The 143,333-nt window shown below is 36.4% G+C and overlaps 6 protein-coding genes across 6 annotated transcripts in view; 4 read left to right on the top strand and 2 right to left on the bottom strand.

The window, feature by feature from the left end:
• The window catches only part of LOC106068420 (multiple epidermal growth factor-like domains protein 10), a 20,217-nt gene extending 7,293 nt beyond the window's left edge, over positions 1 to 12,924 (top strand). Inside the window, exons 5-7 of the mRNA XM_056005915.1 lie at positions 3,576 to 3,731; positions 10,561 to 10,785; positions 12,314 to 12,924. Coding sequence (XP_055861890.1) covers positions 3,576 to 3,731; positions 10,561 to 10,785; positions 12,314 to 12,501 — 569 coding nt within the window. The 3' untranslated portion in view covers positions 12,502 to 12,924. The remainder of the gene's footprint in view (positions 1 to 3,575; positions 3,732 to 10,560; positions 10,786 to 12,313) is intronic.
• A 58,816-nt stretch (positions 12,925 to 71,740) lies between these two features.
• LOC106068410 (multiple epidermal growth factor-like domains protein 10) lies at positions 71,741 to 98,794 on the top strand. Its single transcript, XM_056005916.1, has 8 exons — positions 71,741 to 71,834; positions 72,189 to 72,285; positions 77,428 to 77,538; positions 79,936 to 80,073; positions 82,569 to 82,667; positions 86,332 to 86,568; positions 96,880 to 96,978; positions 98,664 to 98,794. Exons 2-8 carry the CDS (start codon positions 72,210 to 72,212, stop codon positions 98,777 to 98,779), a joined length of 876 nt encoding a protein of 291 aa, XP_055861891.1. The 5' UTR covers positions 71,741 to 71,834; positions 72,189 to 72,209; the 3' UTR covers positions 98,780 to 98,794.
• A 3,969-nt stretch (positions 98,795 to 102,763) lies between these two features.
• On the top strand, positions 102,764 to 108,605 carry LOC129921901 (uncharacterized). The gene is made up of 3 exons (XM_056005113.1): positions 102,764 to 102,914; positions 105,224 to 105,451; positions 107,705 to 108,605. Exons 1-3 carry the CDS (start codon positions 102,824 to 102,826, stop codon positions 107,941 to 107,943), a joined length of 558 nt encoding a protein of 185 aa, XP_055861088.1. The 5' UTR covers positions 102,764 to 102,823; the 3' UTR covers positions 107,944 to 108,605.
• A 3,645-nt stretch (positions 108,606 to 112,250) lies between these two features.
• LOC106068455 (DPH4 homolog) lies at positions 112,251 to 112,673 on the bottom strand. The gene has a single exon (XM_013227822.2). It carries the CDS (start codon positions 112,671 to 112,673, stop codon positions 112,251 to 112,253), a length of 423 nt encoding a protein of 140 aa, XP_013083276.2.
• Positions 112,674 to 114,143: 1,470 nt separating this feature from the next.
• LOC106068435 (thioredoxin-related transmembrane protein 2 homolog) lies at positions 114,144 to 122,188 on the top strand. Its single transcript, XM_013227794.2, has 8 exons — positions 114,144 to 114,392; positions 115,038 to 115,098; positions 116,059 to 116,172; positions 117,167 to 117,243; positions 117,390 to 117,496; positions 117,679 to 117,744; positions 117,906 to 118,032; positions 119,627 to 122,188. The coding sequence occupies exons 1-8, from the start codon at positions 114,252 to 114,254 to the stop codon at positions 119,735 to 119,737; spliced, it is 804 nt and encodes a 267-aa protein (XP_013083248.1). The 5' UTR covers positions 114,144 to 114,251; the 3' UTR covers positions 119,738 to 122,188.
• Positions 122,189 to 124,015: 1,827 nt separating this feature from the next.
• LOC106068464 (short-chain specific acyl-CoA dehydrogenase, mitochondrial-like) lies at positions 124,016 to 134,006 on the bottom strand. The gene is made up of 12 exons (XM_013227833.2): positions 133,859 to 134,006; positions 132,820 to 132,989; positions 131,996 to 132,145; positions 131,442 to 131,553; positions 130,648 to 130,763; positions 129,966 to 130,001; positions 128,913 to 129,083; positions 128,465 to 128,521; positions 128,238 to 128,318; positions 126,741 to 126,836; positions 125,765 to 125,821; positions 124,016 to 124,359 (listed from the first exon to the last, which is right to left on the bottom strand). The coding sequence occupies exons 1-12, from the start codon at positions 133,923 to 133,925 to the stop codon at positions 124,207 to 124,209; spliced, it is 1,266 nt and encodes a 421-aa protein (XP_013083287.1). The 5' UTR covers positions 133,926 to 134,006; the 3' UTR covers positions 124,016 to 124,206.
• Positions 134,007 to 143,333: the final 9,327 nt, after the last annotated feature.

The following is a 143,333-nucleotide window of genomic DNA, read 5'->3' as shown; positions in this document are numbered from 1 at the left end:
GGCTATTTTTAGGTCCATTTGTAATATTTTTTTATTCATGCATCCACTTTACTTATAACATTATTATTATCTTTGATTGTTTCAAATGCACCAAATCAGTGACTATACAAACAATACGTAAGTTAAGACCCGCGGGCAGCGGGTAACATCTCTCTAGTTTACCATATTTATAACACATTTATACAAACGGTTTTTGAGTAGAGGTTTGAATTCAGAGTTTTCCTTCTCCTAGGTGGCTAGCCAGTCAAGGCAAACAAAACACCTCCTGCCCTAAGCCTTCTGGTTTAAGGGCCAGTAACTCGCCTTTGTCTTTTTTCCGCTCAGTGAAAACAGTTCCGCCGGACCCAATATCTGCGCCATACGTGAAGGCCAGGAGTTTGCTATTTGAGACGCATGCCATTGCGAACATTTTATAGGTATTATATCTATGTAAGTTAAATTAAAGAGAAAAAATTAGTTGAGCGTTTATTAGGTTGTGTAATGGCTGTATCTTAAGTCTAGATCTATAATTGACAAAATGAAGAAAAATAAAGTGTATAGCACTCTGGGGGATCACTAGATTGTGAAACGTTGCGCGCCATTTAAACCAATTAAGGTACTAAGTTTAGATTTAAATAATTGTACTTAGGGAATCAACAATTAACTCGAGTTACAAACAAAACAAGTAAAAAAGTAAACAAGGTTACAAAGACAGCTTCATATAAACTCATAATCGGCCCCCGAAGTAGTCCACCCAGGCAGGTAAAAAGGCAGGTTTCAGTATTTTCAGAAAGAACATCAGAATGAAATTCTATTAAAGACAGAGAAAAACGGAGAAAAAAGGTTGACATATCTTGTGTGGTGCCCCAAGGGATAGGTGAAAGTGAATGTGAAGTTAGATGTGAACCTGGCCTAACTACTGATGTCTTTTAATGAATATCTAATTGATCTAATTGTTTTGTAAAGGTTCAATCTCTTATTCAAATCATCCATAAAAACATTTCCGTAAAAAAAATAATTTCCTTTGGTTGAGTGTTCTATAGATACAGTTCACGCGATAATATGAAAAACGACTTATTATTAAACGACTTATTAATGGTTGTTTTAAATTCTGTCCAATATATTTGTGTAAAAGTAAATGTAAAAAAAAGTTTTGGACAAAAAATGTAAAACCGTTTGCATACATGTGTTAAAAATATGATAAATAGTCTTCTCCCTATCACTTAATAGTCTCCCCTAGTTGTTACTATAATTGTGAATAGTTGTAAAAGTGGTGTATTTTTATGAAAAAAAAACTGCTTGCATAAGTGATTTTAAAAATTAGATTTTTCGCTTTCAGAAAAGAAAAATGTAGCCGTTGCATCAGCACTTTGATTGATCTAAAATATTATGATATCCGATTTTCATTTTCTCTTCTAGTTTCTGAGATTTAAACGGACGGACGGACAGACCGACGGACAGACAGGCCTCACAAAACTAATAGCGTCTTTTCCCCTTTCGGGGGCCGCTAAAAATACACTTGTAACTTCGCTTCCGCGACACACTGATGGCTGATGGTGCACATGAGAGCACTATTCAAGACAAGTTGGAGAAGACATGTTGATACTAGGAAGAAGGACTGTTGAAGATCCGGCTGAAATTATGGGAGTCAAAACAGTCTGGGGCTAAGTGCTGTCCTGTGTGATGCTAGTGAACTGTTTGTGAGACCTGGAGAGACACTGGGAATTGTGTCCGTGGTCTGTTCTAGTATTAAGTAGGACTCTTAGAACTTTACTCCCTGTGACTTGATAGCGGAAATCCAAGTCTAACTATTTGTTGATAGCTTATAATAAATACATCTTTTATTATTAATATTACCTCCTACCTTTTGTTGGGTGCCTGCCTTAGATTTACAACAATACAATACAATGCAAAAAAATTCATCAACTATTTTGAAGCAATCAATTTTTAATACACCTCCACTAACAATAATAAATTAGTGTGAATTGAAACATTTTTAGTAATTGTTTTTTTTCTATTTAAAAAAATATTGTTAATTACTACAAAATTGATTTTAAAAAATTGGTTAATTGTTTTTATTGATACATGTATAGTCATCGACAATGAATAATTGTGCAAAGTTTCAATTTGATCTGAATATGGGAAGTGGGAGAAATAACTGTGAAAAGGATTTCACCCAGACCAACAGACAGACAGACGGACTGAGTTATTATAAGCTTTGAACAAAATTATTATCGACAACAAACTTTAAAATTATCTATAGCAGTGATGCCCAACCTTCTTCGGCCGGTGGGCCATTTTAATTTCCGACACTCGTGTCGCGGGCCACATCATCGAATATATAAAAAATGAAATAGAGAATAAACCATTTTAAATAGTTTTATTAGAAACCTGTAGCACTACTTGGCCTTCTTACACACGTAATTAGATAGGTCTGCTCAATGAAGTGCTTGAAAACATTGTGATCAGCCTTAACACTTCATTTCAGTTTCTTCATACAACACGTCGAAGAAATCAATAGTCTGCATCGCTTTAAATTTCTCAAGCAGTGATGTCTGGCTTTGTAAGTCAATTAGTTCCAATTACAGATCTGTCAGTGGCAATAGAAAACATTTCAAAATCTGCTGCTCTGTCATTTAGTTTTGAATGGAAATTTGTACTCTTATTGTCAACCCGTTTTGTAATGCTTTAACAGCTTTTTTTCCAAAGGACAAATTCTTTCATCACTGCTAGAAAGCGATTTCTCAAAATTTGAGCAACTCTGTAGCTTGCCCTTACGATGAACTTATTTTCTTGTCTCTTTTTTTCTCGTCAATTGCTCAACTCACTCAACTAGGCGTAACTTTTCTTTGCGGCTCAATTCAACAATGCTTCCATATTTTTGCTTTAAAAATAACTTTGTTATATTTTTAAAAAACTGACACATTTTCTGTGCAAATCATGTTGGCATATTATCATGTTCCACAAAAGCAAAGATGTGTCCCACCTTTCCCAGAAGTTTTTACATTCAGAATCTTTTTTCGTTTCTACGGCTCTAACATTTCATTAATCAACAAATATTAAATGGTATTACCATTCTCTTTGATATTAAAAGAGCGTTACCAAAAATGATACATAATTGATGCCCCTGTGTTACACACAAGATGTTAAGAGCACGATTAGCTCAAGACAGCAGCGGAATGATCCAAGAACCTAAAACAACTGTCAACACTTGTCACCGAAACAAATAGACATCGTGTTCATTTAAAAAAAATAATAATATGAAAATTAGAATAATATGGATTGGAACGAAATTCATCAAAGAAAAAGTGAGAGTCCTAACTTTGGGAAAATACATTTTCAACCTTTTTAAAAATTTTCTTCACTTTGTGCCGATGTTTAGGTGCCTCCGGCCCGCGGGCCGTAGTTTGGGCATCACTGATCTATAGATTTAACAATTCCACTCTTCCAACAAACAACCCCCACCCCACCAAAAAAAAAAATGACACGTTTAAAAAATAGTTTATATGTTCAGGCATATCGTATGATAAGTTAAATTTGGTTAAGACCTGTAATGTAATAAGAAATCTTCATTTTTTTTTTCGGTTTTGTTTCAGACTTTTGCCCTGTGAATACTTTTGGAGAGAACTGCACTGGCCTATGCAGCTCTCAGTGTCGTCCCTTTGAGACCAATCAGACAACATGTCACCACGTGACAGGGGCGTGCTTCCTGGGATGTGAAGAGGGTTACACGGGATACCAATGTAACGATGGTAAAATCTGATGATTTTTTTCTATCTTTTTTGTAACCTATTACCTTTACCTTTACCTATCCCTTAGTCTGTTGGACGTTGGGGCACCAAGCAAGACTCATCGACCGTCTTTCTCCATTACTCCCTTTTTTTTTTGCCTTGTTTAGAACCTATCTCAATGGCATGCCCGTCCATTCTTTAATGTTGTCCTCCCATCGCTTTTTCTGTCTGCCTCTTCTTCTTTTCCCTGGCACTGTTCCCTGAAGGAAGGTCTTTGCGAGCCCCGTAGATCTTGTAATGTGGCCATAGGTTTTAAGCTTTCGTCTTTTTACAACCTATTACTAACAATTAATTGAAATTATAGAACTTTTTTCTTTTTAAATTTATACCATCGTATACAAACCAACCACGTTCCTATATACACTAAAAGATCTATTAGCTTTATCTTATCTTATCCTATCTTATATAATACAGACGTTACTTCAAAAAAGAAGATGATTACATCCTACGCGTCATGCATTTAGTCATGCATGTTAACCAATGACTTAAATTCTCCCAAGTCACTGGTTTTCCTGGCTGGCTCAGGCAACCCATTCTATGCTCTAATAGCACTAGGGAAGAAGGAGCATGTCTACTTGTACAGACAAAAATGTTTAAACTGCTTCTTGAGATCTAGGTCGAAAACCAATACCCAAAGCATGTTAGCGTGAATATTAAAGTCAATTTAAGGCTGATTTTAGCAATTTGAGAATTTTCATTTTAGCACAAGTGCTACGAAAGCAGTCATTATAAATAACAAGAGAATACAAATAACATACTGATAGCAACACAATCTGTTACATGTTTGAGTATTTTTACGATCAACGAACCAATGTCAAGGACGTTACATTCAAGGTCAATGTTGACAACTAAATTTTTAAAAAAACATTCCCGTCCCCTCTCCCCTTGTCCCCGAGTGGTGAAGCGAATGTATATATATATATATAGTTCGTCCATCGTGTTTCGATGCCTCCTCATGTGGCTGGTGAGACCTATGTGAGCCCGGAATGTTCGGCCGCACACTGGGCAGGTTACTCCAGCTGGAACTAGTGTCGTTTGCCTTGCTTTTCTTCTCTGGCGTTTTCCTTTTGCCAGCGTTGTTCTTTTTTCCTCAGCAACCTGTGCGCCAGTTTTCACAGCGCGACGCCATGATGCTCTGTCATGTGCCTCTGTCTCCCAGGTGCCTGGGTCTATGCTGAACGCCTTCAGAGAAGCTTTGAGGGTGTACCTGAAGCGCTTTCTTTGACCGCCTTGCGAGCATTTTCCTTCGCTAAGCGAATGTATAGACCTGGTAGCCTACACTTTATAATATTCCAATAATAAGCATTTAGATCTAGACTTAGAAGACAAGGCGCAATTTTTTTCTGAACATTCATTTATTCAACTCTTGAATCAACAACGCCTTACATTTGAAAATTCCTAAAAGCTGTAGTCCTTTCAAAACCAATGTTGGACCTAGGCCTATATCTAAACCTCTAGCCAAATTTAAATTTATTAAATTTTTTACTTGAAAAATTATAACGTTTAGACCAGAGTTTTCCCCCGTGTGGCCAATGAGCTACTAATTCTTTTCAAAGCGATATACATCAACTGTCAAATTTCTAGGAAAATCGATCGAGACAATTTTTATATCTGCTGTCCACGCAGGTTCCTGGCTGGTTCCAGGTTCATTGAAGTTCTGACTTGAATAGAGGTGTTAAAAATACATTTAAAAAAGACAATACCTTCTTTATACATCGTATAGAGCGATTTCTTTTCTCAAATCTGTGTTTGAACTCGAGGTATCGAGCCTTGATGAAAGGTCGACTCGTTTGCAACGGAGCTATTCAAGTACTTAGGAAAATAAAAAGTTTTGTTGTTAGAAAAGTGTTGTTTTTTTTAACGAAAGACCTAACTATCTACATACGGCTTATCGCCCTTTAAGCTTAGTACATTTTCTAATTAATGCTATATTTAAAATGGAACATAGACGGAACATCTTTTACCCAGCCCCCTGCCCCCCCCCCCCCCGAGAAAGAATCCTCGCTAAGCGAATGTATAGATCAACTGCATTTTATAATATTCCAATAGGTCTTTAGATCTAGACATAAAACGATGCGCACAATTTTTCCGAACATTAATTTATTCAACTCTTGAATCAACAAAGCCTGACATTCGGAATTTCCCGAACGCGATAATCCTTTCAAAACCGGTGTTGGATCTAGATCTAGATCTAGTTTTCTCGCCAAATTGACATGTATTTATTTTTTTTACTTTGAAAAAATTACAGTGGTTAAACTAGAGTTTTTCCCGTGTGGCCAACGAGCGAGTAATTCTTTTCTAAGCGCTATCCACCAACTGTTGGCTGCCTGGTCGTGCGGTTTGCACGTTGGACTGTCATTCAGATTTGTCGATGGTCCCGGGTTCAAACCCTGCCCGCTCCCATCCCCCGTCGTCCTGCGGGAGGTTTGGACTAGGAAGTAATTATCTTCAACTCTGAAGGGACATCCGAAACATGTAAAACATTTTACAACTGTTAAAATTTCTAGGAAAATCGTTAGAGCCAATTTGAAATCGGCGTCCAGGTTCCAACCTCCAACCCTCCGCCCACCCAGACAGTCTCCATGAAGTTCTGACTTGAATAGATGTATTGTAAAAAGGCGAATAACTTCGAGCTTAAGAGTTTAAGTGCAACTGTATCACGTGGTTACACGACCTGGTCGTGACATGAACATTACAATGTTGTTTTAGTTATATACTGAATGGCCTTAAGTGACGACATTTTTTTGTTTGGCCGATAAACAAATAGACCTTTAACCTTTAAATACAACTGTCATTTAACCTTGTCTCATTTCTGTCTCCACACCAACGCAATTACTGTTGACACTTACACACACACACACGCACACGCGTATACACACAGACTCACACATTGAATGAGGAGAAATAATTTCAAAGAGAGAGAGAGAGAGAGAAGAAGAAGAAATAGAAAAAATGAGAATAAGAGTGACAGAAACATAGAGAAAAAAGAAATAGTGAAGTTGAAAGTACAAGCGACAGAAAAAAAAGGAGGAACAAAAAGAGGATGGAAAAAGAAAAAAGAAAGAAAGAGAAAAAGAAAGAAAGAGAAAAAGAAAGAAAGAGAAAAAGAAAGAAATAAAGATAAAAAGAAAAAGAAAGAAAGAGAAAAAGAAAGAAAGAAAAAAAGAAAGAAAGAGAAAAAGAAAGAAAGAAAGAGAAAAAGAAAAAGAAAGAAAGAGCAAAGAAAGAAAGAAAAAAGATAAAGAAAAAGAAAGAAAGAGAAAAAGAAAGAAAGAGAAAAAGAAAGAAAGAAAGAAAGAGAAAAAGAAAGAAAGAAAGATAAAAAGAAAAAGAAAGAAAGAGCAAAGAAAGAAAGAAAAAAGAAATAGAAAAAGAAAGAAAGAGAAAAAGAAAGAAAGAAAGAAAGAGAAAAAGAAAGAAATTAAAAGAAAGTGAGAATTGGAGACGGGAGAGAGAAAGGGAGAGTGTAAAAAAAAAGAGAGACTGAAAGAAAATAAAAGAAGGGATAATCAGTGAGACGTGAAGACTCTAAAGAAAGACCCAGAGACACACACACACATACTGAGAGAGAGAGAGAGAGAAAGAGAGAGAGAGAGTGAGTAGGAAATAGACCATGCAGATTTTCAAAGTCAGACTGAAGTAGTCTGAAGTGGACTCAGTGATTCATTCTAACAACTTAGTGGAAAGTTCATGACACACTCACAGCACTCCCTAATGTTAGTAGCTGACACTTTCTCTTGTGCAATAACAAACAAAAACCAACAACATAAAAATACCCAGACTTCTCTAAAAAGTAAAGAACCTCAAAATCACTGCAATATATCTTAATACTGCAATAATTAACTACCTTTTTCTTATACGAAGCAAAATTAATTAATCACCACTAATTGATTAATTAATTGATACATTTTTAAATTGATTCAACAACAACAAATTTGAACCCCTATAGGATATCTAGACGTTCAATAGATTTGCATTCTTATTGCTGTAAACTTTAGGAGTTTCGAGCAATCATTAGGGCGCTTGCACACTACACGGTTTTTCGTTGTACTGCTAAGAACTAAAAACATAAACGCAAGGCTGAAAGGGTGATGAAGGGATTACTGCCTGATCTCGTGGTATGTAAACACCCGAACTTTTGTTTAAGATGGCCGTTATCTCCTGCCGACTCGCCGGGGATTCTGGTTAGGACGTAATTATATTTCGTTTCTAAAGGGTCGTCCCACAAGGTAAAGAAACAAAGTTATGCTAGAGCAAATTGTACAAATACTTCCCTAGTGCTATTAGAGCATGGAATGGGTTGCCTGAGCTAGCCAGGAAAACCAGTGACTTAACAGAATTTAAGTCATTGGTTAATTTGCATGACTAAATGCATGACGCGTAGGACGTAACCATCTTCTTTTTTGAAGTAACGTCTGTATTATATAAGATAAGATAAGATGATGTAAAGGTAATCTTTTCCTGTGACATACGGTCAACTAAGTTGTCATGTGGCCAGCACAATGACCAACCGTCTTTACTATTCCCCAACTAATGTCAAGTACCCATTATCTATGGTGGACTCAGTGGCGCCCAAGGATGCGAAATAAAAAATCTCAGGTGCGGTGGCTTAAAGGTAAAGCGCTAGGTTTTACAACCGAAAGTCCCGAGTTCGAATCTTGTTGAAGACCACAAGGTAAAAAGTCGAATCAAATTTTTTTTTCCTAATAATTTGGTCGCCCTCACGCCATTCTCAGTGCCGCGTCTGCGTCCAGCTTTTTTAGGTCTCATTCTGACAATCTATATATAGTACAGATTGAAGATTTTCAAACATGGTGGGAAAACTATGAATAGGACGATTTTATTTTCGGTGTTTCCGGTGTACAAAATAAAAATGGCGTGTCGATATCTTTTGCCCTTTTTTGTACCACAGCAGTCCAAGCCGAAATTGAGGCAATTACCATAGCACTCCAGACAGTGGAAAACAAATTATATGAAGGAGTGCAACCACCATCAGATATTGTTGTCTTTACAGACTTCCAATCTACTCTGCAAGCACTTAACAGCAGCACCTCGAACAGCCCGAGAGAGTTGGCAACACTAATTGTGATAATCCACCAGATGATATCAAAATTAAATATCAATATTACACTACAGTGGATCCCTGGACACATTGGCATCATGGGAAATGAAAAGGCAGATAAGCTATCAAAGGCAGGTTCAACTATGGAACAACCAGATAGACCTGTTAACTACCTCACCCTAAGGTCAATGTTAGTCAACAATCACAAAGAGGAGTGGCTCAACCAATGGGCATCAGGAAACACAGGCAGAGCCATGTACAGAGAAATGACTACGCCTAACAAACTGGACAGTATTAACTTCCTCCCCCGCAAAGAACAATCTACAATCTTCTAACTAAGAACAGGACACACACCACTATTAAATTACCACCTGAACAAAATAAACTCCACACAACTACCCCTTTGCAGACATTGCGCCCACCCCTTTGAAACCGTAAACCATATCCTCTTTGAATGCCCCTCCCTAATCCACCTTAGGCAGACCCTACTTCCACTACAGCCCAACATAACCAACACCCTGTACGGCAGTGCTGAACAACTGAAGAAAACAGCACACTTTTTTTCCTTGGCACAGTCTGCAAAAGAGCTCACAGCTCAGCAGCAATAAAGCTGGCTAGAAGAAGAAGAAGAAGTACCACAGCAGAATCAAATTTTCTAAAGCCTTTCGTTTGTAGCGCAAAAGCAATTTACGACGTAAAATTCATAGTCCTGACTACTTATTCATCATCACGATAACCTATTATAATCACTAAATCTCCCACTCGCCGTGGTATATAAAGGATAGATATTTTTACCTCTCTCTACTTGTGAATTATTAGAACTTACAAATAAAAACCTATAAAAAAAAAAGAAAGCCCACAAAAGAGGCAAGATGGCCCATAAAAGAGGCACATAAAGCCCAAAAAAAAGAGGCAAAGAAAAGAGGCCTAAGGCCCAAGGATTCCTATGACGATAAAGCTAAAATTGAATAGCGCAAACATAGGACAGCTAAGTTTTTTTTCAAGATCGAAACAGCAGTGGCTAAATTTACCAAAAATGATTTTTTATTCGATATTTCTACCAACAATGTCTTTGAAAGCTGATATTTGAATTTCTGATCTTTAAAACAATAACTCCTTCCGCTTAAGCACTTATTAACACTCTTTTTTTTGGTGCGTAACTTCCTTTCCATTTTGTCATCTATATTATATTTGCACTGACTGACTGATTGATCAAGCTTCAGTACATTTTTTTCAATGGTTGTTTTTTTTTTCAACTGTCCTACGGATACGCAAAAAAAAATTGTACATATATTCCTGTTATCCCCAAAGCGCTCACCAAGACACGGTTTTGACAGATACGCACCCTGACCCACGAAACGACAGCGAAAAACGTAAATTTGAGATATTAGTAAAATAATTGATCAGTTCATTTTTATTTTGTTAGCAACAGTTACTGTTAATTTAGCGTCCTTGGTATTATTTAGTTTATGGTGAAAATCTCCAATACATACACACACACATTTTCCTGTGATATTATTCCTTTCACATGCACACACACACACACACACAACTAGGAATAGCAGATAAGATAAGATAATAAGATGTAGGCTTATTAACTCTTTCTCTCCTAACTGACGTTGCCAGCGTTGATTCCACCAGAATGTGGTAAATAATTACGGAGAGAAAGTGTTAAGTATTATAACCACCGCAACATTTTTTCTAATGCTTTTATTTTTTTATTCACAGAGGTGGACACCAGCAGGTTCTTACTGAACACGGGTCTGCTGATCAACTTACTGTTTCTGCTATTTCTGTCCGTATTTCTACTGGCATTTTGGTTTACGTGGTCCAGAAAACACAGGGGAAGTAACCTTCGCAAACAAAGCACCGTGACGGACAATAACTTATACAACAAGATGAGCTTCAACAGGAAAGTCTCCGATCCTTCGTATGCAGCTTTTCAAATCCAAGGTAAAGGGAAATAATAATGTCTTGATTCCCAGTTTAATCTTCGCCATAGGTTTTTGCCCCTGGATCACAAAGCGGTGATAGGAAAAGTAGCTGTGTGAGGGTCAGTGGGTTATGGTGGCCATTAACAAAAATAATGGAAACATAATTTCTCATGGAGGCGAGGTGACTGAGAGGTAAGGTGCTTGGCTTTCAAACCGTGGTCCTGGGTTTGAATCCTGGTGAAGACTGGGATTTTTAATTTCGGAATCTTTGCGCGCCATTGAGTCCACCCAGCTCTAATGGGTACCTGATATTGGGGGGGGGGGTAAAGGCGGTTAGTCGTTGTGCTGGCCGCCTGACACTCTCGTAAACCGTGGGTCACAGAAACAGATGACCTTTACATCATCTGCCCTATAGATCGCAAGGTTTGAAAGGGGAACTTTATTTAATTTCTTATGAAGATGTATGTAAAAGCAGAAATGACCAACGCTTTACTAGAGTATGCTTTTATTTTTTTTTTGTTTTATTTACCTCAGTCATCCATAGACTACTAAAGAGGTTATAATTAGTTCACGTGCCCTAGTTGATAATTAACCTAGAAAATAAAAGAGATACCCTTAAGTTCACCCAATTCTAATGGGAACCTGACTTTAGTCGGGGAAAGTAAAGGCGGCTGGTCGTTGTGCTGGCCACATGACACCCTGCTCGTTCACCGTTGGCCGAAGAAACATATGACCTCAGCATCATCTATTCTATAAATCACAAGGTCTGAAACGGAACTAAAAAGGCACATTTCTTATTCCATATGCCAGGACGAATTCTTATAAGCACTCTTTTTTTTTTTCGTTAGTGCTTTTAGCGATTGGAATCTGAATAAGCCAGGAACACAAATAACTTAGTAGAGTTTTTAAGTCTCTTATTAATATTCACGACTAGATTGACGCGTGGATGCGCGTAGGACGAATTATCCTCTTCTTTGAAGGAACGCTCTGTAATTGATAAGATAATGTATACTGGCGAGATGGGCAACTAACTGCCTGGATAACTGATACCTTATGACAGTGTTTCCCAAACTGTGTTCCGCGGAACCCTTGTGTTCCGTGAGGTCTGAATAGGTGTTCCACGAACTACTGGAATAATTAAATAATAGGCTACCATTTGAATTTATCTATCTAAAAAATAAGCAAAGTGTTCCGCTAAATACTCAGAAAGTGTTCCGTTAAAGAAAAAGTTTGGGAACCACTGCCTTGTGCCAGGATGGCTGCCTGGTCGTGCGGTTTGCGTGCTGGACTGTCGTTCGGACTTTTCGATAGTCCCGGGTTCAAACCCTGCCCGCTCCCATCCCCCGTCGTCCTGCGGGAGGTTTGGACTAGGAAGTAATTATCTTCAACTCTGAAGGAACATCCGAAACATGTAAAACAAAACATTTTTGTGACATTTAATCCATTTTCAAAATCTAAAGTTGCCTTGTGCATGCTGCTCATGCTGTAGCCTCCATTAATTCTCCAATGATCATTATAATCAAACCTTTATTTCTTACAATGAACAGAAACTGAAACTAACCCAGACGTGCCCAATGTAGATGAAGACAGACAGAGTATCTACATGAACACAACAGAGTCAGCGTTGCAACATTCCAATCCGGAAGAGGCTGCATTGACCAATGAGAACGCAGAAAACCATGTTGACGAAGGCGTTTATGCAAATTATATGGTGTCAGGAAAAGAGAACTCTTAAGTTTTAACATTGGTTTTGTTGTTGCTTGCACATGACCGCTTGCTACTAGCAATCGACCGGTAAAACCCGGCATTTTGATCCCGTTATGTTGCTAAATATTAAAAACGAATATTTAAAAGATATTTTCGGGAATTAAAAAAAAATTACGTGTGGGCTTTAATAAACAACTCAAGGGGCATAATACCTTTGTCATCAAAATTTGTGTTAATCCGATTATCCTCCCCTTCTTTCACTTTCTGCCATAAAGTTTTCATCTATTTGATACGAACAGTGATGGAGGTATCTACGACCTTTCCCGATAAATTAAGCTAATACTTAAAATGAATGGTGTATTTTAAAATTTGCTTTGACCTTAACCTTTAACCTCTTCGGGTTGTTCCAATAAATACAAATTTAGAACTCTTTTAACTGTTTTACTTTTGTTCAAAGGATGGCTGCCTGGTCGTGCGGTTTGCACGCTGGACTGTCGTTCAGATTCATCGATGGTCCCGGGTTCAAACCCTACCCGCTCCCATCCCCCGTCGTCCTGCGGGAGGTTTGGACTAGGAAGTAAACTATCTTCAACTCTGAAGGAACATCCGAAACATATAAAACAAACAAACAAACAAAGTGTTTTTCTTTGTTCCAATTTTGAGATTTTTTTGTGAAAAAAAAAAGTTTAAATATAGGTTTACATCTACCACTTTCATACAGTAAATCGAAACATGCAATAAAATGCACTTCAATGCCTCATTAAAACACTATGCAAAACATTTTAAATAATTAAACTGTGTTATTTTTTTACATTTTCATAAATGTAAGCACGAGACCGTTTTTTTTTTTTTTTTTTGCTGTACAGTATATTAAGTATTGATAAACTAATTATTTTTAATCCACATTTTTATAAATCAAGATACGATTACTGTGTATAGACTACAATACAAGAATCTTTAAGATATGAGGAAAAAAATTGTAATACAAATTTGTTTCGTTATATTTGTTAATCTTTCAAATACAATGTAAATATAACAGTGCAATACTCCAACCACAGAGTATTCAGTTTTGTATTTTACATACACTTTTATAGCATTGATACATTTGTTATCCATGTTTTTATATACAAAGTTTATATCAACTCTGTCTTTCTGGTACAAAGTTTGTACACGTTTTTCTCTGACACCCAATCTCGGATCAAGCTGAAATTTTACAAAATTATTTCATTAACCTGACGAAACAAAAATTTAAAAAAATTAACCAATCTGTTAATTAACTTTTGGTAATTAATTACTTTGTTTGGTGACTCGAACAAGGGAAAAAATTTACTTGACTGTTGTAGTGGTATACTTTGAATGTCGTCGCTTTAAAGTTTGAAGCTAACTATAAGACCATTTATTTTCATAAGCGATTCACTGGAACAGTGGTTAGTGTGTTGGCTTGGGGAGGCTGTGGAAGCTTTAGCCCTCGAGTTCAAATTTAGGTCGTTCAGCTTTTTAAAAAATAAAGTCATTTAAAAAGCGATCACTCAGATACGCCATTCTTTCTCCCACTACATCTTTTCAACTGGTCCATACAAGTGATAGGATCATGGCTTATCGAGAAAACTAACAGAATTCAATTTCGCTAAAACATTTCTAATTGCACAAATTTATTATTGTTATTCTAGATCAGCGGTTCTCAACCTTTTATGCTCGCTGACCCCTTTTTACAATCCCCCACTCTGCCGCGACCCCCATGCCCCCCCCATACACACACATATAGCAATAGAAGAGTAGACAATAACAATCCACATTTTCGATGGTCTTAGGCGACCACTAGCTAATCGTCAATCGACCCCCAAGGGGGTCGCGATCCACAGGTTGAGAACCCCTGTTCTAGATCTATTATAAAATGTAATTACATGTCTGATTTTTTTTCTTATTTATGTTTACACCCCATCTAGAAGTATGTATTGTAGACAGAATGTTATTTGATTGCTACATATGTAGATCTAGATAGTGTTTATACCTTTGCATTTTATCTTTGGTTTTAGCAAATTATTCCATAACTATTTTGTTTAAAAAAATAAGTAGGGTTTATATGTATTGGTCCTATAGCAATAAACAATAATTTTTTTTTTTTTTAAATTTTTATTTTAATCTTTATTTTTAACCTAGCTTTTATCAGCATGGATAAAATCTTGTACACATTATTTCTCCCAATTCCTATTCTCGGATCAAGTTGCAACTGCACAATTATTCATTGTTGTCAATGACAACACAGGAATCAAATAAATCAACCAACAATGAACCAATTATTTATCCCATTCATCGAATATTGTTAATTGTTTTTCCTATGTTAAATAAGACGATGGGAGATAAGTCATGTAATAACTAGAGATAAGGCAGCTATTGAACGCCAGTCTTGTCCACCTTCCCTCCACAAAGCGCCAATCAGACTCTTGTCAACATGCAAGATAGCAGACACGTAAAAGTCGCAAGACTATGATAGTAGATGTACACAGGTGTTTACAGTTATGCGTGATTCAAATAATTGATGCGATTTCTCTCACTGTATGCGAGGTTATTTCTATAAATTTGCTATTTCCATATTGAAGAAAAAAACTACACATTTAACAGTCTTTACATCTGGATTTAAAACAAAATACCTGTTTTAATCCATAATTGTGTTAGTGTTTAAAAAATGGTGCTGGGTCATTGACACACCTATACCATTCTCTGCAATATGACTTATGACTCTACAAACAAGCGTAGCCAGAGATATTTGAATTTGTGAAAGATAATAAGAAATCGTTTTGAAAAGCCCTCGCTATTTTTGTTCTTTCTAACCAAATTAGAATTAGAAAATCCAAATATTCTCTAAAAATTAAGTCGAATAAAATGTTGCTAACGCAGTTATTTTCAGCTATAGAGTAGATTTGATATTAGACGGAAGATACTAGGCAAAAAAAAAATTAATTTTATATTAACACAAGAAAGAGCCACTGATGGAAATATCTTCCTTGGACCGTATTGTTCAAGAAATAACCACTCGATTAGAACAATGTCATGATGTGGCATATAAATGTGAATTTTAGTGGTCTTTATTGAATCCTCAAATTGGCTCTCCTTGCGACATAGGCAGTAACGCATTTTGCCACCTTGATATATATATATACGACTGTGGTAAGTGTAAGCTACAAACTGGTGAAGTTTTTTCAAAATTATGTTTACCAAGAATTACTTTCGATCAATGATGACAAATTTACGACTCAATAATTTGGCCATTCAATTTGGTCTGTTCAACAAGAGCTAGTTGAAACAAAAAATGATTTCAATAAACTTTTTGATAGTTTGCTTGCAAGAAAGCACGTAAAAATCACTTCTTTTTTTTGTTTTGCATTATTTTTTTAAAAAAAGTCTTTTCGCTGTTTACCTTCTTTTTTATTTGGAGGGCATCATGAAGCGCTTCCGCACCAGGCATCAAACACCCTAGCCACGCCACTGGCACATATTTATTGTAGTTGGATTCTACAGTGCTGAAAGGTGCACACGAATCATTATGATTCATTTAAGTATTTCATTAATCAACGCTTCCCTTTTCTGTGCACCGGATATACTAAAACGAATTTTTTTGGTTATTTGCCTCCATGTTTGAACCTCTGCAATAGGCAGACGAGCATTCATTGACTTTGTTTGTTTGTTTTCAACGCTTAATTCTGCTTCATATTCTCAAAGAAATTATTTTTTTTTTAAATGTTTAATATTTATTACAATTCCTCTTATCAGCTTTTTAATTCTTCATCCGTTAAACAACAACAACAACAACATTAACCTTAAAAAAAACCCAAAAAAATTCAAAAACTTTGATTGATAAGTATCTAGAGAAATGGTCTAACGATTTAACAGTTTTATGTGTATATCTTCGTAAATGAATTACTTGCTAATTTTGGTCAAAAGGAAAAAACTTAAGTCAGACCTTTATAATTTTTCAAAGTACAATAATTTTTTTTTTAATTTGGTATGGAGGTCTAGACAATAAATATCTGGGACATATATACGTTAGCAGGAAAAGAGTTAAATACATTCTGAGTCTGGATATATAGGCCTATCATTAATATTTCATTTACACCGAGTAGATTAATAGAGTAGATAAATGCGAACCATGCATTTAGAAAATGTGCCATTACAAAAAATTAACAAACTTTCATTTATTACTAAGAGTAAAGTAAATCGCTCTTACAAAATGTTATCAACTTCATAAAAGTAGTGCCTAGTGCTCTTCACAATCATAAAGTATACAGCGGTCTGAAATATAAAGTATACAGTGGTCTCAAACAGAAAGTATACAGCGGTATCAAATATAAAATATACAGCGGTCTCAAACATAAAGCATACAGAGGTCTGAAACTTGAAGCATACGAAGAAAAAACATATGAAGCATACAGCAACCACATAGAAATACAGCGGTACATAAAGCGTACACTATATCATACAACTCGTCTGTTACAAATAAGGGTGTAAAAATAATAAAAAAAATGCAATGAGCAACACTGAACGTAATGCTAGAACAGATAACACCAGCGAAAGGCCGAAAAATCAATAGAGTTAGTTCACTCTGGGGTTGAACATCAAACACGTTTAATAATCATGAAGGGAACCATCGAATGTGACCTACTTCTAGCCGTTTATAAAATGCTTCTTCTTACTACGTAGTTATGAGAAGCGTCTTATTTGTGTCGACTCCTGTTCCGTTCTTACTTTTTAGAAATCTATCACGTCATTGTCACTAAGTAAAAACTTCCCCCTATTTTCCGAAACAAATGATTCCTAATCGTGCCATAACAGCACCCAACTACATCTGAAGTGCTCACTAACCTCCTTCCCTCCAAGCCCACACACACTTATAGCATACAACAAAGACAATACTAATATGTTTTCGAATGTTGCAGGGTTTCTCTGAATCATTATGTTTAGCTTTTATCATGGACTAAAATACTGTTATCAATAAAAATACACATTTGTGTTTCTTAGTTGTCAGGTAATAAAAAAACAGGAGCTGCGTTTTAGAATCACTTGATGCAGCTTGTCTCCCTTACCATGAGTCTTAAATGCTGTATGTTATGTTCTAGTGCTTGATGCTCCCGGATTTGACAAGCATCTTTTTTATTTAATTTTTTTTTTTTTTTATTGACACGATTGGGAAAGGGAAATGCGACACTTCACAATTTAAAAAAAAAGAAGATTGAATCTTGTGTTAGCCCACTGACGCTATTAGTTTTAGCTATTGCAGCCGCTTACCTCCCTTGTGTTATACTAAATTAAGACTATTGGGATAAGTGTTACTAATAATAACAATGTGTTCTTTAATGGAATAGCTAAAACTAAATAGTACGATTGGATAAGAAAGATTTATTTGTGGATTCAAATACCAGGAGTACCGAAAATATCAGGATTACTGAAAACAATATCACTAAGCTAACTTGAACCCTTTCATTAATCGAGCCAGAAATCTTTTTATTAAATCTTTTTATTTAAAATGTGATAGTTCTGTGAATTTGACTTCCGTAAAATAAGAACTAAGAACGGTAACTCCTGTAAAGTTTGACGTAACCTAGGCTTCTATTAAACCTTTAATTAACTATCAAATTGTTTGAAGTTGACATTGAAAACACAGCCATGAGTGTATTCAGTATTTCGTGTTGGATTATGCTCTCTGGAATCACGCTCTTGAACCTAATTTCCAAGACATCAGGTTTGATATGAGTGTTTAAATGTGTTTAATTGTGGTGAGTTACTCGCAGCGGCAGAGGTGCGTTGAAGGTGTCAGGGGGGGGGGGCGGTAGGACCTGAATAAAGAAAATGTAATAACATTACAATTAGAGTACTAAAGTTCTAGATTGGCAAATAAAGGTTTACCTGTTGCAACCCTAAACACCGTTTGACACGCTGCCAATGTATATAAAAGCTTCCTGGTAATAGTGTAAGCTGAAACAACAAAAAACATAAATAATTAGCATAATGTATTTAAAAATAGTTTATATAATGAAAATAAAAAAAACTGCAAATTTACAGCTCTATATCTCAACATTGTAAGATTTATTTCCCCTTTTCTATATAAAACAAGCATAATCATTGGTCCGAGAATACGAAGTGGGTAACAATAAATCCACTGCCGAAGACAGACGTAGCTCCGAAAAGCAAACCTAAATCGACCACCGTAGGCCGCAGCTGGGTCTACGAAACCACGTGCAATACTGCGTTCCTCATTAATCTTCGTTCTCAAAAGACATGACTTATGATTAATATTATACTACTAGCTTGATATGACCCGTAGCATGTAGATCTTAGTTTGGGTATTACTGATCGACTGGATTGAATTTTTTTAAATTTTTATTTTGCCATAAAAATGAAAGTAGTGTGAAAATGGGTTTATACGTTCAGCCAACATATTCATATCAAATATAAAATACTAGGAATGTATCTATACATATATTATTCTCCTCGTGGCCCAAACATGCGGAACACCGCGATAAAAAAGTCATGGAAAGATAACTTTTTTATTTCTGCAAGTTGGACTAGAGTTACACTAATTAACTTTCGTGGTGACAGAAAAGCATCAGGAGTTCTAAATTCGCAGATATAAGGAACGAATTTATGAAAAAATGTTTTTGAAACACAAATTTGAAGTTTAATATTTTATTAAATAATGAAATCAATGGAATGTATTTTATATTTTCATGTGTCAGAATAAAAAAACAACTATCTTTGCAAAGTGTAGCTTTTAAAATTAGATCTAGATACTTTCGGTCTTGTCTCGTGTAAACATGGCTATATGACCTAGATCCATGAAATATTAATACTTTCATAGAGTTGGGCAAATTTTTGTTTTAGGGTCTTAAGCTTGTTTGAGGGCTACTTTACATACGGTATTGTTACAGTTAGTACCCAAGGAACATTTATACCGAGTTTTATCACGATTGGTCAAACGGTTTTAATTTATATTCGAGACATACATACATACATACATACATACATACATACATACATACATACATACATACATACATTCAATGATACAAGCATACAAACATACATACATACATACATACATACATACATACATACATACATACATACATTCAATGATACAAGCATACATACATATATACATACATACATACATACATACATACATACATACATACATACATACATACATACATACATACATACATACATACATACATACATACATACATACATACATTCAATGATACAAGCATACAAACATACATACATACATACATCATACATACATATATGCATGCATGCATACATATATACAAACAAACATACATTCAAAAACATACATACATACTCCTTGCTTTCAATTAAATAAATTTGATATATGGCGTACTTAACTTAATATCTTAGTTACTACAAAAGTAATTCCAATGCATAATGCACAATGTCAGCAATTACTTTCTTACGCAGGTTGTACCCTTGGAAAATACGGTGAACACTGTAACTTGACATGCAACTCTTTTTGTCGCAATAATTTATGTGATTCAAAAACTGGAATCTGTTATGCTTGTAAACCAGGTTATACGGGTCCCAGCTGTCAACAGGGTAAGTAGAACTTCTCAAACAATGATTTGTATATAGCGGGTTTATCAAGATGCAAGAAATCGTTTGTATTTGCATTGCAGTTAGAACTCCACATTTGAATAATTGAAATTACACAACGACGTTATTACCAATGATTAGCATTTTTTAGTATATTCATTTGAGATTTTTAAACGTGGAGGAGAACATCTATAAATAGCTGGTCTTATTGTATTCGATTTACAAAATAAAGTTTTGATAGACTTTGTTTTTAAAAACGTTACGTGATGATAACTATGTGCATTTTAGTAATACTGTATCTATTTTATTAAGCTCTTCCGTTTGGTAACTTTGATTTAGTTGGCAACTTTGAAGTTCAAATTAGCGTACTTAGCGACTCCAATAATGGGTTATTCGACCAAATAGAGCGGACGAAGAAGCGCGGAAAAAATTGCGCCGACAAAATAGTGCAGAAAAAACAACATTTTTCAGTCATTTTGCAAGAAACGTTTAATATATCATAAAATATGAATAAAGCCAGTATTTTTATTTAATTTTAATGTTATAATTATTTTTCCGTCAGTTTGCAGGAAACATCTTAAAATATAATTATGCAAACAAGATTTAAAATAAGCTTAAATTAGTAATTTCAAAATATAGCATTTATTTATATTCCAAAAGTATATTTTAAGATCTACAATATTGTGCTTCTATACTTTTCAGATTTACACAAACACACACACACACAAACTTTCACAAAGTTAAATTGTATGCAATATCGCGTAGAAACTCCATCAGTGGCTTGTTTCCATACATTTGCAATAAAGCTTCAAGACAGACGTCTGTCAAGTTGGAGGTACTTTTGTCTTGCTTGCAGCTTTACTTCGTTCTCCAGTACTGTACCACAGAATCTTGTTCTCAGTGTTCTCCTGTTCTCTGAGGAAGTGACAAATTTAAAGCTGAAATTCATGATGCCATCCCTCCATTGCATGGTTTCTTTCTGGTAGATTGTCCTGTACTCAATCTCTAATTTTTCATAATGCTTTCGGAAATCTTGGAGTCACTCTTCGATTTCGCCTCTTGCGACCAATATATCTGTGCTCCCGATAGCCTTACAGATCCCCACCCCCTACAGCATTTGGCCGAGCATCATTTAGTCCTTTGAAGGCAGTATTTACATCGGCAGGTGGAATATTTTAAAGAGATAAAGTGCCATCTTAACTAATCTTAACACACCTAAGTTAGCCAATGTTGCAGCATGAGACGCCCTGGTTTGATTCAAGTTTGTCTCAGAGAGTCAAGATTGTACTCAAGCACATACACATCAGACCTAGTCCTTGAACCACCACATTTCAAAAACATGTTTGTTAGTAAGTAATTTATTTTAAGCATTGGCGACAAAGCAGAATGAAATAAAATTTAAAGTACTCTTCCTATGCAAATATGGCATACTTCTAGATGTAATAATATTGAAGAAGATAGAGACCTCAACACTCAACAAAAATGTTGTCCAGGACTTGCTAAAATCCTGTACTTTTATAAACATATTATATTAGTCCGCGCTATTTTGTTGGCGCTATTTTGTAGGCGCTATTTTGTCGGCGCTATTTTGTTGGCGCTATTTTGTCGGCGCTATTTTGTCCGCGCTATTTTGTCGGGTCACCCCAATAATGAGACGGGACGGCGTTTCATCTCCTAAGTAAAATTCCCCTTTCAGATCTTGCGGTCTATAGGGTACATTATGTTTAAGTCAGCTGTTTCTTTGGCCAACGGTTAACGACCAGGATGTCTTATGGCCACCACAAAAATCAAACGCCTTTACTTTCCTCCAACTAAAGTCAGGTACCCATTAGAGTTCGGTGGACTCAGCAGTGTCCTAAAAAAATAGAAGCTCAAAATCAGACACCACCAGGATTTGAACCAATGATCCCACGTTTGGAGACCAAGTTCTTAACTACTCAGCCATCACGACCCCTATCTCCTAAATAATACTAATGAGACGTCGTTTCATCTCCTAAGTAGGAACTCCACTAATTAGACGTTCCATCTCCCAAGTAAGTAAATAAGACGTTTCATCTCCTAAGTACGAACTCCACTTATACGACGTTTCATCTCCTAAGTAAAATCTCCACTAATAAGACGTTTCATCTCCTAAGTACGAACTCCACTTATACGACGTTTCATCTCCTAAGTAAAATCTCCACTAATAAGACGTTTCATCTCTTGGAACTCCACTAATAAGACGTTTCATCTCCTAAGTAAAATCTCCACTAATAAGACGTTTCATCTCCTAAGTACGAACTCCACTAATAAGACGTTTCATCTCTTGGAACTCCACTAATAAGACGTTTCATCTCCTAAGTACGAACTCTACTAATAAGACGTTTCATCTCTTGGAACTCCACTCTCCTAAGTAAAATCTCCACTAATAAGACGTTTCATCTCCTAAGTAAAATCTTCACTAATAAGACGTTTCATCTCTTGGAACTCCACTAATAAGACGTTTCATCTCTTGGAACTCCACTAATAAGACGTTTCATCTCCTAAGTACGAACTCCACTAATAAGACGTTTCATCTCCTAAGTACGAACTCCACTAATAAGACGTTTCATCTCTTGGAACTCCACTAATAAGACGTTTCATCTCCTAAGTAAAATCTCCACTAATAAGACGTTTCATGGCCATCTTTTAAGTAGGAACTCCACTAATAAGACGTTTCATCTCCTTAGTAGGAACTTTTACCTATTCTCGAGAAGTGTCTGCAACATGATCGCATTAAATATTTATTTCCACCCAGTCTTCTCATCCCAAAACAGTCGAATTTCTGTGTGCATACTGTAGTTCTGTTGACTCATTAAACTTCGGACTCAAAAGACAAGACTTATTATTATTATATACTAGCTAGATATGACCCGCAGCACGTGGACCTTATTTTGAGTATTACTGATCTACAGGATTTAATTTTTTTTTTTTACATTTTTTTTTTTTAAATTTTGCAATGAAAATGAAAGTAGTGTGAAAATGGGTTTATACGTTCAGCCAACATATTCATTCTAAATTCGGAGATGTAAGGAACGAATTTTTGAAACAAATGCTTTTGAAACACAGATTTGAAGGTTAATTTTATTAAATAATGAAATCAATGGACTGTATTTTGTATTTTCATGAGGCAAAGAAAAACTATCTTTGGAAAATGTTCTTACAAATAGATCTAGATCCTTTCAGTCTTGTCTCTTTAGTTTGATCGAAACATGACATTTTGCAGATCTTAAAAGAAAGAATGATTTTAAGACGACACCACTTTTGTGTTCCAGGGGGCTGAGTCCTTTGCAATGGCGTTTTGTGCCTCCATATGTGACCGGTGAGACCTATGTGAGCCCAGAATGGTCAGCTGCACACTGGGCAGGTTATTCCAGCTGGAGCTAGTGTCATTGGCCTTGCTTTCTTCTCTGACGCTTTTTTTTCTGCCAGCGTTGTTTTCTTGTCCTCAGCAATTTAGCGCCAGTTTTCAATGCTTTCAGAGAAGCTTTGAGGGTGTCCCTAAAGCTTTTTCTTTGTCCGCTTTGCGAGCATTTTCCTTCCCTTAATTAGCCATAGAGTTCTTCCATTCTGCAGACGTGTCCTGCCCATCGCAGCTGGGACTGCATCAAGATTGTATTTTTTCTAGTCCTTTAACATTCAGTATTTTTCTTAAACATGTCATGTGGAAGTGGTTCAGTTTTTTTTTTGGTCTGTTTTCTGTACACTGTCCACGTTTCTGAATCATAGAGCAATGTGTGTGTGTGTGTAGAATGATAGCTCGATAGACCCCTGTGTTCGTAGTGATACCTAGATGTGGGAACTAAACTGAGCTTAAAAAGTTAAACTAAAACTAAGTTTCAACTAAAATAAAGTAGTTAAACTATTAGTTTATCATAAATTTTAAATTATAGTTAAACTAAACTAAAGGAAATTAAGTAAACTATACAAACTTTTTTGTGGTGGGGGGGGGGGTTGATCTTGGCCTAGCTATAATCATCCGACTGTGTGCCTACGGTTAGATCTTATTCTTTGAATACCTTTAATATTTATTCATAATAAAATCAGTAATAAGTAAACTGTTTCTTACTCTTACATAAACGGTAATGCACAATAAAGTTTGAAAAAAAAAGATGAATAAATATATGTGCTTGTATTTTTGCCTTATATTACATCCTTTAGAAAAGAATGGCACTTTAAAAAAATTATATTAACTTATTATATAACGGAAAATCTGACTTATACCGATAAAGTTTAAAATCTTATTAATTAACAGATTTAGAATTTTTTGATAATTTGATCAATATGGAGTGCCTATGACAGTTTTTCATTTATTATAACACCTAAGTATTTTGTGTTTTTAGTCTGTGTTACTGGTTTACCATGAATGAGATAAGTGGAATCAATTTATTTTAGTTTTTTTGTGACTCTCAATAAGTGACGTTTTTCTGGGTGGAAAGACATGCTCCAATTTGATTCCCATATTTGTAATTCATCTAATCTTTGTAAAATTTCTATATCTTTGTTGTTTTTATTATTCTATATATTATGCAATCATTTGCAAATAATCTGACTTTTGTTCCTGAACTATTACAATTTGGTAAATCAATTATGTCATTAAAAATAGTAGTGAACCTAAGACTGTTCCTTGAGGTACACCTGAGTTTACTGTTATTGGTGCTGATTTAGAGCCATTTATTATTACAGTTTGTTCTCTCCCTATCAGAAAATCTTTAATCCACTGATGCAATGGACCATCAATGCCAAAATATTTTAATTTTTTAAACAAAATATGGTGGTGAACTTTGTCAAAAGCTTTGGAAAAATCTAGTAAGATAGCATCTATTTGCTCACTATCATCTAAACCTTTTGTGTTTCACATGATCAATATTTCCTAAAGCCATGTTGGTATGGAGTAAGGACATTATATTTGCCTAAGTGGTTTGCAATGCTGCTACATATTATGGGATCTAGGATTTTACATGTGATGCTGGTGATACTGGTCTGTAGTTTCCTGGGTCAGATTTTTCTCCTTTTTTGAAATAGGAGAGGGTGACATTAGCTTCTTTCCAGTCCCTTGGTATTCTGCCCTGGTTAAGAGATGCCTGAAAAAGTATTTTAAACACTGGTGCTAGGTCATGGCTTAGTTCTTTGAGTGTTAGTATTCAGCCATTCTATAACGATTAGTCTCGGTGGTATGCGCTCCTCACATTCATCAAGATGCCCCCCACCCCACACACACACACCGACCGTCCTGGTAGGCGCTATCCCCAACAAAGGTCAATGTAGTCATTCTGACAGAAATTTACGTGCAAAAAAAAATAAAATAATAACAATGACATTGTAAGCTATGCTTAGATATAGTGATGAGGCTACATTTCTATGTTAGCGCACAGACCTATATAACAAATGGAAGTTTGTCACTGACCTATGTTTGTTCTTTTGTTTAAAAGCTTGCAGTAAATCAACGTACGGTGCCAATTGTTATCAAATGTGTTCCTATAAATGTTTCAATTTTGAATGTCACCATGTCAACGGAGACTGCACTTCATGCATTGCAGGCTATCAAGGCAAACACTGTGATACAGGTGAGACTATTTACCTGTTCAACTATACTTGTTAAAATTGTATATCGCACGGCATATCAAAATTAAAAGAAAGAAAGCATCCTATTTATTCTTCAGCGCTATAGCACATTTTAGCTTTTTAACTCTACGACAATATTTCTGAGGGTATTGTTACAATATTGTCACATACAAACTTACGCTGTACCTGTAACTAGTCTAATAATCCGTTGAGCCTTAAGAGCGGTATATAAACAATGCTTCTTTTCGTTCTGGTGGAGACAATGAATTTTAAATTCAGTATTTAATCTAGAGGGGGGGTCGCGGTGGTTTAGATGTTATGGGCTTGGCTTCCAAACAATTAACACCTCAATAAAACACGAAAGTTTTATAAACTTCACGGCACATATCAAACTCTGGTCTCTTTTTTATGACATCTAGCACACTTCCGCTTATTCGCGATTCGCAATTTTTAAAATTAGATTATACATACATACACACATTCATCCTTGACAATATATATTATGTGACTACAATATTATTTTCTCAAAAATGTATCAGGTCAAAAGGGCTGCATCGAAGAGGACCTATGCGACAAAACGGTAGCAAAAAATGGCTGCGCCAAAACGTACTGCTTCAAGATGTATTACAGAAGTTATATGACTCTGTGTTTGTCAGTAATATCTCTTGTAACTGTTGGTAACCAAGATGAGTTCGAAATAAATAGCTGATTCTCAGTTACAGGAAATAAAAAGTTTTGAGCTTAATCGCTTAAGATAATTAGCACAAGAGGACATCACAAACTCTTATATTAATCTTTAGCCAAGCGTTAATTTTATAAAATGAAGCCCCATCTACTGAGAAGGTGGGAGACGAGGTGGCTGAGAGGTTAAGCGCTTGGCTTCCAAGCCTGGCGGCCTGGGTTCGAATCCTGGTGAATACCGGCATTTTGAATTTCTGGATTTTTAAAGGGCGTATCGAGTCCACCCAGCTCTAATGGGCACCTGACTTACGTTGGAAAGTAAAGGCGGTTGGTCTTTGAGCTAGCCATATGACACCTTGCTCATTAACCGTTGGACACTTAAAAAGATGACCTTAACATCATCTGGGAATTTTATTCTTTATATTATCTAACTCTTTAGCACAGTTGCTGAGCAGATAAGATGGATACTGTCTCCTAATTCCCCTTTCATAAATACCAGATCGCATTAAACATATAACTGGTTGTAAGAAAATTCGCTATTAAAAAAATGAGAAGAAAAACCTTTACTTTACATACGTGTAAGTCTGAATGGCTGTTCTACTGGTGTCTCTGCAGAACGGTTTGTGATCTCTTTATTGATACACACATTAGAAAAACACAGTGGCGAAATGTTCTATTATTCACCTATGTTACCATTCGCAACGGTTTTACATTTTTTGAAAAAAAATAAAAAATAAAATAAATAAATTTCTTTTACAAATGTATTGCTAAGTTTAGTAAGTTCCGTCATACTAAATATTACATTTACAAAGAAAATGTTTACTTTTTAAAAAAAAAAGAAAAAATCTATTTGATATGCATATAAGTGGAACATAATTTAAAACATTAAATAATAAGTAGCTTTGTCATGGGCGTAGCCACGATTTTTTTTCGGGGGGGGGGATTTGTCTCCCCCCCCCCACCCTCCGCGAAAAAAAATATTTATATGTATTTATGTGTGTGTGTGTGTGTGTGTACATTATCTTCATTACATTCTGACCCTTCATTCTTTCGTAAGACGTTTATTGTGCCCTAGAATAGGTTCTTCCTGGAGTTAGTGGAAAAATTGTAGATTACCCGCTACTGCGAAGCCCCGCCGCCAAGCACTATTTCTGGTATTGAAAGCAAACAACATGCATATTTTCAGGGAATCTACAGTGCTTTTTCCTGCTATTTAAATTTTTTATTTCAAAACCCTAATGTGATATTCTTACTGATTTAGACCCTCCCGCGCCGTTCGGCGCATTTGCCGTCAAGCCGTTTCCATAAAAATCTGTCACTGGTAATGTCTGAAGCCTCTTCCCACATGCTCTTAGGGCCTCCATGAATGTGTAGCCCAAGTTGTACTAGAATGTCATCGCAACTCTTCTTATGCGTAATTCATTTTGTCGGAGAAAATGTCCCGCAAACCGCATGCAACGCTCTGTCACAATCTTACTAAGGGGTCGACTCCCAGTTCGGCATAGGATTTCCTTGATTTAGACCCGATCTCTATAACTGACTCCTAAAATATGTCTTAGCCATCTTTGTTGAGCCACATTTAGTGTTTTTCAATTTCGGCAGATGACTATTCACTGCACTTTATTAATGCCCGCCACTGGTAGAAATGTGTAACCTCTCTTGAATACGCTCTTGGAATGAAGCGAATGTAGTTTGCTTTAGATTTATATCGAAAAGGAAAGTTTTATCGTCAAAATCATCTGTTGGGGGTTTTAAACTAAAAATTCTCTGGAGTTTTTTTTTTTTTTTTTTTAAATTCAAAACCCCGTTTAGCTACGGTAATATAATTTAGTAACTGTAGTTTGCTTTAGAATAATATTGAAGATAGAGGTTTTCCACCTCAAAACGCTATGTATGGGGATTTAAAGCTCAAAACCATCTGGAGGGGTTTTAAACTTTATTAAAAAAGCCATCTGTCGGAGAGGGGTTTAAACTCAAAACCCTCAATTGGATTGGCTACGCTCAAATAATTTTAGTGTGTAATTTGCTTTTTTTTTATATTGAAAAGGTATTTTTTAGCATCAAACCCATCTGAAGGGGGGTTTAAACTTAAAACCCCTTTGGCTACGCTCATAGATTTTAGAGTGAGTAATTTGCTTTTTTTTATATTGAAGAGGTATTTTAAAGCTTTAAACCCCGCTGAAGGGAAGTTTAAACTCAAAACTGAGTCAACACCCATTTAGCTACGCTCATAACATTTTGAGTCCGTAATTTGCTTTTTTTTTATATTGAAGAGGTATTTTTTAGCTTCAAACCCTACTGAAAGGGGGGGGGGTAAACTCAAAACCCCTTTGGCTACGCTCATAGAATTTTGAGTGTGTAATTTGCTTTTTTTATATTGAAGAGGGGGTTTATAGTTAATTTTGGAGGGGGTTTTAAAATCAAAATCTTCCTTAGCTGTGCTCTTGGAATTTGGGGATTGTCGTTTGCGTTTTTTTTTTTTTTTATAGAAGAGGGGGATTTAACTTAAAAAAATTAAACTCGAACCCCCTGGTAGGGAGTTTTAAACTCGAACCCCCCTGGTAGGGGTTTTTAAACTCAAAACCCCATGGTAGGAAGTTTTAAACTTAAAACCCCCTTTGTTGTGCTGGTGCAAGTGATGGTTTAGTATTAAAATATCACCTAAAATAAACAAAATCAAAGCAAAAAATGAGTCACTAAATTCCGATTCCCCCCCCCCCCCCGGGGGGCATTTCATTTCGGGGGATTTGAACCCCAACCCCCCCCCTCCCCTGGCTACGCCCATGAGCTTTGTACATAATCGCGTGGACATCAGCGCACATACACACCAACTGAACATCGAACTAAAGGATTTAAAAAAAATATTTTTTTTTTAAGGAAATGTTGTGTTTTGTAGTAACAATCACTGAAAACTTTTTAATAAGAGAGATATACCATTTTTAAAACACATTTATGCAAATGGTTTTAGATTTATGGTAAAAAAAAAATAATTATTAGATCCAGACTCAATTTCAGACCCGTTGCCGACTTGAGCGGAAACCTGCCGCAACTACAGTTCTATCTCCAGGAATAACTTTTGACAACACTTAATAATTATGTAGGCAACACAATTTCCGAAAACAAAAAGCAAAAACAACATGGTTACAAAAGAGTTTATGTGGAAACACAAACTCAAAATCGGCCCCCGAAGAGGTCCACCCAGGCAGGCTTCAATATTTTCAGAAAGAACATCCAAATGAAATTATATCAAAGACAAATGAGAGATAAGAATGGAGAAAGAAGATTAACAGATCTTGTGTAGTGCCCCAACAGTCCCGCAGATCAAAGGATAGGTGTAAGTGAATGTAAAGTTAGATGTGAACCTGGCCTAACTAGTTCCCCTTTTAGACCTTGTGGTCTAAAGGGCAGATGATGTAAAGTTCATCTGTTTTTGTGGCCTACGGTTATCGAGGGTGTCATGTAGCCAGCACAAAAACCAACCGCTTATACTTTTCCCCAACTAATGTCAGGTACCCATTAGAGCTGAGTGGACTCAGAGGCGCCCAAAGATTCCAAAGTTGAAAATCCCAGCCTTTACCAGGATTCGAATCCGGGACCCCCGGTTCGGAAGGCTAGTGCTTTACCACTCAGCCACCGCGCCTCCCCTGGCCTAACTGATGTCTTATAATTGATCTAATTGTTTTTTTTTTTTTTTTTTTTTTTTTTTTTTTTTTTTAGTTTTTCTTTTTCTTTATTATTTCATTCAATCAGAAACTGAAATCAGACCACACACACACACTTTGTTGGAACATAAAACAATAGACATGTTTTATAGACATCAGTTGGAACATAAAATAATAGACATGTTTTATAGTTAATACATTTGCTTGTTTGTTGATGAAGAAGATTTTTGGGTGTGTTTTCTTTTGGTCAGTGCTTGATTTAGCTATAGGCAACATAAACTATAGCTTAGAGTCCCCACCTCTTTTTTGGGATATTGGCCTCTTTATTGGGCTTTTTTTTTTTTAATCATTTTTTTTTTCAAAGAAAACATATAACATATTATTTTATATTAATAATAATACAAAGAAAATTTAATAAAAATAACATTTTTATGAGGGAAATAGATTTCAAAAACACATTCCAGGATTTCCAGCATGACCGTGGAGTAGGCTGCAGCAAAGTTTCATAAAATGATGACAGCAAAGGTCCATAAAATGATGACAACAAGGGTCCAGAAAATAATGGCAAGGACCACTCATAAGATTATTTCAAATGATCCTCAAAAAAAAAAATGTACTAAATAAATGTTGTTTTATTTATTGATACTCAAACTGTAGTGGTTCTTGAAACTTAAATTATTATATAAAGTAGATATTCAATGTAATACTGGTATTTGATTGACATGTACGAGTTTGAAATTGTTTAAATTGAAATTCAAATATTTATATAAATAAACATTTATTTTGTAACATTTTTGTAATAAAGAAGTGTAAACATTTTGTATATATGTTATGCTATTTTACATTTTTATTTAAAAAAGAGATTTTTCAAGACGAAAAATGCAAAAATTTGTACATAAAAAGTCTCTAGAGTTCTCCATGTCATTGCACTACGGAAATAAAATACGGAAAGGTCATTGTCAAAGGCAGATAACTGTTGGAAAAAGATGAAATCTATTTTTAATTTATATAAATATTACTAGATGAACTATATCAAAGGTCAACCTTATAAAAATGTTTTTTAAAAATATAGTGTTTTTTTTTGTGCAAATACTGTTTTAAATCATTTAAATTGTTTTATTTCAAATGTATTTCAAAACTTTAAAGAAATATTTGTAAAATAAAGCAGAAAATCTTTTGTAGATCTATCTTTCGAAAAGCAAATTGAAGTCGTATGTTTATATAACCTATATGTCCATTATTTGTATCGTCCGTGTGACAATCCCCTTGAGTGTTTGCCTTTAGAGCCTAATGTACTGAGTTCAGTTCTCAACGAGAGCAGTTTTATTTATTTATTATTATTTTTTTTTTTGCTTTTTTTCTTTTCTTTGTACTAAATAAAACTATGTACTACGATAACCGAATAAATGGATACTTTTTTTTCTGAATATATATATATTCATGCCAGGGGGGGACTGGATGTCAAAATCAGCCCAGGCATTTCTATACAGTACAGCTCATTCAGCTATTACGATTAATTAGATCATTATACTAACATTTGTTATACAGCATGCATAGGAAGCGACTCAAACGCAATAGGCGCCAGTGAGTTAATTGAAGTTACGTTAATCGTAGGATAGGCCTACACTAAATATGTTTACCCTCTTAGTCCTACATCTTTACAAACCTGTGACAAGAGCCATGACTGATAAGGGTATGCTTTAAGCAAATTGCGGGGCTCCTGCCAGGCGCGGGGCCCTACTGGAGCAATCGGCCAAATCGGCCTAAGACCGGCTCGCAGCAGGGTGACGAAACACATACTCTCACACATTACTATGTCACACATTACTATGTCACACATTAGCATTTGATACGTTCCCACTTCACACATTAGCTACCACTTTACACATTACCATTTAATACACTACCACTTTACGCATTACCATTTAATACACTACCACTTTACACATTACCATTTAATACACTACCACTTCACAATTTACCATTTAATACACTATCACTTCACAATTTACCATTTAATACACTACCACTTCACACTTTACAATTTAATACACTACCACTTCACAATTTACCATTTAATACACTACCACTTTACACTTTACCATTTAATACACTACCACTTCACAATTTACCATTTAATACACTACCACTTTACACTTTACCATTTAATACACTACCACTTCACAATTTACCATTTAATACACAATGTTTGTTTTTTATCCAACATTCTTTAGTTATTAAGAGCCAAATATCTATAACTTGTAGACAAGAAGAATTTTCGTTTTGACAATTTTTGTTTTGTTTGTTTTGTTTTTCTAGTACAAATTAAAACGGCGATCCTAAAGAAATCTTCTTAGTTCTAGTGAGAAAAACTCAGTGTCTAAAAAACCGACAGCCGATTAACACGCTCGTGTACAATTTATTTGATATTAATATTATATTATTGATGTGTCGTCGTTTTTTGTTACTTCGTTTCTAAGTTTATTATTTATTGACGGCTACATATCATGTTATTTTTATCCACAAAAAGCCTTAGCATAGTTTAATTGCGTACCAAGGAGAACTTCGTTTCATGTCATACATGTATGATTGATTTTTAGTTAGATTACAGGTCACAATAGTTTTTGTTATGTTGTTATCAATAACGTGGGGGTTAGGGACCCCACCCTGTAAAACCACAATTGCTACAGAAGCGGCAAACTTGACACATCAAGTAGATTGAGACCTATAACAAATGTATCTAATGACTCCAATAATTTAATAGTGTATACATCATATGTCTAATAAGTACTTTTCAGGTTATCATTATAAAGTGTTAGTATCGATTGTGCCTCTTGTAGTTAGCAATTAAAAGTTGCATTGCAGAAAATCTAGCATGAGCTTATCTCCATACTTTTTTTTAGGAAACCTCAGCTTTTTAGCTTATGACTTTAGTTGTCGAGCTGTTTACATCCTAGGAATCCTTGGGCCTTTGCCTCTTTTCTTTGCCTCTTTTTTGGGCATTGCCTCTTTTTTGGGCTATTGGCCTCTTTATTGGGCTTTTTTTTTTTTTATAATTTTAATTTTAATTTTAATTTTTTTTTTTTATAAAAAAAAGGTGCATATTTGATTAGTAAGCGTACAAATTAAGAAGTTACATTTTAAAGTACAATGATTGTAGAACATAGCAATGCATATAGTTACATTTAGGTTGTCATAATATTTTAATGTTTTAAATGGCTTTGTATATGGCGTTATTTTTTTCCAATAGTATATAATGAATATTTTTTTAAAATTTAAGGTCTTAAAATATATGTGGTGAGAATGTCAACAATAGGTAATTAAATAGAAACAATCAAAGAGTGAAAGTAGAAACTTAAATGATATTAAAACATTTTAAACATCGTAGTCACATTTTTATTCCACTTTGTCTACATTGCTTATGGTTGTTTCCTTTGTGCTTTGCTACATTACCCTAGTTCTTTATATTAACTTCTATCAAACATGCATACACATCTATGTGTGTACACACTTATGCGAACATAGGCATTTAAACTTTTATATTGTTTCTTTTGTTGTCTCCCTTTTAAAGACAATTTTTGATTTCCTCCCTTGAGATTTGGAAAACTACTTCCTCATCATCAAGGTGGAAATCCTGTCTGCTAGAGTCAGTATAACGGGAGTTTCTGTTCAGAAACAATTTCTCTGTGGCTGGTCACAGGGACCAATTAGAGTCGTTCTGAAAGTTATTTTATATGTATCTTTTTATCTCTATATATATGTAAATATATATATATACTTTTTTTTTTGAATATTTTCCCCCTTCTTCTAATTGATCTAATTGTTTTGAACAAGCTCAATCTCCTATTTGTATTTTTGTTTAAAAAAAAAAAAAAAAAAAAATTAAGTTTATAAGATTACTATTCATTTTAAATTAGGTCTAACTTATAATGCATATTAATTAGCTTTTTCTCTTTAAAAAACTGCTTGCATAACTGATTTAAAAAATTAGATTTTTCGCTTTCAGAAAAAAAAAATATTACCATTGCATCAGAACTTTGAATGGTCTAAAATATTGTGATGTCGGATTTTCAATATCTTTTCTAGTTTACGAGATCTAAACGGGACGTACGGACAGACGGACAGACATTTCGCACAAAACTAATAGCGTCTTTTCGCCTTTCGGGGGCCGCTAAAAAAACAACGTTTCAGTTAACTTTCATGGCATAACTTTGGATTCTATACACAGTGGTAAATTAATATAAATGAAAAATAAAACCTACAAAATTATGACAGTTTCTTTTCTATTTTATTACATTCTTTAAAAAAACTCATGGGCCTCACTGTCGAGGCCTACATCGCTCCTCTGGGCTCTAACTTCTATTGTGGGCTTAAACGAAAATGCAACTAGGGACTCTCCACCTGGGAATGTGAGAAACACTACCGTATCTGTTTTTTTTTTTACAAGTCATTGTTTAAGTGACTTTTACTTAGGATTATTTACTTTCTTTAAACTCAAGAAAAATATTCAACGCTTAGTTAAATAATTTGTTGGATAAATTTGTAGGCACCTCTGAATCCGTGTATGTCAGAATCAGATGATTGTGGATACAAAGCACATCTCTCCAAAATACAAAAGTGATAGAATTATCATGAAAGTGTACAGAACGTTGAAAAAGTTCCACTGTATTTTGTATTTCGAGCTTTTTTTTTTCGGATTATGCTTTATTTTACAATAACAAACAAGTTAACATATCAGAGTCTTCAGAGTCCAGACCATAGAACACTGTTGAGTAGTCAAAGTTCTCGAGAAATGGTATATAGATCATGATCATTTCCGCTGTTCATTGTAATATACCTGCCGCAGCTCATCAATTATAAATTCATCGTCGCAAATACAGGAGCATAAGCGAGTAATCTAAACGAGATAAGTTTTTAAAATTTATCACACAAAAAAACAACAACAAGATGTTAGATTTCTGTAAGCACGTATGTCCGAAATTGTTCCTAGTGCATGATTCATGATTCATAGTTCTACTTGAGGGGTACAACAACTGTGCGAATATAAAAGGGAAAAATAAATGGCCTATAAAATGGATTTTAATCCAATGCTACTTTTGGAACAGTGTCCAGCTCAGTCTTAATGAATTTTTTCCTAGAAAAAAAAATGGGGTGGGGGGGGGGCTGCATTTTAAAATTTCGTACGCAGGCGGCCACAACCCTCGCGGCGGCCCTGGTCACATGAAATAAAGCTCAATATATGACAAGTTACATACTTTTTAGTCTTCCCCTATTTATAGTTGTCCACCTATATCAAGGTGGATTCCAAAGGACTGTCAATGCTGGAAGTGAAGGTGGGGATAAGTTCCAACTTTCCAAGATATGCTCCCATGGCTTGCGTCTCTAAATGCATCTGACAGTCAAATCCAGCTCCTGGCCTTTACGTGTGATTTTCCAAAAAAATCCGGCGGAACCTGTTCTTACAAACTGACAGGAGAAGGGATGAAAGGCGGGACATTGGCGCCTCAAAATCAGTTTAGCTTCGTGTTGATGGGGCACGTCAGCCTGAATAATGCAACCCATCTAGGACAAGGAAAACTGACTCCAAACCTCCACTCTGTGGCGATACTCCCCCGTGTGGGTATCGGGGCTTGGAAATGACCAAGAGTAATAATAACCCCACTGCCTTTCCACTTTCATTTCACTAAGGGGAATAATAGTGGAGCTTCCCCCCTCTAGATGCTTTTTGACGAAGGTCTGGACTGCACTACCCCAGACGGAGGTCTATGTATCACTACGCTTTACTACTGGATATAAACCCATCACGAAGTCTTTTCTGTAACTGGTAAATGTGATAGCGTGAAGGGGCCTGGATCCAGGATGTGACGATTCCACAGGGCATACCCGGGCACAGCCCACCTTAAGCTTTTTTATTGTAAAATAGTTTCATTTTGGAGAGCTCTGTAAATGGCGAAGAATGGACCATTGGCCAACCCCAACCTGTCCTATGGATATTCCAGCTGCAGTTTTCAGACCCAGATGCTCTTTTAATCAAGAATTGGAGCACGTTTTTTAAGACCGAAAACTTCCTTAAAATGCGGGGATTATATTATATATATTTATTTATATTTACACCCAGCCAACACTAAATGCCAAGAAAAATTAAAAATTCATACGAGCTCAGAAGTCGCCTCGTAAAAGGTTTGCGCATGTCAGTTTCCTCCGGGACTGCCTTTGATAACTCAGCTACTGGAAATAAAAAGCAGACAAACAGCAAACACCTAAGCCTCTTGCAACACAACATTTTAGGCCTACAAAACAAGATAACAGAGCTCCAACACATACTCAAGAAGCAAGATATACACATAGCGCTATTGCAAGAAACACTACTGCCCAAGAAAAAAATAAATATCACAGGCTACACACAGTACAGATGCCTTTGCACCAAATGTCAGGGAATTATGACCCTCATTAGAAACGACACTCAAGCAGCAGTAAAACACGTACAGATACAGATATTCATGGGCGTAGCCAGGATTTTTTCGGGGGGGGGGTTTGGGGGGATTTTTTCTCCGCCCTCCCCCCCGCTCCCCCACCCCGAAAAAAATTATATATATGTTTGTATGGATGTGTGTGTGTTTATGTTAATTAATCTCTATTACATTCTGACCCTTCATTCTTTTGGAAGACGTTTATTGTGCCCAAGAATAGGTTCTTCCTGGAGTTAGTGAAAAAATTTTAGTCCCCTCGCCCTTGCTAGCAAGGGGTATGGGGGAGCGCTGAGATCTCCCCCAGCGCGGGGCGGAGCCCCGCTAACAAGCAATATTTCTGGTTATTGAAAGCCAACTAAATGCATATTCTGAGGTACCTACAGTGCATTATTTTGCTATTTAAAAGTTTTATTTCAAAAACCTAATGTGATATTCTAACTGACTTACACCCTCCCGCGCCGTTCGGCGCATTCGCTGGCAAGCTGTTTCCACAAAAATCTGTCACTGGCAATGTCCGAAGCCTCTTCCCACCTGCTCTGAGGACCTCCATGAATATGTGGCGCCAAGTTGTACTAGGATGTCATCGGAACTCTTATTATGTGTAATTCATTTTGTCGGAGAACATGTCCCGCAAACCTCATGTGACGCTCTGTCTTACTAAGGGGTCGACTCCCATTTCGGCATAGGATTTCCTTGATTTAGACCCGATCTCTATAACTGACTCATAAAATCTGCCATCTTTGTAGAGCCACATTCAGTGCTTTTCAATTTCATTGCACTTTATTAATGGAGCCCAGCCACTGGTAGACGTGTAACTTCTCTTGACTACGATTTTAAAATTAGGTGACTATTTTGCTTTAGATGTTATATCGAAAAGGGAAATTTTATCGTCAAAATCACCTGTAGGGGTTTTTTAAACTAAAATATATCTGGAGTTGTTTTTTTTTAAATTCAAAACCACATTTAGCTATGGTCATAGAATTTGGTGACTGTAGTTTGCTTTAGAAAAAATATTGAAGAGAGAGGCTTTCAACTTTAAAACGCTCTGTAGGGGGATTTTAAACTCAAAACTATCTTGAGGGGTTTTAAACTTTTAAAAAAGCAATCTGGAGGAGTGGGGTTGAAACTCAAAACCCCCCATTGGCTTGACTACGCTCAAAAAATATTTAGTGTGTAATTTCCTTTTTTTTTTTCATATTGAAGAGGTATCTTTTTAGCATCAAACCCTCTGAAGGGAAATTTAAACTCAAAACACTCAATAAGCTTGGCTACGTTCATAGCATTTTGATTGCGAAATTTTAATTTTTATTTATTTTGAAGATTTATTTTTTAGCTTCAAACCCCGCTGGCGGGGGGTTTAAATTAAAAACCCCTTTGGCTACGCTCATACAATTTTGAGTGTGTAATTTGCTTTTGTATGTTGAAGAGGGGTTTATCGAAAATTTTGGAGAGGGGTTTAAAATCAAAATCTTTCTTAAGTGTGCTCTTGGAATTTTGGGATTGTCGTTTGCATTTTTTTTATAGAAGAGGGGGGATTTAAATGCAAAACCCCCTTGAAGGGGGTTTCAAACTCAAAACCCCTGGTAGGGGATTTTAAACTCAAAACCCATGGTAGGGGGTTTTAAACTCAAAACCCCCTGGTATGGGGTTTCAAACTCAAAACCCTTTGGTAGGGGTCTCAAACTCAAAACCCCTCTAAATCCCCTGGTAGGGGGTTTCCAACTCAAAACCCCCTGGTAGGGGTTTTTAAACTCAAAATTCCCTTGGCTGTGCTAGCCTCCGACACCCCCCTGCGGGGGGGATTCCATTTCGGGGGGGGGGGTTGAACCCCAAACTCCCCCCCCCGGCTACGCCCATGCAGATATTGACATGCAAGAAATACTTCTTTGGAGAGGAAGAACCAAATATATTATCAAAAACTTCTACTGCCCACCATCTTCAAGAGCAGAAATAGACATAAAACAACCAAACTACACAAGGACAATAATAGCTGGTGACTTCAAAGCGCACACACCCTCCTTAGGCTACCCACACTACAACAAGCGTGACAAAGAAATTGAGGATGTATCGAATGCCTCTAACCTTCAACTTCTGCAAAACAAAACCTCACCTCGAACATTCCTCCATAGAGCACACAACACAACTAGCAGACCTGACCTAACTTTTATCTCAACAGCATGGGCGTAGCCAGGATTTTTTTTCGGGGGGGGGGGGTTTGGGGGGATGAATTTTGTTTCTCCCCCCCCCGCGAAAAAAAATTATATGTATTTATGTGTGTGTGTGTGTGTGTGTGTGTGTACATAATCTTTATTACATTCTGACCCTTCATTCTTTCGGAAGACGCTTATTGTGCCCTAGAATAGGTTCTTCCATGAGTTAGTGAAAAAATTGTAGATTCCCCGACATTACTAGCAAAGGGGTCTGCGCTCCCCCAGCGCGGGGCGAAGCCCCGCCGCCAAGCACTATTTCTGATATTCTGAGGTATCTACAGTGCATTTTCCTGCTATTAAAAAGTTCTATTTCAAAAACCTAATGTGCTATTCTTACTGACTTAGACCCTCCCTCGTCGTTCGGCGCATTTGCCATCAAGCTGTTTCCATAAAATTGTGGACTCCCCGCCATTAATAGCAAGGGTGTCTGGGGGAGCGCCAGGAGCTCCCCAGCGCGGGGCGAAGCCAAGCACTATTTCTGGTATTGAAAGCCAACAAAATGCATATTCTGAGGTATCTACAGTCCATTTTAATGCTATTAAAAAGTTCTATTTCAAAAACCTAATGTGCTATTCTTACTTACTTAGACCCTCCCACGCCGTTCGGAGCATTTGCCATCAAGCAGTTTCCATAAAAATCTGTCACTGGTAATGTCTGAAGCCTCTTCCCACCTACCATGAGGACCTCCATGAGTGAGTGGCGTCAAGTTGTACTAGGATATCATTGCAACTCTTCTTATGCGTAATTCATTTTGTCGGAGAACATGTCCCGCAAACCTCATGCAAACCTCATAAGTAGTGACCACAGGTCCATACTCCTCAATATAGGAACACCAGGCCAGCAAAACAACTAGATGGAACTATAAAAAAAGCAAACAGGACAGCTTTTTCACAAGAAACAGACACAAAACTATTAAGCATAATGGAGACAGATGTCAACACAACCTACACAACTATAGTCTCTAACATACAATCACCATCAGATATTGTTGTCTTTACAGACTCCCAATTCACTTTTCAAGCACTTAACAGCAGCACCTCAAAAAGCCCAATAGAGTTGACAACACTGATAGTGATAATACACCAGATGATGACAAAATTAAACATCAACATCACATTACAGTGGACCCCTGGACACATTGGCGTCATGGGAAATGAAAGGGCAGATAAGCTTTCAAAGGCAGGATCATCTATGGAACAACCAGATAGACCCGTTAACTACCTCACCCTAAGGTCAATGTTAATCAACAACCACAAAGAGGATTGGCTCAACCAATGGGCAACAAGAAACAGAGGCAGAGCCATGTACAAAGAAATGAACATGCCTAACAAACTGGACAGTATTAACTTCCTCCCCCGCAAAGAGCAATCTACAATATTCCAACTAAGGACAGGACACTCACCTTTGTTAAATTACCATCTCAATAAAATAAATCCCACACAACTCCTCCTTTGTAGACACTGCGCCCACCCTTATGAAACTGTAAACCATATCCTTTTTAAATGCCCCTTCCTAATCCACCTTAGGCAGACCCTATTACCTTTCCAGCCCAACATAACCAGAGAACAGCAAGAGAACATAACAAATACTTTAAACAAGATAACAGAGGCGCCCCCCTTGAGAGTCGGATCCCTGTCGGATCCGCCTATTCGCAAGGAATACTCAAGACGTGATTTTGTTTTGATTGTCAAAAGTAATAATGTTTCAAAGATTCATTTACCTTTTTACCTTTACCTATTCCTTAGTCTGTTGGACCGTTGGGGCACCAAGCAAGACTTCTCGGCCGTCTTTCTCCATTCCTCCCTTTCTTTTGCCTTGTTTAAAACCTCTTTCAATGGTAGGTCTCCCATCGCTTTCTCTGTCTGCCACTTCTTCTTTTTCTGGTACTGTTCTCTGAAGGAAGGTCTTTGCGAGCCCCATGGATCTTGTAATATGACCATAGATTTTAAGCTTGTGTTTCTTTACAATAGTTAGCAGGTAGTTTTCGTGTCCGATCGCTACAGTAACCCTGTCTCTAATTTCTTGGTTTGTGATGCGTTCTTTGAACATGATACCTAGGATCCTTCTGTAGCATCTCAATTCCATTGCTAGGATCCTCCTCTCTAGCTCTGCAGTCAGCGTTCAAGACTCGCAAGCATATAGAAATGTTGCCTTGACCAGGGAGCGCATCAGTCTGATTTTGGTGCCGAGGGCCAAGCCCTTGTCTTTACAAATTATTTTCAGTTTTGAAAGGGCTGCTGTGAACTGTGCTATTCGGACCAGTAGTTCGGGTTTTGTTCCGTCATCTGAGACAATAGGTATTTGAAGCTGTTAAAACTAGATAGCTTTTCACCTCCAATACTGATGCCTCTTTTAAAGCCCTGATGGATATTGGACATAATTTGTTTTTTTCGGCATTTATTTGCATGCCATATGCTGCGGAAGTCTTGTCAATGCGCATCACCAGGTCAGCTAGTTCTTCTTCTGTCCCTGCTAGGCATCAATGTTATCAGAGAAGCGCAAGTTAGTAATTCTTCTTCCTCCAATGCTTACAGTACCGTCATAGCCCTCGAGGGCATCTTCCATTATCCTTTCAAGGAAGATATTGAAGAGTGTTGGGGAAAGTAGGCAGCCATGTCTTACTCCAACTGTGGTTTTGAACCAGTCCCCAATATTAGTGTTAAAGTACATCGCACTGGTGGCATCCTTGTAGAGGTTCTGGACAACTTTGATTATGTTTTTATTAATGTTGTACTTTTCCATTGTCGCCCAGAGTGCGACAAGATTCATTTGGCGTTGTAAATTTTTTTTCAGTAAAATGTTCTACATGTTTCGGATGTTCCTTCAATGTCAAAAATAATTTACTTTCTGATCCAAATCTCCCGCTGGACGACGGGGATAGCAGCGAGCAGGGTATGAAACCGGGACCGTCGAGATAATCAGTCCAGTGTGCTAACCACACGACAAGGCATTGCTGTTAACTTAATAACAAACTAATAGCCTATTATTTATAAAGAGATATATTACACATAACGGCAAGACAACTTCATATTTATATAATGTATTTATATAAGAGAAAAAGAGAATTCCAGATAAATCTTATACCGTCGTTAATTAAATTTTTGGGATGCTCTCGTATGAAAATTAGATGTTAAGATTTTTTTCTCCTTAAAAATCGAAACATAATATTAGCAATAATTAGATTTTGTAACGATTTAGGTAGAAAATTAAATGTAGTATAAGAGAGAAGTACGATTTTAAAATATTTTTTTTAACAATCAGGAAAAATCTGTTTTCGTAAATGAGGAGAATATTATTTTTTTATTTATTAGACGATGGATTTCAAACAGTTATTTGGCGTTAGTAGATTTTTCATATAAAATTCTGAATATTTTTGGCGACGATTTGTAAAAAAAATTAAGTAATGTAGGTCGATTTCTTTTTCAAAACAAAATCCGGAAATTCTTTACAGATTAAAAAACTTAAGTTATGTTTCTAGTAAATTACTTACATTTTTTAAAATCCTGAACATCCTATTGTCGATATTTTTTGAAAAAATAAAGTCATTTGATATAAATTTGTTTTAGCCTAAGTTGAAAATACGGAACAAATGATATCGATAAATAAACTACAGTGACGTATTGTCAAATAATATAAGTGTAATATTAATGAATTATGCGATTTCAAACAATCATTTATTTATTTTTCTTAAAACAATATTCGGAACAATTTTATAATGAAATATAGGTCAGTATAGAGATTTTCATTTAGCATTTATATGCTATTTACATAAAAAAACCTAAACAACATATTATTGAGCATATGTTTTTGCAACTTTAAGCATGTAAATTAAATGTAATATAAGTTAGAAGAGCAAACAAACATTGGTTGGCATTGATTTTTTTTTCACAAAAATATCTGGATCAATCTATATTTACATATATAATTCTCTTCTTCCCTTAACAGTTTAAACGAGAAGAAGAAGTAAAGGAAAGATCACTCTCTTATTTCTGGAGATAGTCCACCAGAAAACAAGAGGGGGGGGGGGGGAAACACGTAGTCACAAAATAGCAGGGTCGGACCGTTGTAACCAATCAAGTTTATATCTATCACAGTTACAAAGTTATGACGAGTTAATGACATGCGAATTCATTTTTCAGTCATATTTTTCCAACATTTTGTAGTCTATAGTCCAACTTCATACACCAAAATGCCCAGATCAAACTTCTCTTCCATATGACATAAAAAGATAACTTGGTGTTGTTGTAATTCTTACATCAAGCTAGCCCATGATCTGTCAGAGGGCAGTACTGCTGCAGACCTGCCACATCATCAGAAAATGTTCATAGAACACAGTTAAATGGATTACAATGAATTGTGTTTCGACCCTGGCATTGCAAGAGAATTAAAATTTATTCATTTCAATAATAATTATTATTGTTCCCTGCAATTTTTTTTAACTTTAATGGACTTCACTAAAATAAAAACTACTGGAATCTGATTGGAAGAGAACAAATTGTAATAATAACTGGCTTTAAATCAACACTAATAAAAAAAAAACACAGTTGTACCTCAAGGAACAGTCTAAGGTCCACTACTATTTTTAATTTACATAAATGATTTATCAAATTGTATTAGTTCAGGAACAAAAGTCAGATTATTTGCAGATGTTTGCATAATATATAAAACAATAAAAACAACACAAGATACGGACATTTTACAAAGATGAATTTAGATTAATTGATTTACATGAATTTTAGAAATGGGAATCCAATTGGAGCATGTCATTCCAACCAGACAAATGACAGTTATTAAGAGTCACAAAAAAAAAAAACTAAAATAAATTGATTCCATTTATCTTATTCTTGGTAAACCAGTAACACAGACTAAAAACGCAAAATACTTAGGTGTTATAATAAATGAAAAACTATTTAAAAAATGTAACAAAAAATTAGGGTTTATTAAAAGAAATTTCTATAAATCAATAAGACCATAAAACTAAAATATTATTTAACCTTGGTTAGGCCAATAATAGAATATGCATCCTCCGTTTGGGACCCCTCAACTCAAGAAAACATTAAGAAACTGGAACAGACAAAATAGAGCAGTGAGATTCATAACAAACGAATATTCACATTTGACTAGAGTAACACCTTTAGTAAAATCACTAAATTTAGAAAGCCTTCATGACAGAAGACTCAAAAGTAAAGTAGCAATTATACATAAAACACTGAACCATAATCTTCAAATACAAATACAAAATTTAATAAAATACTCTGAAAGACACAAAGATAAAGGCACATTCCTCGTTCCATATGCTAGGACAAATTTGTACAAATACTCCTTCTTCCTTAGTGCTATTAGAGCATGGAATGGGTTGCCTGAGCTAGCCAGTGACTTAGCAGAATTTACGTCTTTAGTTAATATGTATGACTAAATGCATGACGCGTAGGACGTAATCATCTTTTTTGAATAACGTCTGTATTATATAAGATAAGATTTCCCCTAACGATGTTTCTCTCCCTTGTTTCAATTTCAGTCTGTAACAAAGGAACCTATGGTCAGAATTGTACAATGTTGTGTCCATCAACATGTCCAGACAAAAACTGTTTTCCAACCAATGGACATTGTCTTATTTGTCCTCCAGGATATAGAGGAAGAAATTGTAAAGGTAATTGTATTTGTATACAACTTACATCTGGCTTAGCGAATTTAGGGACGTTCAATTTTCTACAACTTAATTATGCATACATGTTACCACAAACGATATTTTACAGATTTTCTAGGTATTGTTCCAATTAATTAAGGACATTTATTGACATTGAGAAATATGTGGGTTTTTTTTTCCAGATTACATTGATAAATTGTACATTACCAACTAGGCATCCATTCAAGTTTATAAAAATGGATCCTACACTAGTTAACTCTAAAATACAGGAAAAAAGTTTTTCTACTACTGATTATTTTAGTATTGTGCAGATTAACTAAGGTTATTTCGTTATTACACCGAAAATTGTTTGACTCCTTTAATTACCTAAATTTTAAATTTCCTACTAAGCACTTGAAAATAAGATTTTTGAAGGTGCAGTTTAAATAATTATTGACATCTACAACATACAATATAAACAATAAAAAAAATCAAGAAAGAGTACATATGACATCTGGTTTTGCGACAATTATAAATAAAAATTCGCAACGAACAGAACCTAAACCTCACCAAGGCTTCTGACACGGTCAGTTGTGATGGCTTATGATTTGGATGCCCTCCAACGTATCTTTCCATTTTTAAGAAGTTTCTTGTGGGACAAAAAGGCCAGCGTAGACACAATGGTGACCTGTTTGATCACTCTCCAATAGAAAGATTGCTTCTATTCTATTGCGATATCTTGTTTTGGCTTAATGCTGGGTCAAATGAGGTAGAGATAGCACAAAGGCAAGTACGTCAGGCTTCACTCAGACGGCAATATGTTCAACCTTCGACGTCTACTGTCCCATACTTCTTCTTCTTTTTACTGCTGAGCTGTCAGTTCTTTTGCAGACTGTGCCAAGGAAAAAAAGTGTGCAGTTTTCTTCAGTTGTTCAGCACTACCGTACAGGGTGTTGGTAATGTTGGGCTGGAGTGGTAATAGGGTCTGCCTAAGGTGGATTAAGAAGGGGCATTTAAAAAGGATATGGTTTACAGTTTCATAAGGGTGGGCGCAGTGTCTACAAAGGGGGAGTTGTGTGGGATTTATTTTATTGAGATGGTAATTTAACAGAGATGTGTGTCCTGTCCTTAGTTGGAAGATTGTAAATTGTTCTTTGCCGGGGAGGAAGTTAATACTGTTTAGTTTTTAGGCATGTGAATTTCTTTGTACATGGCTCTGCCTGTGTTTCCTGTTGCCCATTCGTTGAGCCAATCCTCTTTGTGGTTGTTGATTAACATTGACCTTAGGGTGAGGTAGTTAACGGGTCTATCTGGTTGTTCCATAGATGATCCTGCCTTTGAAAGCTTATCTGCCCTTTCATTTCCCATGACGCCAATGTGTCCAGGGATCCACTGTAATGTGATGTTTATGTTTAATTTTGTCATCAACTATTAGTGTTGTCAACTCTCTTGGGCTGTTTGAGACGCTGCTGTTAAGTGCTTGAGGAGTGGATTGGGAGTCTGTAAAGACAACAATGTTTGATGGTGATTGTATCGCTTCATATAACTTGTTGTCAACTGTCTGCAAAGCTATGGTAATTGCCTTTATTTCGGCTTGTCTTCCTGGCCATGTTTCTTTCTTTTACTAATTCATCTAATTCTGGTGTCCAGAAGGTTTTTTTTATTTCCTAACTTGAACTCGAGGGATGTGTTTTTTCGCTGCTTCTAAGATATTAGAGACTATAGTTGCGTAAGTTGTGTTGACATCTGTCTCCATTATATTAATAGTCTTGTGTCTGTTTCTTGTGAAAAAGCTGTCATTTTTGCTTTTTTGTAGTTCCGTCTAATTGTTTTGCTGTGTTGGTATCTACCTGGTGTTCCTATATTGAGGAGTATGGGCCTGTGGTCACTACCTAACTACCTAATACCTATGTCTTCAAGAACTGTAATTTTAGAAGAGTTGATAATGTCTGTCGAGATGAAATGGTCATATCAGAGCTTCTCTATGCCGAAGATAGCGCCCTGCTATCTTACTAGGAACATGATCTCCAAATTGAGGTCAACAAATTTGCATACGCTGCCGCCTCTTTTATTTTATATATAAACCACGGGAAAACAGAAGTCATGTTCCAGAAGTCAGCCAATAAATCCTAATAGCCAGAGCCCAAGATCTCCGTAGAAGAACGTCTCCTTAACGTGGTAAACCACTTCACATATCTAGGAAACATAGTATCAAATGAGGCATCTCTTTCGAGGGAAGTTGATGGCCCGTGCCAGTAGTGCTTTCGAATGCCAGCAGGCGATAGTTCGGCGGGATAAATCACTTCTCCCTCCTACAAAAATCAATGTATACCAGGCAGTGGTTCTCTCAACCCTTCTATCTGGATCTGAGATAAGGTTATTATACAGAAAGCAACTAAGGCTACTTGAAAGCTTTCACCATAGATGCTTGCGCTCTACCATGAACATACGGTGGAAAGACCGCACTAAAAACAGCGATGTTCTTGCGAACGCCGATAAGGACAGTATAGAAGGACTTCTTATTGTCCGACAGTTACGCTGGGCAAGACACGTATCCCGTATGGCAGGATCGGTCCTACAGATAGGGGGGCCCTATGCGAAACGGATTGCCCGGGACCTATTCTGGGTTGTGATAAGGATAATAAGTGAAAATTAAGATTTTTTAAAATTAGAAAATAAATAAGTCTTCGCATTTTATTCCAGACTTCACTAAGTACAAACTCTAGGTCACATTAACTTTACGAGCCATTTACAGTAGTAAAAACAGATAAACATTCAGATCTGCCTTTTAAATTTACTATCGAAAAGCAACATATCGCTTTTGTTTTTTTAAGAGGTTGAGTTAGATTTAGATGTAGGCTATATTTGTATGTCAGTGACTATTAAAGTAAATCAAGAATTTAAACTTCTTTGTTTTGGTTCAAATTCGCCTTAACATTACATTTTTATGAAATAAAAGCTGACAATGCCATTTTTTAAATTGCTATCAAAATTGGCATTTTCCATACTGAATGCCACCCAGAAATGACAATTTTGTCTGTTTTTAAAGAGATTGGCATCAGTTTTCAGAAGATTTTAAAAATTTCAGGAGATTTTCATGACTTTTTCGTATATTTTACAATCTCATGAGAATTCCAGAAACCCTAATAAATAAGTTAAAATGGTTTATTTTAACAATTTACACTTAGTATTCGAGCGGGGCCTATGAAAAGGCGGGGCCCACTGCGGCCACATAGCTTTTTTGAAGAGCTGCAATATGTAGGTCGCTACGTTACCACGGGAAATAATGCATTCCTTAGAAATCTCTCACTCGAAGAAAAGCCTTATTATTACTATTATTATTATTATTGTTTTTTTTTAATTATTATGTTAGAAACGAACGATTTTTTTGCTCAGGTAAATATTTAGATATTCTATTCCGGGGAATGCTACCCTGCCTCATAGTGGCGCCCTGATGGAAACGATCGTAGGAGGAAACCATTTGGCCAAAGAGTAGAAAAACAAGACTCCTGTGGAGGTGCCTAAGAGAGTGCGAGATCATCCTCATTGCTTTATGTGGAGTTGTAAAAAAGCTCCCACAACCTCGTCACAATCCAGGCGACGTTCCTCAAGGGACCGTTACATAAATGACGTGTCCTGCACGGTTAGCTTGGTAAAAAGAAGGAAAATGGCGAGGGTCCCGGTATACGCGACCTCTTCCCTCGAGTCTGACTCCCCGCCAGACAGAACAGTGTAAATTGTTCTCATTCAGGCCGGCGAGAGGGAGCTTTTATTCATTTTTTGCTAGTCTAGAGTTCCAAGAGCCGAAGGCTCAACTCTACCTGAAAGTTTCAAGACCTGTTATTTAATAGTAGTCTAATTGTTGTTTTGTTTCAGAACTCTGTCCTGTGAATACTTTTGGACAGAATTGCGCTGACATTTGCAGCTCTCAGTGTCGCCCCCTAGAGACCAATCAGACAACCTGTTATCACGTGACAGGGGCGTGTCTTTTGGGATGCCAGGGCAAGTACTCAGGATTCCGGTGTAATGGTATATGCACATTTTTATTTTCATATTTGAGTAAACTAATGATTAAAACAAAGTCCTTAAACGTTAGCGTAAAATAAATGAACTTTACAGTTTTTTTTTAAAGTTGAAACAAAAAACCCAAAAACTAACATCTAAACAAATGAGTGCATGTCTTTGACTTAAGGCTTTTAAAGACACAATAAGAGAAAGAGATTGTAGAATGAAAAAAATAACTCACAGAAAAGGAAAATAAGAGTGTCATAGAGACAGATAGGAAGACGTAAGACAGAAAGAAAGAGAAAGAAAGAGAAAAAAAAAGAGATAACGAGAAAAAAAGTGTCACGTGGTAGAAGAGAGATAGAGATTAATTAATTTAAAGAGAGATAGAGATTCATTAATTAAAAGAGAGATAGAGATCGAGAGAGAACGTGAGAGAAAGAAAAAAGAAAATGAGAAAGAGAGAGAAAGTGAGAATGGGAAAAAAGATTTAACAATGAGATCTAGATCCATGAAATAGTAATACTTTCATTGATTTGGGAAACTTGTTTATAGGTCTACATTACATACGTGACTGTTCCAGTTAGTAACCAAGGAACATTTATGACAAGTTTTATCAAGATTGGTCAACGGTTTTGATTTCTATTCAGGACATACATACATACATACATACATACATGCATACATACATACATACATGCATACATACATACATACATACATACATACATACATACATACATACATACATACATACAAACGCCTTACTTTATGCTTTATATTATTGATAGATATTTCAAATCCCTAAGACTCTAAATATTCTATGAATTCGCATTTCAGCCGATCCATGTAAAACAAATGATTTTAAGTTTGAACAAAATATAGAAAGATTACTTAAGATTTCTTTATCTTATTATTAAAACAAACATCTAGATTCTGTTTTATCCCAGATTATATACCATAATAAATCAAAGAAAATGAGCAAACATCTAGATTCTGTTTTATCCCAGATTATATACCATAATAAATCAAAGAAAATGAGCAAACATCTAGATTCTGTTTTATCCCAGATTATATACCATAATAAATCAAAGAAAATGAGCAAACATCTAGATTCTGTTTTATCCCAGATTATATACCATAATAAATCAAAGATAATGAGCAAACATCTAGATTCTGTTTTATCCCAGATTATATACCATAATAAATCAAAGAAAATGAGCAAACATCTAGATTCTGTTTTATCCCAGATTATATACCATAATAAATCAAAGAAAATGAGCAAACATCTAGATTCTGTTTTAGCCCAGATTATATACCATAATAAATCAAAGAAAATGAGCAAACATCTAGATTCTGTTTTATCCCAGATTATATACCATAATAAATCAAAGAAAATGAGCAAACATCTAGATTCTGTTTTATCCCAGATTATATACCATAATAAATCAAAGAAAATGAGCAAACATCTAGATTCTGTTTTATCCCAGATTATATACCATAATAAATCAAAGAAAATGAGCAAACATCTAGATTCTGTTTTATCCCAGATTATATACCATAATAAATCAAAGAAAATGAGCAAACATCTAGATTCTGTTTTATCCCAGATTATATACCATAATAAATCAAAGAAAATGAGCAAACATCTAGATTCTGTTTTATCCCAGATTATATACCATAATAAATCAAAGAAAATGAGCAAACATCTAGATTCTGTTTTATCCCAGATTATATACCATAATAAATCAAAAAAAATGAGCAAACATCTAGATTCTGTTTTATCCCAGATTATATACCATAATAAATCAAAGAAAATGAGCAAACATCTAGATTCTGTTTTATCCCAGGTTATATACCATAATAAATCAAAGAAAATGAGCAAACATCTAGATTCTGTTTTATCCCAGATTATATACCATAATAAATCAAAGAAAATGAGCAAACATCTAGATTCTGTTTTATCCCAGATTATATACCATAATAAATCAAAGAAAATGAGCAAACATCTAGATTCTGTTTTATCCCAGATTATATACCATAATAAATCAAAGAAAATGAGCAAACATCTAGATTCTGTTTTATCCCAGATTATATACCATAATAAATCAAAGAAAATGAGCAAACATCTAGATTCTGTTTTATCCCAGATTATATACCATAATAAATCAAAGAAAATGAGCAAACATCTAGATTCTGTTTTAGCCCAGATTATATACCATAATAAATCAAAGAAAATGAGCAAACATCTAGATTCCTTTTTTATCCCAGATTATATACCATAATAAATCAAAGAAAATGAGCAAACATCTAGATTCTGTTTTATCCCAGATTATATACCATAATAAATCAAAGAAAATGAGCAAACATCTAGATTCTGTTTTATCCCAGATTATATACCATAATAAATCAAAGAAAATGAGCAAACATCTAGATTCTGTTTTATCCCAGATTATATACCATAATAAATCAAAGAAAATGAGCAAACATCTAGATTCTGTTTTATCCCAGATTATATACCATAATAAATCAAAGAAAATGAGCAAACATCTAGATTCTGTTTTATCCCAGATTATATACCATAATAAATCAAAGAAAATGAGCAAACATCTAGATTCTGTTTTATCCCAGATTATATACCATAATAAATCAAAGAAAATGAGCAAACATCTAGATTCTGTTTTATCCCAGATTATATACCATAATAAATCAAAGAAAATGAGCAAACATCTAGATTCTGTTTTAGCCCAGATTATATACCATAATAAATCAAAGAAAATGAGCAAACATCTAGATTCCTTTTTTATCCCAGATTATATACCATAATAAATCAAAGAAATGAGCAAACATCTAGATTCTGTTTTATCCCAGATTATATACCATAATAAATCAAAGAAAATGAGCAAACATCTAGATTCTGTTTTATCCCAGATTATATACCATAATAAATCAAAGAAAATGAGCAAACATCTAGATTCTGTTTTATCCCAGATTATATACCATAATAAATCAAAGAAAATGAGCAAACATCTAGATTCTGTTTTATCCCAGATTATATACCATAATAAATCAAAGAAAATGAGCAAACATCTAGATTCTGTTTTATCCCAGATTATATACCATAATAAATCAAAGAAAATGAGCAAACATCTAGATTCTGTTTTATCCCAGATTATATACCATAATAAATCAAAGAAAATGAGCAAACATCTAGATTCTGTTTTATCCCAGATTATATACCATAATAAATCAAAGAAAATGAGCAAACATCTAGATTCTGTTTTATCCCAGATTATATACCATAATAAATCAAAGAAAATGAGCCAAACATCTAGATTCTGTTTTATCCCAGATTATATACCATAATAAATCAAAGAAAATGAGCAAACATCTAGATTCTGTTTTATCCCAGATTATATACCATAATAAAATCAAAGAAAATGAGCAAACATCTAGATTCTGTTTTATCCCAGATTATATACCATAATAAATCAAAGAAAATGAGCAAACATCTAGATTCTGTTTTATCCCAGATTATATACCATAATAAATCAAAGAAAATGAGCAAACATCTAGATTCTGTTTTATCCCAGATTATATACCATAATAAATCAAAGAAAATGAGCAAACATCTAGATTCTGTTTTATCCCAGATTATATACCATAATAAATCAAAGAAAATGAGCAAACATTTAGATTCTGTTTTATCCCAGGTTATATACCATAATAAATCAAAGAAAATGAGCAAACATCTAGATTCTGTTTTATCCCAGATTATATACCATAATAAATCAAAGAAAATGAGCAAACATCTAGATTCTGTTTTATCCCAGATTATATACCATAATAAATCAAAGAAAATGAGCAAACATCTAGATTCTGTTTTATCCCAGATTATATACCATAATAAATCAAAGAAAATGAGCAAACATCTAGATTCTGTTTTATCCCAGATTATATACCATAATAAATCAAAGAAAATGAGCAAACATCTAGATTCTGTTTTATCCCAGATTATATACCATAATAAATCAAAGAAAATGAGCAAACATCTAGATTCTGTTTTATCCCATATTATATACCATAATAAATCAAAGAAAATGAGCAAACATCTAGATTCTGTTTTATCCCAGATTATATACCATAATAAATCAAAGAAAATGAGCAAACATCTAGATTCTGTTTTATCCCAGATTATATACCATAATAAATCAAAGAAAATGAGCAAACATCTAGATTCTGTTTTATCCCAGATTATATACCATAATAAATCAAAGAAAATGAGCAAACATCTAGATTCTGTTTTATCCCAGATTATATACCATAATAAATCAAAGAAAATGAGCAAACATCTAGATTCTGTTTTATCCCAGATTATATACCATAATAAATCAAAGAAAATGAGCAAACATCTAGATTCTGTTTTATCCCAGATTATATACCATAATAAATCAAAGAAAATGAGCAAACATCTAGATTCTGTTTTATCCCAGATTATATACCATAATAAATCAAAGAAAATGAGCAAACATCTAGATTCTGTTTTATCCCAGATTATATACCATAATAAATCAAAGAAAATGAGCAAACATCTAGATTCTGTTTTATCCCAGATTATATACCATAATAAATCAAAGAAAATGAGCAAACATCTAGATTCTGTTTTATCCCAGATTATATACCATAATAAATCAAAGAAAATGAGCAAACATCTAGATTCTGTTTTATCCCAGATTATATACCATAATAAATCAAAGAAAATGAGCAAACATCTAGATTCTGTTTTATCCCAGATTATATACCATAATAAATCAAAGAAAATGAGCAAACATCTAGATTCTGTTTTATCCCAGATTATATACCATAATAAATCAAAGAAAATGAGCAAACATCTAGATTCTGTTTTATCCCAGATTATATACCATAATAAATCAAAGAAAATGAGCAAACATCTAGATTCTGTTTTATCCCAGATTATATACCATAATAAATCAAAGAAAATGAGCACACTGTGCTCACACTTGTCTGTAGAACGGTTTAGACTTAGTCTATTTCTACTTGTTACATGTGTAGGTAGCTAGTTAATTACATCGAGAAACCCAGACATCTTTAGATGTATTCTGTCGAATGTAACTACACCTGACTACACCATCATAGTAATGGCTGAAATTAGCATCATCGCATAGTGACTTATATTATAGCTTTTATATAGTTTTATATAGCGCTAGTGTCGAACCTCGAGCCCCCTTCTAGGTAGCCAAGCCAAGCCAAGTTCAAGAGCACTTGGCCTCTCGACCACGCTTCCCACTTCACTTGTAAGTTCTACAAGCGTCAATACAACAACCAGCCGCTTGCTCGATAATACGTTTGCTTATGGTGACCATCGCCAGAACAATTAATTAGCATAACGTTACAGTGGTTACCCGAAGGACTGATCAAATTCAACCCTTGAACATCTCAACGTCTGGTCTACACAACGTTTATGATATCAACGCCTTATCTTCGTGTTACTAGATCGATCTGAATCCAGAATAATCGTTTTATTTCATAACAAGTAGAGGACTGTTAGCAAATCTGTTAGACGGATCATATCGTGAAAACAGTCGTTAGAGCCACAGAATCCTATCAAGTTACCTCATCAGTTTTGAGAAGGACAGATTGCCCGCTGTTAGAAGTCATTGTGAGTACTAAAAGTGCGTTAGCCAACTGAATTGCAAAGAATCGCTCTATCTTATCCCTTTGAAAGTCTTTATGAGCAGTTTGCTCACTGAACCGGTCGCCATTTGTCGTAAAGGTCAATAGAAATTTAATTCGTCGTTGCTGAACATTTGTAGTCTACTTAAGAGCCTTGTGCACAAACTGTTTTAGACACATATCTAGATTGTTTAGCGTTGGTTTTGTGGAAGCAGCTGCATCCACCCACTCGGTGTCAAACCGTTAGTCTTCTATAATGACCTTCGTTGGAGGAGACCTTAGTTTCACCCATTCTATATTGGACATTACGGACGCTGTTGTTCTAGTGAAGCAGCGTGGAGCAGCAACAGGATATCCACGGAAGCAGTGAACCATTTTAAGAACCTTCGTTATCTTCACATGAATCGTTATTCGTCAGCCCAGATGAAGCCTTCTTCAAAAGAACCGTTAGCCTAGTCGTCAGCATTCGTCTACGCAGATCAAGTCGTCGGTATGTGTGATAACATACACATTGAAACTACACATACTGAATTATTTTGCTGTGGTTTAGCGACACATTTATGGCATTACGTGGAATACTCAGTATAGATCGTATCCAGAGGCGAAACCGGAGAGCAGAGTCACAATTGGAAGAGGAGCAGTACTTTTGCTGTGTCCTACTCGGGAATCGGAACAGATGAGTAGTCCATTTTTTCTTAATAGATTTATTGTTAGGTTGCCCTTAGAAATAGGTTTTGTCTACATTTATACCTACATGCTTATGTTTGTGAATGTCTTGTTCGTATAAACGTAGACAACCGTCATATCTGTGTTGCCAAGATAGTTACTTTGTGACATCATTGATGTGTGCCGAAATGGTCACATCCCAAACCCCATAGAAGTAGTCTCGTTTAATTATTTCATGTATTTATATTATATATTTTTTATTAATTTAACTAGATTTTTATTGAAATGCGTATTTCTGTTTTGGGCACGAGGTTTTGAGGAAGCAGGATTTGACCTGATTCTTGTAAGCTCTTGTAGTTTTAAATTAGAAATATCCTGTCTCCATATCAAGGCTATCAAAAAGGAAGTAAAAGGTTGCTCGGTCTCTACTCTCCATCAGTAATTTATATTCTAAAGTCAGTAACATTTTTGCTCCAAAAAAAAAAAATTTGATAAATTGATAAATACAACTTTGAATTAGACAACCGATATCTGTCTCTCCTTTTTAAAAAGCTTATATCAACTCACTCTGTCTGTCTGGGTGGAATTTTGTACACGTTCTTCTCAGAATTTACATACTTTGATTTGAAATGTCTCAAAATAATTCATTGCCCAATTATTTTATCAACTAGTCATAATAAATTTATTTCCTTTTATATAAAAGAAAAATGTGCTGTAGACGCCTGAGAAAGTATTTATGAAACTCAAAACGCAAGAAAACGCTTGGCTGAGCCCTGGGCTAACGGCGCTTTCCCAGACTAAATTGCTGGATGGATAGGGGGTGCCTCTCTTATACTATCTGTAAAATAGAACTTTTTCGGTTATACGAAACAGTTTAAAATTATCTACAAAAACATTTCTGAAAAGAAGAACACGCCTTGGGGTGAACCAACGGTAAACGTTTGAGAAACACTGTTCATTTGCCTTGGATGTAGTCGGATGTCTCTCACATTTCACATACGGCTAAATAACAAATTAGTATTATTGGTCATGTTTTTGTTGGAAAAGGAGATGGGGCAGCGGAATGAAAATGATTAATCATATAATCGTCCTCTTTCCATTCTATAATTATTGCATCATTGAAAAGGAGGCGACTCGATATAAGAATTTAATATATAACATATAAAGCTTATTTTAGTGACAGATTGTTTGTATAAAAGATTCGTAATTCCCTTACTAAAATACAAAAGTACAGTTTGTCCGTTGAGAGAGGGGGTGGAGCGATTGCATCTATTCACCCTAACATGGTCGCACGCTCTTTCATTTTATATTTATTAATGATTTTATATTGACATTAGAATGCATTTCGACATAATATACAAATGGGTTCAAATATCAATAAATAGGTAATAAATAATAATACTAAGGCTTGTCTTCGAGTCAAAGATTAGAGAGGAATGCAGTATTTCCCGTGGCTCCGCAGCCCCAGCTGTGACCTACATATTTTGCGACACTAAGGCAAGCATAACCATTGTCTCACAGGTGAGATTATTTTAAGTTGTAATGGCGGAATTGTAATTTTTTAAAAAGTATCTTTGAAAGGTTTTCTTATGGTGGAAAACGGCCCGAAGTAACACATACAAACATTGTGAAATACCGTTTCGTGTGCCTATTTTGTACAATTGAGAACCATGTTAATCTGATAGTTATTAACAGCATCTTAGCATTTCATAAATGGTTTTGTTAACTTGCATTTTTCATTAACTGTCGATTTCTTTTGTCACACAGTCTAAATATTTGAAAAAAAAAATGCTTTCGCGATGATGGAAAATGCCCAAATGGATGCCAACTTGGAAACTTTAGTACCAACTGTACACATATTTGTTCAATAAAATGTTTGAACATAATCTGTGGTCAATGAAATGGAAGCTGTCTTATAGTATGTAGCCCTGGCTATTTTGGAATTAAGTGTAATAAAGGTAAGTACCTAGCAGTTATACGAGAGTAAACATTTAAAAAGAAAAAAAAACATGTTATACTCGAAATACAATACCACTCAACCTTTCAATTATTAATTGATCTATCTCGAGATCAACGAAACCTCAGCACAGATTCACATAAACTTTTAAACACATGTTCCGCTTACCTTTCAAAGGTAAAGTACAGTAAAGTTCTCCTATCACCCTTTTGCTCACGGTTAACGTAGGTGTCGTGTGCAAGTACTACGACCAGCCGCCATTACGTTTCCCCAATTAATGTCAGGTAACCATTTAGAGCTGGGGGGACTGAGAGGCGCCCAACGATCCCGAAATTAAGAATTTTTTTTTAAAGATTTTCAAAAATGTTACGGTATTTTCCGAAACTGGCCAAAGTCTGTGTAAAGCTTTAATCAAATATTTAATAGCACATAAAATACTTACTTTCTTAAACATTGGTGCTAAAATTAAATTGGGTCATCTGCAGTGTTGCATGCTTTTGCTGTGACACTGTGTTAGCGTCGAGGTAGTGAACATAGAAGGAACGTGAAGACATAGGTGGCGCCAAAGTGCCTTGTATATAGCTCCTCCTTGGTGATCGAAGATGAGCATATTTCAAATATCCTATGAATTCGAAGTCAAATCCTTCTGAAGATGACTGTAAAGTCCAATCCTCGCTTTAAAAGGCCGTCTGCATACGTGTCATGGGTAGGTTAGGTCAGTTCCAGATAGGGCTGCTTTTTTCTCTCAGCTTTTTGTTGGTTCGGCGCTCTTTCATGCTGGCCACTCTTCTTGCTTTATATACTGTGACTCCGACACTCACAGCTTCATTCAAAGAGGAGTGATCGAGAGCTAGTGCTTTCCAGCCGTGAATGTCAATACCGCACTCCTTGAAGGAGCGCTTGAGAGTGTCTTTTAGCTCTTGTATTGACCTCCCTGGGAGCGCTTTCCTGCACACAACTCCCCGTACAGAAGTCGTTTGGGAAGGCGATTGTCTGGCATGCGGACTTCATGTCCCGCCCATAGAAATTGAGACCATTTTACTGTTTCATTACTGTAGGATCTCACTATCTGGCATGTTGTCTGGCCAATGCAGCTTATGAATTTTCCTTAGACTGCGTATGTGAAAGGAGTTTAGCTTTTTAATTTGGCAGAAATATAAGGTTCAGGACTCTGATGCATATAAGTCCTCTTCTTTACCACACTTGACTTAGAAGTCTACCAAAAGCAGCATTGTCACGAGCAACAAGGAAGTCTACCTCGTCATCTAGGTTGGCGTTTGGCGATATGGTGCTTCCTAGGTAGACAAACTTTAACATTTGCTAGTTTCTGGCCATCTAAAAGAATGTCTGGTTCTGTAACAGATTTATTTAAAGGGGGGTTGTTGCAGCTGTGACATAATGGGGAAATAACTATTTTTGATTACTTGTATAGTTAGGAGTGATTCCCCTTATGTAGTTTATAAAAGGCCTTGCATACTGTGTTTAGTTGCCACTTACTCCTGAGTTACCAGCTTGACCACTTGACCTGTGTTGTGAATAGTATTTTTTCTGTTAGTGGTCGTGTGTCATGGGGTACTCGGAGAAGTGTGCCCTGCTCTGGAGATCTTTGGGCTAAGTATGTCTTTAGTATTATTGTATTTTATATTATATATTTATTAATAGATATAGCCCCAAATGATTTCCAGGCAGTATACTTTTACTCTGATGTTCTGCATCCTGGGGTACTCCCAAACGTGAAATATTTTTGTAACCTTTTTCTGAGGGATTCAACCTGTATTGAATTATCAGATGGACTTTACATATTTTTATAGCCTTGTCTCTGAGGGATTCAACCTGTATTGAATTATCAGATGGACTTTACATATTTTTATAGCCTTGTCTCTGAGGAACTCAACCTGTATTGAATTATCAGATGGACTTTACATATTTTTATAGCCTTGTCTCTGAGGGACTCAACCTGTATTGAATTATCAGATGGACTTTACATAGTTTTATAGCCTTGTCTCTGAGGGATTCAACCTGTATTGAATTATCAGATGGACTTTACATATTTTTATAGCCTTGTCTCTGAGGGACTCAACCTGTATTGAATCATCAAATGGACTTTACATATTTTTATAGCCTTGTCTCTGAGGGACTCAACCTGTATTGAATCATCAGATAGGCTTTACCAAAGGGATGTCTATAGGTGGGATTCTATGAAGCTTGTATGCTCATAGGTTTCCCTGAAGCCTATAGTTCATCATGACCCTTTTGTTGTTTTTTGTCTAAAAGTGGCTAGTGTCAGCCTGAAGCCTATAACCCCAGAATGGTCAAAAGTGGTCATGTGTTGACCTGAGGCCTGTGACCTTTATTTTTGATAACCAGAATGTGACGATAATGTAACTTATGTGTGCTGTGTGCCATATTATTTTTGAGAATCTTTTGTTTACTTTTTGTTGTGTTGGCCTGTGAATTGATGGCCATTTATTTACACATTTATTTTTCTCATGTTCATAAACTTTGTAAATATGTTTACCTGCGACTTTGTAAAGTCTTTTGTTGCATACATTAGTTGAATTGTATACTTAATAACCTAGGCAGTACAAGAAGGGACCAGTACACCTCTGGACGAACGTGCCAGCACACTTAACACTGACCTTTTGATCTAAATACCTGAATTTAGCTATAATTCTAATTGAATATTTTTAGCTATACCCGCTAATAGGTAAATTAATTGATCCAAATTTTGTTATATTGAGTGGGGTGCTCTTTTAGAATCAATCCCCATTACTATGTAACACAGCACTTCTGTCTTTTTTACATTTATGGTGAGGCCAAAATTTTAGCAGGCGTTGGCGAAGAGAGACAGGCTCTTTTGAATGTGTTTTTCGTTTGAGGCAATTAGAGCATCTACGAATAGCAAGTCTCGAATGCAGAAATTTTTTACTTTGGACTGTTGGACTGATCATCGCCTAATCTCATCTAAGCTTAAAATATGCATCAAACAACCTAGACGGCCTCAAGAATGCAAGCATGCATAGCGCCTAGATGTTGGTAAGCTCACAAAACCCAGATATCAAGCAAGAGCTCATCAACAAACTAGACAGTGAAATCAAAGCCCTGCACATGAACAAGGATGTTAAAAAAAAAGCTGGAATAAACTGAAGGACACTGTGTACTCTATAGATAGCAGTGTCCTCGGTCAGCCAAAACTCTAGCAACAAGATTGGTTTGACGAAAACAACGTGCACATTGAGCAGCTTTTAACACACAAGCAACAGTGCTTCAAGACATATCTGTGTAATCCACCTCCCCCAAAGCAGAGAACGGGTTTGACAGATACGCAGCTTGACCACTGCTATTTGCGAAAAACGAAAATTGAGATATTAGTAAAGACAATGTTCAGTTCATTTTTATATCTAATGCATACACACACACACACATTTTCCCGTGAAATTATTTCTTTCAAATGCACACACACACACGCAACTAGATATAAAAGATAAGATAGTAGATGTAAACGTATGAAGTATTATAACCACTTCAACATTTTTTCTAATGCTTTTATTTTTTTATTCACAGAGGTGGACACCAGCAGGTTCTTACTGAACACGGGTCTGCTGATCAACTTACTGTTTCTGTTATTTCTGTCCATACATCTAGTGGCGTTTTGGTTCAGAAAACACAGGGGAAGTAACCTTAAGGGGCAATAACTTGTATAAGATGAGCTTCAACCGAAAAATCCCCGACCCTTCGTATGCAGCTTTTCAAATCCAAGGTAAAGGGAAATAATAATGTCTTAATGCGGTGATAGGTAAAGTAGGAGTGGGTCAACGGGTAATGATCAGGGGTGGACTGGCTTTATAGGCATTCGGGCAAATGCCCGGTGGGCCGGTACCCAAATAGGCTGGTAGGGCCACCGAAAGGGGCCGCATAGTTGTCGCTATGGCCCGTGTTAATTGTTAAAGATTTTATAATATTCGCTTATAAAAGTCACACTCTGAAAAAATATTGATTGTACGGTGTACAACTAATTTAGTCTATCGCATTTTCCGAAATAATGTTATAACCTACATCCATAGACAGTGCTACTTTAAGGCTATATAAAATAGTATTAGTAGTAGTAGAGTTTTTAAGTCTCTAATTAACTTACACGACTAGATTGACGTATGGATGCGCGTAGGACGAATTACCCTCTTCTTTGAAGGAACCTCTGTAATTTTGTAAGATAATGTAGACTGGCGAGACGGGCAACTAACTGCCTGTATTACTGAAACCTTATGACAGTGTTTCCCAAACTGTGTTCCGCGGAACCTTAGTAAATAGTTGTTCCACGAAGTACTGGAATAATGAGCTAATAGGCTACCATGTGAATTTATCTATCTAAAAAATAAGCAAAGTGTTCCGCTAAATACTCAGAAAGTGTTCCGTTAAAGAAAAGTTTGGGAAACACTGCCTTGTGACATTTAGTCCATTTTCAAAATCTAAAGTTGCCTTATGCATGCTGCTTATGCTGTAGCCTCAATTAATTCTTCAATGATCATTATAATCAAACCTTTATTTCTTACAATTGAACAGAAACTGAGACTAACTCAGATGTGCCCAATGTAGATGAAGACAGACAGAGTATCTACATGAACACAACAGAATCAGCGTTGCAACATTCCAATCCGGAAGAGGCTGCATTGACCAATGAGAACGCAGAAAACCATGTCGTTATGGAAGCTTATGTGACTCATATGGTGACAGGAAATGAAAATTCTTAAATTTTAAGTTTTTTTTCATAGTTACTTGTATATGACTACTTGCTATTAGAAATTGACCGGTAAAACCCGGCATTTTGATCCCGTCATGTTGCACAAATATTTAAAAGTTTTTTTTCGGTAATTAAAAAAAAAAAAAAATTACGGGTGGGCTTTAATAAACAACTCAAGGGACTTAATACATTTGTCATCAAAATTTGTGTTGATCCGATTGTCCTCCCCTCCTTTTCTTCCATAACGTTTTCATCTGTTTGATACGAACAGTGATGGAGATCACGACGATCTCTGTTAAAGTTAAAAGAATGGGCATAAGATAAAAATGTGTTACATAATTCGCTTTCATCTTAACCTTTGACCTCATCGGGTTGTCTCAATAGATAACTATTTAGAACTCTTTTAACTGTTTATTTACTTTCAAAGTTTTTTTTTCTTTGAGATTTTTCGTGAAACTTTAAGTAAAAAGGGTTTATATATAGATATAGTTCTACATCTACCACTTTCGCTTTAATAAACTAAAACGAGAAACGCAATAAACTGCAATCCAATGCCGCATTAAAACATTATGCAAATTAGCAAAACCTTTTTCAATACTTTAACTGTTGTTTTTTTTTTTTTGACATTTTCGCACATTGGAAGTAGGGGGCATTGTAATCTCTTATTGTTGTTGTTGTCTGTATTCGCTGTACAGAGTAATAAATATTGATTTCTTTATAACCATCTAGGGCCTAATTATTTTTACCCACATTTTTAGCACTGAAAAAGATAAGAGAAATCAAACTTTATAAATCAAGATAACATTATTGTGTATAAATTTCAACCTCCAACATTGGAGGAAAAATTATAATAAAACGTTTCTTCGTTATATTTATAGATCTGTCAAATACAATGCAAATATAACAGTGCAATGCTCTTAACACCAACCACAGAGTATTCAGTATTGTATTTGTTGTAGAGTATTTTTTTGCATCAATATATTTTCAATTCAAGTTTTTACAAATCGTATATCACCTCTGTCTGTCTGTCTGTCTGGTAAAAAGTTTGTACACGTTATTTCCTCCACTCCCAACGTCGGATCAATCTGAAATTTCGCATAATTATTAATTTAATCAATTTTAAAAAAATGACCAATTAAGCTAATTAACTTTGGTAATTAATTCGTTTTTGGTATCTCGAACTAGGGAAAGAAATTGTACTTTGCTGATGCACTGGTAGAAGTTGAATTAGCCCCCCCCCCCTCTTTTTATATGTTGTAGATCGCCACTTTAAAGTTTGAAACTAACAACAGATAACCATAAAGCCTTCTATTTTCATAAGCGATTCACTGGCAGAGTGGTTAGTGTATTGGACTGAGGAGACTTCAGCCCTAGAGTTCACATTCAGGTCGTTCGAATTTCTTTAAAAAAAAAATTCATTTAAAAAGCGATCACCCAGATACACCATTCTTTTTCCCCCTAAGTGATAGGATCATAGCTTATCGAGAAAGCTAACAGCATGAAATTGTGCTAAACAAAAACAATAGGTAAAAATATTTCTAACAGCATAGATTTATTATTGTTAGTATTTTTTTAATCTAGATCTATTACAATTTAATTATATGTCTGATTCAAACTAATTGATACAATTATACATAATATAAGCTTTTTTTTTATAAAGTTTAAAAATGTTTTCTTCCTTATGTCTAAACTCTTTCCAAAAGTATGTATTGTAGACAATGTAATTTGATTGCTACAGATGTAGGTCTTAATGTTTACACTCTTTCCAAAAGTATGTATTGTAGAAAGAATGTAATTTGATTGCTACAGATGTAGCTCTTTATGTTTACACTCTTTCCAAAAGTATGTATTGTAGACAGAATGTAATTTGATTGCCACAGATGTAGATCTAACTAGTGTTTCTTTATTTGTATTTTCTCTTTCTTTCTATCAAACTATTTCATAACTACTTTCTTTAATAATGTAACTAGTATTTATATGTATTTGCTCCACAACAATGAACAATAAATGTTGTTTTTTAAACTTTTATTTGTAGTGACCAAGTTTAGTTTAGAGATTATATTAGTTTTTTAAAGAAATATATTGTGTATTGTTTTTGTTTTTTTGCGGCAACGGTTAAAGTAATGACGTAGTCAGACAGATGAATGACGTTGCAGAATGTGCGTACATGGAGAACAAGATGGCTAGAGCTTAGAGAAGGTTGATTAGTGACAGAGAGACAAGCATCCCATTTGTAAATAAATACACCATTTGAAGTATTAATAAGTCTACTAATAAGTCTATCTTGTTAGTTGTAATGTTTCTTGGGCAGCCCTTGGCTAGTTTAGACTGGTTGATGAAATATTGTTGGATTTATACACCACTTAAGATCTTAGCCAGGACACATTTCAATCTTTTTTTTTAACCAAGCTGTTCATTAGTCTGTCTGTCGGGATGGAATCTTATAGACAATATTTCTCCCACTTCCCATTCTCGGATCAAGTTGAGACTGCACGATTATTCATTGTTGTCAATGACAACACAGGAATCAGATAAATCAACCAACAATGAACCAATTATTTATCCCATTCATCGAATTTAGTTAATTTTTTTTCTATGTGTAATGTAACAAGACGATGGGAGATAAGTCCTGCAATAACTAGAGATAAGGCAGCTATTGAACGCCAGTGTTGTCCCCCTTCCCTCCACAAAGCGCCAATCAGACTCTTTTTAACATGGCAGACTCGTAAAAGTAACAAGACTACGATAGATGTACGCAAATGTGTAGAATTATGATTGATTCAAATAATTGATACAATTTCTCTCACTATATGCGGGTTTTTTTTAATAATTTGTTTATTTACATATTAAAGAAAAAAAACTGCACATCTAACAGTCTTTTACCTGTTTTAATACATAATTGTATTGGTATTTAAAAATTTATATTTGAAACACATTTAGTACTTGAACATGAGACTATCGCCATTTTAATTGGTACATCAAAAAGATCTAAATGTTTTTACCTATCTTTTGTATCTTTGGGGCACCATGCAAGATTCGTCAACCATCTCTCACCATTCCTTTCTTTCGTTTGCCTTAGTTAGAACCTCTTTCAATGGCATTCTTTTATGTTGTCCTCCCATCGCTTTCTCTGTCTGCCTCTTCTTCTTTTTCCTGGTACTGTTCCCTGAAAGGAAGTCTTTGCGAGCCCCGAAGATCTTGTAATGTGTCGTGTGTAGAATACGAATGTTTCTTTTCAATTTAATTTAAAATAATTTTTTTTTTAAATTAATGACTTGGATAGAAGTTGATGGTATTAATGAGTGTATTTATGCCTGATTCAACGAGCACACATTTTGAGTTGGTTTCTTGATTTTGTGATGAGATTCAATTCGGAATTGAATCCGCGTTGTACCAAATAAGATTACGAGAAAGCAGTCAAAACCTTTTTTTTACAATGACCCATAATTTAGGAAATAATTTTGAAATATGTTTTTGTACTTGTAGTCTCCCTTGTTTAAATTTTGATTCGATTTTTAAGTTTCTCGCTTGTCCACAAGAGAAAGGGTGAAATAAGTTCACGGAATATTCTTGTGAAGAATGTTTTCAAATCTTTGGTTTAGATCGTCATAGAATAGTACGTAATAGACATATTAAACAGTAATAAGAGGCGAGTTGATTAGTAATAAAATATCTGACCTTTATCGAAGCAGTTTAATTTCATACAATTTTCATCTTTCTGCGGGCCCTTTTAGTCGTCTTGCTGACCCCCCCCCCCCCACCCCCCGGGGATCATGGCGCAGACCGTAGTGTATGTTTTATGTCCCTCCCACAACCACAGTACCCTAAAAATAAAAATACCTATTTTTTTTTCTCTATTTAAGAATGACACTTTTTTGTTGAAAACAAATTGGGTAAACCCGTTTTCACAGAATTTTTGTATTTGATATGATTATGTCGGCTAAACTGGTAAACACGTTTTCATCAGTGGCGTAGCATCCATTGCGCGAAGGGGTTCAATGAACCCGGGCTCACAAGGAGCCCACAGTCTACAGTCTGTGGCGTACCAACCATGGCGCAAAGGGATTTACTGACCAGTTGGGGCCCCCATGAGCCCTTAGGTATGACACCAAACTGGAATATATAATTGCACTTTCGTAAAGGCAATTAAAAAGTATAACCTTAAAAGTCTTTTTTAGGGGTAGGTGGGGCCCACCTAGAGATTCTTGAGCCCGGGCCCGTGACTACCTTGCTACGCCACTGGCTTTCATACTCTTCTTTAATTTTCATGGCTAAATATAAACATAATGAATGTGACGGGAACATTACGTCAGATTTGACTAGATCTAAATCCATTCCACTAGATCACTAATACCCAAAACTAAGGCTCGAAGGCCGCGGGTCATATCCGGCTAGTTAATAATAAAATGTACACTCTGTACCGCAACTTATAATTAGGTAGAAGAACAATGTCATTATTATTATCTAAATATATATAATTCTCTTCTTCGCTCAAGTTTGGACGAGAAGAAGAAGTAAAGGAAAGAACACTCTCTTATTTCTGCAAGTCAGACGAACTAGAGTTACGCCACGGATAATAAGTGAAATTTAAGAGTTTGTATTAGCGGGAAATCTGTTATACGTTAAACAATGGTTTAATTTAATAATTTATACACTTAGAATTAGCGCGGGTCCTATGAAAGTGCGGGGCCCACTACGGTCGCATAAGGCCGGCCCTGCAAAATAGTGGCGTATGCTACGCCGCCGGTCGACTAGTAAGTTATATTCAAATCATTTTATTCACATACAATGATAAGTAAACATCTGAATTTTTTTTATAACAATTTCTTTTTAAAAGAGAGATGGCATTAAACCGAAAGTAGGTTAAAAGTTTCATAAAATGTCACGTGATGTTAGACTGTCTGACTCAGCTACGTCATTCAATTTCCTTTCTACAAAGCTTCTATCAACTCACTTGTCTGTCTAGAGAGAGGCGCGGTGACTGAACGGTAAAGCGCTTGGCTTCCGAACCGGGGACCGGGGTTCGAATCCTGGTGAAGACTTGGGTGTTTAATTTCGGGATCTTCGGGCGCCTCTGAGTCCACCCAGCTCTAATGGGTACCTGACATTAGTTAGGGAAAAGTAAAGGCGGTTGGTCGTTGTGCTGGCCACACGACACCCTTGTTAACCGTAGGCCACAGAAACAGATGACCTTTACATCATCTGCCCTATAGATCATAAGGTCTGAAAAGGGAACTTTACTACTACTTTACTGTCTGTCTAGTGACGTCTAGTCAACGCGTCTGTACACGTTATTTCTCCCGCACACAATCTCGGATCAAGCTGAAATTTCGCACGATTATTTCTTTTACCTGACAACAGTAGAATCAATAAAAAAAAATTAGCCAGTTAGTTAATTAACTATTGGTCATTAAATATTTTGTATGGTATCTAACAAGGGAAAGGAATTGTTGGTATGTATGTATGTAAATAAATGTGGCCGCTTTAAAGTCTCAAACTATTAATAGATAACAATAACGCCTTCTATTTTCGCAAATACTGCACTATTACAGTAGTTAGTACGTTGGATTAAGGATGCTAAAATAGGCTTGAGCCCTCGAGATCGCATGTAGGTCTTTCCAGATTAAAAAAATAACATAAATGCATTTAAAAAGCGATCATGGTAACTTTAACAGATATAACACCTTCTTTCACCCTCCCCCCCCCCCAGCTAATGGTACAGACAAGTGATAGGAACATAGCGTGTGGAGAAAACTAAAAGCATGAAATTGTGCTTAACAAAAAGTATTTCTAATCGCGCGCGCACGCACGCACGCACGCACGCACGCACGCACACACACACACACACACACACATACATATATATATATGTATATATATATATGTATATATATATATATATATATATATATATATATATATATATATATATATATATATATATATTGTTACGAATCTCCCTATCCAGGCTCTCTGCAAACCGCACCAGACACCACCAACTTAAAGAACTTGACAACTCTGGGCTTCAAAATAATGTAATAGTTCAATGTCAATAAATAACAGCCAATACTGTACAATTGGCAGCACTTAACACAAGACTGTACAAATATCTCTCCGCCGTATCAACTCTTGCACTGGTCTCTCTGTCTCGTCTCGGACTTGTACTGAGCCGTTGTAACGAACTGTAGATCGGGAAGTTGTGACTGACTCGTCTCTGATACCTTCGCTCTTTATATAGGGTCCCTACTGGCCTTCTAGAACTGGACAGAACGCCGCTCGACGTTTCTAGGTGGTCGGCTACAACTCTCGTGACGCTCCTGAGCTCTGTTCACGACGGTGATCCTTCCCGAACCGCCCTGTTGTAACTCGACTCGGGTGACCGTCGCAACTCGTCACGGTTGACCGCTCGTCTAGCGCTGGCCTGGGGCGATTTGCGTCGGCTGACTACACACACACCACTACCCCCCATTTGTGCCACCACCAGGTTTATAACAATATATATATATATATACTAATAAAGAAAAAAGTAGATGATTACGTCCTAGGCGTATCCCTAGGTCAATCTTGGGCAATCTAGGACAACGTATATAATTGATTTAACTCCGCTGGATAAAAAGCTTTGTTTTTTTTAAATTTATTTTTCATATTTTTCGTGTTTTTTTCCCTCTTTGCAATAGACAAAGCACAAGGGCATTGCACTACGGCTATATGTAGAAGCTTTTAAGTGGAACTAAACATCCATGCTCTCTACTAGGATATGATCCCTTTGAGTTTCGATGGCTGGCTGCCGTTGTTGTGCGTCGTTTTCGTAATTCTCATCCTGTTTTTTTTTTTTTAAAGTTTCCCAGTAAAACCACTTCTAGTGTCAAGTATTTGACATCCTTACAGAGTCATTGCGCTTCACTAAGTGTTCTAATGATGCTTAAAGACTCGCCTAGATCTCCTCGCCTAGATCTACTGTTATCTTTGTCATTGATCTATGTTTATGTAAACTAAATAGACATTTAAGTTCATAATTATTGTGTAGCCTTTTCAATTGTTCAGTAAAACCTTTGTTCATTTCCTTTTTACATAAAGAAGTTTATTATCTCCAGTTTTTAAGTTTTACTCTTTCCTTTTGGATGATACCATCCCCAGACTTCTCTAGAAATCCAGAGACGTCACCAGATATCCCCAGAAATCTCCAGACGTCACCAGACATCACCATAGATCCCCAAAAATGTCCAGTCGTCACTAGAAATTACCATAGGTCCCCGTAAACTCCCAGACGTCACCAGATATCCCTATACGGAAATGGGAATCGAATTGGAGCATGTCTTTCCACCAAGAAAAATTAATTGCACTTATCTCATTCATGGTAAACCAGGCAAAATACCTAGGTGTTATAATAAATGAAAAACTGTCATGGAATCCCCATATTGATGAAACCATCAAAAAATCAAACAAAGCATTATGGTTTATTGAAAGAAATTTCTATAAATCAAATAAGAACATAAAACAAAAATGTAATTTAACCTTGGTCAGGCCAATAATAGAATATGCATCCTCTGTTTGGGACCCCTCAGGTCAAGAAAATATTAAGAAACTGGAACAGACACAAAATAGAGCAGTGAAATTCATAACAAACGAATATTCACATTTGACTAGAGTAAGACCTTTAGTAAAATCACTAAATTTAGAAAGCCTTCAGGAGAGAAGACTTATAAGTAAAGTAGCAATTATACATAAAACACTGAACCATAATCTTCAAATACAAAAACAAAATTTAATAAAATTCTCAGAGAGACACAAGGATAAAGGCACACTCCTCGTTCCATATGCTAGGACAAATTTATACAAATGCTCCTTCTTCCATAGTGCTATTAGAGGATGGAATGGGTTGCCTGTGCCAGCCATGAAAAACCAGTGACTTGGCAGAATTTAAGTCATGACTAAATGCATGGCGCGTAGGACGTAATCATCTTCTTTTCTGAAGTAACGTCTGTATTATATGAGATAAGATAGGTCCCAATAAATTCCCAGACGTCACCAGACATTCCCAAAGATCCATAGAAATCCCCAGACGTCACCAGACATTACCATGGGTCCCCATAAATCCCCAGACATCCCAAGACGTCCTGTATGAGCTTTGGGCTAGGACGTGACATTCGTTATCTCTGAAGGAACGTCCTAAACTTGTAAAACAATAAACAATACAATTTGTTTATTTAGACCACTTCCGTTTCCGGAGTACCGAGATGTACTGCGTGCTCGAAAAGCATTAAATAAAAAAATAAACATGACACATGACACCATTCGCCTAAAAAAAACTCTTTCGCATCATCTACTTTAAGATAATATTAGAACTCAAAGGGGGGGGGGGGGAGGGGAAGGGGCGTACTCCAGGAAACATTCAAACTTAAAGCTCGCGTGCACTTGGAAACATTACATTTTCAAGAGGGCGTACTCCAAGGAACATTCAAACCTCAAGGGATCATGTTACCAAGTGCATTAAAACTTCAAGGGGGTTAATTATCGTTAGCATAGTAACATTTTTTACTATTCACAATCGGAGATCACCAATAGCAATGCTAATTATATCAGCAAAAAAAGGGCAGCAAAGATTACGATTACTGAGAAAACTGTCCTCGTTTAATGTTAGCGAAAAGGCCTTGGACATGTTTTATCACGCTCATATCGGCAATATTTTAAATTTTAATATCACTGCCTGGTATGGCAATCTGAACATTAAAAATAAAAATAAACGCCATAGAATCCTAAATGCTGCTGGTAAAGTCATAGGCAAAAAGACAAAAACCCATTTGGGCAGCTGTTTGAGACAAACATCCATAAAAAAAGCTAAAAAGATTCTAGACACAAATCACCCTTTGGGTCAGTATTTTGTGATCTTACCACCACAAAGAGGTACAAGACACCGATAGCAAAGACAAACAGACACAAACACTCTTTTTTTTCCCTGGAAATCAAATCATTAAATAGAAACAATAATTCAGATATAAATTATGAGTGAGTCTGGTGTGAATGTACTTTTCCTTATTTTATAGTTATAATGTTTTGTTAGGTGTAATGCACAAATTGTAAGACAAATTTCCTTACAGACAATAAAGATTATAATTACTATTATTATTAAAGGCTTCACTATTTATGGTGTTCAAGAGATACAAAATGTGCTAAGTGCTCACAAATACGAGACTGTAAATCCGGTGTATTTAGTGAGATACATTCTTATGGTCCTATTTGCTATAAATACATCCAAGCTTGGCCAGACGTATTTGAATTGGTGAAGGACCAACATAAACCCTTTTGAAAAATAATTCGAATTTAAATTACAGACATCCAGCGTTAAAAGTTATTTACTGTCTAATACAAACTTGCTAATTTTTATTCTTTTTAACTAAATTGCAAATAGAAAAATCGGAATATTCTCTAGAAACTAAAGTCAAATTAAATTTCTCTCTATGCATTACCTCCCCTCAATTATATTTAGCTCCTCAGTAGATTCGATTAAACGGAAGATAAACAATGATTTTTTTTTTTGATAACATTGACACGTTTTATTAAGTGACACAAAGATAAAGGCACATTCCTCGTCCCATATACTAGGACAAATTTGTACAAATACTCCTTCTTTCCTAGTGCTATTAGAGCATGGAATGGGTTGTCTGAGCTAGCCAGGAAAACCAGTGACTTGGCAGAATTTAAGTCATTGGTTAATATGCATGACTAAATGCATGACGCGTAGGACGTAATCATCTTCTTTTTGAAGTAACGTCTGTATTATATAAGATAAGATAAGATAAGATAAGAAGTTACAGGGATCTAAAGTCTCAGTGGAAGAACTGAAATCTGAAATAAAGGTTAGCTAAGATTGAAACAGAGAGATCGATCAAGGGTGACTTCCACTGCCTTTTCCCGAGCTAGTGACCACAGATGGTTGGGTCTTCTAAGGAGATGCGACGACTTTGTTTTCAAAAGATAAATTTTCATTAGTTTTCCGAAGTTTTATTTTCATAAAAGAAAAAAAAATCTTTATGAAATTTGATATTTTGTGTTTTTGGCACATCGACACAATTTAGGCCATGTCTTGCCCTATAAGAAATTTAACTCATTACCTCCTGTTTTAAAATTCTTTTTACATTTAACAATTATTTCTTCTACTATCAAGACCTGCGATCTCAACCAAGGCTCTACAGGTTAACTTCGATTTCTCTAATGTCCACCCTTAGTATCTAGTGAGTCGCATGTCATACTGTGTGCTGTAAGGTGTGCAGTGTTGCTGATCTTATCTTCTGTGTAGTCTAAATGTGGGTTGGTAGTCTTTAACCAAGTACCACTTCAAACAGCAAAAGTGTCAGACGTAGACCACCAGTTGGGTCATCCTTCTCGTGAGCAGACCCACGCACTTCTGAAGTCAATTGTGGTGCAACATCTTCACGGGACAAAAGCCTGGCCCATCCGGTATATGGCAACTTGTGAAAAATAAAAGATTCGCATCTTTATCACGCACACTTTTTAATTCTAATATTTCTCATGTCTACATTAGCCATTTTTTTTCCTTCTACAAATTTCTTGAGAAAGTAATGATTGTATATAGTTATAGCAAACGACCCAAACGAACTAAGTACTTCATTAAAAGATAATAAGTCTATGTTTGGTTTTAACCAATGTTGATATACAGATTTAAAACTTTTAAATTAAATGTAAAACAATGCAACTTAAAATGAGGATTAACTTTGCCAGTATTCTCAGTGTAATATAGTGCTGAATTCACTAAAAGACTGTTAAAACAAGGATTTATTTCCACTCTTCAAGAACAGGAGACAAGATTGTACCATGAATACAGCCAGGTATTCTGTGATGCTGATACTAGGAGTTTCGGTTGTGAATGTGTCTTTGAATCTAGCAGCAGGTTCGTTGACTGAAATATGGTCATGTTTATTTTTTCAACTACATCTAGTTATTGAAGAATTATTATATAAGTACGATACAGTTGCATTAACAAGCGCAGGCATTAGTCTGTAATTTAAAGAATATATAAAATGTGCTTAATAATAATGTTAATACTGAAGATTTATATTTTATATCTCTCTGAGAATATTGATAAATAAAATACATTTTAGAATACCAATATAAAAACATGAATAAAAATCTAAGTTTAAGATTATTTAAGATATTAATATCATTCATTTATAATTTCAACAATGCCTATATGCATTCAGTATAAAAAAATAAATACCTTCGCTTAAACACTACAAAACATACGCACTGACAAATAACACACACATACACATCATACAAATACACACATCAAACATACTAAAAACCATAGGCGAACTGCACAAAGATGAAAGAAAAATACAATTACGTCCGAGCTTACACCAACACACACATACATACTCCCAGGCTTACACCAACACACACACATACTCCCAAGCTTACACCAACACACACACATACTCCCAAGCTTACATTAACACACACACATACTTCCAATCTTACATCAACACACACACATACTCCCAATGTTACATCAACACACACATACATACTCTCAATCTTACATCAACACACACACATATACTCCCAAGCTCACACTAACACACACATACTCCCAAGCTTACATCAACACACACACACATACTCTCAATCTTACATCAACACACACACATACTCCCAATCTTACATAAACACACACATACACATACTCCCAAGTTTACATCAACACACACATACTCCCAAGCTTATATCAACACACACACACACATACTCCCAAGCTTACATCAACACAAACACACATACTCCCAAGCTTACATCAACACACACATATTCCCAATCTTACATCAACACACACACACTTACATACTCCCAAGCTTACATCAACACACACACACACTCCCAAGCTTACATCAACACACACATACAGATACTCACAAGCTTACATCAACACACACATACACATACTCCCAAGCTTACATCAACACACACATACACATACTCCCAAGCTTACATCAACACACACATACACATACTCCCAAGCTTACATCAACACACACATACACATACTCCCAAGCTTACATCAACACACACATACACATACTCCCAAGCTTACATCAACACACACATACACATACTCACAAGCTTACATCAACACACACATACACACACTCCCAAGCTTACATCAACACACACATACACATACTCACAAGCTTACATCAACACACACACACTCCCAAGCTTACATCAACACACACACACACATACTCCCAAGCTTACATCAACACACACATACTCCCAAGCTTACATCAACACACACACACACATACTCCCAAGCTTACATCAACACACACATACTCCCAAGCTTACATCAACACACACATATTCCCAATCTTACATCAACACACACACACACTTACATACTCCCAAGCTTACATCAACACACACACACACTCCCAAGCTTACATCAACACACACATACAGATACTCACAAGCTTACATCAACACACACACACTCCCAAGCTTACATCAACACACACACACTCCCAAGCTTACATCAACACACACACATACTCTCAATCTTACATCAACACACACATACACTCCCAAGCTTACATCAACACATACACATACTCCCAAGCTTACATCAACACACACACACTCCCAAGCTTACATCAACACACACACATACTCTCAATCTTACATCAACACACACATACACTCCCAAGCTTACATCAACACACACACATACTCTCAAGCTTACATCAACACACACATACTCCCAAGCTTACATCAACACACACATACACTCCCAAGCTTACATCAACACACACACATACTCCCAAGCTTACATCAACACACACACATCCTATACACACAGTTACACGCATCCACAAGAACACATCCACACTTCCGCCTACAACGTACCTAGAACAAGAGGCGGATCTGCAAAGCGTTAGAGGATATTGGTTAACCCTATCCACTGTTCTTCCTTTTGGAAACAAACGTGCTTTTCTACCATGCATTTGAACAAATGTAATTCTTATATTACAAGGAGTTAAAATATACGCAGATCATAGTATTTAAAAGTGGCGGGGGATGGGAGGTAACTCTGAAAAACTTTAAATTGTTCGTTTCAAACGTTTCCGAATTATGTTCAGCAATGACGAATATTACGTCATAGTCCTAACCTCTCTACATGACGTCAGGGAGTGGGGGCAGCTGAGCCGGCCTTAGGCATAAGCAAACTTAACAGCCTCGCGCAAGACTTAAAGAAATTTATTTTTAGAGAAAAACATTGCGAAACTTGGATCAAATCTCAAAAATAGCAGAACTCTCTGTCAGCTAGCCTAGGTTTAAGTCTTTACTATGATTGAAGGTTTATTCCCTAAATGTTTAAATCTACTTGTTAGTTAGACTACATAGGTTCGAAGACCATTGTTTCTTCAAAACGTTAGTTCTAGTCTGTTGTCCGTTAGGTGCACTCGTGTTATTGGCGCTAAATGAATGTAACTCTTTCTCTCCTAATCAACGATACCATCGTTGATTTTGACCTCATTAAATTAAATTAATGTTTACTTTTTTAAACTTGACTTTCAATTATATAAAAAGAGCATGCATTTCCCTTTAATTCTATACCAAATACAACATTTTCTGATAACAAACAACAAAGCTATTGAAGCCCAATCATAACAAGGTAGTGAAATAGTAATGAGCAAACTGAAAGAATTCCTTCCAAACCGTGCAAAAATAATTACGAAGAGAAAGAGTTAACTTAATTTGCTTAGATACAGGACCAACTTTTGTTTTTAACTCATTGCGTATTTTTCGGTCTTAACTTTTTTGTTTTTCTAATTCATTCGGGGCCACCCTATTCACTTCGCCTAAGGCCTCTAATGACCTAAGGCCGGCCCTGGTGGCAGCGGGCAAAGCTCTAGCTCGGGACCATCGTGGCGGGAGTTCGAAGCACACATGCAACATTAACAGGCATCCAAATTATTTTTTAACCCAATTATTGAAGAAGCTAGATCGACATGGCTTTGATGCATTTAATAGCGTCTTCGTGAAGTGCACTAAAGGACCACATTTCTGAAAACAATTGTATACATGGATAACTCCTGAATCCTCATGTGAATTGTAATTATCGACCTCGCTTTAAGACACTTACTGTTTGAAAATACTTGCAATTAAATCACATCTCTCCACACACACACACACACACACAAGTGTGTCACAATCTTCACACGCAAACACACACACATAAAAATTAGCCATCGACAAATCTCCACTACACAGGCGTCCGCTTCTTAAAGTAAGTCTGATAGGAGGATGTGAACTGAAGCCGTTTCATCTGTACTCTTTGATTGCCTTCTTTCTTGACTGAATGAACACATTTTATTTTTTAACACAATTTCTTTAATTGATTAAGACAAAGTGAGAGGTGTGATATAATAGAACCAAATACATCTATACTAGTACTAAAGAAGTGCTTAGACTCTTTACTTTCCGTAAATTCAGTTTTGAGAGTCTTTACTTGAACTACTTTGAGTGTTGTTATAGCAGGCTAGAAACAGTTGACTGAAACCATTTAAGCTCTTTCTTTTTTTTAAATTCTGGATTTGTCTACAATTAATGACCGATATTTTTTTTGAGCCATGTCCAATGCCAGATTTTCTCTGGTACTGATACTAGCAATTACTTTTTTGGAAGGTTTGTTGACTTTATACAATTTCGTATCAATGTTGATTACTAAACTTGCTATTTAAAATATTGATATAATAATAATAATAATAATAAGGCTTGTCCTCGAGTCCGAAGATTAATGGGGAATGCAGTATTTCCCGTAGTTATGCAGCCCCAGCTGTGACCTACATAATTTGCCACATCCAGTGCAAGCATAACCATTGTCCGCTGGTGGTCGATTAAGATTTTCTTTTCGCGTCTGCGTATGTCCTCGGCAGCGGATTTTTGTTTTTGTTGCCTGCGGCCTCAGAACCAGCAGCTGGACGTCACTCACAAAGGCCATGGTATACACAATGATATAATAACTATTGCGAATTCGATTAGTTTAAAAGGACTTTGTGGGTGAAATGCATTTTCAAACAATGACAATTACATTCAAAAGTTAAACAAGTGTTTAGTTAAATGTACTGTAACGAATCTCTTGGAGGCAACTCAATAAGGGATCAAGGTGAAGATGAAAGATGTTTATTACAGTGATAAAAGATGTCAGACGACCACATTGAACATACATGTCCGTCTTGGCCATCAGGTCTTTCAGCCCTTGTGCGCAGGATTCTCCTCGCTGCCTCTGTCTTCTCTATAAAGTTCACAGACCGTATTCACCAAGATGCCTTTGTGTAGTCGCTGAATGAACTCTTTATGTTGTCTGTTGTATTTATGTGTATTTTTCTGTTGTGTTGTCTTTATATGAGAAAAGAGTCCTTGTAATCACAACAAATTTCCGTAAGGATCAATAAAGCAGTCTTAGTCTTAGTCAGAGCTGAACATTTGATTGGGGTTATTATATAGATTGTTAACTATATCGCTATCGCTATTGGAAACAAATAGTGTTCTGTTTAGGCTTCTAATTTTACGGAAAAAAACATCAATAAGCTTTCCTAAAATAAATATTTTATTTAGTTCACAGTTTGATGGACAACATGGGTTCCTGTAATGATTTATATATATACCGGGTCTGCATGAGGTCATATTTGTATTGATCAACCATGGTCTTTGATAATTAGAATTTTTTAAAGTAATATGTTTTCCCTTTCAGATCTTGTGGTCTATAGGGCAGATGATGTAAAGGTCATCTGTTTCTTTGGCCTACTGTTAACGAAGGTGTCATATGGCCAGCACAACGACCAATCGCCTTTACTTTTCCCCAACTATTGTCAGGTACCCATTAGAGCCTGGTGAACTCAGAGGCGCCCGAAAATTAAAAATCCCAGTCTTCACCAGGATTCGAACCTCGGTCCCCGGTTCGGAAGCCAAGCGCTTTACCATTCAGCCACCGTCTATATACTTACATGTATTTTCTGTTGTATATTGACAGTTTGTACTAAAGGTAAATGCACATGCCCAGCCAACTGCATAGACAACTGTGATAACAATGGCACCTGCGTCTTATGTAACTCTGGTTACAAAGGCTCTACATGTGAACAAGGTACTTCAAATGAGTTTGTCATAATCAAGACACAAAATGAAATATTAACGTGACAAACATGTATGCCTTATGTTTTATGTATTATGTGTTTAGAGATTAAAAGCAAGTAATAGAATTTTTTTTTAAACAAAGCTTATCTAAGGGAAGAAACCGCTAAGTACTGCAATTTATCTGAAAATTACGGGTTTATCTCTCTTTCTGTTATATAAAACAAAATTAATTAATTAGTACTAAATGATTAACTAATTGGTCAATTTTTGGATTGATTCGTGTGTTATTATCGACTATGAATAATTGTGCAAAACTTAAAACTTGATCCGAGAATGGGAAGTGGGAGAAAAATACGTGGCAAAAGCCTGAAAGTTGCGCAATACAGACCTTGAGATCTACAGGGCAGATGTTAAGGTCCCCTTTTTCTTTGGCGAACGTTTGACAATCAGCACAATGATGTGATCAGCACAATGATGTGATCAGCACAATTATGTGATCAGCACAATGATGTGATCAGCACAATGATGTGATCAGCACGATGATGTGATCAGCACGATGATGTGATCTGCACAATGATGTGATCAGCACAATGATGTGATCAGCACAATGATGTGATCAGCACAATGATGTGATCAGCACAATGATGTAATCTGCACAATGATGTGATCTGCACAATGATGTGATCAGCACAATGATGTGATCTGCACAATGATGTGATCAGCACAATGATGTGATCTGCACAATGATGTGATCTGCACAATGATGTGATCAGCACAATGATGTGAATAGCACAACGATGTGATCAGCACAATGATGTGATCTGCACAATGATGTGATCTGCACAATGATGTGATCAGCACAATGATGTGATCTGCACAATGATGTGATCTGCACAATGATGTGATCTGCACAATGATGTGATCAGCACAATGATGTGAATAGCACAACGATGTGATCAGCACAATGATGTGATCTGCATAATGATGTGATCTGCACAATGATGTGATCAGCACAATGATGTGATCTGCACAATGATGTGATCAGCACAATGATGTGATCTGTACAATGATGTGATCAGCATAATGATGTGATCTGCATAATGATGTGATCTGCACAATGATGTGATCAGCACAATGATGTGATCTATACAATGATGTGATCAGCACAACGATGTGATCTGCACAATGATGTGATCAGCACAATGATGTGATCAGCACAATGATGTGATCTGCACAACGATGTGATCAGCACAATGATGTGATCTGTACAATGATGTGATCTGCACAATGATGTGATCTGCACAATGATGTGATCAGCACAATGATGTGAATTGCACAACGATGTGATCAGCACAATGATGTGATCTGCACAATGATGTGATCTGCACAATGATGTGATCAGCACAACGACCTTTACTTTCCCCAACTTAAGTCAGGTATCCATTAGAGATGAGTGGACTCAGGGCGCCTTAAAAATCCCGAAATTCAAAATTCCAGTCTTCACCGAGATTTGAACCCAGGACCCCAAGTTCGGAAGACAAGCGCCTAACTAAAAAAAAAGAGCTACAGCTTTAAGAAAAAACTACTTTGTAATTGTCTATGGTGACTGTGAAGATGTTAGCGATCGGTTGCGAATGATGCAGAATAGGTTAGTTTGGGGAGACGACTTCAGAGCGTAAGACTGAAAAGATGTGTTATTGTAGTGGGTTAGATTCTGTTCAAATGACTAATTAATATTCTTACTAAAATCAACTACATTTAATTAAATGTAATATTTAGTCTAGTTCGAAAAGAAGTTATTTAAAGTCTTACAAGTTAAGATATAATACGCCTACAGCGGTTTAGTTGTCTACCAGCAGTTTGGTGCTACAAGTCGATGACAGTCACCAACAGTAACCCAGTCACCTTAATTGTTGACTTTAAAAAAAAAAAGCCCTAATATACAGAAAAGGGGGTATATTGACAGAAGTTGTAGGCCTATAGATGGACCATTTAGAAGAATAAAGTTAGTGTTTGCACAGAAATGTTTATAATGTATACTAACCAACTTTTACAACAAACACTATATCGTTCATGGATGTAATTGTGTAGGATGTCCATTATATAATCTATATGGAAGATGAAGTTAAGGTTCTGTTTTCTTTGGCCAATGGTAAACGACCAATCGCCTTTACTTGCCCTAACTTAAGTCAGGTATCCATTAGAGCTAGGTGGACTCAGGGTCGCCCTAAGAATCCCGAAATTCAGTGTCCTCATCTTCACCTAGATTTGAACCAAGGCATATTTATTTTAAAAATTTAATAGACAAATAAAGGTTTGGGAAAGTGTGAATATATAATTAAGTATTAAGTTGCTCTTTTCTTACAACTGTATATAACATAAAACTTTGTGTTCCGTGCTTTAACAGTTTGTCCAACGTACAAGCATGGGGTCAATTGTTCCCAGAATTGTTCCAAAAACTGCCTCAATAAAGAATGCTGGCACCACAATGGAGACTGTAAACATGGTTGCGTGAATGGCTATTTCTCTACCAAGTGTCAACAAGGTAAATTCTTAGACATGTCTTGAAGAGATGTGGGAGAGACTTGAGCTTGGCTACTTATCAAGGGGAGCTCGAGGTTCGAATAGGAGTATGTTATTAATGTGTATATTGTTATTATTTGTAATTTTGTAGCCTTTTTACGTGCTTTCTGGCAAAAAAATTGACGCCCGACACGGAAAACCTTCTCCCAGATAACCCCCTTCCCCCTACTGGTCCACTAATGAGATTGGGCCATAGCGCTCTGAGCATGCTAAAAGCTTTAAAGTTGCGCCATACAAAAAAGGGAAAGAGTAAAATTCTCCTTTCAGACCTTGAGATCTATATGGAAGATGAAGTTAAGGTTCTGTTTTCTTTGGCCAATGGTAAACGACCAATCGCCTTTACTTGCCCTAACTTAAGTCAGGTATCCATTAGAGTTAGGTGGACTCAGGGTCGCCCTAAGAATCCCGAAATTCAAAATTCTAGTCTTCACCTAAATTTGAACCCAGGACCCCAAGTTCGGAAGACAAGCACTTAATCATTAAAAGAACTTTAAAAGAAAAATACTATATGTAATTGTCCTAACAGTTAGATTGAAGATGCCGGAGGAAATGCTTCCGTCGCCTCAGCGTGGCACCTCCGTGGAAACGTCCACACTGGGAAGCGGAAAGGCTAAGAACGTGAGCAAACAGGGCTCCCAGTGAGCTACCACTGTATGCTGTAGCAAGTGTACAGTGTACGTGGTGGGGGATGTGAGAAAGGCTTGCTAACCAGTCCAAGACCCCCCACCGCTTCGTTCCCCAACGGCGCCATACGGGTGGTGATGGTACCCCCACAGGTGCAGTGGCACATTATAGGCATAGAAAGGCCCCTCGTGGGCTCGGCCTCCGGCCTCGCATGGGACGGGGGAATAAATGCCATTGGCTCAAGGGACCATGTCCCACGACCAGACGGATGTGATTAAATGATCATCTAGTCGCAGGTGGACTACAGACAGAGGGGTTGGTGAAGAGCCGATTCCTAATCCTGGCCATGGGATAAAATCCTTTCCCGGGTCACACGGTTCACAAAAGGGATGCGGTCATCTCGAACCATAATAATAATAATAATAATATACAAGCTATTTACCGTATTCGAATTCAAACAAAATGATTTATTACCAATAATTAATTGACTAATTGGGTTTTTTATTTAATGACTCATGTTTTGTTAGGTACAATAAATAATTGTTTCAAGTATCAACTTGATGGGAGAAGACGTGAAGGAGAAATAGCGGTAACAATTAGGGGGACTAAACCCAACAAGTGTAGCCATATTTTCGAATACTGAAGGATTAGTTTCCTTTGTTGCTATCAAATAAAATAATTAACTACCAGTAATTAATTGACTAATGGACCTCATTCACCAATCGTAAACAAACAACATTTAGTCACGTGATAATATTGATAAAACGACGGGGAAAAAAACTGTCACGTGATAGACATTGTGGATTAAAAATTAGATGCAATTTGTATAGAGGAGATAGATAATCACTTGGCTAAATGTTGTTTGTTTACTGTTTACGATTGGTGAATGAGGCCCATTGGTCACTTTTTATTTTATTAGTTCATGCCTTGTCTACGCCAATGAATTATTGTGCAAAGTTTCAACTTGATCCGAGAATGGGTGTGGGAGAAATGTGTGTAAACTTTTTTTACCAGATAAACAGCCAGACAGAGTGAGTTGATATAAGCTTTTTTTTTTTTGTTTTAGAAGCTAGCTATTTATGGATATGTCTCCATAATTATAATACAACGCAAAATAAAAAAAGTACACTCTTGACTACCTTGCGATCTAAAGGGCAGATGATGTAAATGCCATCTGTTTCTGTTGTCGACAGTTAACGAGGGTGTCATGTGGCCAGCACAACGACCAACCGCTTTAGTTCCCCTCAACTTTATCAGGTACCCATTAGAGCTGGGTGGACCTAAGGGCACCCTTAAAGCGCAATGCAAAATACAACAATAAAAATATTTTTTTTCGCTTGATAAGAAAATAACAAGAGACAATGTACTTTTTGTTAAATCATAATGTTACTATATTACCTTTTGTGAGGCCATGAAAATATTTCTTGAAGTGCATTTCTTGCTTACAAATAACTGTGTCTCTGTCAATATTCTATCTGATTGCATTTAAGGCTATGGTGTATTCGCTTAGTAAAGTTTAGAACAGTGTTTCCCAAACTGTGACCCGCGGAACCCTAGTGTTCATCGAGGCCTGAAGAGGTGAACCACAATCTACTGGAATACTTAACTAGTAGTCCACCACATGAATTAACCTTTCTAAAAAAAATAACCAAAATGTTCCGCTAAATACTCAAAATGTGCGAAGTGTTCCGTAAAGAAAAAAAATTTGGGAACCACTGGTTTAGAACAGTGTAAGTTTTATTGAACTGAGAATCATACAATACAGAGTAATGACTCTAATTCAGTTTATAAATTCATTAAATTGAATTATGTACATATTATACTGTTCAACAGCCTGCCCCAAAGGCTGTTTCAATAATTCATGCAACATCTCGAATGGACTTTGTAAAAACGGCTGTAAAAGTGGATTTACTGGAGACAAATGTGATCGACGTATGTCATTTTTATTTTTTCATAATTTTAAATTATTTTGAAATACTTGTTTTCATTATTAATCTTTTGTTATGAATTACAATATATATACACTATACAAGTATTGTTCTCTAGCTAAATTATTACATGTGATGTTTGTAAAATGTTTTACATGTTTCGGATGTTCCTTCAGAGTTGAAGATAGATAACTTCCTACTCCAAACCTCCAGAAAGGACGACGGGGATGGGAGCGGGCAGGGTTTGAACCCTCGACCGTCGATAAATCCGAACGACAGTCCAGCGCGCAAACCGCACGACCAGGCGGCCAATTGACAATGGAGGTCAGGTCTTTTAAGTCATTTGGAAAGTAGAAAAAGTCATGGCCTCTCTTTTCCAGCCCTGAATGAAAACTTGTTTACTGGGATGTTTTTATTGCAGCTATTGTTTCGCAGGGCTCTTTCTCTGTCGAGGTGTCAAACCAACATATAAACTTATCTGAGATTCATCTACACAAGAATATTGTCAAAGTGTTCAGATCTTTCCCTCAGTTGAGTTAAGACCAAGCGTTACAGAAGGCCTATAAGGTCTTGACGTGTAACGTGGCGAGCTATTGGTCTAAACAGTCAACAGTCTGCAACGTCGCAAGTCACTGCTAAGGCCTTCTGTAACAACTGGTCCGGAGGAAATTCCAGCTACCCGTCGCCTCAGCGTGGCCCTCCGGTGGAAACGTCCAGGGGTGGATCTGGATAAGCAAAGAACGAGTAGCGAACCAGGCCTTCTAGCAGGTCTCCCTGGGTGAGCTTTTTTTTTTTTTATCTCACTCGGGGTGGGGATGGAACACGTAACCTGCAACCCTGTCCAAAAAGTCCGCCACGCCGTTCCACAAAAGGGGTTGTCATCATTTCCGGATTGCTGGCTTGGCGATCCTTGCACAGTGGCGGTTACATTATAGGAATATGAGACAAGCTCCCCGCAGTTAGCACTGTCCTTGACACTTATAGCGGGTGACGAAGCTCGGGGACGGTGCGCTGTGTACGCGGCACGGCCCGGTCTGGCCCAGTCAATCGATATGGCCGTCTAACGCTGGGTGCCCTCAGACAGGACATGGGATGAAGAATCCCAATGTCCAGGCCTGGTGGTTGGATAAAAGCCTTTCTAGCTACCAACGGGATGAACGGCGCCTGTCGGCGCCAATTCCCTACTGGACTTCATTGAAGGTAACAATTGGTCTCTGTTGAGTCCATGTCCATCCTGCCATCATTGCTTCTTGGTCTGCAGATCTCCTCCATGTTTACTTTGATCTTCCCGCCTTTTTCTTCCCCTGTGGGTTCCAGTTCCAGTCTAGAGCCTGTCTTCTAATGTCTTCTGCTGTTCTTCGCATTGCTTGCACTTGGGGGGGGGGGATTTACATAACTGATTGTAATGGTAAGAGACATTACTCAAATTACTACCAATTTATTACCAAGCAAATTATGAAACGATCGTCACGCTTGAATGAAAAAAATAATAATAAAAAGTGGAGGTGAAGAATATCAACACGGACATACTGCCAGAGGATACAGATGGCACTTTTAGTCAATTTCCCATCCTTGTTGGAAAGAAGACATGTTTTTTCTTCTATCGTATTATAGTCAATGGAAATAAATTCATTATAGAACAACTCATGAACACGGACATTGAACAGAAGAAAGTGAATAAGAGAAAAGAGAGTGACAATTATTTTGCTGTATAGTTTTACTTCAATAGTTCAAGCAGGAATTCCAGAAACCACTATGCAGCATTTGTACTGAAGTTCTCTCTAACGTATGACTGGAGGCCGAACAAACGTCCGAGCTTTGCCGATAACGAAATTCAGTAGTTAAGTTTTGAATCCTGATGAAATTCAGACTTGACTCAGACGACAAATACCACAATAAAAACATATATAGCTATATATAGCTTCTTATTTTGGTGGCTCTCAGAATCGCCAGAGTTCTGAAACTTCACACCATTACAAGGAGTTATTGTCAGCGGCCAAAGACATTGCTCGTTATTATTGGAGCCAAATTTATTAATAAATTTAATGCAATTTGCATACCTAATGACACCATTCGCAGGAGATTAATTGACATGTCTTCGGATGTTAAGGGAATGATGCCTACTTCTTTTACAATATTTAGCAACCAGCTTGATGAATCCACAGGTGTTGTAGATTCTTCACAATTACTAGTTCTGGTATACTTAAGATATATACATAATGGCGATTTTAAAGATAAGTTTCTATGTAAATCTCTGTAAACGACATCTACAGTGACTGATGTAACTGAAAAAGTTGGTTAAATTTGAAAAAGTAAAAGACCTCTTGGAAAACTATTTGTGGTGTCAGCAAGATGGTGCTCTAAGTATGATAGGATGTCGGTCTGGATGTCAATGTTTGCTACAGAATGAGTCACACAGATGGTGCTCTAAGTATGATAGGATGTCGGTCTGGATGTCAATGTTTGCTACAGAATGAGTCACACAGTTGGTGCTCTAAGTATGATAGGATGTCGGTCTGGATGTCAATGTTTGCTACAGACTGAGTCACACAGATGGTGCTCTAAGTAAGATAGGATGTCGGTCTGGATGTCAATGTTTGCTACAGAATGAGTCACACAGTTGGTGCTCTAAGTATGATAGGATGTCGGTCTGGATGTCAATGTTTGCTACAGAATGAGTCACACAGATGATGCTCTAAGTATGATAGGATGTCGGTCTGGATGTCAATGTTTGCTACAGACTGAGTCACACAGTTGGTGCTCTAAGTATGATAGGATGTCGGTCTGGATGTCAATGTTTGCTACAGAATGAGTCACATAGATGGTGCTCTAAGTATGATAGGATGTCGGTCTGGATGTCAATGTTTGCTACAGAATGAGTCACACAGATGGTGCTCTAAGTATGATAGGATATCGGTCTGGATGTCAATGTTTGCTACGGAAAGAGTCACCATAAGAATCCATTTTAACTCATTAATGATTCATCGACATCTATTAGCAACGTCAATAGCAAGGAATCTAAATATTTCTCTTAAATGTTAGTTACACAATTTTGGATCAAGTGTTTGCAGTCAATCTGTTCTATATGACACATTTTCTAGACTTCCTCTTCCATTTCCAACACCGTATCTTTGTGAAACAGGTTTTTTTTTTCTGCCTGTAATTGATCAAATCTAAATGCAGAAATAAATTCCTAATCTAGTGAAATAAAAACAAGCTTAACCTTCGCACTGACTTTGACGTGTTTGAAAATACTGTCTCAACAGTTTCCATGATTAGTAATACTTTTTAATTTATAAAATATGTACGTAACGTGACTATTATAAACACGCAATGAAAAGTAAATACATAAAAATCATAAAATCTGCTTTTTAGCAATTAAAGCACAAATTTATTTTACAGTAATAAATAGGATATGTTTATAACAATTACATTTACATCATGGATGTTAGATATATACATTTTGATAACCATTTAATATCATTAGCTAAATCACATTTACTTAGACCTATAACACATTTTTTTTTATGGTTGGGGGTCGCCCCCTAGTGAAAAATTGAATAAGGGGGTCTCGGAGCTAAAAAGGTTGAGAACCGCTGTCTTAGCCTGTCAAAGGACGTTTGTTAGCTTGCAACATTCATGAATTGTGTACTTCTACTTCCACACAGCCTGTTCAAACGGCTTATTCGGAACCAACTGTAGGCAAAACTGCTCATCCAAATGTCTGAGCAAGAAGTGTTATCACGAGGATGGGAAATGCCTGCAAGGATGTGAATCTGGTTACTATGGTAACAGCTGTTCCAACACCTGCCCGCCTCAATGCTTTAACAAAAGCTGTAATCAATCAACCGGGAGTTGCCTCCAAGGATGTAACGCTGGCTATCAGGGACCATTGTGCCACGAAGGTAATAATTATATGAGATTTAAAAAATAAAAGGATTGCAGACTTCTGCTGTACTATAGTAGTTACAGCTATCTTTTATACATTTATATCTCTACACCTCCTTGAAGCGATTATGATTACTAAATTAGTCAACAGATTTTAAGCGTTACATTTTTAAAACTGAAATTCGCAAAAGTTAAGATTTTTCTGAATGATTAGCGAATGACGTATATATGCAAATTAATGACAGTTAATTAGGCCTATTTTATTATCATAAGGTAAACAGATCCTTTGTATTAAGAGATATGGCTAAATATGTGGAGTTTGTCCCCTTAGAAAATTGTACAAGTTATTAATCCCACACCCACTCTCATATCAAGTTGTAGCTTTCGACAGTTATTTATTGTATCTGACAAATTATGGATCAATTAAAATTAGTCAATTAATTATTGGTAATTAATTATTTTGTTTCATATCGAAAAAGGGGAAATAAATTTTACATTATAGAGTGATATAACTGTAAATGTGTTGTTTTTACCCTTAGTTTAGATATATTTTCTTGTTAAGTCTTTTTATATTTTGCTTGTTTTAAATTATCGAGTTAGGTTAAGTTGAGAAAACCAAAGTTTTGACTAACGGTTGAACAAAATGTCTGGCGTGCAGCATAGCGTCCATACAAATCAATTTCCCATGTGCCGAAAGAGAATGTCACTGACCTATATGTGACAAGTCAAAAACTCGCTGTCAGAGTCACTCAAATTTATCACAGCATTAATTATTATTTTTCATTATTTATTTATTTTATTTTAATTATTTCCCCATCCTACCTCCAAATTATTCACCCGCCACACCTTTTCCTCTCTACCAGGCTAGACTTAGTCCACCACCTTGGAGAAAATTAGGCCAGTCCTTTCATTTATCTGCCCTTGACCGGGGCAAAGATAGACACGTTCTCTTTAGTCTTATCCGCGGATGTCCGCCGCGATTGACCCCCCCCCCCTTGGGTGGAATGTAGGTCACTCTTCCCCCCACGTCTCTCTTTGATCTAAGAGATTACACGGGTCAACATACCGCGTGATACACCAAGGTGCGGCTCTTGTCGGACTTCACCCACGTGTAAGCTAATTCTTAGCCTAGGACATTTCCTGTGTCCGCTCACATTTTCCAGGCCTTTGTATATAAGGTAAATTAAATAAAGTCAGACCCTCTCTTTCTCATTCGAGCCGAGCTATCGAGTCTGGACTATATCACTTATTCTTTCTCCTAGAGGAATACCTGGTGGTAAGCCGAACTTAATCACAAGTTCCATCTTAATTACTCTGTGTATATTTCAATTGGATTTTTATCATGTGTATTTTGCTTAGTTCATTTATATTTAATTAGTGCATTGTGTATTTCTCACTGGCGTAAGTAGAAAACATAAACATGTCCTATATATTTAATTATGGACTGCATTAATCTATTAATGCTACGTTGCTCAATTGATCGTTGATGCAACCATGTATATATTTGTACATCTTATTTTATTTCCTGTATCTCGGTTAAACGCCTTGATAATTTTACTAGCGCACTGATACTGCGTCTAGTGAAGAAATATGAATTACCCCCCCCCCCTTTCTTTGTGTATTGAATTATCTCCCCTGTAGTCATTTCAATCTTACGAGAGTTGCGCCCACACCATTCAAGCGCGCTCCATTGTTCTCGACCCACGGTCATATGCAAACAAAGCGTCTCGGTCGATGACCACCGCCCATTCACCCCCCCCCCCCTTTTTCTTTCTCTATCCACCTGTGTTGTTCATTTGAGATTATTATTTCCCCTTCTAGGTACATTTTTATATTATTACTTTCCCTTTTATGTACATTTCTATATTGCTACTATCTGCCATCTATTTTCCCAAATCCCATTTGTCATCATCTTCTCATTGTGCTCTAAAGCAATTTCACCAATCTGACGAATGCACCTCAGTCGAGGGCATCGATAAGATGCATGAGAGACATGTCCTAACTTGTCTTTATTTATCCGCAGCCTCCCTCAGGTGTCTGCCTATTTGCTATTTGCTGTTTAGTGTCCACACGACCCAACTCAACTAGTAATCAGATCACTATTGCCTATTTATCGGATCACTTACCTGCCTATTTGCCTACTGGCCTATCTATGTGTTTAGTGCTAATCAGCGCTGCAATTGCCTAGTTGCTATCAAGAATCACCTATTGCCTAGTTACTGGATCAACGATCCATTTACCTGCAGTTGTGCTTAGTGCTATTCAGCGCTGCATTTGCCTACTGAGATCTACCCAACTCTACTACTTGGCGCTATCGGCATTGCCCGCCTATTCGACAACCCACCTGTCGAGCTATTAGGCGCGACGTCCCTATAGAGTCAGATCTGTGCGAGACGTCATAGCTACGCCAACCCTCTGCAACTCACTGGACATATCCTGTTACTCACACTGCCCACGGCAGATCAGCTCTGCCCGCAGTAACCTTGTGCCCACGGTATCCGGCCACCCGCCATACTGTGCCCACTACAGATACTAGAACTTGGGACTGAGACTCCACAAGAACTATATCGCCGGCGTCCCTCTACCCGCTAGAGCGCCACCTCCAGCTGCAGAACCTCAAGCCAGGACCCAGCCAGCTGCGACATCAACAGGACAACCAGCTAAGTCAGAGGACAAAGTGACATACTCTCTTATTATGTGCAAGAGTGATGATTAAACATAGAATATACCAGAGATAGATGCAAACCCTCCCCCTTTTTATTATTATATGTATATTTATGTAAATAAATATTCTTTATTTTAACTTTTGTATCTATCTTTCATTGCTTTGTCTCGTTGCGTGTCTGCTCCCGATTCACATGCTGATAAGTGGGGGTGTGATAGCATTAAAAATAATCATCCCCTAGACATAAAACGTGCCAAACACACGTCACATTTCCCCACCTGTCACATTTTGGCGAGCCCGTCCGTGGATTTAACCCATTAGTACAGCAGGCACGAACAGGCAGCAATAACTAAATTTCCTATCAATATTTTTTCTAAGAATATTTATAAGTATCATCACTTCGCATTTTCAAGAGTGTCACTTCTGTCATATTTTATATTTTATATTTATTGCATTTTATTCGTAATATTTCATTGCAGGAATTTGTGATTAACATAGGCAGACACCACATTCCTTTCGCACTCTTTCCTATAACCGGCGACTCACTTTCGCTAACCCACTTTCTTTAAGTCTAGCTCAATCCCATTATCCATTCTATCTGCCCTTCCACCATCCCAGCACCCCTCATCGCCCACCCCTCATCATTATGGCCAGCGGCACACGCTCCAAAGCGGACTCTGACATGAAGCAGAGAATGGCTGAATGGAAAGATTTCGCAGCCACCTTATTTGACGATGAGGCAGAACGGAAAGAATACGTGAGAGCACAATTTGAGGCACATAAAAGAGAAGAAGAAAAAAGAAAGGAAGACGAAAAGGAAGAAAAAAGAAAGGAAGACGAAAAGGAAGAAAAAAGAAAGGAAGACGAAAAGGAAGAACGAAGATTAGCAAGGGAGCATGAGCTAGCAATGAAGGAAAAGGATAATGAAATAGCTATTGCTAGAGAAAGAAAGGAAGCTGAAATAGCTATTGCTAAAGAAGTCACAGAGCGAGAAAGAGAAAAAGAGCAACAAATTACAGCGAGAGAAAAGATAGCCGCGGACAAAGAGAACGAGGCCGCCCGCCAGGCTTCTTCCGAGTCTCGCCCGGCTAGCCCAGCATCCTTTCAAAGTTCCTTGAACGGTCTACCCCACATGCCAATGGAGCACTTCGACGACAAGACAGAGAACATCGAAGTTTATCTTGTCCGCTTTGAGGAAGTAGCACGCTTTTACGGTCTGCCAGAGGAGAAATGGTGCTTCCGGCTATCCCAATGCCTCCGAGGCAAAGCCTACGAAGTTTACTCCAAACTTCCCTCCGGCCAGCGAGAAGATTATGCAGCCCTCAAACAGGCGCTACTCGTCCAGTTCGAGTTGACCGCCGAGGCCTACCACAAAAAGTTCAGAAGTTCCCGCCTCGAACGCAGAGAGACCTACGGCAACCTCTGCGAGAGGCTGGACAAGTACCTTGTCAGGTGGCACGCCCTCAGCCAATTGCCAGAGACTTTTGATGGCCTAGCATGCCTCATACTCTCTGAGCAGCTGTTGGAATGCATGTCCCCAGAGGTCAGAGTTTATGTCAAGGAGCAACAAGCAACAGCTCCCGCTGACATAGCTTCCGCCGCTGACCGGTACTTGAACGCCCGTAAGGACTTAAAAGGCAAAGCAACCGCGACAGACCAGCAAACAGACCAACCAACTTCTCCTGCTCAATCCAACCTCGCTCCTAAAACTCCCCAGCACAACCAGGCACCAGGTCGGCAATCAGCCCCTCATAGCCACAATAACCGCCCCAACCACCAGTCTCGCCATAACCAGACCAACTACTCTCAGCGTGACTCACGTCATAGCGCGCGTGACAGTAGACCCACTCCACAACGGCAGCAGCAGGCCCCACGGACCCTATTTACGGTGACGCCAGTCTCTCAACCCTCCGCGATCGATCTTTCTGACCAACCGGAGGAGGACACATACTTCGTCTCCACGATGGCCGTGGCTCCTCAACCCACTGCCACTGAACTCGGCCAACCAGAACTCCCACCCGTGCCACCTCACCCCACCTCTTCTCCTCCGGGAGTAGAGAACATTCTGGCCAACGGTGTTGAAGTCTTGGGCCTTTACGACTCAGGCTGTTCGTTCGGCGCGGTTATAAATAGAACGCTGATTGACCCATCGGATCTCACTGGTGGAACAGTGACAATCCAGTCCATAGACCGTGGCACTCCTCCGCAGGTTCTACCTGTCGCGAGGGTACACGTGGAGTGCAGATACGTACATGGCACCATTGACGCCGCCGTAATGGACACGCCAGTGTATGATTTCATTCTAGGCTCCAAATATGTCCCTCTTGGAGTAGTCCATAAGCCATACTTCTCTCTGCCCGTCGGTAGATCGACGAAGCAGAAACGTGGCAGCAACCAGCTGGTTGGAAGCCCTGGTCGCCTCGCTAACACGCCTAGTCCCGACTCATCAGCGAAGCTCAAACCGCCTTGCCCTGGCATTGACTCTGCTAGGAAGTCACGAGTTAAGTCATTTACCCGCGCTCGTGAGGGTCTACTTGACCCATGCTACTCAGCCAAAATCATGCAACATTCCTCTGACATTGACAGTGTCAGAATGCCCCGAGATAAGATGAACCCTTGCTCTCGTGGACTCACTCCTCTTCATGGCTCCTCAGCCACCATTCCGAATCAACCTCCCCCTGGCAATGATAGTGTCAGGAAGTCACGAGGTAAGCCGAACCCTCGCGCTCGTGAAGACTCTTCTCACCCTGGCTCCTCAGCCACCATTCAATATCAACCTTCCCCTGGCATTGACCGTGTCAGGAAGCCACGATGTAAGCCAAGTTATCGCAATCGTGGGGACGTTCTCCGGCAGAACTCCACATTCTTTGTCAGGCCTCTCTTCCCTGACATTGATCGTGTCAGACGATACCGAGGTAAGCTGACTACTTACTCTCGTGAAGAAGCGCCTCACAGCGGCTTCGGAGGTAAGCCCCAACGAGCACACGTGCCTCGGGCACCCCGCCTAAGCCCCAATCACCCTCCCCAATCCGCCCCAGGAAGGAATTATTACTCACCCAATCGCCCAATCTACTCTCCCAAGCAACTCCATATGTTTCACTCAGGTGACTACATACTCAAGGACGGAAAGTAGACCACGGACAGACTTGGACAGACTCTCCTCCTGGCATAGATACCCCTTTATTTTCTCAGATTTTTTTTTCTAATGCTGTGATGACAACTGATCTTAAAGTTTGAGTGACATCAGTCTGCTCGCACTTTATGGATCTTTCTGCGATAGATCCATCTTGGCGGCGGCGTATGTGACAAGTCAAAAACTCGCTGTCAGAGTCACTCAAATTTATCACAGCATTAATTATTATTTTTCATTATTTATTTATTTTATTTTAATTATTTCCCCATCCTACCTCCAAATTATTCACCCGCCACACCTTTTCCTCTCTACCAGGCTAGACTTAGTCCACCACCTTGGAGAAAATTAGGCCAGTCCTTTCATTTATCTGCCCTTGACCGGGGCAAAGATAGACACGTTCTCTTTAGTCTTATCCGCGGATGTCCGCCGCGATTGACCCCCCCCCCCTTGGGTGGAATGTAGGTCACTCTTCCCCCCACGTCTCTCTTTGATCTAAGAGATTACACGGGTCAACATACCGCGTGATACACCAAGGTGCGGCTCTTGTCGGACTTCACCCACGTGTAAGCTAATTCTTAGCCTAGGACATTTCCTGTGTCCGCTCACATTTTCCAGGCCTTTGTATATAAGGTAAATTAAATAAAGTCAGACCCTCTCTTTCTCATTCGAGCCGAGCTATCGAGTCTGGACTATATCACTTATTCTTTCTCCTAGAGGAATACCTGGTGGTAAGCCGAACTTAATCACAAGTTCCATCTTAATTACTCTGTGTATATTTCAATTGGATTTTTATCATGTGTATTTTGCTTAGTTCATTTATATTTAATTAGTGCATTGTGTATTTCTCACTGGCGTAAGTAGAAAACATAAACATGTCCTATATATTTAATTATGGACTGCATTAATCTATTAATGCTACGTTGCTCAATTGATCGTTGATGCAACCATGTATATATTTGTACATCTTATTTTATTTCCTGTATCTCGGTTAAACGCCTTGATAATTTTACTAGCGCACTGATACTGCGTCTAGTGAAGAAATATGAATTACCCCCCCCCCCTTTCTTTGTGTATTGAATTATCTCCCCTGTAGTCATTTCAATCTTACGAGAGTTGCGCCCACACCATTCAAGCGCGCTCCATTGTTCTCGACCCACGGTCATATGCAAACAAAGCGTCTCGGTCGATGACCACCGCCCATTCACCCCCCCCCCCTTTTTCTTTCTCTATCCACCTGTGTTGTTCATTTGAGATTATTATTTCCCCTTCTAGGTACATTTTTATATTATTACTTTCCCTTTTATGTACATTTCTATATTGCTACTATCTGCCATCTATTTTCCCAAATCCCATTTGTCATCATCTTCTCATTGTGCTCTAAAGCAATTTCACCAATCTGACGAATGCACCTCAGTCGAGGGCATCGATAAGATGCATGAGAGACATGTCCTAACTTGTCTTTATTTATCCGCAGCCTCCCTCAGGTGTCTGCCTATTTGCTATTTGCTGTTTAGTGTCCACACGACCCAACTCAACTAGTAATCAGATCACTATTGCCTATTTATCGGATCACTTACCTGCCTATTTGCCTACTGGCCTATCTATGTGTTTAGTGCTAATCAGCGCTGCACTTGCCTAGTTGCTATCAAGAATCACCTATTGCCTAGTTACTGGATCAACGATCCATTTACCTGCAGTTGTGCTTAGTGCTATTCAGCGCTGCATTTGCCTACTGAGATCTACCCAACTCTACTACTTGGCGCTATCGGCATTGCCCGCCTATTCGACAACCCACCTGTCGAGCTATTAGGCGCGACGTCCCTATAGAGTCAGATCTGTGCGAGACGTCATAGCTACGCCAACCCTCTGCAACTCACTGGACATATCCTGTTACTCACACTGCCCACGGCAGATCAGCTCTGCCCGCAGTAACCTTGTGCCCACGGTATCCGGCCACCCGCCATACTGTGCCCACTACAGATACTAGAACTTGGGACTGAGACTCCACAAGAACTATATCGCCGGCGTCCCTCTACCCGCTAGAGCGCCACCTCCAGCTGCAGAACCTCAAGCCAGGACCCAGCCAGCTGCGACATCAACAGGACAACCAGCTAAGTCAGAGGACAAAGTGACATACTCTCTTATTATGTGCAAGAGTGATGATTAAACATAGAATATACCAGAGATAGATGCAAACCCTCCCCCTTTTTATTATTATATGTATATTTATGTAAATAAATATTCTTTATTTTAACTTTTGTATCTATCTTTCATTGCTTTGTCTCGTTGCGTGTCTGCTCCCGATTCACATGCTGATAAGTGGGGGTGTGATAGCATTAAAAATAATCATCCCCTAGACATAAAACGTGCCAAACACACGTCACATTTCCCCACCTGTCACACTATAAAAGCTTGCATTTTTCTAGTATTAGAGCTTGCAGCAATGTATGGTAGCTAGACTACAAGTGTAATTTATAAAGTCATTTTACGTCCAAGAATTAGATTTGAAAAAGCTTTAAAAAATGCCAATATTTTTCCTCTTAGTGAGAAAATAATCCAAAAAACTTTCCAACGGAATAGAGTCAATTTATTGAGCATAATTTTAATAATAGTGAATCATTTAGAATTCGACTTTACTGATTGGATTTAAAAAACAAATTATATGTAACAGCTTGTATACGAACGATGTATGGTCAGAATTGCTCACAAAGTTGTTCCCAAAACTGCGTGAATCAGACATGTGGAAATGTGAATGGAAACTGTACAGATGGATGTGTCGATGGATATCTAGGGACCCACTGTAATAAAGGTAAATACAAACGTATATATTGGAAGAACAAAGGAAAAAGTAATTATGTTTCAGTTCTGCTGCAAAATATTTATTATTAAGAGTAATGTAACAATGTGCAGATATCTCGATGTGTTGTTATGCCGGGGATTTTACTTGAATTCAATAGTTGAAAAAAATGACGATCTAGAATCACAATTGACGATTCTTTGATAAAACAAAACTCTGGAACTTTATTAAATACAACGTAAGTACAGCTTATGTACAAAATTACAAATCAATGAGCATGAAACATATTACAAAGGCTTTAAATCAGAGCTTTCAGAAACGTGACTGTCTACTAACAAATATTTTTTCGTCTGGCGTTACTTTCTTACTCTCGCCAATTCTCTGGCGCTAATTCTTTTAAAAAAATGTCTTTGTTTAATTTCAAATCAACCAATAGATTTGCAACATCATAATCACGTCCCTTGGGTAAATCCTGACGTGCTGTCAAGTGTCTAAATTTGAGGGGTAAATCCCGAGACTCATGTCGAGGGTTTATATTACTTTTAAATGTGAAATGTACAAATGATTCTATAATGTTATCTGTGACAAGTAACAAAAAAAAACCAACTAAAACAAATGAAAATTATCTTATTCTTGGTAAACTAGTTTCACGACAAAACCTCAAAATATCTAGGTGTTATAATGACAAGTTATCGTGGAATCCCCATATTGATAAAACTATTAAAAAATCGAGCACAACATTAGTGTTTATTAAAACATTAAAAATCGAACAAGAACATAACAGTAAAATGCTTAATTAACTTTAGTTAGGCCACTATGTGAATACATATCCTCTGTTTGGGACCCCTCAACTCAAGAAAGCATAAAGAAACTAGAACAAATACAAAATAGAGCAGTGAGATATATAACAAATAAATATTCAAATTAGATTAGAGTAACACCATGAGTAAGATCACTAAACTTAGAGACACTTCAGGACAGAAGAATAAAAAGCAAAGTAGCTATAATATGTAAAACACTGAACCAGAATTTACAAATAGAAAAACAAAACGTAATGAATCACACAGAAAGACCTCAAGAAAAAGGCACATTTCTTATTCCATATGCTACAAATTTGTACAAGTGCTCCTTCTTCCCTAGTGCCATTAGAAAATGGAATGGGTTGCCTAAATCAGCAAGGAAAACCACCGGCTTTTAGAGTTACTGTCATTGATTAACATGCATGACTAGATTATAATGTTAGAACATGCATCCTCTGTTTGGGACCCCTCCACTCAAGAACACATAAAGAAACTAGAACAAATACAAAATAGAGCAGTGAGATTTAATAACCAAAAGAATATTCCAATTTTATTAGAGTAACACCATTAGTAACCATTTTGACAAAAAATGGAAATCAGTTTGCGTAAATGTTTCTAAAATATGGTAAATAGTCTTTTGTTACTATTAATAGTGAATAGTTGTAAAAATGGTGTATTTTTTATGAAAATACTGCTTGCATAGTTGATTTAAAAAATACATTCTTCGTTTTCAAAAAATAAGTACAGGCTACTTGATCTAACTACACACAGGCTATTCTCACAAATTAAAACATTGAGGGGTCCTCCATGACAAAGGTCAAATGGAGTCGCCCATACAATAAGTCACATTAAATCAAATAAAACAATATCTAATTATGAAGATACTGTCAACTTGATTAAGACCAACTATCATTGAATCAATCTGTTCAACAGTCTGCCCCTCTAACTGTTTGAATAAAACATGCGACATCTTGAATGGATACTGTAAACATGGATGCAAAAATGGATTTACTGGACCGCAGTGTGATCAACGTAAGTTCTTGAAATTTAAATTATCAAAACCAATTTTGAAACTGTGTTTTTGCCTTATATTACCTCACTTAGTCTAGGCGGTACAGCACCGAGTGCGCGTTATATTTTTTATTCTCAAATCAAGTTTAAACTTGCCACAGTCTGGCTCAAGAAAAACAGGTCGCCCCCAGTAATTTAGTTTACCATTATATATACAAAGAGGAGATAAAACTTGCAATACTGAGACATGGCAGCAATTCAACGGTTCTCTTGTTTACCCCTTGTTACTATTGCTTCCCTGCTCCCGAAGCACACCCACTGTGCTCTGCTTTCCAAAAGTAGGTTTGGAAACATATTTATTTTTACACAGCAAGATTGCAAATTATTTCATTGATCTAACAACACTTAATTCTTGTACGCAATTCTTTTTTTTTTAAGAAGACTACGTTCAGTCATCAAAACCTGTTAACTTCTGACACCAACTAGATCCTTTTATGCCTGTTTCAGTGGGGGCGAAACCATTTTCGGACGGTGGGAAGGGAGACATATTTTCCCCCACGCGTTTCGTGTGCCACATGACCCCCCCCACCCCCCGTTAATCGCTTAGACGACCTGATGAAAAGAGCATTAAAAAAAAACACACTTGCAACACTATCATATTTAAATGAACTTTTCTTTAACAAAAATGTCTCGATAAAATCGGAAAAATCTTAGAAGACAACAGCCACCCGCTTCACTATAGCGACATTTGTCTATTATTAAGACTAAAATCGAACCGTACAAAAACTCGTTGGTTCCTCATTCTGTCAGCCTGTATCAGCGCTACTCGTTGGCCAGGGAACAAGGACCAAGACCTCTGAATGTACTCAATGAACTGTTTATGTTTCAGAAAAAGAATCCTTGTAATCTAGACAACTTTCCAACAAGGATCATCAAAGCAGTCTTAGTCTTAGTCTTAAATCTAAATGTTGGAAATATTTTAAAATAGAGAACAGTGAGAATTACCCACAACTGTATGGGAACTATTATTATGTTCTTGTTCTTGTTCGTTCTTGTTGTTGTTCGTTGTTAAATGTCGATCTTTGTTGTTGTTGTCTTATTTCGTTGTTGTGTTCTTCTTGTTCCTTGTTGTTGTCATTGTTCGTTGTTGTTCTCGTTTGTTGCTGTTGTTGTTGCTCCCTGTTGTTGTTCTTCTTTTGCGTTGTTGTTGCTGATATTTTTAGTTGTTGCTGTTGTTATTTTGTTCGTTGTTGTTGTTCTTCTTGTTCATTGTTGATTTTGCTGTTGTTATGTTTTTTCTTTGTTGTTGTTGTTCCTTTTTTCATCGTTGCTGTTGCTTGTTTTCGTTCGTTTAAGTTGTTAATGTTCGTTTTTTTTGTTCGTTGTTGCTGTTGTTATTTTTGTTCGTTGTTGTTGTTGCTTTTTGTTGCTGTTGTTGTTTTTGTTCGTTGTTGCTGTTGTATTTTTTATTTGTTCTAGTTGCTGTTCTTGTCCGTTGTTGTTGTTGTTGTTGTTCGTTGTTGTTGTTGTTGTTTTTGTTCATTGTTGTTGTTGTTTTTTGTTCATTTTTTTTATTGTTCACTGTTGTTGTTATTGTTGTTCGTTGTTGTTGTTTTTATTCGTTGTTATTGTGTTCTTCTTGTTCGTTATTGTTGGACTGTAGATGTTGTTCCTCATGTAGATCCATGAACCTGTCTAATTAACAGCCTGCCCGTCCAACTGTGTGGATAAAATCTGTGACTTGACGAATGGAAGCTGTACACTTGGATGTAATACTGGATATACTGGACTGAAATGTGAGCAATGTAAGTTCCCATTATAGTTGAACTCAATACTTTGTTCATTTGTTAATCAAGAGTCTGCTTTCTTGATTTCATGTTACTATGCAGATAAAAGACTTGAATTATCTGAGATGATTGGTTAGTGGTATTCTATTTATGGAAAGGGAAGATTTCAATAATAACTAGACTTGAGAGAGAGAGAGAGAGAGAGAAAGAGAGAGAGAGAGGAGAGAGAGCGAGCGAGAGAGAGAGAGATAAAGAAAGATAAAAGGGGGGGGGAGAAGAATTGAGAAAAATAGCGTCAAATAGAAAGAAAGAAAGAAAGAAAGAGGTGGTAAAGAAAAGAGATAGTGAGGAAAAAAGTGAAAGATTTCGAGAGAAAGAGAAACAAAAAGAGTGAGAGAATACAGAAAATATAGAAAAAGGGAAGAAAATAAAAAAGGGAGATACAGAGAAAGAGAAAAAAGAGAAAGATAGAAAAAAGAGTGAAAGAGAGTGAAAAAGGTTGTCGAAGTGAAAGAGAAGGAGGAGGAAAGAGAAAGCGAGAGAAAAAAAAAAAAGGAAAATAAAAACGTGTGGAGGAGAGAGGGGTCATGAGGAGAGAGGGGTCATGAGGAGAGAGGGGTCATGAGGAGAGAGGGGTCATGAGGAGAGTGGGGTCATGGGGAGAGTGGGGTCATGGGCAGAGTGGGGTCATGAGGAGAGTGGTGTCAAGAGGAGAGTGGGGTCATGAGGAGAGTGGGGTCATGGGGAGAGTGGTGTCATGGGGAGAGTGGGGTCATGAGGAGAGTGGGGTCATGGGGAGAGTGGGGTCATGTGCAGAGTGGGGTCATGAGGAGAGTGGTGTCATGAGGAGAGTGGGGTCATGAGGAGAGTGGGGTCATGGGGAGAGTGGTGTCATGGGGAGAGTGGGGTCATGAGGAGAGTGGGGTCATGGGGAGAGTGGGGTCATGGGGAGAGAGGGGTCATGAGGAGAGAGTGGTCATGAGGAGAGAGAGGTCATGAGGAGAGAGTGGTCATGAGGAGAGAGGGGTCATGAGGAGAGAGGGGTCATGAGGAGAGAGTGGTCATGAGGAAAGATGGGTCATGAGGAGAGAGGGGTCATGAGGAGAGAGTGGTCATGAGGAGAGAGTGGTCATGAGGAGAGAGGGATCATGAGGAGAGAGTGGTCATGAGGAGAGAGAGGTCATGAGGAAAGAGGGGTCATGAAGAGAGAGTGGTCATGAGGAGAGAGAGGTCATGAGGAGAGAGGGTTCATGAGGAGAGAGGGGTCATGAGTAAAACACTGAGGAACACTTCCTCCTAGATAACTTTAAGAGGAAGAATGGACATGAGGGAGTAACTGTAACAACGACTGACCAGTGAACGAGCATCTGCTTCAGAAAACTTGCTCGCATTGAAAAATAAATCTATTTTAAAAGTGGTGGAGAAAATAAAGGGATATAATCCAAATATATAGTTTTGAAAAATACACCCAATCACAGACACTGAAGTCTAGTGAGAGTTTTGTAACTTAGTTCATGTCCCCTGTGGTCGTTATAACATTTTGTTTTATGGTAAACTCTTGGGGACTCTTTCAGCGTGTGGCCAGGGAAAGCATGGGCTGAGATGCTCGTTGCCCTGTCCACCAAGCTGCACCAGCCAGACGTGTCATCCACAGACGGGTCATTGTAGCTCCTGTCTAGCCGGTTATACTGGGCCAAAGTGTGACGGTAAGCTACTATGATCATAGGCGTACCTAATTTGAGCAACTATTTTGTGTTTGAGACCTGCATGTTTTATCAGTTGTAAGGCTTTTTCACTACTTCCCCCCCCCCATTCCCAGGTGTTTGCATCCATTTAAACAAGCAAAGCATAAAGAAATCCTTTTAAAAAAAAAAAAAAAAGCAAAGCATAAAGAAATCCTTTTTAAATAACAAAACAAAAGCAAAGCATAAAGAAATCCTTTTTTTAAAAAAAAACAGCAAAAAACAAGATTATCTAAGGTAAAGAACAACTTTATCTCTAAATAATGTAAAAGTTATCTCCATTATTGATAGTTATTTAAAAGTATTTTTTTTTAAACTTTGAATGTTTACTTATCTTGAGTTGAACAACTTTATCTCTAAATAATGTAAAAGTTATCTCCATTATTGATGGACACTTACGGGTATTTTTTTTTAAACTTTGAATGTTTACTTATCTTGAGTTGAACAACTTTATCTCTAAATAATGTAAAAGTTATCTCCATTATTGATAGTCACTTAAAAGTATTTTTTTTTAAACTTTGAATGTTTACTTATCTTGAGTTGAACAACTTTATCTCTAAATAATGTAAAAGTTATCTCCATTATTGATAGTCACTTAAAAGTATTTTTTTTAAAACTTTGAATGTTTACTTATCTTGAGTTGAACAACTTTATCTCTAAATAATGTAAAAGTTATCTCCATTATTGATAGCTACTTAAAAGTATTTTTTTTAAAACTTTGAATGTTTACTTATCTTGAGTTGAACAACTTTATCTCTAAATAATGTAAAAGTTATCTCCATTATTGATAGTTATTTAAAAGTATTTTTTTTTAAACTTTGAATGTTTACTTATCTTGAGTTGAACAACTTTATCTCTAAATAATGTAAAAGTTATCTCCATTATTGATGGACACTTACAGGTATTTTTTTTTAAACTTTGAATGTTTACTTATCTTGAGTTGAACAACTTTATCTCTAAATAATGTAAAAGTTATCTCCATTATTGATAGTTATTTAAAAGTATTTTTTTTTAAACTTTGAATGTTTACTTATCTTGAGTTTTATTTGTACCGTTACCCTATAAGCCGTAGTAAATTCTTGTTGGGGTCATTGAAGAGTTTGATTTTCTTTTGTATTTATGTTTTATATATATATGGGCTTCTTCTGTCTCGGAAGACAATGGATGCGCCCAGATGAGTCACTGGCTTTGGTTTCTTCTTGAGACGGGGCAGATTCTGAAGAAACTGAACGAGACAGTCCTTCTGGAGCTTCAGAGTTTGCCACAGTCCGTGCTTCTTTCTCTTGGCTGATGCAGCTTCGTTTCTTTTGCTATAGGCGAAGTGCGTACCAGCACGTACAGTCTGTCTCCATGCTGTCCGGTCTTGGGCTATCTTCTCCCACATATACTTTGTTGGATGCCCGTGGTTCTCATGTCTCACTAGCAGACATATATGTAGGTTAGTCTTGGGTGGCCATTGAGTCTGACCCCCTCTTCAAGCTCAGCATGAAGTAATTAGATCTACCAGGAATACTCTGACATTATATAAAATTCTAACGATAAAAGATAATTTTTAAAGTTCCATGGGAGTTAATTTGTAAATAGCAAACTTTTCCTGACTGTTTTACTGTGTACAGCGAGTTTCAAAAAAAAAAATAGTTTCGTGCGAAGCATTTATGATTAGGCTTGCAAAAAGATTTATTTATTGTCATTGCTTTTATGCAGCGGAGTTCCCGATTGTCCAAAATGATTGAGACCGGACCCATTTCAGATTAACGAATGTTTCGGATTAAGCGAAATTTTGACTAAAATAAGCATAATTATGACGTACAACATGTAAAGACATAAACTGGTACAGGGTAAAGTGATATGCAGAGTTTATTTTAATTCATCTCTCTGAAACCAATTTTATGCGTGACCAAAAAAAAAGGTAAACTGTTTCTTCTTTAAACAAATAAAATAGCACAGCACGGAAACTGTATCAGATTTAAAATGTAATTTAACGCACATCACTCTATAATATTAACATATCCTCCGTGGAACTATTTTCCTGCCTTTAATGTAGCGCTAGTCTACGTCAAACAACAGTCCGCCTCGACCACAGTGAAGCGGAGTGTTTCTGATGCGTTTTGGAGTTAGAATGTTTTACTGCTGAAACAAATTAATAATTAACATAAAATATATGGAACTAAGTAGAACTAAACTATACAAGCGATTTACTCAATTGTGTTCACCATTTAAACTATTTACAATCAATAAACCAATGTATTAATACGCCTTTTTTTTTTTTTAGTGAAATGCCCAAACAATACATTTGGAGTAAGTTGCAATGACACTTGTAGCAGTCAGTGTCGTCCCATGGAGACGAATCGAACCAGATGTGATCATGAAACAGGGGCGTGTCTACAGGGATGTCTAGAGGGTTATGAGGGGTTCCAGTGCACAAACAGTTAAGTCGAAACATATGTCAAAAATGTCTGCTTGTTATTGTATGTACACGACGTGTACTCGCCTGGCCTTCACGTGTGGATCAGATATTGAGTCACTGTCAGGAGAATAAGCAAAGGAGAAAAACGGACGCTGGCTACGTAGCTAGAAGAAAAACTCTCTAACCAAAGTGTATTGGCACCTCCCGTTCCCTTGGACACCTCAATCGTCTGAACAGCTGGGAACTGCTGCATGGGCGACATCGTTCCCAACATAGCCATTGGCCAGGCTTTTTTAAACGAGCACATAGATATAGAGTATTTTCTTTGAAGATAAGATAAGACATAAGAGACTGGTATGACTTGAGAGACTGGTATGACTTGAGAGACCGGTATGACTTGAGAGACTGGTATGACTTGAGAGACTGGTATGACTTGAGAGACTGGTATTGACTTGAGAGTGGTATGACTTGAGAGACTGGTATGACTTGAGAGACCGGTATGACTTGAAACACTGGTATGACTTGAGAGACCGGTATGACTTGAAACACTGGTATGACTTGAGAGACCGGTATGACTTGAGAGACCGGTATGACTTGAGACACTGGTATGACTTGAGAGACCGGTATGACTTGAAACACTGGTATGACTTGAGAGACCGGTATGACTTGAGAGACCGGTATGACTTGAGACACTAGTATGACTTGAGAGATTAGTATGACTTGAAACACTGGTATGACTTGAAACACTGGTATGACTTGAGAGACCGGTATGACTTGAGACACTGGTATGACTTGAGAGACCAGTATGACTTGAGAGACTGGTATGACTTGAGAGACTGGTATGACTTGAGAGACTGGTATTACTTGAGAGACTGGTATGACTTGAGAGACCGTTATGACTTGAAACACTGGTATGACTTGAGAGACTGGTATGACTTGAGAGACCGGTATGACTTGAGAGACCGGTATGACTTGAGACACTGGTATGACTTGAGAGACCGGTATGACTTGAGAGACCGGTATGACTTGAAACACTGGTATGACTTGAGAGACTGGTATGACTTGAGAGACCAGTATGACTTGAGAGACTGGTATGACTTGAGACACTGGTATGACTTGAGAGACTGGTATGACTTGAAACACTGGTATGACTTGAGAGACTGATATGACTTGAGAGACCAGTATGATTTGAGAGACTGGTATGACTTGAGACACTGGTATGACTTGAGAGACTGGTATGACTTGAGAGACCGGTATGACTTGAGAGACTGGTATGACTTGAGAGACCAGTATGACTTGAGAGACTGGTATGACTTGAGAGACTGGTATGACTGGAGAGACTTGTATGACTTGAGAGACTGGTATGACTTGAGAAACTGGTATGACTTGAGAGACTGGTATTACTTGAGAGACTGGTATGACTTGAGAGACCGGTATGACTTGAGACACTGGTATGACTTGAGAGACTGGTATGACTTGAGAGACTGGTATGACTCGAGAGACTGGTATGACTTGAGAGACCGGTATGACTTGAGACACTGGTATGACTCGAGAGACTGGTATGACTTGAGACACTGGTATGACTTGAGAGACTGGTATTGCTTGAGAGACTGGTATGACTTGAGACACTGGTATGACTTGAGAGACCGGTATGACTTGAGAGACTGGTATGACTTGAGACACTGGTATGACTTGAGAGACTGGTATTGCTTGAGAGACTGGTATGACTTGAGACACTGGTATGACTTGAGAGACTGGTATGACTTGAGACACTGGTATGACTTGAGAGACTGGTATTGCTTGAGAGACCGGTATGACTTGAGACACTGGTATGACTCGAGAGACTGGTATGACTTGAGACACTGGTATGACTTGAGAGACTGGTATTGCTTGAGAGACTGATATTGACTTATACGTTTCGGATGTTTCTTCAAAAATAAATATTATAATGCTTCTACATGGGATGGCAGAGGGCATACGGCGGTTATATTTTGTATATTCATTATGCTTACTTTGCATGGTATTGAAATGTAAAGGCAGTAATTATATTGCAATGATAGGCTACGAAGATAAATTAGCACGCACTAAGATTGTGTTAACTCTTTCTCTCCTAACCGACGATAAAATAGTTGATTCCATCAGAATGTGGTAAATAATTACGGAGAGAAAGAGTTAAAATTATATTTTATTTCTTGTTTATGTATTTGGCAACAACGAACTTTTAATTTAACGTCCTTGACATTACTTAGTTTATCTTGAAAATCTCCAAGTCTATAACCATTTCACTGCACCCTTCAATGATAATTAACTCTTTGTCTACGATTTGGCAGAAGTCAGCAAACAGTTATTTCCTGTCACCACTGCCATATCCATCAACGTGATCTTGGGTCTTGTGATTCTGCTTGTCCTGATTGCGGCCCTTGCCCGGTGGCACAAGAACCAAAAGAGGGGACACCTTCGCTTACACGATTCTCCTCTGGACAACAAGGACTACAGTGTGATGAACTTTAGCCGACAATCTGAGTGTGTGTATGAAGTGCCGGTACTCCGTGGGAAAGGTAATCTTTGTTTTCAACATTTTTTACCTTTGCTTTACCTATCACCTAGTCTGATAGACCGTTTGGGCACCAGGCAAGATTTGTGGACCGTCTTTCTCCATTCCGCTCTGTCTTTGGTCTTAGAACCTCTTTCAATGGCAGGCCCCGTTCATTCTTTTATGTTGTCTTCCCATCGCTTTCTCTGTCTGCCTCTTCTTCTTTTTTTCTGGTACTGTTTCCCTGAAGGAAGGTCCTTGCGAGCCAAAACATACTAGCGCTTTATGAGAAGGGTACTCAGGTTATGAGTTAATACAAGGCATTGACATCTAGTGATACTGGTGCTCATAGATAAAGATAATAACACTGTAGATCTACGTAGGCCTACTATTGGAAATATCGTCTGTATGTTTGTAGGAATCAGTGGTATTCGATTAGTTCACATGTATGTGTGTAAGAAGCACTGAATTTAGATATCGTATCTACTTAATCTCACTGTCTCCATAAATATCAGTCGTTGGAAATATCTTAAGCCTCCTCCAACCTGGTGTTTACTGTTCTGAGGTTCTCCATGAAGGTGTGGCGCCAAGTAATACGAGGACGTCCCTGTTTGCGCTTTCCTCGTATTGGCTTCCATGTCATCGCAACTCTTGGTATACGTAGTTCATTCTGTCGTAGAACATGTCCCGCAAACCTCATGCGACGCTCTATCACAACCTCACTAAGTGTTCGACTCCCAGTTTGGCAAAGGATTTTCCTTGTTTGAGCCCCGATCTGTGTAACTGACTCCCAAAATCCGTCTCAGCCATTTTTGTTGAGCCACATTTAGTCTTTTCTCAATTTTGACAGATGATTTCCACGTCTCACATGCATATGTTGCAGTTTGGGATGACAATTGTGTGGTCGCCAAAGAAGATCGCATTTTGGCAGGAATTCAACTACCATGTAGTTCTCAACCCACTCAATTCACCGTCATTATGATTTATATATTTGTAATGGATATTTGATTATTATAGCGTATAATTTATACATGTTTTTACAAAGCTTATATCAACGCACTCTGTCTGTCTGGTAAAAGTTTGGACATTTTATCTCTCCCAAACCCAGTATCTCGGATCAAGCTGAACTTTTGCTATTATTTTTTTTTATCCCGACAACAAAATATCACTACAATAAAAATAACCAATTAGTTAATTACTATTGGTAACAGGGCCGGCCTTAACAATTGCGGGGCTCAATGTGAAACGGATTGTGCGGGGCCCAGTCTGTGTAGAGATAAGGATAATAAGTAAAATTAAGATTTTGTATTAGAACAAAAATCGTCTTTGCATTTTATTCATTCTTTACTACGTACAAAATCATGATCGCTTTTGATTTTTTTAAAAAAGAGATTGAGATAGATTTAGAGCTACATTTAAATGCCAGTGACTCATATTAGCCTAAATAAAGTTATGGCTTGTCTATTTTTTCCTGGAGATTTCCATTAGTTTTCAGGAGATTTCCAGGAACATGGAAAATCAGGTGTCTGCGCGAGCCCTATTAGAAGTTATAATGGTTAATTTAATAATTTATACCAAGAATGATCGCGGGTCTATGAAAGTGCGGGGCTCAATGCGACCGCATAGATTGCAGTGGTCTAAGGCCGGCTCTGATTGGTAATAGGGCACTGTGATTTGGAAGCAGACTCCAAGCAGATACAGTTGGAGAGACTCGCCCAGAACCGAGATGCCTGGAGGAAGCTGGTTGGTGGCCTATGCGCCGGAAGTGACCACAGCCAGAGATGAAACGAATTAATTATTTTGTTTGGTATCTTAATCAAGGGAAAGAAATGAGCTTGACTGAAGTGGTTTTATAAGCTGAATTAGTCCCCCTTATAGGCAGCCGCTCTAAATTGAAAACAAACAATATATAACTATACAATCTTCTCTAGTCATAAGTACCTCGCTAGCAGAGGGGTAAGAACGTGTTTTTTTTTTTGTTTTGTAAAAGCTTTAAAAAACCAATTGCGGTAAAATTCACTCAGATATCATGTTCTCCACCCCCACCCCCCCCCCATTTTTTTCCCCAACTGGTCCATATAAGTGATAGGGTCATAGCGTGTTGAGAAAGTTAATAGCATGAAAAAATATCATTAATCGCACATATTTATTGTTGCAAATTGAATTACATGACTGATCGAAAGTAATTGATTCACAACACAATACAACTTTGTCTAAGTTTTATTGTGATTTTAAAAGAAAATTATTTTTTTTTTGTTTTTCTTGCTTCTTTACTCAGAGAACTCAAACAGCAGTCAACAAGATGACGCTTGTGACAAAGATGGCAATGATGAGACTTTAAGCATTGACAGTACGTATCAAAACACGAGAGAAGCTCAAATGGATACCTCTGCACAAGTCAATTTGAACTCTGACATGGAAGTACTCAAGGAAAGGGATGATGATTCTAAAGAACCACTTTGTGATGATCAGGAGGTTTACGCCAACTGCCCCGTAGCAAAGTTAGGTCACTTGTAGAGAAGGATTTTTCCCCCTTTTGTTCTATTCGGAGCCATATCTAATAACTGATATTCAGTTTAATAATAATACCCCGGGGTGAGTAGCGGTGTTTTTAATCACAGGGCCGGGATGGGTAGCGAGATTTTTCATAGTATTGGAATGGGTAGAATTGTTAGGGTGGGTAGTAGTTTTTTTTTTTTTTAATCTGGAAGTGGGAAGCAGTGTTTCTCATTCCAAATTTGGTAGAAGTTATTCTCATCTCAGAGTGGGAAGCAGTATTTTTTAACTGGGACAAGCAAACTGCTTTTTTTTTTCAACGCGATTTAGGTAGCATTGTAGCATTGCTTTTTTCAAATCAGCTTTGGGTACCAATTTATTTCATTGCGGTATATCCTGTTTGCCTTCTGTGCAGTGCTAATTTTTTTTCCCTGCAACTGTTACACTATTTTCAAATCTTTGTTAGGTAAGCAAGTTTATGAATGTGCAGAAATATATCTTTTTTATATTTCTAATGTTTACTAACTTAAAATGTAGGCTGGAATCCTATTGTGATAGACCTACTTGAAAAAAAATCGTAGGAATCTATTGGCATTAGGTGCTGCCATGACCTAATGTGTTTTGTTCTGTTGTTTGATATATATATACGTAACTAGAAAATTGATGAAAAATAAAATATTGAACAAAACCGTTATAATATTAGTGTCTTTGCCAATGAGTTGACATTGTGTTTATGTGTGCATGTGTATGTTAGTAGTTCGTAGAATGCCAGTAGGTCGACTTCTACAGGACATTCTGTATGGCGATCTAATAGAAGGCAGGAGAGCCGCTGGTCGCCCACTTTTACGTTGCGTATGTATGCAAACGCGACATGAAACTCTTCAAAATCGACATTAGCAGCTGAGAGGAGGTGGCACTGGATAGATCCACATGGAGAGAGAGCATAAAGGAAGGGTCACGGATTGCAGATGTCATACACAACAGAAGCAGAAAGAAGGGTGAAAATGCAACGGCGCTTGGTGATTACATATGCCCAACCTGCGACCGCAGCCGTGTATCAAGGATTGGCCTCTTTCGTCACACAAAAAGTTGCAAAGGGAAAAGATCGTCTCTCGAGACGTAAAATGCCACAGAATGTATGTTAGTAGTATGGAGAATTTATTTCCCTTTGTTCAGTGAGTTTCATAGCGACACTATTTTACTTTATTATATAAGATTTGAATATGGTGAATCTAGAGTTTGAAAGGACACGAACCAAGACTAATCCTCATAGAAGGCCTGAACACTGACCTGCAACGTCACAACCTGTGGTCAGTGGAGACCGTTGTTCAGACTGTGACATAGTAACGAGCTTTTGGTCTCCACTGGCCACAGCTGGCGAAGTCGCAGGTCAGCGTTGAGGCCTTCTATGACGAATTCGTAAGCGAAAGACCGAGATTTTATTAAGTTAACAGTCAGTCAAGTTGAAAGAAAGTCATGTGTCCAGCACCACAACCAACCGCCTTTACTTTTTCCCAACAAATGTCAGGTACCCATTAGAGCTGGGTGGACTCAGAGGCGCCCGAATATCCCGAAATTGAAAATCCCAGTCTTCACAAGGATTTTGAACCCCGGTTCGGAAGCAAAGCGCTTTACCGCTCAGCCCCTTAATAAAGTTCATTGCATAACAAAATAATAACTCGAACAATTAGCAGAGGTTTCTTCAATTGAGCATATAGGTCACATATAGGTCTACTATTTCAGGTGTTAAATCCTCTCCTGATCATTCAAAGCAGACCAATTTTACTGTCAACTAAATTCCAATTTATTTTCCTTTAACAGCTTGTAAATGCACGTTTGGAGACGTGGCGTTGATATTGTGTGACGTGTATTAGTATTACACATTTGAGGGACTGGTCACTACTATTGTGTCGCGATAGAGCTCTAAGCGTAAACTCCACAATTTGATATCTTTTAAATCAAGAAACTGCATTTCAAAGATGTCGATACCAATAATAAATGAAATAACTATTTCTGTTACTGCAGCTTTCTGAGTTGTTTTTTTTATTTATGCTAACAAAAACAAATGTCGCTTTGCTGTTTCTAAAGTCATTGTAAAGTACAATTACCTACCATGAAATAAAATTTCTGGATCACAGTTCGTTGGTTCTGCATAGTCGGTAGATCAACACTCTTCCCTAGAAGAAATTCTTGTATTTCATTGACGCGAAACATTTCTACTTTTTTGGTTTGATAGAGACTAAATGTTTTATTTTATATAGTTACTGCCATTATATCCCCCCCCCTTACTTTCTGTCTCCATCGTCACAAGCAACGGCGTACCTAGGAATTTGCCATCATTTGGGGGCCCGGGGAGAAATAAGCTTGACCTCTTTGAGAGCACCTGCATTTTACATAATATTTAATGTAAAAAAAAAAACAATTTTGAACACTCATTTGGGCCCCACCCTTCAATTGGGGTGCGGGGGGATTTTCAACTTCTCTAATCTCCCACCCTAGCTACGCCACTGGTCACCAGAACATTGGATGTCTCACAAATTATTTTGTTCCGTTTATATTCTGAAGGCTTCGTCAAAGTTTCTAAACAGCTCGTACACTGCAAATTCATCTGTTAGTCCAACCTTTAGTCAAATCACTAAATTTAGAAAGCCTTCAGGAGAGAAGACTTAAAAGTAAAGTAACAATTATACATGAAACACTGAACCATAATCTTCAGGTACAAAATTGAATAAAATACTCAGAAAAACACAAAGATAAAGGCACATACCCATTTCCATATGTTAGGACAAATTTGTACAAGTGCTCATTCTTCCCTAGTGCTATTAGAGCATGGAGTAGGTTGCCTGAGCCAGCCAGGAAAACCAGTGACTTGGCAGAATTTAAGTCATTGGTTAATATGCATGACGCCTAGGACGTAATCATCTTCTTTTCTGAAGTAACGTCTGTATTATATAAGATAAGATGTACCCATTTTAAATGATTCCTCTAAATAACAACTAATCTATTGTTGAGATGTGAAATATCTGCATACTCAGTCTACCTCAATTAGAAATTCTGTAAATGTGTTATGGTAAAAACCTTAAAATTACAATGAGGTTGATTAATTGTTATCACCATTTCCATAACTTTTCTCTTTTCTTCATGAAATGTCAGCGCACATAGTATTTCAAGATGACTATTACACTGGATGGTGTTTCGTGATAAATTAGAAAGCTTATATCCACACATTCTGTTTGTCTGCCATCTGTCTGGTAAAAAGTTATTTCTCCCAGACAGATGGTAGTTAGCAAAACTTGGGCCAGCCCCCCCCCCCCTCCCATTTTCCAAGAACATCACCTAGAAATATAGGCTTATAAAAAAATGTATTTAATAATAATATAATACAAAAAAACCTTAGAATGTATTTAATAGTATTACCTAACTAAAATATCAACAAAAATTTATATTTTTTGACCCTCACTGCATGTGATGTCCGGGGCATTGCCCCCCCCCCCCCCCCCCAATGAAGTATAGCTCAACTTTGCACGAATAGGCCTCTGTAATAATAATAATAATTATTAATAACAAACTAGTTTGCATTGAAAGAAATGTATTTTATTATTGATAGTCTTCAACATTAACAATGAAATAAATAAAGATGCCAGAGCTTATAATCAAGATTAACACTTCTGTGTAAATCATATATATATATATATATACCGGTACATAGCAGGCATATTAAAAGAAAGACTGGGGGATTTAATGACCCTAGGAATAAATGACTTTGAAATGAAATTTTTCTGAAATTATTATTAAATTATCTTCTTGTCCTTGACCTTCACCTCTTCAGATAAAACTATTGCAGTGTTTCTCTTTTACATAAATAATATACATATATTTTTTAACAACAAATCATTATTTTCTTTAAGTATGAAGGTCCCACCGGTCTCGGTGTTGTCACATGACATCTAATGTCTCAAGCATAGATGCAGCCACACCATAATAGTTCCCATGAAAATTACACCACCAAATTCTCTAATGTGAAAGTCTGATTGTTCCTTATCTCTAGTAGTCTGTCTATATATGTTATAGATCGTCCATCGTAATTCGGTGATCATTTTTGTTATCCAGGGGGCTGATGGCCTTGCACCGGGGTTTTGTGCCCCCTTACGTGGCTAGTGAGACCTATGTGAGCCCTGAATTCCCGGCTGCACACTGGGCAGGTTTTTTTTTCTATTGCGCTTTTCTTCTGCCATTTGTTCCATAGCATCATATTGAAAGACCTTTTATCTTGCAAATTTTTAAGACAGACCCATTTGATGCCAATGTAATAGTACTGCACCAGCACTTCAGTCACTGTAAATCACTTTTATGGTCAGAGAGCATGTCCCACAGCACACAATATCAAAATGAAACTGGGATTCCACATCAGTCAAAACATACAGACTGCCACATCTACATGGGTAGGTATACAGTTTCTCATCCAGATCAAATTCTTTGAAATCAACCATCTCCTGTATGGGAAGATCCTGAACAAGGCTTCGCTCATGCCACATGGCATCATATTGAGCCCTGGACTTAGGATCGCTTAAGATTTTCCACGCCCTGTCAATCTTAATAAACATCTCAGAGTTGGCCATGTCAGAACAGTGAGATTGCTGCTGGACTTTCTTATCAGGATGATGAAGGCGGACCAATGAGATATAGGACTTTTTAATTTCTTCCATGGAGGCTCCAGATCTACTGTTGAGTATCTCATAAAGATTTTCCATCTTTCTTATTTTATGCGTAAACTGTAAACAAAAAATTAAAAATTTTATATTATAATTGTTATTGTATCAACGTTACTCCAGCTAATCTATATATATATATAATATATAATTCTATAATTATTAATATGAAGCTAGTTATCAGTAAAAATAAAAGAAAACAAATCTAACTTTGATTCAAAAGAAGAGACATAGGGTCTAAAAGGCTTGACTCTAGAATCTACAACTCTTTCAAGTAGCTTGAGACATTAATTAAAATGTGCTTTTCACTAGATCTAGCTCAGATCTAATTAATAATCACACTGACTGAGTGATACTGAGTCAAAGTAACTGCACACTTATATAATAATAATAAAAAATATTAAGGCTTGTCTAAAAAAATGTTTTTATATCATAAATTATGATAAACCATATGTAGATTTTTACTCATTTTATTTTAAATGCATAGACTATGTATAGACTATAATAGTATATTAATAGACTATGAAAGACATAGAATTTTTTTTTATATATCACTACTAAAGATGTAACAATGATATTACCCACACCCATACATAGTTAACATAGTCATAGAACCAAGAGATCGAGATCTATCAGTTACATTCACATGATTCAGTATCAGTATCATCATCATGTCAATGATTCTAACATGACACGTCCCTACTACCCCATACAAAAGTTGTCAAGACAAAAGTCAAAGGCTCCTTCTTCCCCAGGGCTATTATTAACTATTAGTATTACTTAGAGCATGGAATGGGTTGCCTGAGCTAGCCAGGAAAACCAGTGACTTGGCAGAGTTTAGGTCATTGGTTAATATGCATAATGATAATATTTAACTAGATTCTAAATGCATGATGCATTTATAACTAAATGCATGTCATGACCCATAGGATAGGACGTAATCATCTTCTTTTTTGAAGTAACATCTGTATTGTATTTCGTATATCACGACCACTAAATAATAATAGATTCTGGCACTGTGACATGTCAATCAGATTCAATGTGAATATTATGATAAAATAATCATTGATTTTAAATTTTATGATTATTTTAGTCATTATAGTTTAAAATTATAGTGTATAAATTAAAGTCATGATTAGTGGCTGCCTAGAGACGTAAATAAATGAACTGAAAACGGATATACTTTTTGATATAGCCTCTTAATTTAGGTCTAGACTCTAAATCTATTTTAATCTATATACTTAATATAGATCTATATACTCTATATATCGAGAGAGATCTACATAGACGGTGTGTAGACAGGATAGATATACTGATATAGACCATGGTCCGCCATGGAATCAAGATAGACGTCTACTCAGAAAATAATTTTATCGTTTAGAATTTTATCGTGACCATTGACTGCATGGCAAAATAAAATTGTGTCTTCTTGACTTTACACAACTTCCGGGCACTAAATAAGAGTCAAGACCTTCATTCTTCATAGTTCATAGTCAAATACTGAAATAGATAGACAAATAAATAGGTCTAGACTTAGATCTTAAAGTGTTATCTATTTTTACAGATTGAGATTGTCTTAATCTTCATTGCACTGAGGCCATAGTCTAAAAACTACACACCATGATGTCTTTATTTAACGATCTGAGACCATTAATAGCCCCTCATTATGTTACAAATATCATCCTGGCAACGCTATACTTTATTTTAAAAAGCACACCCCATGTTTGTCATTGGGTTTTTAACTCTTGCACACTTGAGATGGTAAGTCACTAAGGTTGATCTAGATTCTTCAAGCTTATAACTTATGATTATCTCTATTCAAACTTGATCTCTAGAGAGCTGTTTCGGTTTCTGTCCGTAATACTAATAGTAAATAAAATAGAAATAGTGTCAGTGACATTCATTTACTGATATATCATATAGTCCTATTTTAGTATGGTTATGTTAAAGTTAAATGTAAGATGACTCACTCAGTCGCTGTGAAAAGAAATTCTTCAAGATACATTGGAACGTAGGGAACACAAGGAAAGGACCATCCAAGGAAAAGCTGGCTGAACAACATAGAAGAGAATGGACCAGATTCTTTCTTGATATCCTGCAAAAGCTAGATCTAGCTGCTGCCCGGGTAAAGAAAGTGGACTGGAAGGATTTGATTGCTAATTATGCAAACTGTCACAGAATCCCTACGATGAAATTAATAGGACATATTGGTGATGAGACTATAAAAAGCTCGTTAACACTCATTAGTTTTTAATTTTCAAAAGTAGGAAAACTAAGAAAGGATCATTAGTCTATGATTAGTGTGTGAACATAGTTTGATAATAGATGATCTTTAAGTCTAGATCTAAAAGATGATTCATAATAAACAATAATTTACTGTTTTTATTTCTTTTTTTTTTTTCCCAGAGAGAATGGGAGTGGTTAACATTTTTGGCTTGTGTTATTGTTTTGAAGAATAGAAAACAAGGTATAGTCTTTTAGATTATTTACAGTTGACTCGTTCAATCATTGTATTAATGAAGAAATTAAAAACAAGAGATTATTATTTCATTTTCTTAGATCCTTAGTTTAGTACTATTCCTTGTAATTATACGCTTACTCCAGTTTATTTTAGATGTTTAAAAAAAATTAGATAAATTGTAGATTATTATAGGAGATCTCAATTATTATAAAATATATTGATATTCAACTAAAAAATAGAGATCTAAATGTGACTTCACTCAGATCAGAAAGTGCATTATACAAGGATTATAATTATAAAATAAATAATTTTATAACTGTTATATAGCACTATTTTCATGCTTGTAGCTTAAGTACTTTGGTCCAATCTCATTTGTGCACTCAGTGTGGGTATCTGGGAGAAGGTTCTAAATAAAATAGAACTGTGTAAAAAAGCAAAAGTTTTTCCCTAATTCCTTTGACTTCTAAAATGAATAGAATAAAAAAATAATGCATCTAATATATATATAGTGTGAATTGGTTCTAGCTTAAAGAAGACATTTCTTTTAATGAATATACATGATTTATTTAACAGTAAAACTATTTTTTTTTAAATATTATGTTTCTGTCTCTCTCTAAACTAATTATTAATGTACAAGATTCATTTTATCACAAGTTACAGGGTCTGCTTTTGAAATGGTATCACATTCAATATAATGTTTTTGTTCAATGCAAAATGCTTAACATTCATATTTCATTTATGATTTATAAAGTTTAGAATTGTAGTTAATTTGTAGATATATAGAATTCTAAACCTTATGTCTGGATAGATATAGCAGTGTATTATTAAAGTAGCTTCCAGTTTATTGAATCAAAATATTGTTTTGAATTTTTGGATAAAGCTCTCTCACTTCTGTATACTGTCTTTCATTTTGATCCTTCTAAAAATGCCAAATATCATTCATTAAGGTTACCTTTCACTTTTCAGCAAACTTAGTGGAGTATGTGTCAACTGCCTGTCTTTTTACCAAAGCTTTGAGTCTGGTTTGTTTTTTAAACTACAGCCCTGCCTACGCTGTTCTGTATGCACTCATTTGTATAGGTAAGAAAATAGTAGTAATTTAGGTGCTATCATAAGTTCAAGTCTATGTACAATGTGTGAAATATTCTTTTATAATGATCAAGACTGGTATGTGTGTATTTTGTCTTTAACTTTTTAATTACAAGTTGACTAAATCATATGCATCATCAAGGGAGCAAGAATTAAAGATGAATTTGAGTCAGAAAGGAACAAATCAGCATTAAAAAAAAAACTGATTTAAAAATAACACTAATATCTATACATTGCATAAAATAATGATACTTTAGTTCCTGGAGGGGGGTGGGGGTAATGTAATGTACCTTTTTTTTTAATCAACAGTTAATGTTGGTGACAGTATTGTACAGTCAGCCTATAATTCATTGTCTCCAACAGATGTCAGGTTCCCATCTAAATATAATCTGTTCCTAGGAGGGAGTCTAAAACCATTAATTTGGCACAAAGCGTGCCCCTCCAACCTGTCTTTCTTTTGTTTAAAAAGTTTTGGATGTTTCTTCAGAACTAAAGATTGAGGACCTTGCCCAATGGCAGGGAAAGAGTTAAAAACTTATGACTATCATGATGAGTTACAAGTCTAAGCTCTGTATCATCACTGATCTTTCATATGTACGCACTTTACATTGAGGGCAGGGCCACAAGATCACAGGGGCAGACACAGATTGGGTGGAGTACTTTGTGCTGGATTGACTCCCGAAGCCTTTTTCATGTTTGGGTATAGCCACTAGGCAGCAGAGGTTTGGTGTCAAGAGTTTTCCATGTCCTACATTAGCCACGAAATAACATTGTGCAATCAGATGTTGAGAGACAACAGAACTCACATTTGGCAGACAAACTTTCCATTAAAAAAACAGGCCCAATATATATACTTCATGTGTTGGCACCTATCTGTACATGTCTTGGCACTGATCTACACGCTGCCTTTTATTGAGGTTTATTGATCTAGTCCAATTTGGACCTCTCAGGACTTACTGTACTAACTCTTTGTTTACTTTTGCAGCACATGTGATGTTTCTCCCCAAACCAGTGTATCAGGGACCAGAGAGCATCATTTACTTCAGGGGACCTAACTTGTGTGTAAGTTGATGTCTAGATCTTTTCATTCCAAAGTGATGTGAACAAAATAAATTAATTATTTGTAGATAAGTGAAAAATAATTTTGATTCATCATAAGTGCTTGATTTTTACTTTTGTAACGTATTTAACTTTTTTTTGTCCAAAAGGATGAGATTGCTAGAGATAAAAGAATAACTTGGCTGATTGCTTTTTATGTGGCTTGGTCTCCAAAATGCATTGATTTGGCACCTGTATTTTCTGAAATTTCTAATGAGTGAGCTATTTTTTCTCCATTGAAAATTAACAATTTTAATTATTACTTATTACTTCCTTTCTTGTATGTTTAACTTTTTTTTTTTTTTTTTGGTTACACCTTTAAAAGTGTTGTAGAAAATTGACATGTTCAAATCTTATGAAATTAAAAAGAAATAATAATCGATGTTTATATTTCTGCAGGTATAATTTAGATAATTTGAAGTTTGGTAAAATAGATGTTTCCAGATATCCAAATATCGCTGAAAAGTAAGTAAGGTATTTTAGAAGATAACATTGATTAGCATGTTTGGTTTCTATGGTTACTTTTATGCACTCTCAAAATGACGAAACTTGCTGTGCCAACTTCTGATTCTGTTTTAGTAGATGCTTTATTTTCAACACACATTTATATGAATTTTTTTTTTTAGATATCAGATCAACACTGGGGCGTTGTCTCGTCAGCTACCAACCATTATTTTATTTCAAGAAGGAAAAGAAACAGAAAGGAGACCCATCCCCACGAAACGTGTGACTTTAAAGTTTGACTTTACAAAGGTAAGACTCTATAGTAGTATGCGCTGCACAACTCTCTGAATTATAATGAGGCTATTGGACTTTTTGTGTGTGTGTGTTGCTTAGCACTATATGTATATGTCTAGAACCTTTTGTTATTTTTTAATGTCCTTTTCTGTGAATTTATAACTTACCGAAATTACATTAAGCTCAATTAATAACATATAATAAAAAAAGTAAAGTTCCCCCTTTCAGACCATGTAAAGGTCAATCTGTTTCTGTGGCCTACATTAGTTCCCCTTTCAGACCATGTAAAGGTCAATCTGTTTCTGTGGCCTACATTAGTTCCCCTTTCAGACCATGTAAAGGTCAATCTGTTTCTGTAGCCTACATTAGTTCCCCTTTCAGACCATGTAAAGGTCATCTGTTTCTGTGGCCTACATTAGTTCCCCTTTCAGACCATGTAAAGGTCATCTGTTTCTGTGGCCTACATTAGTTCCCCTTTCAGACCATGTAAAGGTCATCTGTTTCTGTGGCCTACATTAGTTCCCCTTTCAGACCATGTAAAGGTCATCTGTTTCTGTGGCCTACATTATCAAAGTGAACTTATTGTATTGCAGGCTAACATTATCAAAATGAACTTATTGTATTGCAGGCTAACATTATGAAAGTGAACTTATTGTATTGCAGGCTAACATTATCAAAGTGAACTTTTTGTATTGCAGGCTAACATTATCAAAATTAACCTTTTGTATTGCAGGCTAACATTATCAATGTGAACTTTTTTGTACTGCAGGCTAACATTATCAAAGTGAACTTTTTGTACTGCAGGCTAACATTATCAAATTGAACTTTTTGTATTGCAGGCTAACATTATCAAAGTGAACTTATTGTATTGCAGGCTAACATTATCAAAATGAACTTTTTGTACTGCAGGCTAACATTATCAAAGTGAACTTTTTGTATTGCAGGCTAACATTATCAAAATTAACTTTTTGTATTGCAGGCTAACATTATCAAAGTGAACTTTTTGTACTGCAGGCTAACATTATCAAAGTGAACTTTTTGTACTGCAGGCTAACATTATCAAAGTGAACTTTTTGTATTGCAGGCTAATATTATCAAAGTGAACTTATTGTATTGCAGGCTAACATTATCAAAATTAACTTTTTGTATTGCAGGCTAACATTATCAAAGTGAACTTTTTGTACTGCAGGCTAACATTATCAAAGTGAACTTTTTGTACTGCAGGCTAACATTATCAAAGTGAACTTTTTGTATTGCAGGCTAATATTATCAAAGTGAACTTATTGTATTGCAGGCTAACATTATCAAAGTGAACTTTTTGTACTGCAGGCTAACATTATCAAAGTGAACTTTTTGTATTGCAGGCTAACATTATCAAAGTGAACTTTTTGTACTGCAGGCTAACATTATCAAAATGAACTTTTTGTATTGCAGGCTAACATTATCAAAGTGAACTTTTTGTATTGCAGGCTAACATTATCAAAGTGAACTTTTTGTATTGCAGGCTAACATTATCAAAATGAACTTTTTGTACTGCAGGCTAACATTATCAAAGTGAACTTTTTGTATTGCAGGCTAACATTATCAAAGTGAACTTATTGTATTGCAGGCTAACATTATCAAAGAGTTCAAACTGAATGAGCTGTATGGTCAGTGTAAGAAGAACCTGCCTGCCAAGAAGAAGCCTGTAGACAAGACAGAGACAAAGAAGGAGAAGTAACTCTTCCTTGGGGGGAATCTTTTGAGAACTGTAAATATTTGGTGTTCTGGCCCCTACTTCACACATCAGCCTTGAAGGTGATATTAAAGCTCATCCTTTGAAAGGTGGATTGTTTGTGGACATGGGAAGAATGAAGGCATTTATTGGGCTGTAAGGATTGTATGCAAAGATACATACTGCGTTGTAGTTTTGATTTGATTTGTATATATATATATATATGTGTCATGTTGGTTTTATTGAATCTGGTTCCTCCCCCCCCCCCTCCTTTTTTTTTTCTAAATGGATGACACACTTTCAAACTTAAGTATCTTTCAGTTAACAATGTGTCTGATAAAACCAGACATTTGGTAAAGGATGTCCAGATTTAGCTTTCCCTCTTAACTTGCTGACAGTAAGTTTTTGTCTTTTTATTAAAACTAAATGAGGCTATTGGCCTAATATATGACCAATTTGAATGGTTTTTTTTTTTTTGCTCAATATTATATTATCTGCTTTTTTTCCCCCTGAAGTATATAGTCTGATCTGGTACTACGTCAGTGTTGATATTTCTGTCTCTTCCTAGTTCAGCTGATAGTGGTGTTTTCAGGGACAGATTGGCGGTTAATAGATAGAAATTATTTATTGTGTGTTCATCTCTTTCTATTTTGACATAAAACAAAAAGTAGATGTAACATTATTGTTTTATAACTGCATACATTTTAAAAAACCTTTTCCATTTTTTCTGTCTGACTAGGAATAGTAGTTATGGCTAAGCTATATGTCCTGGTACTTTTAGGGGCATGTCCTCATTTGATAGTTTAGATTTCGTTGTTGTTCTTTGCATTATGTATTATTCACTTAGAAGCGCTTTACATTTCCCAATATTGTTTGTGCCACGATGTGAATATGGTCAATTTAAAGTTTACTACATTCCCTGCTGACATTACTGCAAAAGATGTTTATCCGTATTCCTTTGTCCATGTGCATTTAAAAATGTGATTTGCATTTACATCTATGTGATGATAGTCCATAGCAGTTGAAAAACTGAATGCTGATTAAAAGTAAGTTTTGTAATAAAGTGTTTATGTTGAATTTCATTTCATGATTCTAGAAATCTTTTTTTTTTTCCTCACTCATAATATAATAATAATAAGGCTTGTCTTCGAGTCCAAAGATTAATGAAAATGTGAGCTACATATTTTGCCACATTGTACGCAGGCATAACCATTGTCCGCCAGTGGTCGATTTAGAATTTCTTTTGGTCTTAAATGTGTATCCCGCTGCCTATTTAAGTCATCTCCGGCTGTCTCGTTCTGAAGCCACCTGCAACTAGGTGCTCTCTTCTATGCCAGTTAAAGCAGGTTGGCTTCTAAGCTGGTCTTTAAAGCGTTTCCTTGGGGGTCTTCTGTTACGTCGACCACCTTTCAGTTCATCAAAAAAGTTAAATATCTCCTTTCACTGGTAAGGCTTACATGTGATAACACATCATTAGCCTGCTCATTATATATATCGAAAAATTAAAATATTGTGAACAAATTGCACTGACAAAGAAACAAACTCAAGTGGACTAATTATGTTGACCAACTTCTGTACTTTTTGATGAGTTTTATATGAAAGTAACCAGTTTGTATTATATTTCAACATATCTATATGTTTAATCAGAGCCAACTTCATTTGAAGAAGTTTGCTCAGTTATATCATGCCAGTCACTAGAAACTTTAATTTTAAATTTAAGCCAACAGCTTTCCATCGGGGGTTAAGGCTTTGGCTTGTACAAGTTAGCCTATATTAATAAGACTTAAACACATAAATGGACCATTCCAGTGGAAAAAAAAATGATTTGAGGTACATCTGTTTAAAATTTCATCCAATCATCTCTTAAGTTTGATTTATTTTACTTGTGACTTGTCCTGGAGTCTGAATTGCTTTGCAAGAGCATGTTATTTTTTAGTATGATTTCTTTTTATACTTGACACTAAAGAAAAAAAAATTTACCACATTCTGATTTGTACAAAGATATTTGCTATTATTTTCTGATAGAAATAATTTTTTTTATTTTATAGTTATTTTACTTTTTGACTGAATCGTTCCTTGTAATAAACATTCTCCACACAATATGACCTTGTACATTTCAAATTAGATCTCATGTTGTGTACATTTTGTATCTCCTTATGCCATGTTAGACTTGAATTTGACATAGTATCAATTTGTCAAAATGTTTTAGATGTAACAATGCATTCTTGTGGTGTCAAGTCATGGAAAGGCTGAACAGGTTGGCTTTATAAAAGTTTGTGTGCAGTGAAAGTATAATTGTGATTGCAAACAATTTTTCTTATCTTAGTATGCAGTATTGAGCGAATGGTATCCGATAAGTGAGCACCCTGTTTGGTTGAATATTTCACAACTTTATCATATTCCAGAGAAAAAAAAATGCATCAAAAAAATGTATAAATAAATGATTCAAAACTACAATTTGTGTTTGCATCTTCATTGAAACTTTGGTTTAACCCTTAACATACAGAGGGGGGGGGGGGGGGGTCCTGACCCCCAGTGGTTAACTGTTGTTGCTAATTTGTATGTGTTCTGTATTATCTTTAGTTAAATAATAAAATATTACAAGTTACAAAGCATTTTTAAAAATTATTTAATTATCTAAATTATTATGGTAGGCTTTGTATTAAAGTTCTAATTCTGTTTGCGTGATCTGAGCGGTGTTATAGTTTGAAAAATGCCTCCTCTGCATAATTTCATATTTCTGGCATTATTCCAATGCTGGAGGAGAAAGACAATAGTTTTACAGTAAGCTTTGAATGTTAAAACTTTTCCTTTAACACACCAAGGTGGGTCAGCTGGTACACCAGAGGGGGATTTTTTTATATTTTACTGTTATAATTGTAATAGCTAATTAGTTTGATAAACCCTTAAAAAAAAACAACTATTTTAAAAAGTAATCAACCACAGATTGCACTTACAAAAACACTGGGGTAAACAATGTTGACTTCATGAGCTTGTTAAGTCAAATAACTCAACTCCAAAAACAATACTGTCATAATATTTATTGATCTAAAAATTTCACAGGTAAATCAACATTATGCACTAATTTGTCATTCTCCTTTTATGATATGATAATACATTAACATAACACATTAATAGCAGTAAGAAAAAATATAAAAGAATCAACATAAATATATCATGGCTAAGCAAGAATGAACAGCTTTTATCACAGAACTCCATGGTTTTGAACCGTTTCAAAGTGTTTGTAAAGTGTAACAAGAAAGAGTACAAAACAACAAAGTGCTTGTTGAATAAACTTAACAGAAAATTAATACATAAAACAGCAGAGCATAAGAAAGGAAAGAGTGTGGACATATCTAGAATTGTCTAGCACTTCAGGTAAGTACACCAACCTTTTTTATTTTTTTGGGGCAATATTGAAGTTACCAACTACAACATTAAGACTTAAGTATCGTGGGAAATTATTAAAAACCCACAAAGCTTATCTATGGGGGAAAAAATCCATATTTACAGCCAATACTGTATGATTTATTTCCCTTTTTTATATCAAACAAAATTGGTTAATTTTTTTATTGCTTCATGTTTTGTTAGGGACAAAGAATAATTGCTCAGTTTCAAAATGATCTTTAATGGCGGAGAGAGGGAGATAGTTTTGTACTAGAGTTTGACCAGAGTGAGCTGATAAAAGATTTATAAATAAAAAAAGCATCTTCTTTGCTTGGGGTTAGGTTGGAGGACATGGCCTGTTTATGTGTCATAATTTCCTAGACCTCTCTGTAAAGTAATTAAGTCGACAGCTGACCATGCTTGATTCAAGCAATTCATTTCTTGCAAATTACAGTCACAGAACAAAAGATATACCAAACATAAACAATAGACAGGAAAAAAAAATACTTTCAAACAATTCATTGATACAATTTTTTATAAACCACTTTTTTTTTCCACAGGTCTTTTGATCAAATTAGTAATTAAACAAATTGCTTAGATTTGGAGCATTTATATATACAGGTACTAGCAGAACTATTGGTACACTATCAATTTATATAATAATATATAAAATTCTGCAAATTGTGTAGATATTAAGGGAGATGTACTCATGTCTTAAGCCGTCACTCAAATGGAGTTTGATGATGATGATGATGAAGGGAGACAAACAATGCCTTTTATGTTTCCTCTCTATTAATATGTAACACAAAATAGTCAATTTTCAATTATATTTGCTGGCGAGTTGAAATATTTTAACTAGGTAATTTTTTGATACAAAACCACATTTACAATTTCTTAAAATAAAAAAGAAACTACTTCAATGTAAGAAACACTTCAAAAAGATATGCTTAGACAAGTCTTAAGTTGTTTCTTCATTTCTTACCTTTAGCTATGGCATGTGCATATAGAGGTCATACAACTATTTTCAAAAACAAGTAGCCTTTCACTTCATGTTAATCATACAAACAATTTAAAAGAAAAAAAATTAACTAAAACCCATGTTCTTTAAGTAAATTGGTGGCTATGACGATTCGTTGTATTTCACTCGTGCCTTCATAGATTTCTGTGATACGAGCATCTCTGTAGTGGCGCTCAGCTGGCATGTCAGTCACGTAGCCCATTCCACCTAGAATCTGGATAGCCTGCAAGATATTTCAACTCATGTGAAGTAGAGCTACATAATGCTCAAAGAGTTTAGAAGAAACAATTTGTTAGAATTTTAATTAAGTCATGGGGATGCAGTGGCTTAGTGGTTAAGCCCTTGGCTTCTAAACCTGGGGTCCTGGCTTTGAATCTTAGTGAGTGCTGGGATTTTGAATTTCGGGATTTTTAGGGCACCCCTGAGTCCACCCAACTCTAATGGGTACTTGACTTTAGTTGGGGAAAGTAAAGGCAGTCAGTTGTTGACAACAAACATCCTTGTCTGACCCTTATTTGTACTGGAAAACCTTTTGTAAGCTGTCCATGGTGAACCACTCTGCATGTTATATCCTCATACGAGTTATTGATAATACTCATGAAGTAGCTTCCAGAGAGTAGCTTGATACTTGGAGTATAATGCCTTCTCATAGTCCACAAAACATAAAAGTAATGGGGAATTCCATTCCAGCGATTGTTCTGATATGTAGGTTAGCTTTTTGGTCATTGCACAATCTGTTTGTTTTTTTCTAAAAAAAAGGCCTATTCCTGTTACAGTTTCTGAGATCACCCTTTTTATGGAGCTTTATTAGGAATCTTTCTTTCCAGTCTGCTGATATGTCCTCCACCTCAAAAAGCTGGTAGCACATTTCTACTGAGCTTTCTATGTCCGCTTTCAAGGCTTCTGCTGGAATGTCATCAGGTCCTGCTGCCTTTCAGTATTTCATTTTTGTCTTTATTGAGAGATCACAAATGTCATAGGGGTTTTGAGGTTGCTGGTCTACTCCATAATTCCTGGAAATATTTCACCCATCTATTCATCTGCTTGGCTTTGGTTCAGGATAATGAAAACAATAACGAATGAGAGAGTCATCAAAACATGATGCTAGAAAATATTCATTTCCTTATTCATGTGAAACCCTTTCTTAAAAAAAAACAAAAAAACTAGCTAATTTGGAAACTACTTTGAAGTTTCCATTATACATAGGACTAGTTATTTGACCCTCCAAATTAACAGCAGAACAAAGAAATGAACAAATGTTTAAATTGTCCATGCCAGGTTCAAGAAAAAAACAAACTATTTTGATCCTATTTTCATATTATTTTTGGTAACAGAAATCAATTAAGTCAATTGAGTGAGTCATATACTCTTTTGAATACAGCACAACTAGCCATTGTTTCTAATGCCATACAATGTTAGATGAGTTACTGGACCTACGTCCTAAAAACCTCAATCTCCATCAGCACTCAAACTTAAGCCCTTCAATCAACTCATTCACTTATCATTTTAATCTTGTTTTAAGCTATTGTTGTGATTAGCATCCAAATGAGTTCACACTAAAAACAACACAAAAAAAAGAGCAGCTTATGCTTCCAATTCCGAGGCGCTAATTATAATAAAACACTTACAGAATGTGCATTGAAGGTTGCTGCTTCAGAAGCTGCCAACTTTGCCATAGCTGCTTCCTGAAACAGAACATTACAATGGCATTACTAGCAGATTATAAGGGAATAATTGTTGTACACATTTTCAATTTGAACAGCCAAAGAAATCTATAAAAGTCAACTATTACATTTTTAAATTATCAATTTTCAGTCATAATTTGCAACAATTATAATAGTTCCTCCAATCTTTTCAGTTCAAATTTTAATTTAGCTAAATTGAACATTCAAATTTTATTGTTGTAAGCAATTCATTTGCTATAGCAGAAACAGATAGTTAAGATTTGAATCCATTTTTCTTTTCGATCGATGCTGCATAGCACATCTTTCATGCTTTAGCATACTCAGTGTGGTCAGGTCTATTTTGTGGGCATGTTCCCATGCTGTCTTTAGGCACTCAGCAAACCCAACTCAGTTTGACTCTCAAGATTTCAATCTGATCCCCTTTGTCAAATTTTGCATGTTAACATTTTTTCACTTTCTCATAGCTCAAAGCAAACTAAAAGCTAATAAAGACAACTATATGAGCACAAAGAAAAAAAAAGTGTTTTTTTTTTGTTTTTTAATTATAGATGTTAAGTTGTATGATAAAAAACTTAACATTTATAATTCTTTACAACATTTGAGAGGAATGATTGTTTCTGCTTGTGATGTTTCCTACGGGAACCAGTTCCCATGGTTAAAGTGTGACTGAATTATATAATATCTGGACCCATACCAAAGGGATATAAGCTTTGCTTAGCAAAAGCCACTTCGGTAGAAATTTAAATCAGAATGACCAGAAAATCTAATAAGGCTAGTCTTCAAGTCTGAAGATTAATGAGGAATGCAATATTTCCCATGGTTACACAGCCCCAGCTGTGATCTACATATTTTGCCACATTCAGGGCAAGCATAACCAGAAAATAAGTCAGTAATATTATACTGAACATATTTTTATTACCTTAGTAAAGTTTTTCCCAGCATCTTTTAACATGGCCGCCTTCCATGTCAGCAGACGAGCACTTTCCAATCGTACCTCCATGTCAGCTAATTTGTTCTGTAGAAAAATTATAGCAAAGAAATGTAGCATTCTTTATAACAAACAAACAAATAAAACATTAATAAACAATAGTGTAATTATTTTAAATGCCTTAGTAACAAAAGTTGGTATATTTTAATTTTGTGTCAGATTTTTTGTAAAGTAAAAACATGTGTTCAGTTCAGTGAAATAATTTAAAGAACAATTCAATCACAGATACTCAATCACTTGAAACAAAATTTTCTTTTAAAATTGACAATGTTTATTTATGTAGAAGGAAATATGTCATTAGTTGGTCTTTCCTGTACAGTTGTCTATCACAACTCTCTACCATAATACTGAAAACTGTTGTAATTTCATGTTTTATGTGTTAATTGCAACTTTTTGTTCCTAGATTATAACATAATAAATACAACCTTTCTATTTCTACTAGCTCAGTACCCTGACACAGTGCAATGGAATTTTATAAAGTAAGATTACCCCTTTTAGAACAGGTGACCTACAGAGCAGATGATGTAAAGGTCATCTGGATCTATGGCTGATGGTTAACGAGGATGTCATGTGGCAAGCACAAAAACCAACCTCCCTTTACTTTCCCCAACTAATGTCAGGTAGCCATTAAAGCTGGGTGGATTCATTCGAAGATACAACTAGTCTTGGAACAGATGGAACTGGTGCATGCGAGGATCTTGCCCAGTACAGAACACTGCCAGATACCTGGACCGTGCTAAAAGGGATTAATCTCAGCACGGAGCCTTAGTGCATGGAGCCTACAAATGGTACCCATTAGAATTGGGTTGACTCGAGGGCACCACTCAATTCAGGAGCCAAACTCTTTACCAGCCAGCATTCTCCTATATCATAAAGTATATGGTAGGATATTCTGTGCAATAGACTCTGCAGCTTCCTATTCATTAAAATGAACATTTCTGTACACAATTTAAATTCCTATCTTTGCAAGCCTTTTTACTCAATTTTACTGCACACTCTTATTTTTTATATGCTACTGTTTTTTTTTATGGCTGCCTCATTAGTAACACATTTAAGGGGCTTTAAACATAATTAATTTGTTGTGTTTAACAGGTGAGATAGGGTCTCAAACAAGGAAATCCTATGAGCATTGGACACCAGGTGGGTAAGCGATTCAACAATTGCCAGTGTCTCTTGGTGGAGATAGTTTGCCGCCCAATGTGCTGAACGGCGCTGGAGGATCTAAGTCTAAGTAAAGTAACTAACAGGTGAATGTTGCAAAGAAGCTTTTTCCCTCTATCCTGATTCTTTTCATTGAATAAGAAAACCAGTCTATAAATATGTGTATAAATGTATATACTTTAGAATTGTATAAGAAAAATAAAATGAACTTACTTTCTATTGGGTTAGTGATTTGAACAAAGTAACTTTCAAGAATTCTTTACTTACCTGAATAGTTTGCATTTTAGCAATAGGCATTCCAAAGGATTGTCTCTTCATTGAATAGTCTACTGCACAGTCAAGAGAAGCCTGCAATCAAAGAGAGATGAAGAATAATTAACTAACTAATGCAGTCATAATGGAAACACAAAATGGAGCATATTGTAGGTTAATTAAATTAAAAATGCAACCAATAAGATCATTCTTTACGCTCCATAGTTTATATTTGTTAATACCTGAGCAATGCCCAATGCTTGTGAAGCTATTCCGATCCTTCCTGCATCTAAAGTTTGCTTTAAATTAAAAAAGAAAAAATATCTTCTTTAGTTATGCGCATAAGAACAAAAAAAAAAAAAAAAAAAATTTTTGATAGCATTTGAGTACTTTTTATTATTTTTTTTTTTGTCTTGAGGTTTCTTGAAGTTATTAAAACAAAGCCAGTACTGAGTATGTAAATGAAATGAAGTAACATTATGTGGCCATAGCTTGTGAAAAAATATCAGGGGATGTTTTTTTAGTACAAAAAAAGAACCAACAAATAATCCTTAAGATTTCAGATCTTGTATGTAGTGCCTCAGTGGAAATAACTTTTTTTTTTAGTTTAAAAAAAAATATGTGCAGCTATTCATCATAAATCTTATCCTATGTATTGCATCTATTACTTCAAAGAAGAAAAGAATTTACCATGGCAATCTTAAATCCCATTCCAGGCTTGCCAAGTATATTCTCAGCTGGAATGCTGCAATCTTCAAATATTAGGTAACACGTCGAGGACGCCCTGATGCCCAGTTTGTCTTCTTTCTTTCCTAATGACAGACCAGGGGTGGACTTATCCACAAGAAAAGCACTGATGCCCTTCAAAGAAATATTTACACAAATGATTTAACTGTGAAGTAAATGTAAATGAATGCACTATTAATTGCAGCAATATAGATGGTTTTCTTCATGCTAATAGTTTAGCCATATTCTTTACAGGGCTGAGAGAAGCGGGTACACTGTGTGAACTATGAAGGGTTAGGGCACGGCTAGAAATTTGTTATTTGTTTCATAAGAAGGGAAAGTTTTGACATAACTATGACACGACTAGTAAAAACATACAGCGAAATGTAAACAGACTACTTTTGACGGTTTTTATGGACGCAAATTTTTAGCTTGATGACATTCGATGGTTTTATTCATTATTATTAAACTTCTTCTTCGACATTCACTATCAGCCTCGACTAACTTCTATTGTTGGCCTTTCACCTGTGTTATTTCATTTTGCTATTTAAGCGTTACCTCTGTTGACTTATCTCCTTAAGACACAGCATGGAAGCACCTAACAGAGGAGACATGACTCACAAAAGAAGAGAGGCTGAATGTTCAGAAGGTTTTAAGGATGTTTTGTTGTGAGTAAGCGACTAAATTCAGGGTTTGTAAACATCTATATTCAAATATGAAATGCAGTGGATGTAACTATTCTTTGATATATTAAAAATTGAATGGGACACATCAATTATTATTGAGTGACATTGTGAGTTTAAATTAAGAGACTTGATGTAGAGATAAGAAAAAAAACCTTCTAGCTGACTATTAATAAGTAATTACAAATATACAATTGTCTTACACAGAAATAAACAAACAATAGTTTAAAAATTAATAAGGTGACAGATAAATTTTATTAAGAATAATAATAATAAAGACATTTCTCTTACAATTTGTTATAAGCTTTAAAAATAAAGTAGTCCATAATCCTACCTTGTGTTTCATCTTCTTATCTGTTGTAGCAAATACCTTTAAAAAATATATATATTTTATTTAAAAACAAAATTCAAGGGAAAAATTTGTTTTAATAGTATAGATTTTATTAAAAATTGTTTGTGTATAGAGCATCATTCATTCTATAGCAAGCTCAGTGGGCTCTGGTCCAATCGCATTTGTGGACATGTAGGGGGAGAGGGTATCTGAGTGCTGCATCTAGGTGTTGAGCTGAGATTTGAACTAGAGTGACCTTTATAGGTGACCTAGCAGTTACTGCCTCTCAGCTACAACATTAAAGCTACTGTTTCCTTGCAAAATAACCAATCAGATCAGCCAAAGAAAATATTCAACTTTCTCTTCTTTCTACCCATCCTTGTGCAGATCATAAATCAGATTTGGCCTTGGAGGCAATAACAAATTTAAAAAAAAATTCTATTAGCTCCAGCATCATTTGTCTTTATTTTGCACATAGATAAAAATTTGTCTTTATTTTGCACATAGATAACACTTTGTCTTTATTTTGCACATAGATAACAATTTGTCTTTATTTTGCACATAGATAACAATTTGTCTTTATTTTGCACATAGATAACAATTATTCTGAAGTCCCATTTTCTTATTATTACCCAGGGAACATGCTCTTTTAATTCAACTTTTGGTTCGGAAAAGAAAAACTCACCACTGCTGCATCTGCTTCGTATCCATTAGTAATCCAAGCTTTAGTTCCATTGAGGACCCACTTCTCTCCCTGTAACTGAGCTGTTGTAGAGGCTGCCCCTGCATCACTCCCATTACCTGCAACAAATACTCTTTCATTAGTTTACATTATTATTATTAAAAGACTTCTTTTTGTCTTTAAAATTAATGAAAGCAATTAAATGTATTAAACAGAGACTTAGTGAAATATTACAATTAGGATATAGAAGTGTAGACTAGAGTCACAAGTTACATGTATATTATATTTAATACTATTTCTAAGTCTTAAGTCGAAGACAATAGCTTCTAGATTAATAATTTGCCTACTTCCATGCAATTTTTATAAGTATTAATTGCAGATGAGACTGAAAAACACAGTTAAAATGTAGGTGCACAAATCTGATACTAAATCTTGCATATAACAACCAATACATATTGTTATCAACCTGGTTGTGACACAGATGTGATTATTGTTGTGTGTATTTTTTAAATCTGCATATGAAATAACAGTTGGTTGACTTTGACCCAGAGGCTTATAGAAATATTTCTTTTAAAAATGTCTGAAAATTGTCTCCGTTATGACATAGTTAAACTGTAACAGCTTTCAGCAAATATGCAGACCACCGCACAGGTTTCATATACCATATTAATTATTTAATATGAAATATTTAAATCCAAAGACAGAGTATAACTATTACTAATTAACATAAAGAGCTTTCTGGAACAAAATAAAATATGAATTTCAATGTAACCAATGTCAAGGGAATAGTAACCCACCTGGTTCACTCAATGCAAAGCATCCAATTCTGTCTCCATGCAAAAATGGTTTCATGAATTTTTCTTTCTGTTCTGGGGTGGCATTTTTTAGGATGGGACCAAGATAAAGACTCTGTGGGTTAGCAAACAAAACAAAATTTAATTTTATTTATAAACTGTCTGGGAGAATAATATATTTTTTTTTTACCTTTACCTATCCTTTAGCAAGATTTGTCAACCTTCCTGTCCATTCCTGTCTTTTGCCTAAATTTGAAACTCTTCCAATGGCAGGCCTCTTCTTTTTCCCTAGCACTGTTCCCTGAAGGAAGGTCTTGGCAAGCCCCGAAGACCTTGTAATTTGACCATATAAATTAGCTTGTGTTTTTTTTACGATAGTTAGCAATTCATCATGGTTTCCAATCGATGCAGTAAGCCTGTCTTTAATCTCTTTGTTTGTGATGCGGTTTGTAAATGAATAATATCAGTCAGTGACAAATATAAGATGTTGCTTATGCTAGTAGGCGCTATCTTTAAAGGGAAAGAGGAAATTTTGAGATTGTATTGATTGTTCTTACATTATTCACACTAAGTATGACTCCAGTTGAAGCACATCCTCGACTGATTTCTTCAATAGCAATAGCATATGCCAGGTAATCTAAACCAGTTCCTCCTTCAGATTCTGGAACATCAACACACAACAAACCGAGCTGTCCTAATTTTTTTATCTAAAGAAGAAAAAACATCAAAAGTTTATTTTTTAAATTATAAATGTATAATACAGGTACTAACAATCTGTAAACTGAAAAAAAAAAATATTTTCTAAAATTTTAAAGTATAAGTAAATTTGTAGTTATAGACTAAATATAAAAAAAAACACATTTGGCTGAGTTTTTGTTGTTAGTGTGTAATATGTTGATGTGAAACAGATGAAAGGAAATCACACAAGTTTCCAATGTGTGAGAATCTATAACTCAGCCACAATAATATAGAGTTAGAATTTTGGGTTTACTACAGTCATTGGTAATCTCTTGCTATCCTAGAAGAAACTTTAGAGAAAGGCTTCTCAAAGTTTTATTAACTCTTTCTCTCCGTAATTATTTAACACCTAGTGGAATCAAGGTTGGTATCGTCAGTTATTAAAGAGTGAAGAACATTACAGATTGAGTTTGATGGTAAAAAGAAAAGGTAGCATCCTATAAAAAGCTATATTTATTTGTAATATATTCTGATATAGTTGTTTTTTTCCCCTTTCTTTTAATAAATAAAACAAATTATTATAAAACACATATAAAATAAAACATATTTTTATAAAATCATGTATTCTACAAGATATTTTTAGTTTTTCTACCATATGCAACATTTTTTCTTAAATATCACAAGACTACATATTTTATCTTACTTGTTCTGCAGGAAATTTATGTTCCCTATCCAGCTGCCCTGCTATCGGAATTAATTCTTTTTCTGCAAAATCTCTGCAAGTTTTTCTCAATAGTGCATGAGTTTCAGGTAAGTCTATCAGGCTATGAGAAGACGCATATCGCATCTGGGTAGTTAGGCCCAAACTTTTACCTGTGATAGAAATAAAGAAGCTTAGAAAAAAAAAAGCACCAGTACATCCTGATTCTGTGTAAAAAAAAATGAACCTTGTATTTGTAGGCACATAGAGCCACATGACAGTCTGGTAGACCCAGGCCACCTATATAATAATGATATTACAAATTACTGAGTTATCTAGACTTTTTTTAGGGTTTCATATATTCTATATTATGATTAATTTGTCAAAACCTGTGAAGTGTGTTTTTGCAGCAAATAGTAGCATTCAGCTCCTGATAATAATTCTATATTATGATTAATTTGTCAAAACCTGTGAAGTGTGTTTTTGCAGCAAATAGTAGCATTCAGCTCCTGATAATAATGATGTTGATATAATTTAAGCTGAATTTAATTCCGGTTAATTGGAATCCAATTATTGAATGAAATGAAGAATGAGGTTATGATAATTTTGGTTCAAACATTGAAAGATATCCCTCTGGAGTAAATGATCAATCATGATGATATCTAGGCCTAGATCTAGTAATACTAATACTGTAGACGTAGAAACTGTAGTAGTCTATTATAATAATATTAATGCCATGGTCAATATTATATTTATTTATATTATTACTGCTAGATCTAAAATCATCTAAAATGTCTAGTCCTAGACCTAGTCTACTACTCTATTATCTATAGTCATAGTTTCTACAACTCTTGTCAGACTAGGGTACAGAGTTTACAGACGGTACTCTACAGACTCTTAGTCACTCTAGCCTAACTCTAGGAGTCTAGTCTCTAGACTAGTCTAGACGACTCTAGACTCTAGACTCTTGTGACACTCTTGTCTTCAATCACTAAGAATCGCAAGATTTAGAAGATATTATTTAAATTTTAAATTATGTTACCAGCTTGATGACGAATAAATGGTGCATAGCTGCATATTCTTAAGACTTTTATCGCTGTTGCTGTCATTTCTATGAGATTTATGTATGCATGGATCAGGACCTAGCTAAGACTGGATTTAATCTTGACTCCAAGTCCAAGCAGAAAACACAAAATGAGAAAACAAAACCTACTCCACGGGGTCAAAGTTTATACATCAAGAGTTTATTGTTGTTTTTTTCAAGTCACAAACCTATATAAAAGTAATAATTTTTTCTCCACATGAAAAAATATTATAACTTTTCTTGTATTTCTTTAAAAAAAAAAAACCTGATTATTTAGCATATATCCCCATATTGATGAAACTATCAAAAAATCAAGCAATTAAGCATTAGGGTCTATTAAAAGAAATTTCTATAAATCAAACAAGAACATAACATAATACATAATGATAATGAAACTAAAGCAAACATTCTAAACAAATACTTTGCATCAGCATTCTCAGCCCCAGGAGACAAAGACATATTACTGAATTTGAACCAAGTAGACAACATAGAAGATATAGTAGTACAAGAAAATGGAATTCAAAAACTATTAGCCAACACCAAACCAAATAAAGCTTCTGGACCTGATGGTATTCCAGCTAGATTACTCAAAGAACTAAGTAATGAGCTAGCCCCAGTGTTCAAAATACTCTTTCAGGCTTCACTTAACCAGGGCAGAGTACCAAAGGACTGGAAAGAAGCTAATGTCACCCCCCTATTTAAAAAAGGAGAAAAATCTGACCCAGGAAACTACAGACCAGTATCACTTACCAGCATTACATGTAAAATCCTAGAACACATAATATGTAGCAACATCATAAACCACTTAGACAAACATAATGTCCTCACACCATACCAACATGGCTTTAGGAAATATAGATCATGTGAAACACAACTAATAGGACTAATTGATGATTTTTCAAAAGGTTTAGATAATAGTGAACAAATAGATGCTATCTTACTAGATTTTTCTAAGGCTTTTGACAAAGTTCACCACCATAGTTTGCTTAAAAAATTAAAATATTTCGGCATTAATGGTCCACTGCATCAGTGGATTAAAGACTTTCTGATAGGGAGAGAACAAACTGTAATAATAAATGGCTCTAAATCAACACCGATAACAGTAAACTCAGGTGTACCTCAAGGAACAGTCTTGGGTCCACTACTATTTTTAATTTACATAAATGATTTACCAAATTGCATTACTTCAGGAACAAAAGTCAGATTATTTGCAGACGATTGCATAATATATAGAACAATAAAAACAACACAAGACACAGATATTTTACAAAGAGAATTAGATGAATTACAGAAATGGGAATCAAATTGGAGCATGTCTTTCCACCCAGAAAAATGTCAGTTGTTAAGAGTAACAAAAAAACTAAAACAAATTAATTCCACTTATCTTATTCATGGCAAACCAGTAACACAGACTAAAAACGCAAAATACCTAGGTGTTATAATAAATGAAAAACTGTCATGGAATCCACATATTGATGAAACTACAAAAAAATCAAACAAAGCATTAGGATTTATTAAAAGAAATTTCTATAAATCAAATAAGAACATAAAACTAAAATGTTATTTAACCTTGGTTAGGCCAATAATAGAATATGCATCCTCTGTTTGGGACCCCTCAACTCAAGAAAACATTAAGAAACTAGAACAGACACAAAATAGAGCAGTGCGATTCATAACAAACGAATATTCACATTTGACTAGAGTAACACCTTTAGTAAAATCACTAAATTTAGAAAGCCTTCAGGACAGAAGGCTCAAAAGTAAAGTAGCAATAATACATAAAACACTGAACCATAATCTTCAAATACAAAAACAAAATTTAATAAAATACTCTGAAAGACACAAAGATAAAGGCACATTCCTCGTCCCATATGCTAGGACAAATTTGTACAAGTGCTCCTTCTTCCCTAGTGCAATTAGAGCATGGAATGGGTTGCCTGAGCTAGCCAGGAAAACCAGTGACTTGGCAGAATTTAAGTCATTGGTTAATATGCATGACTAAATGCATGACGCGTAGGACGTAATCATCTTCTTTTTTGAAGTAACGTCTGTATTATATAAGATAAGAAGATAAGATAAAACTAACATGTTTTTTAACCTTGGTTAGGCCTAGCGGCCTAAGAGAATATGCATCAACTTAAGAAAACATTAAGAAACTGGAACAGACACAAAATAGCTCAAACGAATTTTCACATATGACTTAAGTAACACCTTTAGTAAAATCACTAAATTTAGAAAGCCTTCAGGATAGAAGACTTAAAAGTAAAGTAGCAAGTAGGCTATAAATAAAAAAACTGAACCATAATCTTCAAATACAAAAACAAAACCTAATAAAATACTCAGAAAGACACAAAGATAAAGGCACATTCCTCTTTCTATATGCTAGGACAAATTTGTAAAAATGCTCCTTCTTCTCTATTGCTATTAGCCAGCCAGGAAAACTAGAGACTTAATGACATAATTTAAGTCATTGGTTAACATGCATGACTAACTATAGATGCATGACGCGTAGGACGTAGGACGTAATCATCTTTTTTTCAAAGTAACGTCTGTATTATATATGATAAGATAAGGCACCAAAATCACACTGATGCGTTCCCTGGTGATAGCACCATTGTTATATGCTTGTGAGAATTGAACGCTGACTGCAGAGCTAGAGAGAAGTGTCATAGCAATGGAATTGTGATGGTACAGAAGGATCCCGGGTATCACATGTAAAGATCGCATCACAAACGAAGAGATTATCGACAGGGTTAGGCCTATTATATATACAGCGACTGGCCCCCACTATTACACGCTAACTATTATACAAATAAAAACGCAAACTAAAACTCTATGTCCATATTACAAGGTCTTCGGGGCTCGCAAAGACCTTCCTACAAGGAACAGTACCAGGAATAAGAAGAAGAGGCAGACAAAGAAAGCGATGGGAAGAAAACAAAAAAGAATGGACGGGCCTGCCATTGAAAGAGGTTCTATCCAAGGCAAAAGACAGAAAGGAATGGAGAAAGACGGTTGACTAATCTTGTGTGGTGCCCCAGCGGTCCAAGAGACAGGTGAACATGATGGTAATAGTAAATATTTCACACAACAATTTGTTACAAGTGTTTAAAAATCTCCAGTCAGGGACGGAGGTAGGCCTAGTAGCACGCCATTAATGCATGATTTCTTAAGATCCAATATAAGACTAAGACTAAGACTGCTTTATTGATCCTTACGGAAATTTGTTGTGATTACAAGGACTCTTTTCACATATAAAGACAACACAACAGAAAAATACACATAAATACAACAGACAACATAAAGAGTTCATTCAGCGACTACATACAGGTATCTTGGTGCATTTCATGTTACCTGATCAACGAATGGCGGTGATAGAGTGTGACCGAGAGAGGTACGAATGAGTTTTTGTATCGCTCCGTTCTTGTTTTGATTGACAGCAGTCGCCCACTTCGCGACGACCTGATGTAGTTCTGATGGAGAATGTGGCCGTTGTCTTCCATGATTTTTTCGATTTTTCTTAGGCACTTTTGTTCAACAAGTTCCTTTAAATGTGGTAATGTTGTAAGTGTAATTTTTTATGCTTTTTTAATGATGTTTTCTAGACGTCGCAACAGTTTAGATGAGGCGTTGCTTTGCCAACAAGTTATTCCGTAAGTTAGCAGATTATGTATAGTCGCGCCGCAAAAAGTCACAAGGATCTTCTTGTTTAGTTTAAAGCTATTGAGTTTGTATAGAAAAAAGAGTCGCTGAGCTGTTTTCTTTGTCAGAGTTCCAAGGTGGTCTTCCCATGAAAGCTTGTTGTTGATGATAACGCCTAGATATTTATATGCGTTTACTTGTTCTACATATTATACCTGTCTTGAAATCAAGTCTACGGACATAAGGGGAGCTGGTATTAAAGACAAAGTAGTGTGTGTGTGTGTTAGTGGGATGGTGTCTTGTAGCCACATGTGTTAAGGATGGCTGCTTTATTGTAAAAATGTAACCAGACATTGTATTCAATGTTTTCTCCGACCTCATTTTCCCATCGTCAATCGTCAGCGTTCGTTGCACTTTCCATAGCCCATAGTTTGTGACGTCGCAGGTCAGTGTTCAGGCCTTCTATGACGGCTGGTCTCGCTGTAACGGTCTTTCGTCTGCAATCGGAATAGCGCGATATGAATGGATAACTGGATTTCGATAGTAAACAGTGTCTTCCTTTATTCCGATTCAGTTATAACAATTAGGATGCTTATTCAGCTACTTAGGATAGAATCAGGGCCGGATTTAAGTACGACGTGGCTCAGGGTGGGATTTTGGGGGAGGCTTTTGAAAACTGTAATGAAAATAAATTAAGTTAATGCTAGGTTACGCTTTCTTCAACAATTTCTGTTCATCGGAGTCAATGTTATACACATGAAAATTTTTTTTTTGATTTATTAAGTGCGTTGCTAATTTGTCTTAGTTTGAAATAATAAAAAAAGTCTTTGATTTATTCAGGTTAAATAGAAAGAAAGCCTTACAGTTGTTTTCACCTTCACCTATCCCTTAGTCTGTTGGACCGTTGGGGCACCACACAAGATTTGTCAACCATCTTTCTTCATTTCTGTCTTTAGCATTGGATAGAACGTCTTTGCTGTTTTTCACAAACACAAAGATACGAGCGAGACGAGATTTGAGAGACATTAGAGAGAGAGAGAAAGAGAAAAAAAGAGATAAATACAGATAGATAGATAGATAGATAGATAGATGGATATATATATATATATATATATATATATATATATATATATATATATATATCATGGGCGTAGCCAGGGGGGGGTTCTTAGGGTTCAACCCCCCCCCCCCCGAAATGAAATCCCCCCCCCCTGCGGGGGGGGGGGCGGAATTAAGTGACTGATTTTTGCTTTCATTTTGTTTACTTTAGGTGAGATTTTAATACTAAATCATCAATTACCACAGCGCAGCCGAGGCAGTTTTGATTTAAAAACCCTGTACCAGGGGGTTTTGAGTTTAAACCCCCCTACCAGGGGGTTTTGAGATTTTAAAAAACCCTATCAGGGGATTTTGAGATACAAATTCCTCTACCAGGGGGTTTTGAGTTTTAAACCCCCTACCAGAGGTTTTTGCAGTTAAATCCCCCTCTTCTATAAAACAAAACAAAAAAAAATGCAAACAGCAATCCCAAAATTCCAACAGCACAGTTAAGGAAGATTTTGATTTTAAAACCCCTTCCAAAATTTACGATAAACCCCTCTTCAATATAAAAAAGCAAATTACACATTCAAAATTTTATGAGCGTAGCCAAAGGGTTTTGAGTTTAACCCCCCCCCCTACCTCCAGTTGGGGTTGGAAGCTAAAAAGTACCTCTTCAATATAAAAAAAAAAAAAAGCAAATTACACACTATAAAATCTATGAGCGTAGTCAAAGGGGTTTTGAGTTTAAATCCCCTCCTCCAGATGGCTTTTTCTTTAAAGTTAAAAACCCCTCCGGACGGTTTTGAGTTTAAAATTCCCCTACAGAGCGTTTAGAGTTGAAAACCTCTCTCTTCAATATTATTTTAAAGCAAACTACAGTCACCAAATTTTATGATCGTAGCTAAATGGGGTTTTGAGATTTTTTAGTTTAAAACCCCTCAACAGATGATTTGACGAAAAAACTTTCCTTTTCGATATAAAATCTAAAGCGAAATACAGGCATGTAATTCCAAAAGCGTAGTCAAGAAAGGTTACAAATTTCTACCAGTGACTTGGGCTCCATTAATAAAGTGTGAATAGTCTTCTGCCGAAATTGAAAAACATTAAATGTGGCTCAACAAAGATGGCTAAGACAGATTTTAGGAGTCAGTCATAGAGATCGGGTCTAAATCAAAGAAATCATATGCCGAACTGGGAGTCGAATCCTTAGTAAGGTTGTGACAGAGCGTCGCATGAGGTTTTGCGGGACATGTTCTCCGACAAAATGAATTACGCAAAATAAGAGTTGCGGAAACAGCTTTCCGGAAAATGCGCCGAACGGCGCGAGAGGGTCTAAGTCAGTAAGAATAGCACATTAGCTTTTTGAAATAAAACTTTTTAATAGCAAGATAATGCACTGTAGATACCTCAGAATATGCATTTTGTTGGCTTTCAATGCCAGAAATAGTGCTCGGCGGCGAGGCTTCGCCCCGCGCTGGGGGAGCGCTGCGAGCTCCCCCAGACCCCCTTGCTAGCAAGGGCGGGAAGTCTACAATAAACAATAAACGTCTTCCGAAAGGGTCAGAATGTAATAAAGATTAATTATGTACACAGTACACACACACACATATTTTTTTTTCCGCCGGGGGGGGGGGAGAGAAAAAAATCCCCCCCCCGAAAAAAAATTCTGGCTACGCCCATGATATATATATATATATATATATATATATATATATATATATATATATATAGATAGATATATAGATATATATATAGATAGATAGATAGATAGATGGATATATATATATATATATAGAGAGAGAGATGGATAGATACATAGATACATAGATAGATAGATAGATAGATAGATAGATAGATAGATAGATAGATAGATAGATAGATAGATAGAAATACAGAGAGAGATAGTGAGATACATATATAGAGAGAGAGAGAGAAAGAGAGAGACAGAGAGAGAAAGATAGAGAGAACAAATTGAAAGATACACAAGAAAAACACATGAGAGGCGAAAGAGAAAGTTACAAGAGGGAGAGAGAAAGAGAGAGAGACAGAGAGAGATATGTTCTCTAGATGACTTACAACCGGGTTACGTTGGCCTATTATTCAATCAAATTTAGACCACGAGGTAGAGGTAAAGAACATTAAGATCAAATCTCTTTGCCTGGATGTTGTGGGAGTCTCTTCAATGTTGACGTTTCCAGTTCCTCACGTGAAGTCTTCCCGCACTGTTATAAACTAGACAGCTGTATAGTACGGTGTCTCTGTCTTCTCTTTTAATTTCAACAAAACAAGTCCTTCGATAAGTAGTCAGACTTAAGTCCCCTTTTTTAAACATTTCAGAATATTTCAGATTGCTACTCCCCTCCCTCAGGTGATGCCCTGCAGAAGAAACAACAATCTCAATTCGTCACAAAGATTGTAAGGGATGTAACACGTTTTATTTAATCAAACGCTAGCATTTTGATGAGTTATCTCCCAGAATGTCAACAGGATCTGCTGCACGCCACTCCGCTAGTGCGATTACAAGATTACTAATACTAATAACTAAGCATGGGCGTAGCCAGGGGGGGGGGGGTTCTTGGGGTTCAACCCCCCCCCCCCCCGAAATGAAATCCCCCCCTTGGGGGGGGGGAGTCGGAATTTAGTGACTATTTTTTGCTTTGATTTTGTTTATTTTAGGTGAGATTTTAATACTAAACCATCACTTGCCCTAGCACAACCAAAAGGGTTTTGAGTTTAAAACCCCCTACCAGGGGGGTTCAAGTTAAAAAACCCCTATCAGGGGGGTTCGAGTTTAAAAATCCCTACCAGGGGGGTTCGAGTTTAAAACCCCTACCAGAGCGGTTCGAGTTAAAACCCCTACTAGGGGTTTTGAGTTTAAAACCCCCTACCTGGGGTTTTGAGTTTCAAACCCCCTACCTGGGGTTTTTGCAGTTAACTCCCCCTCTTCTATAAAACAAAACAAAAAAAATGCAAACGAAAATCCCCTAATTCCAAGAGCACAGTTAAGGAAGATTTTGATTTTAAAACCCCGTCTAAAATTTACGATAAACCCCCTCTTTAATATAAAAAAAAGCTAATTACGCACTCAAAATGTTATGAGCTTAGCTAAATGGGTTTTGACTCAGTTTTGAGTTTAAACCCCACTTCAGTGGGGTTTGAAGGTAAAAAATACCTCTTTTTAATAATAAAAAAAAAGCAAATTATACACTAAAAATGTGAAGAGTGTAGTCTATGGGGTTTTGAGTTTAAACTCCCCTCCAGTGGAGTTTGAAGCTAAAAAGTACCTCTTCAATATAAATAAAAGAAAATTACTCAGTCTAAAATCTATGAGCGTAGTTAAAGGGGTTTAGAGTTTAACCCCCCCCCCCCCCCGCCCCGTCATCTTCAGTGTAAGAAAAAAAGCAAATTACGCACTCAAAATGCTATGAGCGTTGCCGAAAGGGGTTTTGAGTTTAAACCCCTATTCAGAGGGGTTTGGTGCTAAAAATACATCTTCAATATAAAAAAAAAAGCAAATTACACACTAAAATTATTTGAGCGTAGCCAAGCCAATCGAGTGTTTTGAGTTTTTTCTACAGATGGCTTTTTTTTTAAAGTTTAAAACCCCTCCAGATGGCTTTGAGTCTAAAACCCCCTACAGAGCATTTTGAGGTGGAAAACCCCCAACAGAAGATTTTGACGATAAAACTTCTCTTTTCGATATAAAATCTAAATGCAAACTACAGTCACTTAATTCCAAGAGCGTATTCAAGAGAGGTTACACATTTTTACCAGTGGCAGGGCTCCATTAATAAACTGCAGTGAATAGTCATCTACCAAAATCGAAAAACACTAAATATAGCTCAACAAAGATGGCTAAGACAGATTTCAGGAGTCAGTTATAGAGATCGGATCTAAATCAAGGAAATCCTATGCCGAACTGGGAGTCGACCCCTTAGTAAGATTGTGAGAGAACGACGCATGAAGTTTGCGGGACATGTTCTCCGACAAAATGAATTACGCATAAGAAGAGTTGCAATGATATCCTAGTACAACTTGTCGCCACTCATTCATGGGGGTCCTCATGGTAGATGGGAAGAGGCTTCAGACATTACCAGTGAAAGATTTTTATGAAAACTGCTTGACGTCAAATGCTCCGAACGGCGTGGGAGGGTCTAAGTCAGTAAGAATAGCACATTAGGTTTTTAAAATAAAACTTTTTAATAGCATTAAAATGGACTGTAGATACCTCAGAATATGCATTTTGTTGGCTTTCAATACCAGAAATAGTGCTTGTCGGCGGGGTTTCGCCCCGCGCTGGGGAGCTCCTGGCGCTCCCCCAGACCCTCTTGCTAGTAATGGCGAGTAGTCCACAATTTTATGCAAACAGCTTGATGGCAAATGCGCCGAACGACGAGGGAGGGTCTAAGTCAGTAAGAATAGCACATTAGGTTTTTGAAATAAAACTTTTTAATAGCAGGAAAATGCACTGTAGATACCTCAGAATATGCATTTTGTTGGTTTTCAATATCAGAAATAGTGCTTGGCGGGGGGGCTTCGCCCCGCGCTTGGGGAGCTCCTAGCGTTCCCCCAGACCCCTTTGCTAATAATGTCGGGGAATCTACAATTTTTTCACTAACTCATGGAAGAACCTATTCTAGGGCACAATAAACGTCTTCCGAAAGAAAGAAGGATCAGAATGTTATAAAGATTATGTACACACACACACACACATAAGTACATATAATTTTTTTTTCGCCGGGGGGGGGGG

The sequence above is a fragment of the Biomphalaria glabrata genome, chromosome 12 (assembly GCF_947242115.1).
Source record: "Biomphalaria glabrata chromosome 12, xgBioGlab47.1, whole genome shotgun sequence".
Lineage (NCBI taxonomy): Eukaryota > Metazoa > Mollusca > Gastropoda > Planorbidae > Biomphalaria > Biomphalaria glabrata.
This window is presented reverse-complemented; position numbering and strand designations above follow the sequence as displayed.

Coding starts and splice junctions, on each gene's coding strand:
- LOC106068410 (XM_056005916.1), top strand. CDS start 72,210: ATGAATACAGCCAGGTATTCTGTGATGCTGATACTAGGAGTTTCGGTT. Junction 77,539..79,935: donor AGGCTCTACATGTGAACAAG/GTACTTCAAATG, acceptor GTGCTTTAACAG/TTTGTCCAACGTACAAGCAT. Junction 86,569..96,879: donor GGGACCATTGTGCCACGAAG/GTAATAATTATA, acceptor TCTGTTCAACAG/TCTGCCCCTCTAACTGTTTG.
- LOC129921901 (XM_056005113.1), top strand. CDS start 102,824: ATGGAGACGAATCGAACCAGATGTGATCATGAAACAGGGGCGTGTCTA. Junction 102,915..105,223: donor GGGGTTCCAGTGCACAAACA/GTTAAGTCGAAA, acceptor ACGATTTGGCAG/AAGTCAGCAAACAGTTATTT. Junction 105,452..107,704: donor GCCGGTACTCCGTGGGAAAG/GTAATCTTTGTT, acceptor TTCTTTACTCAG/AGAACTCAAACAGCAGTCAA.
- LOC106068455 (XM_013227822.2), bottom strand. CDS start 112,673: ATGGAAAATCTTTATGAGATACTCAACAGTAGATCTGGAGCCTCCATG.
- LOC106068435 (XM_013227794.2), top strand. CDS start 114,252: ATGATGTCTTTATTTAACGATCTGAGACCATTAATAGCCCCTCATTAT. Junction 116,173..117,166: donor GTATGCACTCATTTGTATAG/GTAAGAAAATAG, acceptor TTACTTTTGCAG/CACATGTGATGTTTCTCCCC. Junction 118,033..119,626: donor TAAAGTTTGACTTTACAAAG/GTAAGACTCTAT, acceptor ATTGTATTGCAG/GCTAACATTATCAAAGAGTT.
- LOC106068464 (XM_013227833.2), bottom strand. CDS start 133,925: ATGACAGCAACAGCGATAAAAGTCTTAAGAATATGCAGCTATGCACCA. Junction 132,146..132,819: donor ATAAATTTCCTGCAGAACAA/GTAAGATAAAAT, acceptor TTTCTTCTTTAG/ATAAAAAAATTAGGACAGCT. Junction 125,822..126,740: donor CTGGGAAAAACTTTACTAAG/GTAATAAAAATA, acceptor GTTCTGTTTCAG/GAAGCAGCTATGGCAAAGTT.